The sequence below is a fragment of the Ambystoma mexicanum genome, chromosome 10 (genome assembly GCF_040938575.1).
Source record: "Ambystoma mexicanum isolate Mex_15411 chromosome 10, UKY_AmexF1_1, whole genome shotgun sequence".
Taxonomy (NCBI): Eukaryota; Metazoa; Chordata; class Amphibia; order Caudata; family Ambystomatidae; genus Ambystoma; species Ambystoma mexicanum.
Genome location: NC_090932.1, coordinates 133,506,238 through 133,650,416, shown reverse-complemented (window position 1 = coordinate 133,650,416; position 144,179 = coordinate 133,506,238).

The window sequence follows — 144,179 nt, the reverse complement described above, 5'->3', positions numbered from 1 at the left end:
CCATATTGTCAACTGAACCGGCATGGGATGACTCCCAGGATGACTTCCGTGTCACCAAGTCAAAGCCACGTGTGGCAGTGAAAATTGCTGTCACCAGGAATCGTGGATCTGGGGCAGCAATGTCATCTGCTGCCCCAAGTTTGCAGGGTTAGGAGGCTGCAGGGGCAGCTGTAGCTCAATCCACCCCACCTCCGAATCTTCCAGCTGGGACAGTGTTCGTCCAAGTCCATCACACAGAGGTTGGTCCTGCCAACATCACCCAGCAGCCAATGCCTGCCTTCGGTCATCATGCCTTTGGCTACTTCCAGTGCCCAGTCCACCTGCACTTCTGCCCCTACCAACCAGAGCGGCGTAAGCCACTCAGGGTCCGCACCGTCTTCCAAGAGGAAGAAGTGTGGTCTTGCCAGACATGCTGGGACCCCAGACGCGGCTACCCACTCAAGGAAGCCTAGTTTCAATGATGCAGAACTAGACGCACTTGTGGGCTACGTGTCAACCAATGGCCGTGAAATGGTGGTGACTGCAGGGTGCAAGACTACGCCTGCTCAAAATAGGGCCCACTGGCAGACCATCGCGGACCACATTTGTTCCCTTGGATTTGCGAGGCGCACAGGTAATGATTGCTCTAAGTGGTGGAATGACCTGAAATGCAGAGCAAAGAACAAGCAAAGAACAAGCTGGCTTCCAATCATGCCTCTACTGTGGTGACTGGTGGTGGGTCTCCACCAGAGGAGGAAAAACTCACTGAACATGAGTCTATCGCTGGAGCCTTCATCACCGAGGATCAGATCCAAGGCGTGGGAGACGTACCAGATCTTGAAGCAATGTCCGGTGAGTGCCCATGCATGTGTGTGCAATCCATGTGTATGTTGCTTGGGTGATGTGTTCTGATTGAGTGCCAGGTGTGGCTGTGCAGTCATGACTGCTATGGGTCACCCATGTGGTCCCTCCAAACCATTCCCCGGCCTTGGGTTTTTGTTTCAACGTACCCCTTCTGACCGCAGTTGACAATTTGCACCTGATTACTGCACTTGCCCTTCGACTGTCATCTTGCCACAACATTGTTCATACTGTTTTCCTGTTCATTCTGCCTGATTGATGAGATCCTTAGCATTTTTACCACACATTTTTGTGCCGTACTGCCCCAAATGTAACATACTTCAGTCATAGATTACACCCCACAATGGCTCACATTTCTTACCTTATTATGGGACTGATTTCACCAATTAGGCTGATTGAGTAATGTGCACCTACACATGGCCTGCACACAATCATTTTGGGGCCCTGTTTGAATGTTGATCATGACAATTGTCTTCTGTCATGTCGAAGTGAACAACCATTGATGTATCCATGTCCCTGACATCACTGCATCAATGAACACTGGCTTTGTTGCAGCGAGTGGCACATGCAGGTTTTGTCACACTATTTTGCATGTTTTATTTCATGATGTCCATCTCACATGGATGGGTGGCAGTACTGATTTGCTACCATCAGGGTGTCCTTGTGAAATCTGCCATAGCTATGCTATGTGCCATCTGTGTGCTGGAATGTGTCATGTATGTGTATTGGCCATGCCACTCACAGGCTAATGTGTGATGCCAGTGCTATCCAGCATGCAGCACATGTGTTGGTTTTCCATCTTGGAATCCTCAGTGTCTGCTTTTTGTCTCCCTTTCCAACTCATTGACAGTGCACACATGCCAGAGATCTTGTCATGTGTGACATGTGTCATTTATGTACTGGATGTCTGCCTCGTCATGCCTATGTGTGTGGGCTATGGTGCTCATGCCTGTTTTCATTACTTTTCTTTTATGTTTTTGCAGGTGATGAGGCACTTGATGCTGTTGAGGTGGAGATGGCGCAGAGCCAGGAGGACTCACAGCCACAACTGGGCACCAGTGGAGGACGTGGGGTGGTGGTGGGTGAAAACCCATTACTCCTACAGACCATAATGTCCACGGGTGTCTCTGGGTACACCTCCAGAGACCTCTATGAATCAGGTGCTGAATCGGACATTCAGACATATGTCCCGTCGCAGGTGAGTGTTTCTGGCAGGGAACCCACCTGCACCGGGGGTTGAACCCTCTATGGGGCATTCAGTGTTCGAAAGTCCGCCTGCGGCGGTTACGGATGCAGGGTCACGTGCCACAATATTTGCTCCTGTTCCTGGGCCAGCGGATCAAAGGAGGAATGCAGTCCTGCAGCCTCAGGCAGTGCCAGCACAGCAAGGTGCACATTACCTTGCCCCAAACAGGTGTGGTGCCCCCCAACGGGGTGGCCGTGCGCCACCAGGCAAAACTGTGTGGGAGAACTCCATCTACCCTATAGCAGCACAACAGGGGGCATTGTGTGAAATGATGGCTCAGGCAATGGATAGGGTGGCCACTTCCATTCTCCCCCCTGAAAGGCAGATGGAGCTCCAGCAGCAGGCAACATTTGCCACTCACACAGGGAGGACATGTTGACGTCCGACAGGGAGCGATGGGCTGGACTGGAGACTCTGCGCACAGCCATATCTGTAGAGTCACAGGCCCACAGGGAAGCCCTGAGGTTAGAACACAGCTCCCTCAGATATACTCTGGGTGAACTTGAGGTGTCCCGGAGTACAAACTCAGAACAGCAGCTGGAGCATCTGACACGCACACTCTCAGCTGAGCTCCAGGCAACCTGTCAGGAGATCCGGGCATCACGCGAGGCCATGCAGGCAGAAATGCGTGCTACCGTGAGGTGCTGCATGGGGATCTCTGTACCATCATCCTGCAGAACCAATCCTTTCAGACCTGCATGCTTGCTGCCACAGAGGAGCATGCCAGGGCTTTGCGTGGTCTGCCTCCCATATCACGCCCACCTTCTAATGTACCACCAGAGGGTGATGACAGCAACGGCAGTTCTCCCACTGTAGCGTAGCCGTACAGGCCATGAGCCCATGGAGGTTTTTTTTCTTTTTCTCAACATCCACGCATGTGGGTGTTGGGGTGCACCCTGTACCTCGTCCCCCCTGGTCCACACATGGCAATTTATTTATTTATTTTTTTACAGTGTGTTACTTTGTGTGGCTCCCATAGACCATCCACTGTGTATTCCAGCTGGGCACATGCGGGCTTGTCCTGTCTTTGAGGTAGAAACGTGGGTTCCTGACACACACACCCCTCCTGCTTCCCCTTTCCATGGGCTTGCAAAGGGTGTGACCAAGTGACAGTAACTTACACAGTGAAATTGGGCTCCCATAAATTGTGTGGCCAGTCTGTAGTCAAAACTGTGTATACATCCCTAGTGGGGATTGTTGTTTAATTCTCCACTCTAAGGTGGATTTATATATGGTTCTACATCCATTACTTTTTCCTTATATGCATGTACCTTCTTCATGTCTTAACAAGCCTGTCTACTTTACAAATGCAGTTCATGATGTATGCAGTACACTGACACATTGGCCTACCAGCAACACTCTGCAGTTGGAAGGGGTCAATGGGCCTCATTACGACCCTGGCGTTAACCATGGCGCTATTAGCGCCATGGTTGACACCGGTAAATTACCAACTCCGCCATGGTGAATGGTGGAATTACCGCCCCATTCCAAGGTTGGCGGGGCGGTAATTCCCCATTAACCATTGGCTCTTCCCCATTCCCATTTTTGCCCCCATAGGGCTCAATGGGAATGGGGAAGGCGCTAATTACGGCACCGTAAATTACGGTGCCGTAATTAGCTCATAGGTCCCTTTGTGGGTTGGTTTTTTAATGCCTGCTAAAAGCAGGCGTTAAAGTGCAACACGCAAGGGGACCTCGTAATCAGGCGTTAAGGGTTTAACGGCGCCGACACCTTTTACGGCGCCGTTAACCCCTCAACGCCTGGGTTGTAATGAGGCCCAATGTGCTGCCTTAGTCCGATTGTGACACTTGCACTACTTTAATTTTTTACTGTCGTATATTGCCACTGTTTGATCCTGTACTGATGTGTTGTCTTGCTGGTATTTGTTCATGTGTGTTGTTTTTTATTCATTAGTGAGAGCAAATTGTCTGTGGCCTGTTTCCAATTGGGACATTGCACTTTGTGAGACTTGTGTCATGTGTTGTACATTCATTTGGTTGCTTTCACATTGCATGCCATGGTGTGTTGGGTAGCTGTGATCGGGAGGGGTTGGGTGACATGGCACTATTTTGATGTGGTATTTTGCAAGGGGGTAATCCTTCATGCTGCATGAATGTGTGGCTTTTTCTTACACAGCATTGGGTGTCTAGTTAGAGATGCACAGAATGTAGCACTTCCAGGTGAACAATCTCAGGCTGGTATGGTTGTGACATTTGACTGTCCCTTTTCTCATCATCATTGATTGTCAGCTGGTATGTGGCAGGCCTGTGTGCACTTCGCAGGGGTGGGATTTTAGGGAAATTAATTTGCCACAAGCTGGGTACGGGCTGCCTCACCACGTGCCCCTTCACCTCCCATGCTCAGCGGCCGTGCATGTGGTTAGGGATGTGGGGTCACCACCATGTCCACCGGCACGCCCCGCCGGGTTGCAACGTTGTGCAGGACACATGCTGCCACTATGATCCTGCTCACTACTGGGGGCGCGTTTAGCAGCTGCCCAATCAGAGCGTTCAAGGGAGCGAAAGCATGACTTCAGCACTCCGAATGTGCACTCTACTATGCCCCGGGTTGCTATATCTTCTGTGTTGTATCTTACCTCGGGTGGTGTGGTGGGGTTCTGAATTGGCGTCATCATGTAGGTGCTCAGAGGGTAGGCACTGTCCCCTGGGGAGGTCATAATGGTTGTCATTAGTGGGGTTTTGACATTTCTCTGCTCTGACATGCATGCATGTGCAGAGGCATTTATACTCACCAATTAGCCATGTGTCGCCATGCCGCCCAGCTTCTCCCGGTTTAAGAGTGACATTCTGAATATGAAACTATCATGGCTGGACCCTGGATAGTTGGCATATACTGAGGTGATGAGTCCCTTGGCATCACATACAACCTGCGCGTTGATGGAATGCCAGTGCTTGCGGTTTCAATAGATGCGCTCAGTGGCCCTGGGAGGGCGTAGAGCCAACTGGGTGAAATCAATGGCACCTAGCACTTTGGGGAAGTGTGCCACCCTGTAAAAGTCCTGGACGACAGCCTGCCTTTCTGCAGGTGCTCTGGGCATGTATTTGTGCCTGCGGACTGATGGGCGTGTAATCATGATGGCAAACGCCTGGTGTAGGTATCGTGACTGCGTGGCCTGTGAGACACCCCCCGACTATGGCAGTTGTCCGCTGAAATGACCCAGTAGCCAAGAAGTGCAGTACATTGAGCACCTTTTCCAAGGGGCTCAGTGCTTGAGAGCACAGGGTGGGTGATGTTTGGTCATCCTCCCACTCCCTGACCAGTTCTAGGATTATTAGTGGTGGACACCTGTACCTCCCATACACCTGGTCATCAAGCATCCCAAAAAGGCTGGTCCTGTGTAAAAAAATGCAGGGCCCCGCTATCCTCCTCCTCCTGCGGTATTCCACCACCACTGCTGCGAGGAACGGTATATTCATCGTAGAGTATGAGCTTGTTTGTTGTTTGCACGCACTTTTATGCTGCGTGGGGCCGCTTACGCCTGCTTCCTGCGGGTGTACGTTTTTCTGGATTAGCGCGTCTTTTTTGGCGCACGGCTTTCCCCTGTTCGATTTCATGAATACGTGTTGTTAGCGCGCGTGTGGATGTTGCGAGCATTTACCTCCTGTACTTCCCCCGTAACGCCCACATTTTCACGTGTTGTTCCCCATTCCGCGAGTTACGCCCCGTGTTCCGCCCACTTTTCTTGTGTGCGCTACACGATGTGCACTTTCCCTGTGCGCATCGCGCACGCCGTTTAGTGATGTGTGCGCCCGTGTGCGCCACCCACGGATTTGGCGCACATCCCAGGGTTCACAAGCACAGAGCATTCCATGAATCGATGAATGGCTGCGTGCTTGGCTATTGCATGCATACGCTGTGATTTTCACGCTTGCGCTCCCCTTTTCGGCGCACATTTATTCCATGAATTACCCTGATAATCTCTTAATGCTGCTACCATTATGTTATATAGTATTGCCTGCTACGTGCCGTAGTGGAATCATTGTAATTTTCTGCAATTTTGATATGTATTCATCCCTTATGCCCCATTGTCATTATCCACCTCTGTACTTCACCCCTGTAAATTTGCAACCTAAGATGTCTATTGTTTCTATGTAAATCTGTAACCTAAGATGTACATTTTCGTGTAACTGCTGCGCCCTGATACTTTTGGGTCTGGTGCGCAATACAAATAAACAAACAAACAATAGGGATGGGGAGCAAAAAAAAATCTGACCGTCAGTAATGGTACTTGGATGGTTTCTAGAATCTTTGTAAGGAACCTGACACAATCAAAAGACTGTTCATCACCACTTGCAACCACAAGCTCCCACACTGAATATTGTAAACAGCCAAACATCCCATCACACACAAAGTCAGCATGGTGGGGCTTGACTGTTCACAAAACAGAGAACAACATTGCAGATTATTCCATATGCAAAAAGGAGGTCAGCAGAGACACTTTTGGTGTCCTTCTGGAAGCATTGAGACAGATAGGCCTCAGGATGTATGACTGGAGTTTGGTATGGAGTGAAGCCAGAATGAGGAACAGCAATGCCATTGACAGACTGGTAGTTCAGAAGCAGGCCACTCAAGCAAATCCATCTACAACCCCAGGAATAACACAGAGCAGAAGGAGCACGTAGCAGCTCATGCTTGTTGAGATCTCAATCAAGGCCGGAACGGCAGATGATTACGGTGAAGCTGCTTATATTCTATTTTTTTAAATCTTTATTTCCAAGAACCAATGAGATTTGCAGCACTCATGTGAATATTTCCTAGCTGCCACTATTTCCGCAGTTTGTGGAAGAGTGCTCAGTAGATATGTGCACCCTTCTTCCTTTCCTACACTGGTCAGAACCAATGTTCATGCTTCAAGGACACACACCCTGCCCCCCAATACTACATTCACGTTGAAGTCATAACTTAGTGGAACTGCACACCTGATAAACTGAGCCTCCTCCTTGAGCAAAGTTCTGCTAGAATTGAATACACTCTAGCACATCAACATGCTAAGGATTTAGGAAATATTGCTCTGTTAGTGAGGTCGTGGTAATTTATTTGCTTTGTGTACAAGGTGCTAAGGACATAATAGGAGGCAACAGTAAGGGTGAGGTATATTGGAACAGGCCTCAGTAAACATCTGCCACTGATTTCTCATCAAGACAAGAGTGCGGACGATAGCCTGCACGGGGAGTGTGAACAAAGCAATGCAGGTGATACATTTGAGAGCCAATGTGCAGAAATTGTCTCCTGCTTCTCAGCTGAACCTAGCATGATTGCATTCAAGAACAGTTGTGGTGAATTTTCTGGATTCAAACTTTTAGGACTTCCTGTGTGTAGTTTTCTCAGCTGAGATGCCTCATGTAGATATTGGGCAATGCAAGTAGAGTTTACTGAGGACATTTTGGGACCCTTTAAAAGTAATGTAAAGTGGGGTGAGCTTATTGCAGCAAAGATATGGCAGCACAATGCAGAGTGACAATGTAGATCTAGGTGCAGGTGGTTGCCAGCATGGCCCTCTTTGCTGCTGTGTGTATTGGGTAAAATCTTGATCCTGTTCCCTTATACATGTTTAGGGAATGCCTGCATGAAGCATGCATTATAAGTGTGTCTGCCGAACCACTACTTTATTTGCAAGATAAAACATTAGGCTTGGCTCTGCTAGAATGTGTTATTATCAAAGTGCATATCTCCCCTCCATCCCGTGTCTGATCAGGGCCCATTCTAAGTCCCACTTAAGATATAGTTATCAACACGAGGACCTGTCTGTCCACTGCACGCATGTGTAAGTTTACTATCCTGAAAATGAATTACCACTTGAACTGCCAATGCCTTGTCATTTCATCTAAGCCATTACTGATGAAGCTCACATTTCTGGCATTGTTGATGATGGTTGCAGGGCTCCTACTATTGCCGCATGTGTTAATGGGTGAATCTCTCCAATGTATTTGAATACCCATTTGTGATTTCATATACATTTACTTGCATTGGTGTTGTTTTCATGAATGGTTTGCATCCATACCCGCTTGTAAATGTATTTAAACATGTGGGTGTCACATGGGGGTTAATGCCAGGTATCTTGGCAGGACCATAGGCACAACTAGCATCCATGTTTACTTGGTTTGTGTGCACCCACTCTGCAGCAATATAAGTCTGAGAGAGTGCAAGAACATGGAAACCAAATGGGACAGGAAGCGATAAATTTCCTTTCTGGGGCTCTCATTCTCCAATACCCAGTGCCGCCCCTCACTTTTGCCACCACCACCTCTCTGTCCACTGTCTGTGCCTTCTGCCACAGAGCAAAAACCTTGAATGGAAATGGAAAATAAATACATGTTGTAATGGTTGTGTTGGTGGTAGGTAAAACCGAGAGCGAGAGAGAGAGAGAGACAGAGAGAGAGAGAGAGAGAGAGACACACACATTGTACTCACAGGCCCACCTAGACTGGAAATCTTGGGAAAGATCATTCAAAATAAAAAAGTTATTAAGAAAGTAAAGAAACACTGTTTAAGCCTAGATCCCATTAATCGCGGGTCTGGGGTAATTGCAACCAGTAGATTTAAAAATATTTGAATAAGAAGGAGTTGCCCTTCTCCCAAAACTATATCTCCCATGGTGATTTGCAGCAGAGAGGATGAGAGGCATTTCAGAAATTAAAAAAGCACCAACTTTCCCAAACAATTCTATTGCTAATAACATTTGACTTGCTCGGTTGATTTGGATGACATTTTGACAACAAGAAAAAGTTATCAAGAAAACAAAACACCACAGTTTCACCATTTATAGCCCATTCATGTTCCCGAAGTGTGGTTTTTAAACTGCCGTAATGTGCAATCCGCTTGGCAGATTTGCACCAAATACAAAACAATATGGACAAAAGAATTGACAGAATCTCCTTGACTGGTTTGGGATAAGTCCATCTGGTAATTTTAAAGGTTTTTGACAGAGACATGGGTCCCACCTGTTCCTTAAAACCTTTATGTACATCAGCCTTGGTGTGTTGCAGCATAGCAGCTGAGAGACTTTTCAGAAATTAAAAGAGCCTTTTTTTTTGCTCGATGCAAGTGGGTCCCACGATATTACCGGGAGAATCCACAAATGAAAGAACTCAAAACGCTACTTGGAGGAGGAAAAATGATGCCATCAATATTTGGAATCAAATCCCCCAATACCTTGCAGAGTCTAATAACAATCCTGACTTCAGAAATAGACTCAAAACTCTTCTGTTTATCTAGTCACTGCTGTGGGAACACTGATTGTTTTGAACCAGAGTGCTTTGAATAGCCTGGATGTAGTCTCTATATAAATACTAATAGCAAAAGCAGTAACATCAGGCTAGAGGTTGGGAGTGGGAAAGAGGACACCATGTGATGTTGGGGATTTGTTGGTAGTTTGGTGAGCCAGTTACGGGTAGACATTTTTGGGTTTATCAGTGGAAGATGATGAGTGATAGTGAGTGATAGGTGATAGGGGGTCATGGGAGAGGGTTATGAAGGGAAAAACAATTGAGTGGAGTGAGGCGACCTTGATAAAAGAAGTGGGACTTATTTTGAGTGTCTGTGAGGACGTTGAATACTTTTTATTTCTGAGCAATTTTTTACTTTATTATTGGAATTGGAAAACCGCTACTCCACCGCACAAATTTCTGTTATTGGAAATTATCACTGTGAAATTATTGCGAGAATAAGGAGTTCGAAAAAAAAAGGTTTAGCATTTGCAGTGCCTACATCTACTGGGCAGAGGACAATGGGTCTTTGGTAACAGAATAATGGTTTGACATGGCCATTGGGCATGGATATTAGGCCCAAAAGAAAGATACTGCTGCAACACACACAGAGGCCATGGCCGAAGGACATAGCTAGTGAGACCTCAATAAATTATGCAACATGTTCGGCCATGGCCACTGGTCATGGCTGAAGGCCATGACTAATGGGCCCAAAAGAAAACTCTTGAGAGAACATGTGCAGTGGCAACGACCGCAAGCCATGGCTAGTGGGCTCTGAGGAAACTAAGGTATAGCAAAACCCTTGAAATTCAGTACAAAAAAACTTTTCTTAAGAGAAAGTTAAGGTGATCAGATTTAATGCAACAAAACCCCTGAAATTCAACACTCGCATTTCAATTAAGTCCACCTCAGAGAACAAAAATGCATCACACTAACCAAACAGTGATAGGGGGTAATGGCCAGAAGAGGGTCAAGGAGAAAGAAAGCAGTTGTTGGAATTGAATGGACTAATGAAAGAGCATGGGGGCACTCGCAGAGTGCCTTTGAGTACAGGGTCGAATTTGGGATTTTCTAGCACTATCGAGGGAATCCCGATGAATCGCGCGGGAATGAGGATAGAGTGAAAAAATTGTCATTTTACACCTGCAGTGATCACATCCCCTAGGCAAGAGTTAATGGATCTCTGTGCCCAAGGGTAGGTCTAGAGGGCCCCAAAGAAACCTCAGAGAGGCACGGAGGAATGGGGTAGTGCCATTCATAGCATGTGCAAACTTACTGAAGGCTGGTATGTTTTAGACATAGTCAACTGTGTGTCCATCTCCACTATGCCCACCCAAGCGTGAGTCTAGGACAGGAAACGCAGACATTAACTCGCTGGACAAGTACATCTAGAAAAATTATTCAGGCTGTTGGTCACATCCTCAACATTGTGCTCTTAGAAGGGCAATTAGTCATGTCATGTTTGGCACTTTTGCTTGTGAAGGCTGGTGTGAAATGTATGCTGCCGTAGAAAGTTCTTCTCTACGTCGGAGAGGGTGTAGGCAGGGGAACAGGAAAAAAAACAGGTTATGAAAGAAAACCTGATTGGGAATTTAACACACATATCTGCAAATGGCTATGGCCAGTGGCCCGGCAGTGTTTTAAAATGTACAGTGATCATGGCCAAAGGCCCTGGTTAGTGGGCTCAAAATTCATGTGTATTGGGAACGGCCAAAGGCTGTGGTCACCTAGTGGGTTCAAGAGAATCACATTGGGGGAACATGTACAGTGGGCATGGCGAAGGCCATGGCATGTGGCCATTTAGTGTTTTAAAATACTGTTCTCACTGGCAAGGACCGAAGGCCCTGGCTAGTGGGCTCAAAATTCATTTATATTTGGCACGACCTGAGGCAGTGGCCACCTAGGGGGTCTAAAAGAAATATATTTTGGGGAACTTGTACAATGGACACAGCCAAAAGCATTCTGACAGAGTCTCAAAACCCCCTTTGCTCTGCCTCTGATACTGACACCTTTTCCTACTTTGCCCTTCTTTCCTGCCTGTGGGTACCCTGTATGGAAATGAAAAAGAATGGATGGTATCATAGTTCTGTTGGTAGTACATGTTCTAGTGGTACTGCTCATTACTGTTCTGGTCGTTTTCATGCTGGCTATTGCCACTCTGGTCTTCTCCACAATCGTAAGCATGGTGCACGTCGATTATTGCCACAATGGTCTGTATTACTACCAATTTGGGTAATCACTGCCAAACATGGGGAGTGGGAGTTACGGGGGTGTCCCCCGCCCCCCATGTTTGATAGCTATTGACTTTGGGGGTAGCATGGATGTCCCCTGCTTCCGAAGGTCTGGAGGCGGGGGACCAAAAATCAATAAATGAAAAGCGGACCCTGCAGCGTGAAATCTGACCCTCATAGGAGGGGCAGATCCGACACTGCAGGGTAAAAACATGCACGGACGGCAAAAAGGTAAGCAGTGGGTGGGTGGGGGTCTGTGTGGTAGTAGGTGTTTTTTTTTTTTTTCATTAGGGCCATTTTGGCCGCGGATACGCTGTTCCGGTCTGTGAATCCTCTGGAGTGGTGACGAGAGTCTCAGCTGTCTAAAGAGGAATTTTGGAAGGATATTGTTGTCTTCCACCTACTCCTCATCCTCAACAAGGGTTGCCCCTTTGGGATCTTGGTGTTCAGGGTCTTAAATGTACAGGGTCAAGAGGAAAAAACGCTGTGTGTAGGGGAAAGGTGTTAGGATGTGGGGTGCAGGAGTGGGGAACAATAGGAGTTATGGAGGGACCTCCCATGTGGGCACAGTGGGGAAGGGAAGCAGGGAATGCTGGATAATGCAGGTCGGAATAATGCAGGCTAGTACAACCCTCTAGAACAGTTGAAATAGCAAATAGAAACACCTTAGTAGAGGGGCAGGAGTGGCAAAGAACATGGGATATAGCTAGATATCTGAAAAAACTCCAGTGCCCTTGTGTGCTATTGCTTTCTCCACTCGAAACTGTAACTGGGAGGAGTGCTGTGACATTTTGGGGGTATGTATGCAGCCATTTTAGGGCAGGCACTTTTATTTGGGGGGCTTGTGCACCATAGGATTCTGGTGAACACACATCAGAACCAGAGCCGGCTTTTTGGCAGGGCTGGCCAGGCGACCACCCGGGACGCCATAGTCCCCTAGGGTGCCGTTAGCCCCGGGGAGCTTTTCAAAGGCTCCCCCGAGCTGGCATGGTTGGAGAAGAGTCATTTCGAAATTAAATGCGCTGGCAGAGCGGGCGCATTTAACAACAATTGGTTGCTGGCTCACTATTGAGATAATGCCCACCCTGCTACGGCGCAGGAGTGGTCGATAATCATCTTGATAGGGTGCCGCAGCACTTCACCAGGAGCGCAGCGGGAACGTGCCAAATTGTTCTTTTTCTGCCCGGAGCGCTGCTGCTACTAAGGCCGGCAGTGATCAGAACCCTCTGCCTGCCAATGATTGAAAGCTTTTGGACTGCTATTTTGGCATTTTCACTTGGTTTCAGTGGCGAGCTTACTATTGCGTATGCGTAAAAAGCCTCCAATTCACTCCATTAAGTGGTCGTGGTTTTCCGGGTCCGTGCCCGCTATCTTGCACTAAAATACATCGAAAGAGTTAATTGATAAGCCCATCACCCATCATCGGGTGATGAAATTGACTGAACTGCTTTGTTTCAGGCTGTGGCCACACATCCCAACAATTCAGGATGCGGGGCAGCGGCTGGTATGTATATATATTCATTGTTCCATCGATGACTACATTATTATGTGAGGATCAGGCCGCCTGACATACTTTCTATTTTTCCGCTCTCCATTTTAGGAGCACTGTAATGTGATCACAGGCGACATCACCGAAGTAATGTATTATGCCATGTCTGACGTACCTGTTAATTGAATCTATTAACATTTCTTCTTATCGAATAACAGCAGTGAAACCCATATTGTCTGCCATAATGTCAAGATTATAAAATCAATGCTCAGTCTTTTTCTCCTATTTTAAAAGCGCCCTACCCTTTCTCTGATCACAAATGTAAACTGAGAAGAGCAGGGGGAACCCACAAAATGCATGTTATGGCAGGAAAAAAAAAATCAAAATGCTTTTTCCAACAATAGAGCCAGCACCTCCCACCAAGCCTGGGTTAGAAATGCTCATTCAAGCAGCTGCTATTTTTCTAAAAAGAAAACAAGAAGCATTATCGCTTTTCTACAACAATGTGAATTATGATCATTTTACCCCTTACCCAAAATGACAATTATCACTGGCTGGAAGATTATGCAATCCATGGTTCAAGTTTCCAGCTTTCGTTTAGTAGTTTTATCGCGAGATTAAATATGCTATAAGTAGATGTTATATTATGTGTTAATGCACATTTTGGGGATTTAATTACATAGTAGAGAACTGCGAAGGAGACCACTGAGGATCAAAGAGTTGACAGAGATAAAAAGGGGAGTCAGTTTTGAACTTTTTCGGGTTCCCAGGCTCACCACCTCAATATTAATCAGCTCATTACGTCACAATGAAGGCCGCGGCCTCTCGTCATGCCCTCGTTTACCACAAAGTCACTGGCAGAGGCTGCGAGATCTGGGTTGGCGTGGTTCAAACATGCACAATCAACAACGAAACCTGCATGCACACATGCAAGTACTCAATACAATGATGTTTGTAACTACCCAGCCAAACTATGAAGTTGTGTATTGGAGAACAAATATTAAACCCTGAGCTCTGTGTAGTAGTAATCGTTACTACGCACCTATTACATAGAAACAACCCATGATTCACCTTGAAGAAGTGATGAAAGGAAAACTGCAGGCATTATTTATTGGTGAAATATATAGAAATTATGGTTTTGTTGCTGGGCGCATAGACGAAAATAAATGAAACATGGAAGCAGAAATTTTAAAAGAAATATATTAAAGGGCTTTGTTCCCTCGGGGCACCTTTTGAGATCTGGCTGTAAACATGTTAGAAAATAATGATTTATACGAATCTCTTTTCTGCCAATCCTTCTGGAAAGACACAGAAGACATGATTTCAGTTGGGCTCTTGCGTTGTGGGGCGTGAGGGGTGGGTGAAAGTGAACACGCTCTGCTCTCCAACGGTAGGTCTTCATCCTTTGACTTCAGACTCTGGATGGCAAAAGGGTTATGAGGGCTAACCATGTCCTTCAGCATTATTTTACCAAAGGTCCCATTGTGGCCCCAAACTATGTGGTCTGCAAGAAGTAAAAAAAGAAAACTGACCATTGGGCTTCAAACCTGCACTGTAGGCTTTGCTGCCAAGAACCTACTTTAGGGAGCTACCTAATTGTATATGTGCAGGTAAAATATTGATGTTATAACATAATGACAAGGGAGTCCACCAACATGTCACGTTATATTGAGACCACCCTTAACCTGGGGAGTTCTTTCCCACCCCCAATAAAGGAGCCCTGCAATACTTGCTTAGGTTTTTTGCACTCGCCTTACTGAAGACTCATATAAAGTCACAGAAATCTCCCCCCTGTTCCCACAGTGAGCCAAGAACCAGGCCAGGGCATAAGACATATATTTGTATTTATTTGGAAGATAGCTAACAGTGATCACACTAAAACAACACACGCCGCATTCTTTGTGGCTCACAATTAAACTTCTTGTTTGACAACTACATCACGCAAGTCGGTTGGGAAAAGCACAAATCACAATACTTTATACAGTTTTCACTTCAAGAAATAATCAAACTGGTCAATGAATACAATCAATTTCCATATGTAGTGCTGTGGGGTGCAAATACAGCCCCAGAGTGACAGAAACTGAGAGGCCATGCAAGGCCACTATTGTGAGAGAGAATCTGGCTGATGTTGAGACCCATTGGAATATGCAGGCCACTTTAAAACATTGTTGGACAAACATGGGCCTCTCTCAACTTTACCAAAGTGGACCGGCACTCAGGTGAAGGAAAATGTGCCTGAGAACTTAAAATTGCTGGATGTGTGTGATGCTGGAAATGCATCAGAGGGACAGGGCCTCTGTATCCTTGTCCTTTTCTGCTTTTTATCGTGTGTTCTGTTGTGTTTTCTGCGCAGGATTTCATGTGGGACTCCTGGTGGTGCAGCTCTCTCTTTTGGTTTTGGTGAACAGACCCATGGGATACCCTTATGGCACCCAGGGGTGGGGGTACAACCCTGTGCCCCTAGTGTATGTTTTTGGGCACCTGTGGGTGGCCCACAGAGCAGGGTACGGGCTGGTGGCAGCTCTGTGCTGAAATCACTGGTGCCCTGAGCGTCCTCCATTTTGGGATGCCCAGGACCTGTCATTGGAATAGATTCCTGATAGAGAAAAGATGGCCCCCGTGGCCTCTTGCCATCCATCGCCTGTTACCTTGATATTCCCGAAGTCCCGGGAAGCCCTGACTCTGTCCCTTCCCCCTGACTGGCTGTTGGGTGGAAGTTCCATATATGGTAGTGTGGGGAAGTGCCGACTAGACTGGCTGGAGCCTTCCCAACGACCGTATGTTGTGGGTACACCTGTGGGTGGGACCTGGGTGAATGGAGTGTGTGATGAATATGCACTTCTTGTTGTGGATGTCTGGTATCTGGTGTTTGACACAATGGGAGTCATTACGACCCAGGCGTTAACCATGGCACTATTAGCGCCATGGTTGACGCCGGTATTTTACCGATTGCGCCATGATGGATGGCGGAATTACCGCCCCATTCCAAGGTTGGTGTGGTGGTAATTCCCCATTCACCATTGGCTCTTCCCCATTCCCATTTTGGCCCCATAGGGCTCAATGGGAATGGGGAAGGCAGTAATTATAGTACCGCAAATTGCGGTACCGTAATTACCTCGAAAGTCCTTTGTGGGTTCCTTCCTTAACGGCTGGTAAAACCAGCCGTTAAGGTAGGGACCCGCAAAGGGACCTCGTAAATAGGTGGTAAGGGGTTAACATCGCCACCACCTTTTACGGCGCCGTTAACCCCTTACCGCCTGGGTCATAATGAGGCCTAATGACTGAGATAGCCCTGCCCGAAACTGGTATGAATGCAGTGTGTAGTGTTGAATGGTGTGGTACTTGTCCCAATCCACATTCTGTGTTGTGGTCTGGTTCTGTGAGTGTCTGGATGGAGAAGAATGGCCTGAATGCACTTTGCGCCTGATTGGCTGACAGACTGCTGAATGCCCTTCGTAGTGATTGGATGCTCGAGTGTGACCCAGCAGAATGAATGGGAGATCAACAGTAGATCTGGGGACCTCTCACTGCTAGGAATCGTGTTCAGAAGGGTTCGGAGCTGAAGTCCAAACTACGAAGAGTAACTGGAGTGAAACTGACGCTTGACCTTGAAGCCCTGCTGGAAGAGAAGAATTGCTGTTGCTCTCCTTCATCAATCTAAAAGCTGCTGTGTCTCCAAGGACTGACCCAGAGAGGACCTGGTAAGGCGCCCTCTCCCCGAGCTACGAGGGACCATCGTGCACCAGCTGATCTTTGCCAAAGCGCCCTTGTAGACAGACCTACGACAGGTTGCCGACCCGAGACAGGGAATGCCGCAGAATCCCAAAGAGAAGCGCCCGGACTGTTGTCCGCCACTGTCGACGACCGCCGATGTGCTCCCATTGCTTAAGAACTTTTAATCCAAGGACGCTCTCGTCTGCATCATAGACCGTCTGATCCCGTTGGAGAAGGCCAGGCCTTCGACGCGCCGAGGAGTATCTACCGGTGGGTTACCCGCCACCCGAAGGCCACAGAGACACCAACGACTCAACGCCCTTGCTTGGCCACAGTTCTTCAAACTCTTTGCAGTCCAGAACTACCGACTTGAGGTTCCCGTCACGCCTCTTCCTTGCAGGACGTTTACACTTCCCCGTTGACGAGCACTGCTAGGAACGAAGCTGCCACTTCACCGTCGTAGTTCACCCTGTTCTCCGTCGGACGTTTGACGACCCGTGACTCCTGCCATAAAGGGAGGGCACTCAAGAAGGGCCGTCGATTCCCAGACGAGGAACGCTACAACGCCAGGTACTTTGAGGTTGCAGAAATATTGGAAAGTCTCTGGTGAACAATATATGGACTGGGCTTGTAATACATCTTTATTCTACAGGTTGCCCAGGTGGGGGGATCTCCACACAGAGCTGTGTCTAGGTATCGGGGCCAGTATTCTGCCAATTGTTCTAACCAACTGCTTTCCTTTTATATATATTGTTGGTTTCCTTTACAAACTGATTTGTGTGACATTCAGCCGTACAGTTGATGCACTTTAAAGAGATCTAATAGTAATTGTGGTACCACATAGAACTGTATATTTGCCATTATAGATAACCGAGCACAAAGCGAGTTATCATGATATTGTACATAACCATGAATATTAATTATATAAAGACTGTGTTTTAACTAACACAGTGTGTGGACATTCCTTTGTGGGTGCTTGGGGACTACACTGTACTTAAGAACCAGCCTGCATCACCTCCTGAGAAGCTGGGCCTTGATTGCTCGACCACGTACCAATAATAGAGAACCTTGGCTGGGGTCCTCTGTGCCTCTCCTCTGCCATATAGAGAGCAGAAGTACAGGCACCCCCCTCCGGCATCTTTAAAATGTGCCCAATGCATTGCAAAAGACACATTTGACTGAACATGCTGTTTTTATAAAATATGAAAAGCTACAATTTCACTTAAAGAGACAGATAGCAGCACGCCACATTGACTTCACTGCAGGACAAGATGGTGATCCAGAAATCTAAAGTGAAGCCAAGCACTTTGCATTTGCCTCAAAAACACTTACTTTTCAACATTCAAAATGACATAATTTCAAAGGAGAGGCCTACTTGTTGTAGAAGTGTACACTGGTTTCCAATGTTAACTGTGGCCTATGTGTGAATAATACTGAAAGTGAGACACCTATCTTTTCAACTCTTGTATTAAAGAAAGACTTTGTTCATGGACAGCAGGTCCAGGTGCAATACAAAATGTTACATGTTAAACACATCATGTTGATTCAAAATGCTATCCTTTCAGAATTATGAATACAGCTTTTTTCCCACTGAACTGAAAGGTCAGTGCCTCTAAAACTTTGACCCCAAGACCTTTTGGCTGGTCCAACCAAGAAAACAAGTCTGGTTTTCAGGTTAAAATACAAAGCAATACAAACAGGTAGATCAAAATTGTGGAAGGGCAGATAAGCCAGCAAACAGAACTGACCGCTTGGACTGTTATGGCCCCAATAAAATGGCTTTCAGAGAATGCTAATGGAAATTGAAAGACTGTTACACAAACAGCCAACAAAGAGCTAAGCAGATGTACAAGTCATGTGACTTTGGATAAAATGAAACTGCCTGGGTTTTATGAAATGGAAACTCAAGGATGGCCCATATTATGTCTTGCCATTTGATTAACATTGGACTCCTTTTTCCTAAATAACAGGAGAACCATGCATCGCAATTAACTCATCCATGACTGATATTAAAGATCACAAAACGCCCATCAGTTTTCTGTAAATATGAACCATATGCCATGTTTGTAACTTAATTTAGAGGTGAAAATTGGTTTGTGACACTCATGACAATCCAAACAATCCAAAACTTGGTAAGCTGCTAGAAAGGTCATGCCTCAAATAAAATGAGTTTCCCCTAATTTGTCTTAAATTGCAGAATTCAAAAATATAGATGTTTAAGGAGTTATCTGAAAGGAGAAGATAGTGGCCATGAAGTGACATTAAGAGAAAACCAAAAATGTTAAAAAAAATGTGATTTGAAATGATGCATTTCTCTCCTCCCTTCATCATCCATGATCCAAACCTCCTAAACTCCTTGTCCTATCAGCTGGCAGTGGGCGGATTGGTGGGAGGGGGAGAAAGAGTAGTGTCTATTTCCATAGTGTGGGATTATTCATAATATGTAAGTGTCATCAGCACTATATAATATCAGTTATTAATCTACAGAGGAGCTAAAGGACAAAAAGAAGAGAGCAGACAGATAAGCTCAGACAGACAATCACAGAGAGCTGACAAAAAGGAAAGGTAATACTCAGGAGAGCAGATTGACATTGTGTTGGGAACTACCTTCCTTAATCATTTCAATTTAATTGTGGGTGAGGAGGTGAAACTGTGTAGACCCTTAGCACATTCAATTAGTTAATTCCCATATAGAAAAGATCACAGGATGATTTTTGCTGAAATTTGAAAATTAACACATTTCATGCCCAGTAGGTTACAGCCATTATAGTTAATAAAGTAATTGGATAACTCTATTTTCCTGTAACCCCTGACTTCCTTAAAGAAGAGGGGTGTCCCTAATTCCAAAATAAAAATCCATAACCCTCTGCCTTTCAAGTGAATAATGTGGTAGGTTATTTATAACGCACTTAATACCCAGAGGTTTCTAAGCACAGACCTGGGTATCGAACCTGTGTTGCTCCATGTCATTTTGCTTCCAAGGCGAGCATGTTGCCCCTGAGCTATCTGTTAATGTACACACAAATCAAACATGTGTTTTGACTTAAAATCCAACCTGTGTTTGTTGTGGTAACTGAAATTCTATTAAGAAATGCATGTCAGTCAACTGATGCAAGTAATTTGCATTTGTGATTATTGTGTTGTGTCACGGAGGTGGTGGCTGGTGTTATTGTCATTTGTTTATTATTCATTGTAGAAATTTAAATAAATATGCACTATTATTTCTATACACTTGCCTGATGCCTAGCTAATTGGTGATACAGAGGGTATCTACTGAATTGTGTTATACAGGTTGGAGTCCTAACCAAATTGTAACCTGCTAAGTGTGTTGGTGTGCGACACCTTGATTGGGGGAGGGACTACCTGAGTTGAGAGTGACCGTTCAATAAACTGTCACAGTGCTGTGCAATTTCTATTTTCCTGTGCACTTAAAAGGCTAGCAGTTTGGTTTGTAGGTTGGTACAAATGCAAATGGCAATTATGATTTCAACCACACTTTTGGTTTAAAATAAACACAGGGTGATTTAGTGATTTGTTTTCAGAACCCCCTCACTGAAAGGTCTGTGTTGGGGAAGTTGGACAGCAAAAACTGGGATGATTTAAGAATTTGGAATTTTCAGACACCCTGGGGAAGCTGGGCAGATTTGATTACCCAATTAAATTACAGTCTATAGTTTTCAGGTACACTAGTAATGACCTTTGTTCATTTTGAATTTGAACAGAAATCTCCCTGTGGTATTCTGCAAATGGGAATAAATTAAATTCATCTATTTAGTTAAATAGGCTAAGGATCTATACAGTTTTGCACCCCGCCCACTATGAGTTGAACGGATTTAAGGCAAGCAGATTCCTCCACCTTTGTTTTCAATTGGCCAAATTCTACTCACATTGAAATCTTTGGTTTCAAGTTCATTAAATCCAGCTGCATTTCAGGAACCTCTTGGAGGACAGGGCACTCGTCTGCTTACAACACTTTCCAGGATGGTTCCCAGCTCATCACCAAAGGTCCCTGTCAGATGTTTTGGTTTTTTAGGCCTCCCAAGCAATAGACAGCTCCAACCAGATGCAATCTCAGCAATCTCTTCTGGTGTTTCCTTGTGGCTGTCAGATGGTAACTTTCAGAAGCTCTTGTCCTTTCCTCATAGTGCATCTACTTTATATACCAGTGAGGACACCATCAAGATTTCAATACTGGGCAATGCCCAGCAAGAATTCTTGCAACCAGGATTGGACAGTTACCCTTCTCTCTACCCCAAGTACAGCCTCTCTCCAAGGATTGGTTTAGGAGTCTGGAGCAGACATATGTCAATTCGAATTTGCAAACCCCTTTTGTTACCATGACAACTTTTTGGAAAGCATTGGATATGTGGCATCAACTTTGTGCTTTACTAGTAACCGCCATAATGTATGTATTTTCTGATTCAGCTAATCATGGTGAATTTAATAAAATGACAGGTGGATCCGCACCATGTTGCCCGGGCGTTTGGCAATTTTCTTCCTTTTTTACAAAAAGCATAATAGTTATGCATATGCAACTTGCAACATATGCAACTTGCAACATATGCAACAAGTGTGACTTGTGGTTTCTGTGAAGATGCAACAACTGTGGTCATCCATTTAAACAAAGGGATCATCATATGTGCAAATATGAGCTTCCCTTTCTCCTGGCCATTTGCCACTCTTAGCAATCTTTTGACCACCGTTTTCTTTTTGTAATTAGCCTCCTTGTTGTTTGAATTCAGCGTTCAGCCTTGACTTCAGCTCCTGCTTTCACACCCTACATTTAGGTCATGAACTGGCCAGCACATTTGGACTGCATTGAACTAGCTTTAAAGACTGCAGATCTAGGGAAACTTGGTTTTCAACACCCTTCATGCAAGGCACATTGTATTGCAGTTGTAAACAATTGGGACGCACAAAGCAGGCTTTCAGTCGGGGGAGACCTTTCTGAAGTTTGCCCAGGGGCACACCATTTGACTTTGGCTGAAAGGAACTCACATAGTGCATTTTATAACATCAGCCTTGATTCTTTGACCTACAGGGCCTCATTACGAGTTGGGCGGTAATGCCGGCACTATTAGCCCTACCGCCAAACCCAAGGGCCTATTAGTGCCGGATCACGGGTTTGGCGGAACGGTTAGTGCCCATTCCCCATTGGGCCTATTCAGGAATTCCTCATTCCCCATTGGGCCCAATGGGGAAAAATTGCACTGTTACCGCCTGCGGATTTCCCGCCGGCAGTAATAGCATGAAAATCAGCAAATTTGACACATATTTCCCCCCAGCTCAGAGCTGGGGGAAGATCCGCCAAGGCCATGATCTGGCAGGCCCTTAAATGCAGCGGTAATAGTGCTACTGCCACATTTAAGGGTTACCGCCAGATTTGTGATGAAGCCCACAGTGTTTTACTGATCAGGGTTCAATTTGCTTTTGCTCTGAAAGTACAGGTCTGTTTCTTTCAGACATTAATGAATGACATTTTTAATTAACTGTTCTGCTGAAAAGTTTGTCTGAATTGTCACAGTGTACCAGCTTTTTATTGGTGGCAGTTTCAGTGAAAATGCTGCATACATTTCTCAGCCAGTAATGTGATGTGCTTTTCCAATCTGCACTTGGATTACATTTTTCTTTTAGCTTTCTCTGGATTTAAACTGCAGAAAGACACCCACATAGTCTGCCTAAATAGGTTTCTTTTCAACGTGCAGGTTTCTGAATTCTGGCAAGTAATTTCTCCAGTGGACCCTTCAGTTTTGTTGGTTTGGGGCCTTGCACCCCACGAACAAGACCACTGGTCGAATCCTATATGTAATTCTTGTTATGGGGTGCATGACAGTCTAGAGGAAATGTACAATAAGTGGAGAAGAATTAGCAGGTGCCAAGAATTAAGTTACTATGGGAATTTGAGAGTATTTTGATCCTTCCCGAATCCGAGAAGGACGGGTTCCATGTGAAAAAAAGGCAGAAAAAGTGCCAATGGCTCTTCTGTCACTGGTCGTTCTTGATTTTTAGCACATGGAAAAGTCTATTGTTAGTGGATCTAAGAGTTCTGCAGGGGGGTGTAGGTTTACTTTTGTAGATGAAGAAGTCTGAAATCACGAAGGTGCTCATTTTAGAGTTGCCCAGAGGGTGAATGCAGGGGCTAAAGACAGGCATATAACAATGTTGCCATCTCTTAACATCTCCATTTACTCTCAGGGGGATTCTTATTGTTTTTCAAGCTGGAGATGCAGAGGAACAGGAGTTACATTTCCGCCCCCTGTTTGCCCTCTGCCTTCAAAAACAAATCGGTTTTACATCAGCATGAGATTTTTATGCTTTCGGAAAAACCAATGATTCCCTATGTAAACTGCTTTTCCATAGGAAATCATTGTAAATGCCGCCTTCCATATATAAATGGTTGGCAGTGCTTACTCTATTTGTACTGGGGAGTGCAAATAGTTGCACTCCACAGTTCAAATAACAAAAATGGTCCCGAAGGGACCTGATTTCACATACGTTCAAACGTAAGGTCTCCCCTCTGGCCATTTTACGAAATTAACAAGATTAGCTCCGGATTCTTTTATGGATTATGAATGTTAACTTGAACTGAATTATTTTTGTAGAAGGAAGACTATGAAAGTTCAACAGTACCAGAACAATGCATCCACTCAAGTCTGCGGTGAAGCTAGAGACTGCCAGATGTATTTTGTAACTTCGATAGTCAAAGACGCTGGATGGCTTGAAGGCCTAGACAGCTGCTGTTGCAATAGTCTAGGAGGGAGCATTTTAAGGTATGTATGTAAATGACTTTCTCTGGGTAAGATAGACAGGGAAATACCTGTAGGAGAGGTTTATGGAGAAAATAGCAATATTTGACAACAGAGGTTACTTGGGCAGTGGGGAATGGTTTCAGTCAATGATGAAGCCTATACTTTGATGGAATTGTCTGGTTAGGACAGTTCCCAATGGCTGAGGGACAGAGATGCTCACTCCAGTTATGGGGTCCAACTCCTAGCATCAGAGTTTCAGTATTAGTATTTAAGTATGAGAGGGTGGTGGGGGCAATTGGGGGATTGTGATATGCTGTGAACAGGCTGTCACTGATGAGGATCAACATTTCCACAAGAGGCGTTTGGTTTTCTCTCCTTCCCTACCATTTTGTTTTTATTTTGTTTTTTGAGTTGGGGTCTGTGTTTAACTCTGCTAACTGCGTCATTATGGATGTAGAAACTGAGAAGCTTCAGAGTGGATGGGTGGGACAGCAATATGGTTCTAGCTTCAACTCTCATTCTGGGGGGGTGGCAATTCTAGTCTGTAAGAATGTGACTATTGAAGTGCTTTCACATAAAGAAGACAAAGATGGGAGAATATGTGTAGCCCTAGAATGTGTACAAAGGAGTTTGATGACTATGTGTAACATATATGCTCCTACAGTGGGGGATGGTTCCTTTTTTAATATTGTGGCTCAAACATTCAGAATTTGGGGAGCGATAGTTTGATCTTTGGTTGAGATATTAAGGAGATGATGGATCCACTCAGATAGAAGCAACAATTGCACATTAGAGGTGAAAAAAGCAGGCAGGGGGAGACTTTGATAGAGCTGATCTCGGAACATAAAGTGGTTGAAGTTTGGAGGTTGGAGCATCCCACAGAGAGGGATTATAGCTTTCATTCCGGGGCTTGTGACATTTACTCTAGGCTGGATATGATCTTGACTTATGGGCTGGATTCAGTAAATAGGTGCAATCCACATATCCGATTATGCACTATTTGAGATATTGATTGCCATAAAGTTTGCAATTGGTAGAAACAGTATTTGGAATATGAATTTGTCATTGTTAGACAACAGGTAGGTGGTGGAGAAGATTGTACAAGAGGCGCAGTTCTTTGTGGAGTCAAATCTGAACAGAGAGGTGGAAGTGAAAACTGTTTGGGAGGCCTTCAAATTTAGTGTGTGGGGTTTCCTAATTGGCCTGTCTAGTAAAAGAAGGAGGGCCAAAGATGATTCCATTAAACATTTGGAGCTGAGAGTCTAGGACCTTGAAAGTTCTGTGATGGTTACACCAAATGAAAAAAATAAAAGATTGTTGAAACAGCTTAAATGTGACCCGAATAGACTACTCTCTTAGAAGGCTGAGTATGCACTGTTCCGGACCAGGTGAAATACTATGACAAAGGAGAGGAATGTGACAGGTAATTGGCCCACCTCTTGCAGTTAATGAGGAGAGACAAAGTCATTTTGGCGGTTGAGAAGGAATCTGGAGGCCCGGCTTTTAATCCCAAAAATATCAATGAGGAATTTCAGAAGTTCTATAAGAAGTTGTATTCAGCAGATGGTGTTTAATTGGATGAGATGCATAGTTTTCTAAACTGTTCATGTTTGCCTGAGCTGACAGAATGTGAAAAGGTTTGCCTGGAGACAGATCTGACATGTGATGAGTTGAAGAAAGCTGTGCATGGCCTTAATCCTGGGAAGTGTCCTGGATTGGATGGGATTCCAATGGAATTTTATAGGGTAATGCCACACAATGGGGCTCAATATGAGTGCCAGTATACTGGTGGTACATCCACCAGGCTACCGGCAAATGGTAATACTATTACTGGCACTCAGTCTGGTGGTATTACTGCTGAATTACGAGTGCTGGCCACGGTTGTAAATCTCCACAACATGGAGTCCCGATACTGGTAATAATGGCTATTTTCAGCCGGTAACAAGCCTGATTTGCCTCCAGCTCTTAGCTGAACGTAAATCAGGCTTCTCACTGGGAAACCTGTAGTTGGCTGGTGCAGAACGTGCAGTATACGGTAACACAGGAAGGTTAATTCCGCACCCGCCAACTCATAATGAGGGCCAATGTGTTTTCATTGATGGAAGAGATGTTTAATACGTCAACGGAGATGGGAATTCTTACGCAGTGAACATAACATGCTGTTATTTCAATCCTTATGAAGAAATAAATACCATCAAGATTGCCTGGGCATTATAGACCAGTCAGCCTTATAAATACAAATAACAACATTTTGGCAAAGGCTATGGCAAGGCGGTTGTAAGATATCCTGTCTCATTGGACACTGAATCAAACAGGTTTTATAAAGGGCAGACACACAGCTATGAATATGAGAAGACTGCTTCAAACATTGTATGAAGCCCAATGTTTGAAAGAGAGGGCTGTGGTTTTATTGCTGGATACTGAGAAGGCTTTTATCGGATTGAGTGGAACTACTTGTTTGAGGTCCTGAAGAAGATGGCCTTCAGAAAATATTTCTTAGGTTGGTTTAAAGCATTTGTATTCTGAACCAACTGCAGCTGTTTCAACAAATGGTTTGTTTTGAAAATCTTTTCATTTGTAGAAGGGGGCTTTCCAAGGTTGTCCCTTTTCAATGCTTTTGTTTGTTTTAGCGATGGAGCCACTTGCTTCTATATTACGGGAGGACAACAGTCAACCAGGAGTCCATTTTGGAGGTGCCTGTCAGAAGGTTGTGTTATATGCAGATTCCCTGATTTTGGTTCTTAGGGACCTAGGCAGCTACCTTCCAGCTTTGATGAAACATATTGATTTCTTCAAGAAAGTCTCTAACAATAAGGTCAACTGGACTAAATCTAAGGCCATGTCAGCATTGAAATCTTTAAGGGCGGATCTTCTTCAGTATAAACTCACTGATGTTACCAGCCTTTAAAGTATTTAGACATCTGGCTCTTCAACGATGTGGACAAAATCATGATAGAGAATATGAGTCTGTTGGTTGATAATCCTAGGGCTGACCTGGAAAGGTGGGTCCAGATTCATTTGTCCTTGTGGGGAAGGTTAATGCACTTAAAATTATAATGATACGTAGAATAAATTACACCCTGAGTATGATCCCCTTATTCCCCACGAGAGGAATGTGAACCTAAGGTGAATAGACTCATACAGGGGTTTATGTGGGATTGCATGCCTCCATGTATAAAACTGTGACAGATTCAATTGCAGGAAGACAGAGGGATCTGAAAGTGCCTGATTTTCCATTTTATAACCTGGCATTTGCTGCTAGACATGTAGTCCCATTTCTCGAGGGGACTCCGGATGAATGGTGCCTTGCAGAATCTAGTAAGATTGTCACATTGGAGACCAGGGCAATATTGTCTACTAGGTCAATAAGGAATTTTGCATTCAGTCCCCTGACAGAATATATGCGGGTGGCCTGGATAGAGATTGCATCTGCCATGGATCATGATCCATCCATATCACAAAGTGGGCTTGTCAGGCTGGTTCAATCCCACAATTAAGGACAGGAATAAAGTACTGTTTTGGCCACAGTGGTTTCTGGGAGAGATCAATATGGTTGGTGCTCTGCTTATTAATAAGAACTGGGAGAGCTTTCAAAAGTTTAAGATGGAGAAGGGACTGCTCTGTTGTTCCTTGGGAGATTATCATATATTCAAGAGGGCTGTTGAAACTGAGAAGGGAATTGAGGAGAATGATCTAGGAGTATTTATTAAGAAACCTGCATTGGAGGGACATTTGCCATCCAAGATGTATAACCGTATTGTTGGTGCCAGAGAAGGGAACACTCTATTACTGGTGAGCTGGTCTATGAGGTTGAGCGAATAGATGACCGAGATGTGGTGGATGAAGATTTGTGGTAAGGTGCCTCTCTCTTCTCTTAATCTGAGCGAAAGGTCTAGCAGACTAAAATACTGCATTGAGTGTATTGGACACCTGAAGATCTGTATAAATGTGGCCTCACTGACTATGACTCCTGCTGGGGTTGTACACACATGACTGGCACCCTAGAACACATGCTATCGGAGTGCACTAGAGTGAGGTTCTTTTGGAATGATTTATTTGTGTTTTTTAACAAAGTCCTGCGGATAGACGTTAGATTTTGATTTTGTCACAGCCCTCACTCAAAAACCCCTCTGGCAAACCCATTGGCCAGGTGGAGTCAGTACTCGGGCCTCTAGAGCCTGGCATCCTCTACGAAAGCCCTCATGGGGCCAGTCCTGGTGCCTATGGTGCCAGGCTCATACACCATGAAAAACAATGTGCTTGGGAACTACTATATTGTATTGAATAGATAATCTGCCACTCAAGAATTGCGCCACAATTGTTAATTCAAAAATTTCAAAAAAACTCCTTTATTCCTTATTTGCCCTTTAATTCTTGTTGACACGTGTTTCGGCTACTCAAGAGCCTTTCTCAAAACAAAACAGGGCTTGATAAAGTACACATCAAATTCTATTCACATAATTGTTTTACATAAAGTGTTCATAAATTTGTACCCAAAAAGGTTCAGGCAAAAAAGAGGGTTATGTAATATGAATACACATGTATTTTGAAAAATAAATAATAAATAATAAATAATTTACAATTGCATTACACCGCAATACATATAGTTAAATCAATATATACATCCAAGTCACAATAAATGCAAAACAAAAATTGTAAAAGAACAATGAAAAAGTAGAAATAAAATAATAAAGATAAAATAACAAACAGAGAAACAAAGAAATATTGTTTTAGAATAATTAATCATAAATAAGTCCAAGTTTATATATTTTTGGTTTCAATATTAAATACAAGTTCTCATTTGTAATCCTTGTATATTGGTTCTTTCATATGTTATAATCTATAATATTATTCCCTCTAGTGGATTCTAGTAAATCTCCATTCGACACACAGTAATAAATGCACGTGTGAGTGCAATAAATGGATAAATTAAAATTTCTTACCCGTCTTATTCCATAAGTCCCGGGTAATTGCCTATAATCAAAATAATAATATAGAAAAAATATTTCCAATCTAAATTGTTATTAGCACACAACAATCTAATCTATTAATTGTCACAAAGGTTTGTTAAAACCCAGCCTCTCGTATGATCATAAATCTATCCCTCCACTTTACAGTCCTATACACCTACTTTGTCACTCAGCACACCTTCAATTATAATCAATTTCGGTTTATCATTGATTGGTTAAACATTCTCCCCGTTAGCAAACCGTCCCCGATCTAAATGGACTCCCATATGGTTACTTGGGATGCCCGACTGCGGGCATGCAAAAACGTATCTTTCCCCTCGTTCGGAGACCCACCGCTGTTAGCTTACCTTCTGCTTGGTAACAATCCGTCTCCTCGCGTCGGCCTCGAACAGTAATGAGCCGTCGCGGGGATCCACCATGCAATGTATAGCATCAGCATGGTTACACAAATCCACCTTCTTCTCTTTCTAACATCGTTTCACACAGCGGACATATTGGAAAGGTTTAAAGACACGCACATCATCCATTCACTTTGTCATTATTTGTATCATGATGATGTGTCGTATTCCCCTATCACCCATTAGCATGTTGCATAATTATAATTATATTTCTAATTGGACATCTACCCTCGATTATGGGGCAATATAGAAAGAATTATATGAAATGAAATTTATATATTTATCGCCAGAAATTAAAAAGTTTAATTTTGTGTATTAATCCAATTGGTATTCCAACTGTATTTGTGTCGAATGTTATTGACCACTATCCACCCTTACATAACACTGTTTCTCATCTCTGTCGGGACCTCCCCGATGATCTAATTAACTGTATTTCTACGTATTAATGTCAATCTTGATACAAATAATTGTTATTGAAAAGACTCGGTATTACAAAATACCCTTACATACATTATTATGTATCATTATATACATATTACATATAAGATCAACTTTTCGAAAAATATTTCAAAAAAAATATATAGTCCCTCCATTTCAATACCCATTGTTACCTTCTACCAGATTAAGGGTATCATACCCAAATGATATCCTTTGATTTCATATATGTATGAGCATTCAAAGTCAGAGAAAATGTCCCATCTCATTGTCATGATTGAGACCAAACTCAATCGATCTAAATTTGCATATCAATCTGGCTTCCATCTGTCTTAGTCTCTCCTCTAGGTTTCCACCTCTTTTCCCCATTTTATCTTCTGCAGTCCAATAAACCTCAGAGATTTGTTGTTTTCCATTTGATGTTTGAGCTGCCAATGTTGGGCCAGCGGTAATGTTGCATCTTGGCTTCCAATAGTTGAAAAATGTTCTCTTATACGAAACCTAGTTTCCCTAATCGTACTCCCAATATAGATCATCTTGCATGGACATATTATCGCATATATTGTGTATTTTGAGCGACAATTTATATTTTCTTTTATTTTCATTTTCGTCCCTCTTGAGTCCACAAATTCCATCGTCATATCATGTGCAAAATCACACATGGTACATGTGCCACATTTTCGGAACCCTGTCATCTTTCGATCCAACCATGTCCTACTAGGTTCAGGTTTCACATCTGGTAGAAGAGAAGGGCTCAAGGTCATTTTCAAAGTTTTAGCCTTCCGATATATCATTCTAGGTCTAGAGAGAGACCTAGAATGATTCTAGGTCTAGAGAGAGACCTAGAATGATATATCGGAAGGCTAAAACTTTGAAAATGACCTTGAGCCCTTCTCTTCTACCAGATGTGAAACCTGAACCTAGTAGAACATGGTTGGATCGAAAGATGACAGGGTTCCGAAAATGTGGCACATGTACCATGTGTGATTTTGCACATGATATGACGATGGAATTTGTGGACTCAAGAGGGACGAAAATGAAAATAAAAGAAAATATAAATTGTCGCTCAAAATACACAATATATGCGATAATATGTCCATGCAAGATGATCTATATTGGGAGTACGATTAGGGAAACTAGGTTTCGTATAAGAGAACATTTTTCAACTATTGGAAGCCAAGATGCAACATTACCGCTGGCCCAACTTTGGCAGCTCAAACATCAAATGGAAAACAAAAAATCTCTGAGGTTTATTGGACTGCAGAAGATAAAAATGGGGAAAAGAGGTGGAAACCTAGAGGAGAGACTAAGACAGATGGAAGCCAGATTGATATGCAAATTTAGATCGATTGAGTTTGGTCTCAATCATGACAATGAGATGGGACATTTTCTCTGACTTTGAATGCTCATACATATATGAAATCAAAGGATATCATTTGGGTATGATACCCTTAATCTGGTAGAATTTAACAATGGGTATTGAAATGGAGGGACTATATATTTTTTTTTTTATATTTTTTGAAAAGTTGATCTTATATGTAATATGTATATAATGATACATAATAATGTATGTTAGGGTATTTTGTAATACCGAGTCTTTTCAATAACAATTATTTGTATCAAGATTGACATTAATACGTAGAAATACAATTAATTCGATCATCGGGTATGTCCCGACAGAGATGAGAAACAGTGTTATGTAAGGGTGGATAGTGGTCAATAACATTCGACACAAATACAGTTGGAATACCAATTGGATTAATACACAAAATTAAACTTTTTAATTTCTGGCGATAAATATATAAATTTCATTTCATATAATTCTTTCTATATTGCCCCATAATCGAGGGTAGATGTCCAATTAGAAATATAATTATAATTATGCAACATGCTAATGGGTGATAGGGGAATACGACACATCATCATGATACAAATAATGACAAAGTGAATGGATGATGTGCGTGTCTTTAAACCTTTCCAATATGTCCGCTGTGTGAAACGATGTTAGAAAGAGAAGAAGGTGGATTTGTGTAACCATGCTGATGCTATACATTGCATGGTGGATCCCCGCGACGGCTCATTACTGTTCGAGGCCGACGCGAGGAGACGGATTGTTACCAAGCAGAAGGTAAGCTAACAGCGGTGGGTCTCCGAACGAGGGGAAAGATACGTTTTTGCATGCCCGCAGTCGGGCATCCCAAGTAACCATATGGGAGTCCATTTAGATCGGGGACGGTTTGCTAACGGGGAGAATGTTTAACCAATCAATGATAAACCGAAATTGATTATAATTGAAGGTGTGCTGAGTGACAAAGTAGGTGTATAGGACTGTAAAGTGGAGGGATAGATTTATGATCATACGAGAGGCTGGGTTTTAACAAACCTTTGTGACAATTAATAGATTAGATTGTTGTGTGCTAATAACAATTTAGATTGGAAATATTTTTTCTATATTATTATTTTGATTATAGGCAATTACCCGGGACTTATGGAATAAGACGGGTAAGAAATTTTAATTTATCCATTTATTGCACTCACACGTGCATTTATTACTGTGTGTCGAATGGAGATTTACTAGAATCCACTAGAGGGAATAATATTATAGATTATAACATATGAAAGAACCAATATACAAGGATTACAAATGAGAACTTGTATTTAATATTGAAACCAAAAATATATAAACTTGGACTTATTTATGATTAATTATTCTAAAACAATATTTCTTTGTTTCTCTGTTTGTTATTTTATCTTTATTATTTTATTTCTACTTTTTCATTGTTCTTTTACAATTTTTGTTTTGCATTTATTGTGACTTGGATGTATATATTGATTTAACTATATGTATTGCGGTGTAATGCAATTGTAAATTATTTATTATTTATTATTTATTTTTCAAAGTACATGTGTATTCATATTACATAACCCTCTTTTTTGCCTGAACCTTTTTGGGTACAAATTTATGAACACTTTATGTAAAACAATTATGTGAATAGAATTTGATGTGTACTTTATCAAGCCCTGTTTTGTTTTGAGAAAGGCTCTTGAGTAGCCGAAACACGTGTCAACAAGAATTAAAGGGCAAATAAGGAATAAAGGAGTTTTTTTGAAATTTTTGAATTAACAATTGTGGCGCAATTCTTGAGTGGCAGATTATCTATTCATATTAGTAACCAAGGAGGTAGGGGATTGGTTCCTCCAACAAATGCCACATAGGATGCGACACGGCTGAAAGGCTAAATTCAAACCCATCTAGGTCGCCAACAGGAGAGGTTGTACCGACAAATATCCCGAAACACTAATCTGTACTTTATTGTATTGTCAGCCAACATGGAGGCATCCACATAGCTTGTATCCTAAGAACCAAGCTATGTGGTCTAGTGTTTTGGGTGTGGTAGCCTAGGGACTACTTTACATGGACTATTTTGTTGGGGCTATTTAAAGCACACCCGAGCACATCTGAGCAAGGCAACACGCTTTGCGTTACTTTTCAGCTTGCAACATGACACTCACTGTGTCCAGCTATTCCCTTAAGCCTTGGAGAAGCAGAACCTGCAAGGAGACAAAAGGAACATCATTAGCAGCAGCATCTTACCTGCAGTCTTCAACTTTAAACACTTGCAGTTACTAAGAACAGCTTCCTCGAATCTGCACGCCTCCCGGACAGAACGACCTGAAAGAGGAAGATAGAGGCAACATTAAAGAAAGCAGTAGAGACATTTACAAATTACGAACTGCTCAAAAGGCTTACCTGGCTGGTCACCTCTCGGCTGGCACCACTCCGGACATTCCACTCGCGCTGAAGAACACTGCGACCTACAAGGAAGGAAAACACAGGTTAGCAAAGGCAAGACTTCGCAGCGCTGCGCATAGCGTTTAGTTACCGCATCATAGCGCTCTTAATGCGCCATCATTTACCAGCGGGGCTCAACCAAGCCAGTTCACCGCGCTGAAGCTCTGCATACCTAAGGGAGAAAAAAAAGAGACATTTTAAACAAAGAAAGGCTTGGAGGATAGCAACAAAACTAAAGAACAGCAATAAGACCTACCTGAACAATATCAAATGGGCTGGCATCAGTGAAGTAACTGGACCGCACTCGCCCATGAAAGACAACACGCTCCTGCAAAGAAGGCAGGACGGAGAGCACGCGTAATTCTACCACAAGGCAGAAACTTCCCCGCAGACCACATCAGGGCAAAGCTGAGAAGCATACCAGCGAGTAACCCAACTGGGTGGCGTCCCTGTGGATATCAGGTGAGCATAACAGATTTAGGGTAAGACTCTTTGTTAGGGTAACTTTCAAGTGCTCAAATCAGATGGCTGTTCCAAGTGGCCCTGATGGCTAAGAAGCGAATACCTATGGCTGGATGTCTACAACTCGGCCTGCAGTCAAAGAATCAGTACAGGAGAGGTGCATGTTGATGGAGTGGGCCATCTATTGGAATCAGAAGTTGTTTAAACTGTTCGAGACATCTGGGGTACATTCGTAGCACTGTATTAATGAAGAGTGATTGTCTACTTATGTCGGGGAGAAAACATGGTGGGGGAAGGGAGAGGTTGGATCAGGGTTTCTTTTGTTGGTTTGACTGCTGATGCTGATGTTGTTCATATTTAAATGTTTTTGTTACAATGTAAATAAAAAAAAGAATTGCAGTTTTAGCACCAAGCTTACTATCATGATCTTGCCTTGAATCCTGCAGCACAGGTTCAAATCTGGATTGTAACGCTATTGGTCTTGTATGGGGCCTGCTATATTGTCTACCAGGTCAATAAGGAATTTTGCAGTTCAAAAGGAAGTATGACCACAGAAAGGACGCCAGAGTTTAGGAATGGCAGATTTCACCTGCAGACTCTGAGTTGGTCCTGTGCTCACAAACCCTGTTTTGCTGTGGCTCTATTGGAATCAGAAGTTGTTTAAACTGTTCGAGACATCTGGGGTACATTCGTAGCACTGTATTAATGAAGAGTGATTTTCTACTTATGTCGGGGAGAAAACATGGTGGGGGAAGGGAGAGGTTGGATCAGGGTTTCTTTTGTTGGTTTGACTGCTGATTCTGATGTTGTTCATATTTAAATGTTTTTGTTACAATGTAAATAAAAAAAAGATTTGCAGTTTTAGAACCAAGCTTACTATCATGATCTTGCCTTTAATCCTGCAGCACAGGTTCAAATCTGGATTGTAACGCTATTGGTCTTGTATGGGGCCTGCTATATTGTCTACCAGGTCAATAAGGAAATTTGCAGTTCAAAAGGAAGTATGACCACAGAAAGGACGCCAGAGTTTAGGAATGGCAGATTTCACCTGCAGACTCTGAGTTGGTCCTGTGCTCACAAACCCTGTTTTGCTGTGGCTGCATTGGAATTGATTGGAGGAAACAGGCATCTTTCCAGGTGCGCCTAATTACTGAGAATGCAGAGCTGAAGTCATGCAGCCACCCAAGTGCTGTGTGCAGAGGCAAGTCGAGAGAAACTGGAGAGCAGATGTCTCTCCTTTCATGGGGCCAGATCAGATACATGTGTGCAGCAGAGGGGTGTGGGTCCCAATAGTGCTTGCAACAGTAGTAGTTGAAGAAATCAAGCGAGGAAGCAGAACCAGTCCGCAATTCAAGTGATTGTGGAGTTGGGAAAGTGAAGCTCTGTACTCCAAATCAGCTCAAATACCTTGCTGGTAACAGTAGCCAGCTTTCTTAACACTCACATGCATTTTGGAGTGAGATAAACTTGATTGTAGAAATGGGAAATGTACCACAGATAGAAATATCAAAGCTGAAACACTGGCGTGTTATAAAAACCTTTTTCTTTTCCCATTGTTAAGTGTAACTTGATGCCAAACACACCTCTTGTTAATACTGAGAATTCTGCCGGTAAAGCCAAAGATTCTTAATACACTCTCCCAAAGTGTTACAACCCAGTTTTCAAATATTAAGAAGTCACGCATGAGACATTGTGGCTGAGTGCCTTGGAGGCTAAGAAGCTGATCAAAATGTGGGAACGTGTAACTTTGAAGTGGCAGTTTAAAGTTAAAATGAAATTGCATTTGCAATTAAATTAGACTACAATTGTTTTTATTGGAAAACTGATAACTTGTAACATCACAAACAATAAAGCAGAAATGATAAACGCATTGGAAGCTGAGCAGAAACCGCCAAAGCCAATAGCCCAAGCCCTAGTACTGCATATCCAGTTCATCTAAGAACTAAACAATATTGTTTAAGATTTGTTGAAGCTGCATTACCTCAGTGACTTCCAACACTAGGAGTGGCAAAGGTTTTCCACGGCTGGAAAGAGTGGCACATAGCCTTGGGATAGGCACTGAGGACACAATGCCCTTGAAGCTGGGGAAGGGAGCTCGGTACTTGTTCAACATAACTGATGTTGGTAACTACAAGGCGGAAAGAAAGGCAAAGAGGCTGCCCTTTCTTGTGACACAAGAGAGAAGAGTGCCTTGCCAAGGTGTGGAGGTCGAAGAAGTCCTGTGGAAGTTGCCTAACCTTATAAATTACAAGAGCAGCAGAGCCGCAGAATTGTGGTCACAAATACAATTGTCAGTATTGTAATAGTCGAAGGTACCAGGAGCCAAAGGTCAACTGTGGGTATGGCAGCCTGCTCTCACATTTGCATCAAGGGAGTCGCTGGAGAGAGAGCAAATTCCAAGCAGAAGCATCCTGGCAAATGTGTATAAGGCAATTGCCAACTGAAGTTGCAAGCAAAAGAGTTGCTAAGCAGAAGTGGTACTTTTGTCTTCAACTTTGTGCATCTTTTCCTGGAGAGAGGCTACCAATGGAACTTTTTTTTTCTTTTTGGAACTTGTAATGGTGAATCTTTTCTTCGAGTAAAGAAGAACTGTTACCAGTGTTTTTTTGTTTGTGTGACCTTTTCTTTTTTTGAAACTTTTCAAGATGTTTCTTTTCTTTGGAAGAATTAACTTTGGGACATTTCTGGGGGAGCAAGATCTGCCCATAACAAGTAGAAGTCATCCAAGACACTGGTTGTTAGTAACTTTTCATTTATGTTGTTTTCATATTTATTTAATTGTTTATGTTGTTTAGTGTTAAGGTTAGTATTGCGAATGCTAGGAGTTTTTACCTTGGATCCTAGACTAGGCAGGGAATGCCCTTGTAGAGTAGGGTTTATTGTGCGTTTTTGTTTAAAATATCATATTGAAGCCTGAGAAAACTAAGCAAAGTCTTCAGTCTTGCATTGCTGACCCCTCACAAAGGTCTAGCTGTGATTGACGAGTCATGGATTCCAGTGAGGGAATTTCATAATTATGTTCCATCACTGATGCTTTGCAACCTGCTATTCTCATTTAATAGCTCCATTGTAGGAATGTGATTCCAAAATCCAATGCAAAAAACAGCTCCAACAGAGAGTAAATGCACTCTATTACAAAGTCATCCCTCAAACTCCCATTGGCTAGCGTTGTGCAAGGACCTCTAATCCCCCTACATTCTCAGTCCTCATTAGACACATTGACAAAGCAGAATCCCCTTCCCCATGTGCTTTCTTTCCATAATCAGTCATGGCTTTCAAAACATAACCTCTATATTATTTAATAACAATTCAATGTATGATTTGTCGCATTTGGTAGGACACATTTAACCCAGTATTCGACGTGCAAAGCTTTTACAAGAACACTTCAAACGAGAGGAGGGAGACAAACAAGCAACCATATTTTTGATCACGTAATACACATTTTATCATGTCAGACGCACTGGCATCCCATGTTTACTCCTTCTGTATTCCTTCACGTTACCTTATTTGTGACTACCATCTCATATCATACAGCCTTCAGCACACACCCTGCTTATCTTCCTAAGAGCCCAAAAAAACCATAAAACACTGGCAAACATTGGTCTCCAGCACCCCTTCCATGTGTTCTATGAACTAACCCCAGTTTGACTTACCATTTGGCTGGACTTAACAACAAGACACTGTGCTCCTAGGAAGATTTGTTCCCCATATCTACAAACCCATTTAATCGTAAAGCCACAAACCCAATGGCACTTCATTTAATCTTCGCCTCAAGTATCCATTTGATGCTATCGGCAGCTGCCCAAATGTGGTTTGCTTCATTCCACATTCCATCACCAGGTCATTCAACCCTTCAGGCCATGCAAACTTCCACTCCCCAAACCAAACTCTCTGCAGCCTACACAAAACCCAGCTATGGGGGAAAGGTGAAACAAACCCCAGATTCCCCTAATATCTTAGAACATGTTCCCATCTAAACCATTATCAAATACAATCTGTGCATTGTTCAGGACTACCCCACCTCTCACTGTGACTTTCCCTCACTGACTCCTCTTTCTTGCATGCATAAAGCTCCTTGCTTACCGCTCTAAGCCCTACATGTTGTACATTGCACAATTACATTGTGTCCCCATAACTTATATTATGTTGCTATGTGATGCAAATCTAAAATATATCCAAACTAAACAAAAACTAACACTTCAAGTAGCACTTATACCAATCCATTTATCTACCCTGAACCATGTTAAATGGCAACATAACGTCGACATTGCGTCTAACCGAGTCATACCATTGTTCTTATATGATGTGCGCAACATGAACCTCTTTCCTATGTTGGGACATGAAACTTGCATCCCAAAGCCATTCTCATGCCTTTTATCATAGGCTGGATGTCTGCATGGTCACTGAATAGAATTGCAAGTTCGCATTGGGTCATGCATCTGAAGCCAGAGCATTGGCTACTGAGCTCCTGAATTGGCTTATGTCCCTGTATATAATATAATAATACTTGTATCTTTTCTTCTTTGTTGTTGAGAGTAAATTCATGGCTAATTGCTACCCCTCTGTGATTAAACCACAGGCACTACCTGGCTTACAGAAATTGCCCAGTGCTGCAAATGTCAATGGCACAGAATTAAGAATTTGGACTTTATTATAGTTATGGGGCCATTTAATATGGTAGTGGGAGTAATTATATTTGCCACCTATTTTGTTAATGAGATTCTACATAGAGCACAGTTTGACAGTTTATTTATACCTGTTTATAAATTGGTAACCCTTTGATACTGCCCCCCACCAGGCCCCCTTCTGAAACGTTCATAGAGTCATGCTCTTATCAGTGTACCAACTCAGACAAATATTGATATGCTCCACTGTACTGTATTGTGCATGTCGTGCACACAAATTCTCTTGTCTAACTAGTCCTAGGTGGATGAAAGTAGACACATTGATAAAGTACCTAAAACCTGTACTTCACATCTTTCTTTATTATTTTTCTACATTGCAGCACATACTGAAGTGAATTAGGCAAATATGCTCAGAGACAGGTACTAAGCCTTTTGAAAATCTCTATTTTGCTCTGAAGATTCAAATTAAGACAAAATGAATGCCTGTGGTGTGCAACATCACACTACCACGGCAGTGCACAAACCCATGGGTGATCTGACCAGTCAGACTTAGGCCAAGTTGAGCCAGAATCTGAGCTCTGTCCATGGAACAGGTGGGGAATCTCCAAAGATGGAGGAGATGACTACATTTGAAGTGGTGGCCAAAGGGCTAATTACAAGTGAGCTGGTCATTGGTGTGGGAGTCATGGACATCTAAGCAGTCACATAATGTCAGCAACATGTGTGTATGATGTATTTTATGTTGTATGCACATTCAAGGTGTGTATATTTGATGAGGCATTTTTTCAGGCTCCTTTACTTTCTTTACTTTACATTATTTTATTTGTATCACGCAATAATGGACCCGGAGGCATGAGGGCCCCAACAGAACGAAAAACGAAAAGACAAACACATAACAGTTAGTCAGAGCCAGCTGGAAGTCTCGGAACTATGTAGAAGCTAAGATTAAGCAAACAACCAGGTTTTACATTTTTCTTACAAGGCTTGACTTTCAGTTTGAGCCTGAGGTCCAACGGGCGACCATTCCATGCAACAGGTGCTGCCTCTGAAAAGGCTCCCTTTTTGGCCTTTCTGGGTCTGCTTCGGGGGATGACCAGCATTTTAGAGTTGTTAGATCTAAGAGTTCTGATGGGGGTCTTGATTGTGATCAGTTCTCTCAAGTAGCAAGGCAAAGAGCCCTGTAGACACTTAAAGGTAATCATGAGGAGGCGGAAACAAATTCTCGCTTCCACTGATACCCAATGCAGGGCTCTTCTGGCTGCTGAGACGTGATCACGTCTCGCAAGACCCTTTATCACCTTCACGGCCCATTCAGAATAACTTGACGGCGGTTGGTGTCACCTTTGCTGATGTCAGTCAAGAGGCTGTACCAGTAGTCCATTTTAGTGCCTACAGTGGCTCTGGCTAAAATTTCAGCATTTTCCTGTGAGATGAGAGGACACATATGAGCAAAAAGACGCAGGTAGTAGGCTCCTCCTAGACCACACTCCCCACTTGGGCCTGCATGGAACGGTGCTAGTCTGGAGTAACCCCAAGGCATTTAACTTTCTTTAACGTGTTGATCTTTAGGTCACCAAGTTGGAAACCCCCATATGCTGAACCCAGCTTCAGCTTAGAGATGGTACTGGTAGAACCCACGATCATGAGCTCAGTCTTAGACCTATTGAGAGCCAGGCCATTTACAGCCATCCATATATCTATACAGGAATAGGCCTCATTCAGCCTGGCTTCATCCTGCGCGTGGGAGAATGACAACAGGATGATACACTGAGTATCATCAGCAAAATTAGTAAACCATATCCCTTCCTGCTCCAACATGGCAAAGAAGGGGACGGTGAAGATATTATAAAAATAGGGGGAAAGACTTGCTCCCTGGGGGACCCCATATTCAATTGGCATTTCAGCCGCCTCCGTGGTCTCTGAAAAGACGCTGCTTACCCTGTTGTAAAGAAATGAGGCAACCCAGCGGGGGGCTGCTGGAGAAAATAAGGCCACTTCTTCGAGCCTGGAGAACAACAAAGTGTGGTCTACCAGGTCGAAAGCGGCAGAAAGATCCAGCAGCATAAGCATGGAAGCAAAGCCTTGGTCAGTATGTGCAAGAAGCCTTGATTTTAATTCCAGCAATGCCGTTTCCGTGCTCTGACCAGCTCTAAAACCTGATTGGCGCAATTTAAGATGGAGGAATTATTGAGGTGAAGGGCTACCTGTTTGTATGCAACCCTGTCCAAACTCTTCAGCAGGAAGGCACTGTTTGTGATGGGCCTGTAGTTCAAAGGGTCTCCCAAGGGAGCTCAGGTTTTCTTTTAATAGGGGGGTCACCCAGGACCGTTTCAAATCATCGGGCACAATGCACTCTCTAAATGAGGCATTTACAAATTGGTGTATTGCTTCATGGGGACAGGTTTTAATGATGATGGCGGAATACAGGTCCCCTTTACAGCTGATGGTCTTAAGGTGAACCTCAATCTCAGTCAGCTCCTCCAAAGAAATCTTGGTGAAGGAGAATTCGGGAACTGTAGGGCATCTTTTAAATCCCTCAGAGCTTATAATATTGGCCCCATTAGAGACTGCATCTTTTTTCATGAGAATGTTGCCATTAATACCCTTTAACTTTGTGCCCATAGCGTCCTGGATACCCTGACACTGGACCGTGTCTTTTACCACTGAGCCCTAGTCCGAGACTGGAGTGGACTCTTGCTCCTTTAAGATTTAAACAAGTTCTTTAGTCTCTGACTTGGCAGAGATGATCCTATCATTAAGAAAGTTCTTCTTTGCATCCAGGAGGGCAACTTTGTAGGCTCTAAAGGACCCTTTGTATAGAATGAGAAGGCTGGAGGTAGGATTACCTTTCCAGCTATAATACTGCTTAAGCATGGTTGATTTAAGCTTACGAAAACCATGTCTTATTTTTTAAAGGGGGTTTCCGATTCCTTATTTTCTCAGGGGCTAGATGGTGGGTAATGTTTGCAAGGATAGTGGTGAGGGCTTTAGACATATTCGACACCGAACATGAGGGTGAGATGTTAATGGCTGTATTGAGCAAGGGGTTGATTTTTTCCAGAGTAAGAAGTCTGGAATTTCTGCCCTTAAAAACAGGCAGAGCTTTGCTTCTGTTTTTTAGTGGAAAAGCTGATTGGATGAAGAAGTTAATAAAATGGTGGTCAGCCTACGGGCAGGGGGTAACCAGGAGATCTTTAATTAGCACATTGGTGGCTGGCACCCAATCCAGGGTGCGTCCAAGACAATGAGTAGGGTGACGATTGATTTGGCCCAGGTCCACATTTGCTAGGGCTGTCTCCAGTTCTAAGCCTCTAGAATAATCCTGGTGGCCTAGCCAAAAATTTTAATCGCCCATGACAATGACACTGGAGCAAGGTTTTAAACAGGACACCAAGTGATTAGATAGTGCTGTAATAAAATCTTCATTGAGGGAGGGGAGCCTATAAATCACCAAAAGGTCAAACGTCGCCACACCATTGAGTCCAATTTTGACCTGAATGGACTTGATGCCTTCCATAATTGTCCCAGCTTTTTCCCAGATCGTGAGATTCGATTTAAAAATCAATGCCACTGCCCCACCTCTGCCATTAACCCTGCCTGCTCTCAGCATTGAGTAGCCCCCCGGGATAGCCAGATTGCGCATGGGACCCGCAGCACAATGAGCCCAGGTTTCTGTCAATGCACAAATATCCAAGTCTGTATTCTTGATATGTGCTGCTAACTCAGTAGCATGTTTTACCAAAGATCTGGTGTTAAGCAGCAGGCATGGCAAATTGTGAATGGTTGACACTGTGTGGGAATCTTTAGATGTCTTAGCATCGGCATCCTGAGCGCTAGGGGACAGAGATTGGGATGCATCAAAAGGGGGGCAGTACCAGTAGCACTAGTTTCAGGCTGGAGAGGCCCTCCTCTATGACTAAGAAAAGGTGGGGGTGGGGAAGAATGCGGTGTGGGATTTGCAAGGTTGGCGTCCTCTGAGCACAAAGTAGGAGTTTGAGCCAAGACACTGATGGCAGTGGAGTTAGGACAACTATTGCTGTTGCTGCGTGCAACCACTGAAGGCACATTGGGAGAAACCACCACAGTATTTATTGGGCTCACAGGCAATTGCTGTAAAGTTGCTTGTTCTCGGGAAAAGGACAAGGTTCTAGCCGCCTCGATGGTAGCCAGAACTTCAAACAGGTCCATAGGAGTGCAGCAATAAGCAAAGGGTCCAAGAGCAACAAGGCTAAATGATAGCTAGCCTGAGTCCGACACGGACTGACACAGACTGGCTAAGCCTGTCTGCGCCGGCTTCTGTTCCCTCCCTCATTCCTCAAGCAATGTGAACACACCCTGTTCCATGTAATGGGGTATTCCAAGAATGATAAAGGTATCATCCCAGCCAGAGAGAGTGTAACATAGCAGTACTTGCACTGATGACTATTTTGTTCATTCATGTGAGGATGAGTAACTGGTAATTTGAATTATGAATGCAACACACATGGTACAGCGGAAAATCCCATTGTCACATCTGTGGATGGACATGTGGCCCGACTACAGTTGCATTTTAGGAGACATGTATTCAGTGTTCCATCTGGTGTCCTGTGCTGGCCCAACATCCTGGGATGGCATTGATGGAATGACTGTCATCAGGCCCTGGGCAGATTGTCAGTGGGTAGCATGGACTGGGTCCTTTGAGTTATGCCACAAATGTTGCAGCTACATTGCAACACGTGCAAAGACTCCAAAGTACGAATGCAACATATGAAAGAGATGGTGGTTATGAGGTTGAAAGTCCCATATTTGTTATCATGCCTGGTTTTGTAGTAAGCCACGATGGCTCAACCTCAGGGGTAGTAAGTAGGTAGGACTCATGTGCAGTTATGGCACAACATTGAAGTATGATACTGGCAGAGCCCATTAATGCAACCGGCATACCCATGTATGTAGGTATCTTGATAGCCTCTTCCGCGAAGTAGATTGATTCAAGCACTGTAGTGTTTGTACGTGAGAATGTCAAGTGCACTGTTCAATCTGCAGGTGTTTAGCACATGTTCTCCATTCATTTGGGAGTGTTTCACAAGACGACCAGTGTATGCACCCACAGTCCAATGTCTTACATGCCATTGTAGATGTCCACCCATTGACATTACCTAAAGTTAAACGAGTCATTGATGTTCCTCTATCCACAGTCTGAAATGAGTTTTTCCTGGTATTGTTCACACACACTGGACAGGGGATAGGGCAACAACCGTGTTGAATGGCTCCTGGGTAGCTTTTCATCTGACATGGGTGATATGTGTCCTAGCATATGAGGAAGCATTGGTGGTCTTGCTGAAATGAGATGTCAAATCCAACAATCATAAAATGATAATCCTGATTTTATCTTGCAGAGGCCATTCAGGGAGTGTCCGGTAAAAGGCAGCAGGCTGTGGTTAGTGCCTCTTCCAATATTTGCTTTAGATTGATTGATATGTTTTAGGCCAAAACAAAGATGGTGTGAAGGACATTGACACTGAGGGTGCATTGCATGTAACACGTTTGTTTATTCAGCATGTGTTGCACTCTTTAAGTAGGTCATATAGGATAGCTGTAAGGGTCCAGAAGGCTGATAGAATGCATGTGATGCTAAGTCCTTGTGGGACTTTGTATCATCATTGTAACCTAGGTTGGTAAGTGTTGAGGTGTTTCATAGTTGTTTTTTTGTTATTTTGCTGGCTGGAATCACCAGAAGAAGAAGAGGTTTGATCATTCACCTTTACAGGGCAGCCACTTGTGTCTGGGGGAAAATTCACTTTGCTTGCTGCCCATTGTGGGCAGGCGTAGAGGCAGAGTCTGAGGAGGAGAACCAATGCATCGTGGCCTTGTCTGGGATGAGCATGCCACAACAGCCATCATGTGGAAGTGGAGCCAAAGAGAGTGCAGCACATGGGAGTCTGGAATCAAATGTGACTTTTCTCAGGTGTGGGCACAGCTGCAATGCCTATGTCTGTGTCTGACCATTGGCATCTGCTACTGTGGAGTGTGCAGTGCTAGGTTGGGCCAATGCATCCGGTATGGGAAGGCAGCCGAGGATGCATGCCACTGTGTTTTGCAGGCAAATATCTTCATACATGTATTTGTCCTGCCCAAATGGGAGCCGCTTGCCTGGCAGCCACTCTGAGTGGAAGGAGGACATTCTGTATGAAAGTGGCAGGCAGGGAGAAGTCATGCAGGACATATCACAAAATATTCAGCATAAGGGCAATACTGTGGTTACAGCCATTCGTGATCTTAGGCATGATATGGATGTTATGAGACAGGAAATGCATCAACACATGCTGCCTTTGAGACAAGCCATTTCCCAGGAGATGTTGGCAAAAAAAATGAACATTTGTAAAGAGATGTTGGCCTTGAACTAAACCATTCATGACGAGATGTCATCTTCAAAGGAAACCATTCACAAAGAGCTGTCAGCAATCAGGTAAACTATTAGCCAGTAGATGTTGTCTTCCAGGGACACCATGCACCAAGACAAGGTAGAATCCAAGGAAAGCATGTACTAGGACATGGTTTCCATTGGTAGCATTATGCATTCCTCCCTGTCACGAGAGATGTAGTGGCTACAGGGGACCTGATATTAACCATGCATGGATGAGTGTCCCCCAGGCAGAATGTACAACTGGATGTTGATCCCAGTGACTATAGAAAGGGTGCCGAGGTTCAAGACTGAAACACAGCTGGCATGGTTGTTGGCTTAAACCTTTATCAAAATCAAAGAGAAAATCTGTCTCTCCCTATTCTAAGAGGGGTTTCCCGGCCTCAACAAAAACACTAAGGAATCATTCCGGATGTCCATGAAATAAAGAGTCCACCGCCCTGTGTCAAAAACCCTACTTCTATCCCTTACACTTGTAAGTAATATAAAAAGTTGGAGGATCTTCTTAGTCCAGAAGAATGGCTCCCTTTTTCTGGACATTGGCTCCTAGTTCCACTTGTCAGGTAGAATCTTTGCCCAATAGAATGGCTTCATTCCCAATGTCTCAATTTGTTTTCAAGGTACCAAAGTTCTAGGCCTAAATGCTAAATAACAGCCACGTTCTCAGTCCAACTAAAAATTGTACACTTCCACCTCAAACATCAACACCCCTTATTGCCAAATGTTATTTCTTCACTATTGGTGTTCCTTCAGAATTCATCCCTTCTCTAGGCCTCTTACTCCCACTGTTTTCACAGTGCCAGGGGAATGACTCCCTTCCCCACGCCTCCTCTAAGGTGTTATTTGTAGTTCACCAGAGCAAGGGGGTTTTCTCCCTTCCCCTGGCCTTTTCTCAGGCTTGCTTTGATTGGGCTCTGAGAGACTGTCTCTCTTGCTCTCAGTGGTTTCACAATGCCAGGGGAATGACTCCCTTTCCTTGGCCTCTTTACAATTTCAATACAGTTCACAATACCGGGGGGAATGTCTCCCTTGCCCTGGTCTTTCTCTGACTTTGTTTCATAGTTCACATAGCCAGGGTAATGACTCCTTTCTCCTGGCCTGGGTCAACTCAGTTCACTAACCTGCCAAGCATGGTCAGCTTTCTTTAGCTTTGATCCTCTCTTCAGGTTCTTCCGATAAGACTGTGATGAGGAGCCAAAACTCTCTGCTTCTCTATTCTTCCTGGATTTTCCCACCAGTTCCAGAGTGAGGTTGGTGGCTCTCTGCGGCCCCACTGTACTTACTACAACCCTTTCGGGTCCCCAATGGCTTTCCAGCAACCTGCATATATTTGTGCATGATCAACAAGGGTTCCAGTTCCTCCTGGGCATATGACAACAGCTGTGCTGTCCCTGTGGCTTGCGTGGACCTCTTCTATACTACGGCAGCTCTGTAGCCTCTGACTTCTTCCCGGTTGTGTGGTTCTCTTTCCCGGCACCTCCCATACCTTATGAACACCTGGTGCTTCTGTCAGCTAGACTTCCATGCTGTCCCTCGTTCTCGGACCTCTCGACTCCCTCCCTAGCGGCCCAGTTTGCCTCCTCTTCCTTCGCTGGCCCACATCTGCTCTTGTGGCTCCACCAAGTAAGGCTAGACAAGTTGGTAAATCCCTCTTTGGTTTTTATTGGAGAGGTCCACAAGAAAAATAAACTTCTCCATCATGTTCTTGTTGGTAAATGTCATTGTTTCCATGCCTCCTCCTCATCCTAGTCCTTGTCCATGATGGTCTATGAGCTTAGTCTCTATTTTCCCTCATTTCAGTACTAATAAGAGGGGTAGACTGACAAGCATACATTGGGGCAAATGAAAAGAGAGGATTATTAGGGTTTGGGTGAGGATCAAAATACTGAATTCTTGCCCTGTGTCCTTCCTGTATTCCAAAGGGGGAATCCCTCCCCAAAATATCCTCCCACTGAGTACCACCTCCAGGGGGACTATCGGGTAGCTGACTCACCTCCCTGACCTCATGAGAAGGGTCTTCCCCTTCGGAAGAAGGGACAACACAGCAGGATTTGTCACATTATGCATATGTTGCCTCTTTGTCATGCCCCATGCATCGGTCTCCAAACACAAACATTCCTTCTGGGTTCTACCGCCTCAATTATCACATCACCGGCAATTTGCCAGTTGAAGATATTTTTGGATTGCTTCCACCACTAGTCTGTTCCTACAAAAAGAAGAACATGTCATTAGAAAATTCTGTATATTGTTCTATACCATAAAGTCCAGTAAAAACATTTGATTGCCTAAACTAGTGGAGCAACTGGGAAACCTGAGACACTGTTAGGCATTTATTCAAAGACATGGACAATGGGATTAGTTGTTTAGACAACACTTGTGTCCTACTATCTGTTTATTTGAGAAAAGGTTTTTAATATATGCTTTTATACGGAGTTTGGTTGTAACATTGTATTGCTGAATTACATTGTGTACTCAATGTGCTTGCTAAAATTTGGTTTTTCATAACACAAATAAATTAACAAATGTGTCACGGTTGTATTGGCACCAGACTTCCATGTCGACTTAACTGAGTTTAAAAAAGGTATTTTGAAAAATAAGGAAACTTGGATAAAAAGAAAAAAGATCTAAAGAAAAACGGTGATCCTTATTGTGTGATGCAATTATTTCCCTAATGACTCTCACCTTGTGAATGAAGTTTAGGATCACCTCAGTTTATGTGTGTTAATTGCAGTACAGCCTGTGGCTGGTGAGGTGTTTTAGGTACTTTTTTTTTAATGAACCCTCCTGTGTCCTCACAAAACCCCTGCATAAAGACTCCTACCAGTTGGCCAGGAGAAGGCAGCCACTACCTAATCCTAACCCAGGGATGGTATTAGCTGGCAGGATGACCTGGGTGGAGAAGGGCCCCAAGGGAATAGGATGGCTCTGTTAGGAGGGACTGGGACAAGTCGGTATATCAGGTCAAGTCCTTGACTGGTTTTTTTCATTTCTTAAGGATAGATCACAATCCCTTTTGCTGTCTCCTTATCTTTCTAGATCCTCTAGTCTCACCTGTGGTGTCTCTCAGGGTTCCGCTCTGTCACCCATTCCCTTTAATATATACAACTGAGCCTTAGTGTGCCTCATCTGCTCCCTCAGCATCAGGCGCTATTCTTATGCTGACGACACCCAGATCCTGATGCGGTTAGATCTTGATCGGACTGAGGTTGTGCCTTCATAGGTTCCTGACAGCTGTGGGGGAATGGATAGGCCTTAACTGGCTAAAGTTGAATGGGGACAAAATTGAGGTGTTGGTGGTGGGTCCCCCCCCCTCCCGGACTCTTCTCTTTGGATCTCAACTTTCTGGTCCTCTTCCTTGGGCTCTCTTCCTGTGCAGCACCGAAGGTAAAGAATGTGGGCGTTATTATAACAGCTACTCTCTCCCAGATATCATCAGTTTGCCAGACTGGGTTCTTCCATTTGAAAATCCTTCGACAAATCTTACATTTTATACCACCAGCCTTGCGGCCACCGGTTGTGTCCGCAATGGTTGCCAGTCGATTGGATTACTGTAATTCGTTGTATCTTGCACAGCCGAAGGGGCTGATCCATCTACAGTGCCTTCAGAACTTTGCAGGTCAGATAGCGACTGGATGACCGTATGGTGCCCATATTTCTCCAGTCCTACGCCGCTTACATTGGCTGCCAGTGCCACAACGTATTGAATTTAAGGCACTTTGTATTGTGCATCGGGCACTTCATGGTGTAGGAGTGCAATATCTGCGTGTCAAATTTTCTCGCTATTTCCCTAGGTGCTACTTGAGATCTGAGTCAGCTGGCCTACTGTGTGCACCATCCTTTCGCCGTTCCCAATTGGGTGGACGTGTTTTTTCTGTGGCAGCAGCAGAGCTATGGAACAAGCTTCCAGCTGAAATGAAAAAGATCCATAACCATCTGACGTTTAGGAAGGCCTTAAAAACTTTTCTTTTTTGTTAAAAAGGCTGGTCAATGGCTGGTGGATGTCTGCTGGGATGTGCCTCTCTCTCTAGCCCCATGATGCCTCCGGGTGACCGAGCGCTTTACAAGAAGTCATAACATAACATAACATAACAGGGATGCTGTATTTATCTTCTTTAGAGGGGATATTTCTGCTATGACAGAATATTTAATGGCTTGTTGTCAGAGTGAAGCTCCCCTTCCCAAAGCTACCCACCTTGTTGGTAGTGAAAACTGAAGTGATCAACAGGGGAATTAAATATATGGGAATCAGAGCATTAATGCCCTGGCTTCTGATGAATGCAATTTTCCCTTAATTCTGAACCAACCATTAATCCCTCTAAAATCATTCCCTAGAGATGTATTCAATAAACAGAGTGAATCAAATAAAGTTGAAGGCTGCATTCGGGATACAAAAAGGAACCAGAACATTGGGAACTTCAAGTCCCACAATGCCTTAAGTACTCAGATGAGGAAGAGGTGCTCAGAGGCACAAATCTGCAGCCTGCAGTCTAGTGGTTCTAATGACCCACACCTGAGCGGAACTTTTGAATATTTAAAGCCTCCTCTGGTGCAGGACATTCGAACAAGAAAGTGGAGCAGTAGCGGGAATTGCCAGCCGCAGTTGCAGCAGCAGAGACAGGAAGACGTTGGAGTCACAGCTGTCTTTGAAGAGGAATTTGGTCCTGAGAAGGTCTTCGGAGTTGAAAACCTGAAGTGCAGAGGTCGTGTAGCGGGAAGCAGTATTTTGACAGGCTAACCTGTGGGAGAAAGAAGCTCTCCTTAATTCATGCCTTGTGCCGTTGGCTGGCAAGCACTGGAGTGCAGGAGGAGCAAGACAGGTTCATTTCCTGCACAGGCCACAGGAACACAACCAAAGCTGTCATATGTTCAGGAATCAACAGAAGAAGCAGCAGACGCATCTAGAGAGACCAGTGAGTTGGCATGTATTAGGTAACCCGGGAACACTCTGTACTAGAACGCTGACTGCAAAACAAATATTTTAAATACTGAACTAATGCAAGAAAGTCATATTGGAGTTATACTCACTCTGAAGGAAGTAACAAGAGAATAATATTGCTGAAAGAGGTATTGGCATAGTTGGCCTAATGCCAACTTGACCTACTCCGATTTTTGTATCTTTTTGATCAAATTCAGTAGGTCAAAGAGTATATTTTAATAAAAAAATAGTTGTGGTGTGGGTAAGGGAATAGGTTGAGGTGGGGAAGTCAGTGGAGGTATGCGAGGGGGTCTCCCCCACATAAGCGGGGTAGCCGGGGGTCTACCTCCTGAGTAGGTAAAAAAAAAATAGCAGTAGGTAAAGTATTTTAGGTCAAACAACCCATATCCCTGCAAGATTGTAACCATTATTCCCAGAGTGAGGAAGAGGCAAGAAGCAGCAGTTAACCTATATGAGTTTAATTCATCTATACGTATGAGTGACAGATTCCTTTTATTAGAGTGTTTTCCTTTAGTTATATTTTGATAGGCAGGGAAATCCTGTTTAGGTTAGGGATAGCCAGGCGTTTGTCACACCCTTACGAGTTAATAAAATGGCTACTTGTGAAAACTCTTGACCAAGTTTTCCCGCTTTGCATTTCTGACCCCTCACATGTTCAAGATATTACAAGCACATGTATTTCACTTTGGTTGGTCGACCGCTGTGGTTGTACACCTGAGAGGATGATATGGCTGAGGCAGAAACCCTTAGTTTCATTGAAAACCAAAGACAATCAGTGATTAGTGGCCCTTCTACTGACAATATATATCTGACACAGGTACTTTAAATATAAGCATTACTGGTGAAAGACTGTTGAGGCAGAATACTTGAAGGCCAATATTCTCCCTTTAGGTCATCAAATACAAATGGCCTCAGTCTTAATTTTAGAGGATGAAGACTATAAAATAGAGTTCTGCCAAATAGCTACAAAATGCAGTCGATATTTACTGCTGCACATGATTAACACGGTGGCATATTTGGCTACAGAGATAAACCAGGAGAGAAGGTTTATGAACAGGCATTTTACAGCTAACACTTTCATCACAGATGCACAAAGTAAACTAGACTCCATTAATAAAGAGATGGAAGAGTTCAACACATTTAATTTACAGAAGAAATAAAGAAATCAATATATTTTCAAAGGAAAGACCTTATCATTATCTACTAGCTGACTAACTACAATGTTTTATAGTCAATCACAGAAACAGCAGCAGGATAGTAGAATGGGTAACAATCTCAGACACTAAAATTGCTGCATTAAAACACAGATGGAGACTGGCAACAGATCTTTTTTTAAGGCAGATGGCAATCATGTGGTCGAAGACATCACAACAATGGAACCACCTGAACCAGAGAGGGCAGGACACATTTAGCACCATGCAGGTTAACTACACACATTAGAAATACCCATTTTCAACATATCATCAATTATTTTATCCGAGGCTCAAACACATTTACTATCTAAGGTTCTCAACTTTGTTCTGACACAAAATTGTATTGCAGTACAGACAACATTGGAAGTCAAAAGATTTTTTTAGAAAAATCAGTCTAAAAGTGTTCTTCGATAGGAAGAAATGCATAGGAGAGCAAGCTTATATTCTTCAAACCAACATTTTCCTTTTCTCTCTGTGACAATGACATGCCACCCAAGATGCTTTTGATTGAAAAAATAATTCTTACTATCAATCTTCACTGACCCCTTGAAATTTTAACATCACACTAAATGAACATAAAGAAATGAAAGAGTTGCAACAAAATAAAACCTGCCAACAAGGGAGGATGCATTGTCATCATGAATATGACCCAATATGTACACATGGTTAAAGTACTGTTGAACAATATGAAACATTACTCTAGAAAAACTTTGACCCTTCAGGGAGTTTGATGATCCAATCACAAAAGCTGTGTACCAAGGGAGTAGATTTAGGCATTCTTAACAAAAAGGAGGCAATATTTCTTATGCCTAGAGATATACAGAATCCAGTTATATGCCCTACGTAAGATCCACAAAAATAGACAAACACTCTGGGCCGCTCCATAGTCTCACTGTGTGGTTCATTATTGGAACCAAGTGAGCAATATATTGATTAATTTCTTCAAAATGTGTAACACTCTCAAGAGCTTATTTAAAAGACATCATATCAGCAATTAACATACTAGAAAGATTGGAATATTGGGCCAAGACTGAGTGCCTTGTGGTGTGCGATATTGCAGCAGTCAATACCAACATACCACATTTAGAAGCCCTGGAAACCCTTGCTAAGAAATACAGTGATCATCTAGGCCCACACACAGTTCAGACAAAATTTGTATTGGACTAGCTGCACATTTCAATATGTAACAACTATTGTGAGTGTGGAACTGAGCTATTTCTATAAAAGAAAGGAACAGCAATGGACGCATCCTTTGCGAATATATACATGTCGGAATTTGAAGACAGACATATGTTATCAAACAACCTTATTCAGATTGGATTTGTAGTTGGAAACATGTTTTTTATCTGGAAGGAAAAAAAATACACGTTTGGGACTGTTTGGGGTATTGGCCTGAAGACCTCCCTAATCAATATTGTAGCACATTCGAATCTTCAGTCTTTATCATTTTTCGTGATTTCTATTGGCACAAAAGGTGGCCCTAATCTAACTTGGCCTTCAACCATGCTGAACTATACCCTTGTGAATTACTAGCCCTAAATTGTGCTGGTTGCTAGGCTTATCTAGGGTTAGGGAAATAAAAAGGGAAATAAGACCCTGTGTTTCATAAAAAGACTGCTTTTTGTAAACCAATCGGTCAATCTTTTATCATATCTACCAAACAAAGATAACTAATAAAACATAGACACTTTCTCTTTTGCAAGGCAGATGACACATGCACAGATGGCTATGGCATGTGCCTATTAATTATTTTGAAGAAACATATTGTTCTTTTTGAGTGTGTTGGAAGGTTAGCAATAGGGCAAGTTCCGTCTTGGCTATCCCCTAACCCTAGATAAGTGGAGCAACAAGCACAATTTAGGGCTAGTAATTCACAAGGGTATAGTTCAGCATGGTTGAAGGGCAACTTAGATTAGGGCCACATTTTTGATCTGGAAGGGACATGCTGAGTGACTACAGATATTTATGGAGTGCAACAATCAATGTAACTCAAATTTAGAATCCAGTTGTCAGTTCAACACAGACCTTGTATAATTTATAGATTTGTCAACTGACACAGAAACTGGTCCCTTTTTACAACCTTGTACCGTGAAGAGACAGACCATAATTCTGTTTTGCAATACTCAAGTCAACATCTAAATACCTTGAGAGACAACTTACAATACAATCAGTTCTTGTGACCAAGGCGGAATTGTACTTTTCAAGAAGACTATGAGATGCATGCTAACATAGTTATAGAGAGATTGTCTAGACAAGTTTGATTTATGAGAAAGGATGCAGAGCAAGCCATCCTTTTAAAAATAATATGTTAGTTGTGGCCTGCGCACAGCAGTTGGGAAACACACGCGCAAAGAAAATGTGCAATGTTTTACAGCTATCGGAAACCAAAGCTGGCAAGGCCTGAGGTGAACATGTCAAGTACCAGAAAATAACCTACCACTTTTAGTAAAATGGGGAATTGCCTAATCCGAGGAGAAAGAACAGCAGTTATAGCAAGAACAAATGCATTTACATTTGTCTGCTGTGGGTACTCATTTTCTTCTACAGAAATAAAGAGTCAGGATTAAGGAACCTACCAATGTTAAATATATGGACTGTTGATAGAGTTTTTAAAGGCAATGCAATATGAATGGTGGTGTTCTATGAAACTATGCAAATTAAAAGCTGCAATTGTGACTGAAACCAACTTTAAATTGAGCCAGCATTGAATTCTGTGATAAGGGAATCCTTTCAACTCACAAAGATCCTCCCTCAGCATACCACATGGTAGGAGAGATAAGTACCCATCCCAAGCAAATAAACACTTTAAGGCTGCCCACTGCAGATAAGCACCCTCCTTCAAACAGGCAAAGCACACCAGAATGCATTTTAAAGTTTAATTGTGGTGTTGTATTACTTCCACTGTTTTTCTGTTAGGGGGTACCGTTTAAAAAAATGATTTCATTTCAGATTAATCTGTGGTCGTACTCAATCAAATCTAATAGCACCATCTTGCAGACCTTCCTGAATGAAATAATTTAACACTTGACAGGACTGCATGCCTGGAAACTCATGAAGATGAAACAGAAGTCATACCATAAAACCACACATTGCAAAGGCTCTTTCAACAGCCATGCTCTGAGCCCTAAAGACTATATGAGCCAGGCCTGATCCGACAAGAGGAGATCTCCAGCCTTGACTCAATGGAACATTACTGTGTCCATAGTCTGTGCATCTAGGCAGAAGAATTTTTATTGTAATGCATTATTGTGTGAGAAGGAAAAAGCCCTTTATATGTACATTGAATTTTTTATATTGCCTGTATCTCTGGAACTGAACCTCTTAGAGAACTATTTAGGTGTTGAAATGTTCAGCTGAAAACCTTCTATTAGATGAACCAATATGGTGTTAGTATGCAAATTAATATGCAATAGGCAAATTTACATTTTGTTTCATGATTTGATTGATTTGATTTTTTTGCATTTGTAACGCGCACATGACGAACTTGATTGCATATTAGCGCAGATTACATCAGCAGAGGCAGATGATATAGATCAAAATGATGCCCGCAAAAAATAAGCGGTCATCTATCTAAAGAGAAAGGCTTTCAGTGCTCGGCGAATTTCCACAATCTGGGACCAAAAAACACAGAATCTTCTGTCACCTCGAGATATATGAGCTCATTGAGGAATGATCAGGAGATGACTGTCGCTGGAGCCTAGTTGTTTCATTGGGTAATATGGCTGAATTAGCTCTCTTAAATACAGAGGAACAATGCCATTTATGCACTTAAAAATAATGCAGGCTGTCTTGAATTTAATGCGGTCAGAAATTGAAAGCCAGTGTAGCTCCTGACGGTATGGGGACACATGAGTAGATTTGTTTAATTTAAATATCAGTCTGACAGCCGCATTCTGTGCTCTCTGAAGCCGCAGGAGCTGTTTGGAAGGGATGCCCAACAATTGACTATTGTAGTAGTCAAAATGGGCACTGGTTAACGCCCCTACCACAGAAGCATGATCCTCTTTAGGAATGTAGGGAAGTGCTTGACGTAGCATTCTCAGGACAAAATGGACTGCTTTAGTCTTTGCTCCCACCTGTGCTTCACTGCCAAGATCTTCTTGCCACATACATCCCAGACTTTTAATTTTTGATACAAATTTTACACTTTTACCCAGAAATGTTGGGACAGGCAATTTCTTGGCAGCCATCAGCAGATGCTTTGGTCCGAATATTGTGAGTTTGGTTTTAGCAGCATTGAGCTGTAAATAGTTCTTCGATATCCAGCTGCTCACTTCTGCCAAACATTGCCCAAGTTTGCTAAATTCTTCCTGAAAATTGATGAGTATTGTCAGCATATGATTGGAAATCCAACCCATAGCATCTTAAGATTTACAGAAGAGGTCAGATATATAGATTAAACAACAATGGAGACAGGGAGGATCCCTGTGGGACTCCACAGCTCAGACAGATGAGGTCCGACAGGAACGCTCCCAATCTCACACGCTGCTGACGATTAGTCAGAAAAGACCTGAACCAGTTCAATGCTGAATCAGAGACTCTTCCTACCTCCTGTAGTTATTCCAAGAGGATTTCATGATTTACTGTATATGTGTTAGCTCCCCTTGGTCCGCGACCTTCAACAGTTCATCCTGTACTACTAGGAGGATGGTCTCAGTTCCATATTTTGGTTGGAATCCTGATTGGAATTTGTCTAATAATAATTTGTGTTCAACAAACTCCTGGAGCTGATTAGTGACCACCTTCTCAAGAATGTTTGCTGGCCATGTCAGTCCTGCAATGGGACGGTAGTTTTGCAGAACCTCTATGTCCTGTGATGGCTTTTTCAATAAGGGTGAGACAATGGAAAGCTTTAGGCTCTCTGGAACAATCCCAGTCAATAAAGACTTATTAACAAAAGTGGTAATAAATGGGGTTAGCTCATGTGCCAATTCTTTGGCTACATAGGCTGGTAGGGGAGAGAGAGAATCAATTGTTAGTTTAAGAGTGCTAATGAGTTGATAAATATCTTCTTCGGCAACTGGGTGAAAGTCAAAGCAGATGATAGAGTCTGATTTTGGGGACTGTCAGGCTTATATATCGCAGGATATATCGCAGGATTTGTTATACATATCAGTGGGTTTTTTAGAGACTGTCTCTTCAATGTCTGCCCTTATTTGTTCGATCTTATCTATAAAGAAAGAGTTGAACAGATTAGCTTGTGCTTCGGTGAAATCAGGCACTGCATTTTTGCAGTCTCGGTTACAAAACCTAGATATGATAGAAAACAATTGTCTCGGTTGGTTGCTAGAGGACTGAAATTTTTTCCCCAGGAAATCTTTCTTAGTTGAAATTTATTTTCTAAAGTGGGTTTTTTAAACCATGTCTGGCTGGTCCTACCAACCAGCCTGCGTAATTCTGGTAAATTAGCTGAGAAACAAGCTTGAGAAACCTTTTTGGCTTTTGGTTTTGGCTGAGCTAATTTGTTGCAAATAATGCTCAAAACGGAGGATCCCATAGCGAAAAACTCCTCACATGGAGCTATAGGGTCAATGGAAGCAAGGGACCCAGAAATGTCAATGCCAGCAATTTTGTCTAGGTCTCTGGCTTTCCGAGAATAGGAAGCCTGTCTAGTCTTGGTGTTGGATTTGGCCTGGTTGGATGTACTCAATACAAGGATTTTTACAACGTGATCCGACCAGTGAACTGGCATAAAATCGTTCATAGTCATGCATCCACCACGTGTAATGACCACATCTAAACAGTGGCCCTTTATATGCGAGGGGTTAACGCCCAAAGGATGAAGGTCATGAGCGTTAAGTAAATCTTAGAGTCCTTTAGAATCTGGTTTTGTTTGATCATCCAGCCATATATTCCAATCACCCACCAAGAGCAGCTCTTTGTACTTACTCCCTTCACCACTGAGAAAGGCATCTAAATATTCTAGAAATTGTTTGCATTGTCCACGGGGTGTGTACGCTAATACTAAATGAGTAGTGGATTTAGGTGACATCTTAAAAGCCATTAGTCCCACCTGAGATTCATCACCCCAATCAAGAGTGTTTAGGTGGGAGATAGCAAGTGTTGCCTTATGAATAATTGCAAAGCCTCCTCCTCTTCTGAGTGTCCTATTGATATATTTAATTAAGAAACCATCCGGAAGCTCATGAAATACACTGGGGGAGGGCTCAGAAAACCATGTTTCTGTGATTAGTATTATATCTAAATCATAAAAATGAATAAGTTCTGCAATTTCTGTAGTATGTGCCACAGCAAATCCGGCATTCACTAATGCTGCTTTAAAATTATTCATTATCGTATTTATAATTGGGGGAAGTTGCAGTAAAGGTTTAAAAATGCGTGTACGTCTGTTTTAATGTAATGCCCTTAGAGTAATACTGCCCAAAGAGTTGTCAAGAACTTTCAGTTCAGTGGTACTATAAACAAGGTGAATCATCGTGTGAATCAATCCTTGATTAAACTTAAGTTACAAATACTTTAGAAAGAAGATACCTGATATGTGCTATGACCGGCAGCGGTTCCTGCCGACAGCATAAAAAGGCTAAAACAGGCTTCGTGTCAGACCAGTTATAGCCTGTGTGGTGGCCTGATGATACTGCGGGTATGCAACACAGAGGGCTTGTTGGGGATTGTAGTCCTTAGACCGCTCGTCCGTGTAAGGTAAGTAAATACAATCATGGCGAGTTTCTCGGGCTAAAACCAAGCTGGGCAGCAAGCGTTTTGGTATTGTGAGACGCTGTATTGCAACAAAAACACTTCAATGCAACACCTCACATTTAGATTTAGATTTCAATAAAAACTATTATATCAGCATAAATCAATTTTAGTCAATCTCAATCAATATTGATTCACATAAAATCACTTAAAATCAATTTAAAACTCTCTAAAGCATTCTAACAGAGTATGGGTCTTAGTAACTGCTCAAGTGCAACGGGCCTGCACTGAAGCATAGCAATTTGTTTCTAAAACTGTCCGCGTCACGCTGACGTGGCCAGTTTTCTGACATTTTAAAGTAAAGGTGCACGCTAGTGTGTCATATATTCTAGCATCCACCTGGATGAGCCTGTTATTTTGAGATGGGAAAATAATTTGAATATAAATGTAGAAATGAGTTAAAGGGATAAATCTATATCACAGAAATTATTCATGATATCATCAAACTTGCACCAATTGATTTGTGCTAGAGAGAAATATGATGAGCCTATTATTAAAGTGGTGATATGTGTGGAAATCACAAATTTAGAATGTTGCAATATTTTATGCAAGAAATACCAGAGATGGGAGGGAAACTGGGTGTAGAATTTACTCCATTGACTGCCCCATTCTTTAGTAAGCCCAATGACTCGAACAAGGGGAATGTTTACTATGATGTCACTTTTGGAACACTGCCCAATCACATATATTGATCAATTAGATTGGGGAAGGTATACACACCTCAAAACATTGTTTTTTTTTCTGTTCAATCAATGAAAGGTCAAGCCTTCACAGATTGATGGAGCCAAAGAAGAATAGATAACAATGGCAAAGAGAAGAAATAGATGGCCTTCCTTTTGGACTCATTGATGGATTGTCAGCAGCGAGTGTAAGTGAGGCCTACCAGGAATTAAAGCAGCAGGCCTTCTTCAGTGAAAGAGAAAGCAGATAGGTGGTGGAGATAAGCTGATCCTACTTTACTGGATGATGCCCACCTGTTCCCAGAGTGGGAGAGTTTAACCAGTCCTTAAGAGGCTGCCACTTGTCCTTACGTGGGTCCCACCTGTCTCTGATTCAGCCAAAAGAAATCCTGATGAATTCCTGGTGTGAGTATAATCTAAAAGGGAAGTAATCGTGTGGGCAAGGATGCTAAAAAGGGAATTCGAAAAATCCTTGCTCTGTTCTTTGTTAGTACTGAGGGGTGTACATATATAGATTGATTGTGTATCCTGAGACGTTAGGGAACATTTCAGAAATGTATCTGCTTCTGAAAAAAAGATATATTTTATAGATTAGGTCCCATGGTGTGTATACAATGAGATCGACCTGAGCCTTTTCTCTGGCAATGAAGTCTAGCAAAGAAGAACTATTAACAGGTGTCAAAAAGGTCATCTTACTTGCATTCTGTAACGGTGCAGAAGTACAAGTCTGACCCAGTGGTGGCATGTTTATTGACAAATACTTTTATTTATATATAAAAGTAAAGAAAAGGAAAACTGATGTGGCCCTTTTTCTAAGAGAGGTTGCCCTACCTCAACAAAAAGACTAAGGGCTCTGTCAGGATGTCCAATAAAGTACAATATCCACCGTCCTGTGTCCAAACCTATTTCCGTCCCTTACACTGTGGATTAACTAAGGAAAAACCAAGAAGTGCACTGAAAAGTGCTGTTGGCTGGGATAGATTTCTTTCCTAACTTCATTTACGTGCCAGCAGATTTGTGTCTCTTGGAAGGATTTGAAGCAGTTTTTCTTGCTTGTTATCGCCCACACACCGAGCCCGCCAAAAGTGTTTAAAAATCTCAGGCCATGCTCACCAGCAGACGCTCACCAAGGTGTGCACCAATGAGTGCTGTTGGCTGTGACATGTTTCTTTATTAACGTGTATTACGTTTCAGCAGATTTGTGCCTTTTGGGAGGATTTGAAGCAGTTTTTCTTGCTTATTATTGGCCACATCCCCAGACCGGCAAAAGTGCTTCAAAATCTCGGGCCATGCACCAAGAAGTGCACTGACGAGTGCTGTTGGCAGTTTGCTGGCTTGTAGCTGGGGGTGAGGGCAGTTCTTGTTCCTACGTTTGTCCATAATTGATGAAGTAAGGCACTGTTGTGATGATAGAAGTAAAACCAAAGTATTTGTATTGCCTGAAAGACTCTATATTTATACTGCTCGAAAAGTCTGTTGTGGGCAGTTGCTTCTCACATTACATTACATAGATGTAAACTTTTGCATAACATACCTCTAAAAAATCCTCTATGATGAGGAAAAAAGAGAAGGTAGCTTTGCCTAAGAAAGACATCATTACTGTACAAGTCATATTTTCGAGTAGAAGGAATAGTATGTCGCACACTTTAGTGCTACCTCTACCCCCTTCTCTAGTTGAAACTTACAATATGGCTGGGATGGGAGTTCTGTAAAGGCCTACTTATGTGAAGAGAATGATATGAACATCGATCAGCCTAATATGAATACTAGTTTGCCTTCGTTGCCAGTAGAATTAGAGAATTTACCTCGAGAGATTCAGAAACACATTTTGGGAATGGAAGTTCTACAGTCTCCGGATGGCTCTTTCCACTCCCCCCATTTTTGGGACTGCAAAATATCTCTCCTTGCGCTTTCTGAGCATTGTCACGAGGAAGCTGGGGAAGACCCAACCATCGATGCAGGTCAGTTGGAGGTCAGCTCTCTCTGAGCTAAGCGTGAGGAATTTGATCCTCTTTGCTCCGCATTCCATACATTGCAAGAGGTGTTATGCACAGAGTTTAGAAATCACAGTGTTTTTTTTATAAAAGAGAATTCTTCATCCTTGTCTCTATTAACCAGGGAACATTCAACTCTGTCTTCTTCACTCACTATTGGGAATGAGCAGGTTCTTTTTGAATCTATGTTATGTGCATCTGATAATGTAATTTCTAATGACCTTAATATCCCACTGCATCTGCAGGCTACAAGGGAGATGGTTAGGACCCCGGTATCTAGTGTGGAAGAGTTTGGCCCTTTGGGGATAGGAGAGGATCAGAACCCTAACAAAATGAAAAAAGGGAGGAAAATCAAAAAACATTACATCATATAAACGTCTAGAACAAAACATCTCGTAAATATCTGCACTCAGTAATACAACAGGACTTCTCTGAATGCCAATTACAAGGTAAACATGATTTAACTCTTCAGGGTGAAGAGGTTGACTTTTGTGATATATCTGACCTTAATAGGAGTACTTTCAGCTTATCTATGATGGATGTGGGCTTGCATATGGAATGTGTGAAAGAGACTGATGACCTGATTCAAGTAGAGTATCAAGAAGATCGAATGAAAGGTTGGTGGATGTCATGAAACAAAAAGGGCCCAAAGTGGTAGGGAACAAGACAAAAGGCAAGACTCTGCTGCAGCCTGAGTCTGTGTTGTTTGGCATTTTTAAGCGACTTCAGATTTTGCAAAAAAAAATAATAAACAGAATAAAAAGAAAAGTATTCAGAGTGGAGACATAGTTTTATCACATCATCAGCCACCAAATTTAAATCCTGTAAACAACGGGTTAATTTAACAATTGGATACTCAAAAGAACTCAAATGCTCAGAATGTAATTAATCATTCTCTGTTAGGGGGATCTAAACCCTGTGTCTTAACAGAAGAGTCTATTAGAGAGATGCTGAAAAACATATTTGATCCAAGCCATTCAGGATGATGCATTCTGGGGCAGGGTACCCAAGTTGGAACCGTCAGAGAGGATAACATTGCGAATAAATCTCAGAGAGCCTCCCATGATGTTAATATAATAAAGCAAGAACATCTGTTGGAGGATAAGGTACTTTTGGGCGGAGGTAACAGCAATGTTTTGCCAAATACTAGACTTATTGGTTTAAATTCTTTGTCCTCTCTGACTATATTGAGAGAACTTGATAGTCTTGCTATTGCAAAGAAGGTCAGTGATCATATGACTGCAATATTTAATAACACATCTGAGGGCAAACAGGCAGAGTAATTTAAAACAACTCGACCGCATGTATGTACATAATCTCCCTGTGACATCGGTTTCCCGAATGAGGGATCCAGTTTTGCCAGAGGAACCCAGTTTAATGCTATACTATATGTTTGAGGAAGGTGGACCTGATTCATTAAATATAACTCAGGTATTGGCACTATTTACTGAGATTTATGCTCTCAGATTAATTACATCAAAAGATATTACATTGTTTGACTTTATACACCCGCTGAGGTACAATCATGTGAGGCTTGTGATCCCATCGCAAATGGTGTGTGAAGTACTTTAAAATGAAACGTATAACCTGCAGAAACTGGGTTAGGACCTATTTCCCTTTGAAGCTAGATAAACAAGCAGGAGTGGGACTCAGGGGTCTATAGGGATGGAGAATATCGAAAGTATGAGCACTAGTACAGAAAGGGTGCCCCCTGTTGAGAGAGCACAGTTAACAAAGATGAAACCAATTGGCCATGGTTGGCTTTGTCTCTGAGAGAGGCTATTCTGCAAATAAAAGACCTTAACTTTCTCTCGTGGAATGCTAGAGGATTCAACCATTTATGTACTGATATGTCCCTCTGTGATTTACTATGATTTTTCCCCATGGTTTTTCTTCAAGAGACATGGCTGGTCGCACGTCTGATATTTTATGGATATGAAATAATGAATGAACCTGCAACACAGGGATCTAGGGGTCATCCTTCTGGCGGCCTGGCTATTGCCATTCACACTGGTTGGGGCATAAGGGTAGTCAAATATTGGATTGTCACTAAGGGCATTTTAGCTGTGATAATTGAATTTGCATATACAGGCGAGTTCTATTGGTAAACGTGTACTGGAACCCCAGGGGTAACTTTGATGAAACCTTGAAAGATCTTAACGTGACCCTGGAAAATGTGTAGCTTTCTACCCCAGGGGGATAGTTGGCTGTTGCTGGAGACTGTAATGCAGAATGCAACACAGCAAGTTTTACAGGCAGTGACCATCTTATAGTTCACAACACCTTGGATTTTGTCAGTGTTTCTTTCAGAGATTTGTGTGCATGATCGGAGTGACCAGGCCCTAAATAACAGGTGTAAAATACTACAAGTAAAGAAATGGTGCCAGACACTACAGGGTTGGTGGTTGTTCAGGTTGAATGTTACTGATGAGGGTAAGGGAGCAAATACACTTACATGGTGTGGTCATTACGTATCTTCTACCATTGATTCTATATTTCTCTCAAAAGGTTTGCATGATTCTGTTATACATTTCAAAATTGTCCCTAATAATTATAGTGACAATGGTATGTTGACTTTGGAATTACATTGTGAAAAGGTGGAACAAGTACCTCAACTTTATTCTGTGGCAGTGATCGATTGATCTGGAACAATGGCCACATAGTGAAATTCAACACTGTCATGCTGAAGGACTTTGTGAGATTTCGTTTGGAAACAAAACTGTGTATGTGTTCTTTAAAAACCTTAAATCCTTATTTGAAAACTGTTTTATCAATTTGCTTAATGCGAGCAGTAAAAAATATTATTATATAGGCCTGGGGTGCACTTTTGTAATGACCAAGCTGCTTTTAGATTGCATCACTGGTCCTTGTCAATATCAGCGGTAGATATTGCAAGATTAATTGTTAAGGCCAGCTCTTCTCATGCTGGTGGACCAAATCAATTCACAAATGCTATTTTTAAACTGAATTCTGATTTATGGTCTAAAGTACTTTATGTGCTGTTTATGGACATTGTGGGTTCTAAATCAACTCCTTCCTCTTGGAATACTGCCTATGCCATTCCTGTATACCAAAAAGGGTGCCATTAAATTATCACCCAATTGCCATAATGGATGTTGATTTGAAAATATTTGCCTCTTTATTGCTTCAGCATATAGATGAATGGTGCAATACTAATAACATACTTGACCAGTTTCAGATCGGCTTTAGGAAGTCAATTGGCAGAGACGGTGTGGCTCTTCTGTTATTTACCCTTCAGTGCTTAGCATAGACAGAGAAATCTATGGATCCACAAGTGTGTAATAATAGCAAATTACGATAAGTACCCTTGTTTCTCTGTCCTAAGAACGTTGCGTTATTCAGGACATACACAGCAAGGGTTGAACCGAGCCACCTGAAGGTTTTCCATTATGGGTTAACTATGCCTTGTTTTATGGAATCATATCAGGGCAAAAAAGGTGGTGGCAATCAGTTTGTTAGCTTTTTCTTCAATTGTTAGGTTCACCACAGGTGGATACTTTGACCATAACAATAACACCCTGAAGAAGGCTGGGCCAGAGAATCACAGGGCCCGAAAATGCAGAAACTTAAGATGGCAGGCAAAGGAAATGATTAATTTTGACCAACACCTTTCATGACTAGGGTGGATTTGCTTCATATACCCTATTAGTGTCAATCATTTGCGCCACATGTTAACTCGGGTCTGGTTTACATTTGGGGTTGTAAACCAATATTCATTTTGCACAGGGCTATTGCTTTATTTAGCAAAATTAAGTAAAATTAATCTTTTATAGCTTTTGTTGGACTAACAAAATATTGTGCTATGTCCATACGTTTTCAAAGTCCCAGAGACCTTTTAACCATATGGTAGTTACAAGATACATCATGGTATGTTGTCTTTCTGTATGTGGTGGGGATTGTGGATAACACATGTGTCCTACTATGTCCTATTATGTGTCCCATTTGGCTTACTTCACCTAATCACTGTCTTACATTACAGGTCTAAAATACAGGTATTACTTGATTAAAAACAATCACTCAAACTTCTAGAGGCATCAAGCAGGGATGCATACTTGCTCCATGCCTGTTTAATTTGTATTTAAGTGACATAAGGAACTATTTAAACTCGGCAGCATTGGCTACGCCCAGGTTTCACAATCTAAAACCTATCTGGCTTGCCTATCCTGATAATTTTTTTAATCTTCAACCTTACCCTGATTTGTCTACAGTGCCTCCTGGCTGCATTTGCTAACTTCACCTCGGGTCACAAACTCAAGATCAATCCAAACAAAACAAAAATACTACATTGTACAAATAAGAAAAAAAGTAAATCGCTTATTTGGATAATTCATCAGAGCCCTTTGGAAAAAGTCAATAGTTTTATGTATTTGGGTTTCCTCATCTTTGTTAAACAGCCCAAACGACTTGTTGGTGGTTGGCTGTTGGCCCATGTGGCAGCACTTTGCAATCAACTTTCATGGGTTGACTCGAGGTTGGGCACTCACAATTGATACTTTCCATTCTTACGACTTGCTGAAACATCTGCGATTTGACTTTAAAACAGCTGGAGTCATTGTTCTTTATCGCTCTATCCGCATCTGTCTATCAGACGCCTGTTTATTCGGTTTTGATGGAATTTAATCCACACCAGGGAAACACTCTGTTGACTCTTTGTCAAATTAATGTGGCCTTTCCCGCTTCTGACATTTTTCAACATCAACCAAAACTTTGGAGCATCTATTAATTCATTGTTCCTATCTCAGAAGCAATTGAGAACTGCACTTCAGGAGATTTCTAACAACTTTGGCCCTGATGTCAAATGACTCATTTTGACACTTTTGCTTAGCTGTACGAACCACCTCATTGTTCTTGGTGGTTACAGGCTTTTTAACATAATAAAAATTGGAGTGAGATTCTGTTGCCATTGTCTACTCACTCATTACTTAATAAACTATTTTTATTTTTTGTATGATATTTTTGAATTTTATCCAGAAAGGTATGTAATCTGTTTGAAGGGATCTTATCAATATGATATTAAATCTGTGAAACAATAATGCATTTTGCATCCTTCAACGATTTTGTACATTGTCAGATGACATGTTAATATGAAATCAAAATGCATTCTAACTTTTGTCAAATGTTTATAACCATAACACAGTAAAAGGAAATAAAAAAATGTAAATTGTGAATACTTTCTTCACAACAGATCCCAGCTGTGTTAAGCTACTCATTAGATCTCCCATAGGCATACTTTTACATACCCATCAGGAAAAGTCACAGGCCTAACACAATGTTGGTGATTTACAAGAAATAACTACATTTCAAGGTTCCATGTGTCCTCAAGGCATTGCATCAGGACTTTTCCTAATTCATGGATATGGTTGCATCAGGACATTGACAGGACAGCAAAATCTGCCAAATTGTTAGATGACACTGTTCAGTAGTATTAAAAATATTCAGCTTGTTCATCCAACGCATTGATGGATCATACAAGATTCAGATTCAGAAAGCAGTGTATTCCAAACTGTTTTGTGGAATGGGAAAATAAAACAGTTCAAAGACATTTCACTCTATAGATAACAGTGCATAACTCAGTATATTATCACTTGGATGCCTTTGCTCCTATCCGAAATCACAATTAATCTACATAAAATGCAATTCCTCGTTTTTTTAACAGAGACGTTTCTGGCTAAAACCTGTGTTTTGCTTTTGTGGTGTACCACAGAAGGTACACCCTGCCTGAACTTGCTTAATCAAAATCAATTAATTGAATCCCAGATGACAGAGATTGGGCCCTTATCCTGGTTGCATTTTGGCTTCGAAATGTTTAAAACCATGAAACTGCTCGATGAAATACCAATGTTTCCAACAAAAGTCTAGTATTTATTGTTTGATATACTAATGTCATGTTTGATTAAAACATAGAACATACTCTAAGAATGCAGATGGTTAACTTATAAATAAGGTGGCCATAGCATGTTAGGAAGACAGCAAACCATTTTGTATCCTAGTTAGTTCATTAAAATCTCTACAGTATGGGCTTAAATGCTGTTTCCTCCATGTTATCATCCAGTGCGATAATTCAAGTATTATTACTCCATATGATTAACTTGTATCTTCAGCTCAGCTCCAATACAAACAGCTGTTTTATTTAGAAGTAATTTAACATCATCTTAAAAAAGCAGATTTCAGATGAATCAAATGCCTTCTTATTGATGTGGGTCCAAACCTCTGGCTTGCTGATTTCTGAGGCAACTGATTCTGAATGTTATATTCATCTCTACCCAGCCACCAAATGTATCTTTGAAAAATGAAGAATAGCCTTTGTACTCACCTGTCAGATGTTAGACATTAGCTTAACAGGGACATGTGGTGGAACAGGATAAATGACAAGAAATCAGATTTGAAAATAGTACAGCGCTCTCCAGCATATTTGTCTGTATTGTGGAATTATGTTTTGATGTATTCCTACCAGAATGTTAATTATAATTTTAAAATCATGGCAAGATAAAACAGTCAAAGACTTTTTGTAGGTACTTTCAAGTACAGGCCATAAGTATATAAGTCCCATAGATGGCTACCTTTAAACAAAAGTTGTTCAAATAACAACGATGTTCAACAAAGTGAGTTGCAGGACTCACCTTTCTCTTACTCCAGCTTTTACCTCAGATCTTTGGACTGCTTATAAATTTGACCCCCTGGACAAATCCTCATGAAAGTATATGGCTCAGTCAGATTGGTTTTGCGAAGTTTGGTGAGGTTTTGTGCAGGGGGCAAAGTTATAGGGGGTCCCAGAATGTGTGGTTTTTCCCATAGATGCAATTGAAAACATGTTTTGCTCATGACTATAGCCCAAACCCCTGGATGGATTTTCACCAAATTTGCGGCAGGAGGGCAAGGGAAGCTGAAACCTGTGTTTTTCTTTTGTGGTGTACCACAGAAGATACACCCTGCCTGAACTTGCATAATCAAAATCAATTAATTGAATTCCAGATGACAGAGATTGGGCCCTTATCCTGGTTGCATTTTGGCTTTGAAATGTTTAATACCATGAAACTGCTCGATGAAATACCAATGCTTCCAAACAAAGTCTAGTATTTATTGTTTGATATACTAATGTCATGTTTGATTAAAACATAGAACATACTCTAAGAATGCAGATGGTTAATTTATAAAAACAAAGCTGACCATAACATGTTAGGAAGACAGCAAACCATTTTGTATCCTAGTTAGTTCATTAAAATCTCTACAGTATGGGCTTAAATGCTGTTTCCTCCATGTTATCATCCAGTGCAATAATTCTAGTATTATTACTCCACATGATTAACTTGTATCTCCATCTCACCTCCTATACAAACAGCTGTTTTATTTAGAATTCATTTAACATCATCTTAAAAAAGCAGATTTCAGATGAATCGAATGCCTTCTTATTGATGTGGGTCCAAACCTCTGGCTTGCTGATTTCTGAGGCAACTGATTCTGAATGTTATATTCATCTCTACCAGCCACCAAATGTATCTTTGAAAAATGAAGAATAGCCTTTGTACTCACCTGTGGGATGTTAGATATTAGCTTAACAGGGACACGGGGTGGAACAAGATAAATTACAAGAAATCAGATTTGAAAATAGTACAGCGCTCCAGCATATTTGTCTGTATTGTGGAATTATGTTTTGATGTATTCCTACCAGAATGTTAATTATAATTTTAAAATCATGGCAAGATAAAACAGTCAAAGACTTTTTGTAGGTACTTTCAAGTACAGGCCATAAGTATATTAAGTCCCATAGATGGCTACCTTTAAACAAAAGTTGTTCAAATAACAACGATGTTCAACAAAGTGAGTTGCAGGACTCACCTTTCTCTTACTCCAGCTTTTACCTCAGATCTATGGACTGCTTATAAATTTGACCCCCTGGACAAATCCTCATGAAAGTATATGGCTCAGTCAGATTGTATATTAACTTCAGAAAAGAGTAATAGAGTAACACAGGGTGTTCCTGACCCCTCTGCTTGTCCCATAGATGGCTACCTTTAAACAAAATTGGTTCAAATAACAACGATGTTCAACAAAGTGACTCGCAGGACTCACCTTTGTCTTACTCCAGCTTTTACCTCAGATTTTCTAGTAAATCCCACCTTTCCCCATTACAATACCTCACCCGGGCTCTGTGCTCTACAGGGAACCATTGTTCTGAGTAATTATATATTACACGTCCTGCGGTAGCAGCCCGCTAGTTATGGTTAAGGTGCTCAACCCATAGGAAGAGCACTTTTTGGGCTGCTTATAACTTTGTCCCCCTGGACAAATCCTCATGAAAGTATATAGCCCAGTCAGATTGGTTTTGCAAAGTTTGGTGAGGTTTTGTGCAGGGGGGCAAAGTTATAGGGGGGTCCCAGAATGTGTGGTTTTTCCCATAGATATAATTGAAAAAATGTTTGCACATGCTTATAGCACAAACCTCTGGCTGGATTTTACCAAATTTGCGGCAGGAGCAGCAGCATGGTCCTGAAATAAGGCTTTTGTAAATTTGGTGTAGTAGTTTTTCTTCAATACGGCCAAAAACAAGGTAAAATAAAATTTGTGATATCTGGGTTCAGTCCGGGAAACTCATTTCCCTGTTCGGTTTGCGGGTGGGTGCTGGAGCAATAACCCATACTTCCTCCATAATATGCACAGCACCGGGGGCCACAAGGGCGTGTGGTGTTTCACACCAGCAGGAAGTGAGGTTCTGAGCACAGGAGCTGGAATATTCAAACTGCAAGGATTGCTCCCCACTGGCAGTAAGGTGAGAGTTGGGCTGTGGTCCGTTGTGGTGGGCATTTGATTAGCCCCTGAATCTCACCCTGCTGTTCCTTCAGAATTTCCTGAAACCATCCCTGTTGGAGGCGTTGGAATACTCGCCCATTTCCCCCTTTCCTCCCTCCTCTTCTGTAAACAGTCTTTTCTCCAGTTCATGGGCCAAGACCAATCAGAATCCAAGCTGAATCGTAAGATCCTAGTGGTGAGAATAAATTGGGGGGATGTATACAGCGACATGATGGGGGCAGCACCATCCCTATTAAGTCTGTTTTGGGGGGAATCCCTGTGGGAAAAACAGCTGCACCTTCAACCTCTCGAGGGAGGCCAATCCCCTAATAAATCCATCATTGGGGTCTACCCAAGATTTCCTTGGTGAAGTAGCAGCTGCGTCTGGGGTCCACCTTGAGGCTGAGGCACCCACGCTTTGTCCACCTTAAGATACAAATTACACCCCCCCCGCTAGAACACAGGAGGGGCCAGTTAACAAAGAGAGCTTAGCCATCACCTGCGGGGGTCCTTTGAGCATGGTCGCTGACACTGCCGAAGCATCTATTGGTGGGATTGACTTTTTGATTTAATCTTCCCTGGCTTGTGACCCCAACCTTTTGACACCTTCTGTGCCCACTACCTCTTGCATACGCAATTTGATTGATCTGACCATCTCTGAGATGCAGAAACTGTTAACACCAGTGACAGATGTTGAAACATCAACACCCATCATGGGTCGTCTTTGCCAAGGGGGCTGTTAATTAAGCCTACTCCTGTGATCACTTGCCTTGCATTCAATCCCTTGCTCATGCCTGATTCCACCATGACCTACCCCCTGCACTACGTCCCCTGGACCTAAAGGACATAGTGATTGCTAGCATTATGGAAGACAACTCCTTACTTAATCTCTCTTGTATTACCTGGAGTGATAATAGTCTGTCCAACGTCTTGGGGGCTAGTGTCTTCCTCCATTCAAGGCCCTGAAGCCAACAGCTCAAGTTACGCAATCCCCCTTTGATCCATCACCCACAGAGGACTGTATTGCTCAGGGATGTAATTGTGAACGGGTGCTCACGGAACTGGCAGTCATAAAAAAACTTCTGGTAGCTCCGATAGGCTCTCTGGGGAGGGGAGGAGCAGGACCATATGGCAAGGACCCAAGAACTCCAATTCATGCCATTGCACACTATAATCCACCATTGAAATGTCACAGTGAATTAGATATCTCTGGTCCATCGATTATCGAATAGAATGATGACTGCTCCACTCCTGACGTTGTGAGGCCTCTTACAGTTATTGTTCCTTGTGCCCTCAATGAGGCCAATATCTACTTACATACGAGACAGTCTCAGGCTGAGCACCCACCTCATCAGAACGTGCCCAGGGACACTGGCAAGGCTCCTGTCCTTTATGTGAGGTCCGTCTGTCAGAGGGTTCTGGTCCCACTACAATATTTCACCGTAAAGGAAACTAGAGGCAGCTGGCACTGTTTGAAGGGGAACCTGTCCAAGCACATTGACTATGGTGGGGAAAAAAGTTAAACAGTTTTCTTCACAGTGTACACAAACTGTCGGCTGGAAAGTGAAAGCCAGGCATGCTCTAATAAATAAATGCCTCCATTGGCTCAGTACTGTTGGGGGCTGTTCCTTTGTGTCCAGGGTGGACATGGAAGGCTGTTACAGAATGCCAAGCAAGGGCGAAAATCCCTATGGCTCTGTTAATTTGGGAACAAGTGGTGGCCAAATGTTTCCTTGGCAGATACAGTCACTATGGCCGGATAATTCACAGTGCAATTACTATTAGCCTGTATCCCTACTCAGGTCACGCAGTTTCATCTGGCATCACCTCAGTTAAGTACCCTTATCTGGCATGAATGCTCCTGGGGCCGGGGTTAGCTAGGAATGGTTGTGTCATTGGGCATATGGAGTTGAACATTCTGCCATGTCCATAATTTATGGGATTTATTCATCTGTCCATCGATTATGCCCTATTTGTGGGTATTTAGTCATTAGCTTTTTTCTTATGTTTTGTTTTCTTTTATATGATGTGCTTTGGAAATGTAAGTATATGTTTTTTGCTAGGATGTACTTTGATGCCCCAGTGGCCAAATAAAGTTATTTGAACTTAAAAGCGTGAGATGCGTCATATATTTTGGAACCGCCCACCATGTGGGATTCGCGGACTGCCGCCGTTGTCTGCGGACATTAGAGTAAAAACATATAAAAACACAGCATTGTACTTGTCAAACTAATAAAACAAACTATGTAGAGGTGAGGGGTGATGAGGTTGGGATGCGATATGGCCTTAAAAAGATGACATTTTTCTTTCATGTCCTGGGTGTTGGTCTTAGCAGTGCATGGTGGTGGTGTGTGTTATGGTTGCTTAGCTTACCATAACTGGTGAATTGCTGGGATTTTTCGGTTTTACTTGTAAGCATAACGTCCCTTTAAAAAAGTTTTCTCAGTGAATATACATATAGTCATCAATAAATATCAAAAAGTGCAGGTCATTTTTTATCATCATGTACCTATTGCTTCAGAAGTATTGACCTATCCGTGGTAGAAACTGAACTGATCCAGGTCTGAACTGGTGACATTCTATTCCTCTCCTTCAGCCAGAGCTGGATAGACTTTACAGGATTTCACATAGCTGTTGAATACATTATCCAGCATAGAGAAAGAACAATATAGTGCTGGACTGTTATGCAACCCCCCTTTATTTATAAATCAGGATTAAGATTCATGTTTTCCATGCCTCCGTAATAGAACCTGCATGGAAAAAAGCATTGAACATTATTTTTAGAACCAGAACTGGGTCTCTCCTTCACTGCAGCCACCTCTATGGCCCCATCGTCGAGCTGATTGGCCAGATGTAGTGACATCTGATCCAGCCTCCAAGCCTGCAGGCTGGGCCAGAATCCCCGACCTAAGGCCCCTTTTTAAGGCTCTAAGCCTGTCTGGTGCCGTATATTCCACCGACACCATGAGTGAGGCAGCTGCCCCCTCCTGCAGCTCTCTGTGCAACAGGAGGAGGCCAGCGAACAAAAAGCATTATCCTCCTCTGCCCGACCTAAGGCCCCTACTTAAGGCTCTAAGCCTGTATGGTGTCTTTCATTCCACCGACACCAGAAGTGAGGCATCGGCCCCGTCCTGCAGCTCTCTGTGCAACAGGAGGAGGCCGATGCAGAGGAGGATAACGTTTTTTCTTCGCCAGAGCACTTGCTCCTTCAAATATGACCGCCACTGTGAGGCCACACCAACGAGGCAGGAGCCTAGGTCTCTCCTTCTCTGCAGCCACCTCTATAGCCCCATCGTCCATCTGATTTTCCGGATGCACAACATCTGTTCCAGCCTCCCAGCCGGCAGGCTGTGCCATGTCCCTGACCTAAGGCCCCTACTTAAGGCTCTAAGCCTATCTTGTGCCTGTCCGGGGCATGGAGCGCTTTCCGCATCAACCAGTCAGCAGTCCACACCACCTCCGGCATCCACTTGATGCGCCACCATGCTACTACATCGCACCACATGTAGGGTAAGAAGGGCCCATAATCCTTCCAGCAACCAGCAAGTATCTTACACATGACTCCCTGGAACTGTTGGCCTATGCCATCTGAACGCTACCCTGACCTAAGCTCCTATGCTTACTGGCCTGCTTGTCTGATGCAACCCCTTCCGCATGAGGCACGGCTTTCCCAGCCTGTAGCCAGCTCTATTGGACCGTCTTATTGCCTGTCTGGCCCCGCTTTTGCTTAACACCAAATGTGTCCTCGCTCTCCTTTGTAACTTTCTATAGCTACACCCTCCTTTCTCCCTTCCTCCCTGTCACCCCTACCCTCTTCCTCTAGCAATACCGCACTCAAAAAATGCAGCTTTTTACCAACCTGGAACTGTATATTTGAAGTGGCCCCCATACCACGAGTCGAGGCTTTCCAAACTGCTCCCATACAAATGCTTATTCTTACACACCTGTAACTGCATACCTGATGTAGCCTGCCACACCACTTGAGTCAAAGTTCTACCATTCAGTACACACTCACCATACCTTTGACTTTAACCCTGCGCGTATTCTTGCACCATATTAATGTACTAGGCACTTCTGTAACTAGTGCCAGGATTATTATTGGTACATAGTAAAATAAATCAACGGGTATGGTGTCATCCCCGGGTCATCAGCACAGCAGAATGGCCCTCATTACGACCCTGGCGGAAATCGAAAAACGATGGCGGAAATGCAATACCGCCATCGAATAGCGCTCGGTGCGACTATGACCCGTCACCGCAAAGTACGAAGCCATTAGCGACACCGTAGTGAACGCCAACGCTAACTGCACCAAGCACGCGCGCGCCATGCCAAACCGCAAACACCACCATGGCGCAAGGGTACGCCAATTCCGACCCTAGCGGACATGTACCTAACGCCATCAGGCATGGCGTAATGTACCATTCCGCCATGGCGAGAAGTACGGCATCGCGAATCAACCGCAAACGGCCCCACTGAGTGCCTGTACACCGCTCCCTGCCCACAAAGTACAACTCCCCGTAGGTGCAATGAAGCCACAATGCAACCATTGAAATGTACAAGTCACCCATGCAAGGCAACGAACAAAAGAAACACAAGAGGGGCCTATGGGAGCTGCAGGGCACAGATGGCACGAATACAGAAGCCATCCCAATGGACATGACCACAGTCCCCCACCAAGAAACGCACGCAAACACAGGCACCTGTGACCAGCAATATTCCGAAAATCACATCATTCCACCAGTCCACCTGGCTGACCGGCATCTGTTACACAAAACCCAATCCCCCGCCCCTGAGCATGACAACATTCAAACAGTCATATTGGCAGCCCCCATCCCTGACCTCACTGGGCTTCGTAGGCAAACGCGCCCAGCACAGTACCACGCAACTAAATCCCGAAGCTGGAACCCAATGCAGATCTCCTCACAATACATCGCCCCCCAAATAGGCATATGCCACATCACTTGCAAAGAAAAACGCTACACGGGCCAAATCTGAATAGAAATTTAATGCACATCAAAGTCACCAAGCCCATACAGCCATCAGGCCATGAACTCCAAAACACTAATCACCATTGTGGGCTGCTTCCGCAAGAAATGACCAGCCACTACCTGTGTGTCGCCCTGTTCCCCCATGGTACACAGAGCCACATTCACGTACGAAAAGGCAACATGGAAGCGCACAGAACCGCAGGGCCGTCCCAATGGGGAGGCACTAGTCCAGCTGAAAGGCCGAAATGTTGCTCCGAGCCACCAGTACTGCGTAAGGGCATGTGGGCCATTGGCGATCGTCCCATAAGATCGTAATGCTGCTCCACTGATTAACACGAAGCAGCAGGTGTCGGGAGTAAAATCCATCTGCAGGAGTGGCATACAGATGGCAGTGGCAAAAGGGGAGGAGATACCTGTCAACCAAAAGAAAAGAAAAAGAACAGAATGGCCATCAGAACTACATTCCAACAACTCACTTCAATGATCACACGAAATCCACAGCCATATGCATGCTAGCCCACTCAAAAGGATCATCACCACCCCAAAACCACTTGCGACTCATAACTATCTATATCGAGGTGCAAACACCATCACAAACGAGTGTACCTGTGCATGCGTCTGTCAAAACAGAATCCATCAGATGGGAATGTTAACGTGCATGGACACAAGTGTCTGAGGGCGCCTCGAGACAGGGAGGGCTCAACAAGGCCAGATAGACGATGGTCCCACTATGGCAGCCCTGCATCACATAGCGTAGGGGAGGCGGATAGATCCCAAGAAGCCCTGTACATGGCAAACTCTGTATCAAATCACCTGCCCATGCATCCATCCATCATTCCCTCATCCCGGGATCAAAACGCCTGAATAATTACTCACATAACATTAGAAACATCCATTGAGTCTGTGCGTTATGCAGCCTGCTAAATCCACAGTGCCCCAGCCCGTAATTCCAGTGTTGTGAAGTAACATGTATTTGGGAACGGACGGCCTCATCGCCCACGTAGCTATTGCGCATCCCAAACTATTCATATCAATCATTGCTCCCTCGCCATGGGCCCTGTCTCAAGGACATAGAACAATAGAACGTTATATTTGCAGTCAGACCTGTGGGCATCTCCTCGCCGCTAGCTGGAAACCGAAAGCGCCGCCCTTCGAATTCCTCATTTGCAACATCACGTCGAAAAGGCATCTGTGGCCGTTTGAAATCACTAATTATTCCATCGAGTGCGGCTGTGTGTGAAAATGGCAACTGCCTTCACCCACGAATGGGACGCCCCGCCCGTCGTTGCAACTCGGTACAGTGATGCATGAGGGCCCACCGTTACTCGAGTACTACGTTCCACTGACCCTTCACAAGTCTGTTCGCGACTGCACAGATAGTATGGGAAACAATGGGACCACAGCAGAATGAACATATCAACCAATCTTACACGGCCATCGGGTACAAATACATGATTGCAATAGCAAGATACAATTCCACGAATTGCAGCGTTGTGCGCGGGACGTGCTCGGCCAAAGGGGAGAGCAGTTTGCACAGGTGGAATCAATCACCACAGGTGGAGGCCATACAGCCTGAAAACACATAAATTGCACAGCCAGTCTCCTCCCACAACCACACCGAAATGCTACCGGCAGGACTCGCGATGTTGGCCCTGGGGGACCTGATAGCACTGCAAGTGCTCCGACTCCAAGAAGAAGACGAACACCAACTACAACCAGCCGCACGGAGGAGACGCAGGAGGAGGAGGAGGCCAAGGCAGGGCCAGCAAGGCCCACCAGCACAGCCACTACCACCACGCAGGCAGCCCGCAATACCACGCCTCCGAGCACATCCGTTCAACCTCACTGATGAGCAGATCCACACCCTCTACCGTCTGGACCGGGACACCATAGCCGCCATTGTGGACATGACACAGGCTGACCTTGTCAGCATGATAGATAGCCCAACCGCCATCCCACCCCTATTGAAGGTGGTGTCTGTACTACACTTCCTGGCCACAGGCACCTACCAGCACACAGTCGGACAGTTGCATGGCATTTCTCAGCCACTGTTCTCACGGACACTATTGCAAGTGCTCGATGCCCTCCTGCAGCACGCAGACGACTACATCTCTCTACCACGCTCGGAGCAGGAAATAACCAACACAAAAGTGGGATTCCATGCACTTGCCGGCATACCGGGTTGCATTGGTGCCATCGACTGCACCCATGTTGAATTGGTCGTCCCACATGCCATGGAGGCCCAGTACCGCAACCGAAAACAATTTCATTCCCTGAATGTACAAATGGTGTGTGACTCCAACAGGATCATTACACATTGTTGTGCCCGATTCCCTGGATCAACCCATGATTCTATGGTCTTGAGGAACTCTACAATACCACGCTACATGGAGCGACACGCAGGGAACAGATCCTGGCTACTCGGTGAGTCTCATTACATGCATGATGATGTGGGGTATGTGAATTGGCAATGACCTGCCAGGAAGGGGGGGGGTGTGCGTACGAATCAATGGCATTCCACATCATACGTTTCTCGTCCACATACAGGTGATGCTGGATATCCACTGAAGAGATGGCTCCTCACACCAGTCCGGAACCCACGGGACCAGCATGAGGAGGACTACAACCATGCCCACTCACGTACCCGTGTAGTCATAGAACAGGCATTCGGCCTACTGAAGGGCCGTTTCCGCTGCCTCAGCAGGTCTGGCGGGGCACTCCTGTACCGCCATGAGAAGGTTGCAAAGATGGTCATGGCATGTGTCATGCTCCACAACATGTGCGTACGTAGAAATGTGCCCATGCCCCCTGACGCAGAACTGCAAGCACCTGATGATGGTCATGATGAGGGTGGGGATGTGGCAGCACCTCATGGAGTCTGCGAGGCACCGGAGGCCCGTGACATTCGTCAGCATCTCATTGATGTATGCTTCTAGCACTCACGCCTGGTGGCTGATACATGGACACGGGACTCGTGGCACTGCGTGTGTCTGGGACATGCACAATATGGACTGTACGCCTATGATGGCCTAGTACACAAATATCAATGTCCACACTTCTCATTGGTTGATCGTGCACTTTTTATGGCATATGTGATATCATGTTGAACACCCTATCGACCCGCCACCCAAGTGAGCCCAACACACCCCCTCCACCCTCCTACCTCCCCCCCGAACACCAGTGTCCAAAGATGCTCTTTGTCAGTGGGCTGTCGCTATTGCATGCCCCCTCTGCGGGTATCAGGGCCACCCCTGCCTGTGGAGCGCAGGTTCCTTCCAGATCTACGTTGGGGGCTGCCCTGGACGGAACTTGCAACGGATGATGTGTCTGCCTGCTCACGTCCATGCATGTCCCTAAGGGTTTGCGAGAGCTCAGTGAGCACACGGCGCACTGCGGCAAGTTCGGCACATACGTCTTTGGACGTCGCATGCAGTTCCCCCCTCAGGCTCTCGGTGCTTCTCTCAATTTGTGCCCTTAGCGTCTCTGTACCTCTCTCCATTTCTGCCCTAAGTGTCTCAGTTGATGTTTCTATGTCTGCCTTAGTGCCCCCACATTCATCGGCATGGTCCTTGAGGAGTGTGGCCAGTTGCTGCTGTTGTTCGATCAACTGGTCGAGGGACTGTTGCCTCTGCTGGGCCATGGCCATTTGCGGGGGTGTCACAGAGGGGCTGTTGTCCTCATGTTGCCTTGCCACAGGGCTTGTGGGGGATGGCCAGTCGTCGTCTTGTGGGTGCCCCTGCGTGGTATCCTCATGTTGTACGGGATGGGACAGACAGGGGGATTGGGACAGGTCATGGATGGATCTGACTTCGGCATCCCCGTTTTCTGTGTCCGAGCATGCTGCCATCAATGGGGTGTCACCTATGGTGCTGCTGCCACCAGAGGCAGTGCCTTCTGTGGCATCCATTGGGGGGACCTGTGGTGGTGGTTTTGTGGGCATGCTGGCTGCTGGGGTGCCTGTTGATGTTCCCTCCTCTGTGCTGCCACCTGATTTGTGCTGCTGCCGTGTCTTGATGCGTGCAGCTGAGGTGGAGGGTCTCTGGCCGTTGGTCTTGGCCCTCTTTGCAGGTGTGCTGGTAGGGGTGTCCTGTAGCTCGTCGTTTGGATCGGACCCTGTGGTGGAGTAAAGGAGGGCGAGGGTTATTGATGGGTCTGTGGGAATTGGAATGGCATTGTATCACATGCTTTGGGGTGGTACCTGAGGGTGATTTGGGTCGGGGCCTTGGAGGTGCTTTGATTTGTGTGTGGAGTGAGGGTGCAGTTGTTTGGCAGCCTGCAGTTAGGGTGTGCCTGCTGCACGTGTAGTGCGTGTATTAGGGGTTTTTAATTATTTATGTATTTATTGTGGGTTTTAACGTGCGCTATCAGGCCGATGTGTGTGGACGTTCTCCTGGACATGTGTTTCTGTTGCACTATGTGGACGCATGGTACTTCACATGGATGGACTGTGTGGATTTGGCATTGTTTTATCTGGCCCACCTACCTGATTCTTCGGATGTCTGCACTCCTTTCTCCATCCCTCCGACTCCCTCTATGCTCTCCATTCCGATGGTGGAGGCACAGATTTCTTCCCAGGGGGTCAACTTGATGGGTGATTCAGGACCTCCCCCGGTGGCTGTGGCAATGTTGCGGTTGGCAGAGAGTATGCTGCGGACGCGTATCCGCAGGTCGTCCCATCGCTTGCGGCATTGCTGTGGGGTGCGGGGTGCGGTCCCCACCGCACTTACCCGCTGTGCCACCAGAGCCCATATGGCCTTCTTGTTTGCAAGTGCCGTCCTGGTCATTTGCGTGCAGAAGACGACGGCAGCATTCTCCTGGAGGGTCTCTGTTAGCACGGTGAGTTCCTCACGGGAGAAGTGGACCTGCCGCTTGCGGTCGCACGCTTTCTTCGCTACTTTTCCCATTTTTATTGGTTTCGCTAGGGTGGTTGACGGGTTGGGGTGTGTTTCAGGGTAGTGATTTTAGTGGTTGTGTGGTTTTAGTGTTTTTATAGGTGTACGCCGGGATGTTTCCCGTTCCGGGCCCATGTTTTAACTTCCGTTTCCGTATATTTCCGGTCACCGTACTTTCCGGTAGGCGCACACTGCGGTGACCGCTAAGAGGGGTGGCGGTATTGCACCTAGGGCGCCGTACGGCGGCGGTGTGGGCCGTTTTGGGGTCATTTCCGCCATCGCGGACTTTGCACTTCCGCCGTGGCGTGGTGCTCGTGCCCGATGGGTCGGAATGGGCCGCACTTTGCTCCTTCGTGCAATGGCGGAAACGCTATTTACGCTGTGGCGCTCCGGTCAGTCGCTTTCCGCCAGGGTCGTAATGAGGGCCAATGAGTTAATCCATCAAAATACTGGAACAAAGAACTATAAAATGGAAAATCACGAAAAGGATCATTTGCCTTCCAAGCCGCAATTATTTGGAAGAGTATATCCATTTACATAGGATATTCCCATGCACCCATTCACCTCAGAGAGAGCTGAGGACCATGCTCTTAAAACATTTTGCATTTCAACCGTTGTGAAGCTTCGGGCCTAGTGAGGTAACATTGGAGACTGTATCAGTTAAACCTTAGATCACATTTTTGTAGTGCCAAAACGGTATACCAGCCAGGAAGCATCAGCTGCTACATTGGAATCGCTAAAACACCTCGACACTACTGGCTGCAAAACAACACATTTTAAGACTCTGTCATTAAAATACCAAAATGACCCCATTTCACAATTATGTGTTTTCAAACCTCTCACTCCAATATACTTTTTAAAATAATATCATTTGTTCTGAAACTACCAGGGCCCACCTTAAGCCTACCTGCACCTAACTGAATGGTTATTGGTATTTAGTAATTTATTTTAATTCTTATAGCACACCACCTGCCCATGAGCCTCAGGGTGCTCACGAAACAAACAAGGCGAAGACAAACATAAAGGTCATCAGCCAGGAGGAGAACCAGTAGAGCCCCGGGCCCAGCATGGCTTGGGGTTGAAAAGGTGGTGTTTGACTCGTTTTTTGAAGTGGCCAAGTGTACCTGCCAACCGTATTGGCCCGGGTAGGGCATTCCAAAGCAGGGGCTTCTGGATATCAAAGGCTGTCCCCCCGAACTGAGCCAGTTTGTATCTGGGTTGATTAAATTTTGGCTTGCAGAGGAACGGAGCTGTCTCCCTGAAGCATAAACCTTCAGGCGATCCTTCAGATATTTGAGGTAAGCATTAGAGAGGCATTTAAATGACAGTTTGACGATCTTGTGAGTAATCCAGTGCTTTACCGGTAACCAATGCAGTTTCCTGCGTGCAGCAGATACATGGGTTCATTTAGACATGCCATTCATGGCGCAAACTGCGCTGTTTTGTGCAACTGTAGTGAGTGCATGTTGGAACGTGATGTGCCAGCCGACAAGCTGTTGCAATAGTGCATTTTGGAGTTGATTAAAGCTGTAGCTAGCAGAGAGCAGTACTTGACTGAGATGAATGGACGGATGTGATTAAGTAGCTTTGAAATGAGGTCACATGAGAATCAAATGTGGGAGAGATGTGGCTTCATAGTCAGTTCTGCATCGAGCATTACCCTCAATGTTTTACCCTTCTTGGAGACATTGATGATGTTGCCAGCAATACAAAAGTTGTCAAAGGCGGGATCCAACTTCTTAAGACTAAGACTGCATGCTACAATCAGAAGCTCAGTCTTTTCGCTGTTCAGTACAAGTGAGTCGTCAGCCATTCATGCCTGAACTGCGTTGTAGATTTTATTTATGGCTGCTGAATCATGCGTGTAGTTCCCACTTAGCTCAACGATGACCTGGGTGTCATCGGCATAATTAGTAAACTGTACACCCAACTCATCCAATACGTCGAGCAGGGGTCTGATGTAGGTATTAAACAGAGTTGGTGAAATACATGAGCACTGGGGAACGCTGCATGTTTGGAGAACCTGAGATGAGCGCGCCTCGCCAACTTCCACATGGGCGGTCCGGGGTCCAAGAAAGGAAGAGATTCATTGTGTTGCTAACTCAGAGCAATGTGGCAGGTCCTTAAGCCTTAGAACTAGGAGGGAGAGAGCCACCAGGTCGAACGCCGTGGAGAGATCTGAGCATCACCAGGGCAGAATGCCCCATGTCCATTATGCTGGCTAAGGTGGTTTAAATATGTGAAAATAATCCTTTTTTTCTCCTTTTTTCTGTTAAATGCAACTCTCATAATGTGTACTGTTTTCAACCCCATGTGTCTACTACTTCCAGCAGTGTTTATCACTTTTTAGATAAGAAAACAATTTCAGGCCTACATTCCATTCATTCCGTTCCTCCAGGCAATGCAATTATCCTATTTTCATTTTGAGTATGATCTGAGCTGTGGCTTTCTTTTGCAGATCATTTCTCTCTGCAACATCTGATGAAGATGTCTGTGTGGCTCCGCAAGCTAATGTTTTGTTCCATCTCTCCATAGATTGTTCAGTTGGTCTAATAAAAGGTATCAAAATTTTAAAACCTGACTAACATGGCATCTAACCTTTGTTTGCAGTATAACAGAGTGAGATTATTATAATTTACATTTCATGCTATGCTTTAGGTGTCCAGCCTTACAAACCTTTCATTCAACCTCAATTTCCTTTGGAGCCTTGTCTTGCCCTATGTGCATCCCAACCAGCACCACAATCTTCAGCGTGATGAAGGGAACGAGAAAGAAAGAGATGCATAGATCAGAAAGAGGCATTTGACTCAATGAATAAGCATAGTTGTGGGTATTATGGAGGAGGGCAGTCTTGAATGAAGGGTACCGGTAAATATTGTGGTGCTTTGTAAAGGTACTGTGGCAAGAGTCATATGCATCTTGATTGGGAAGAAGTGACAGGAAACGTGTGTTGGTATGCGTGTCAGTAAGGGTGTGTGATTGCTCTTACTCTATCCATCTTTTCTGAAAATATTTTGGGGCGTTTCTGGTTTCCTAACATCTGGATGTATAATAAAGAAAACAACAAAAAGCAAGAAACTGCAGCCTTATAGAAGGCTTCTATGTCCTCATTGCAGGAAAAGGACCTGCAAAACTACAATACCCAAGCACCCCTGGGCCAGGAACTACTTAACCAGGGCGAGGCACGTGCGCGCGTGCACACAAGAGCCAAAGCACGGGGCTTGTGCTTGAACATGTGTCCCGAGACGATGTGTCAGCCGAAGCTCCCACTACAGGGACCAGCACAAGGAGCCACGCCCCACAGCACTTCTCCACAGCCCCTCGCCTGCAGAAGATAAGTTGCGCTGCACAGGGGGAGGCAAAAAGCACGGGGGAAAATGCTGACCTAAGGAGCAGACAGCAGAAAGCCCACAGAGAGAATTGGAGGGGCACGCGCACAGGGGGCACAGCCCCGAACCTCAGGTCCCCTTGCCTCACTGAAGCTAAATTCATGCCTAATCATTATTTAGCGCCATAGACACTAATGGGTTGAATCCGATTGCATATGTGTACGGAACAACAGCCCGAGCAGTGTATATGCTCTGCATGTGATTTCAATGCTTAATTAGCCACGCGGCTTGGCAAGTCGCAACCCGGCACGTGCGACAGACAGCACGGTTGCACGAATCTTGACTAAATCCTACACCCCACGGCATAGGTGCAGCACGGAGCCACGTGCAGCGTTAAAACCACATGCCTATGGCAAAACTCTCACGTTGCATGTAACTAACACGGAGGCAGGAAGCAGACTCTGAAGGGGGCATTAACCTCGCACATGTTCAAAAGTGTTGCTTATGAGTGTGTGTGTGTGAGGAAACACGCATAGTAATTCCTACTCTCTGTGCAGCACTGACACTGCTCCATAAACCGGACCTGAGAGTGCGCAGGCAGGAGGCCAGCACTCACCCCAGAGATAAGTGCCTTTCTAGCCTAAACTGTGTAGTGTGTGCAGTGCATGTATGTTAGTGTATGTAATGTAATTACATTTCATTGTGTTTTCCCATGTTCCCTGTCCTGCCCACTTCCCCTCTCCTAACCCTCTTACCGGTTATCCTCGCATCCTGAACCCATCCAACCAAACTTCCTAACCCTCTTTCCCCACTGGGGTCCCAGAGTCCTGTGTGGGCTTTCTCTTGCAGGTGCCCAGACTTCATGGGGGATGGTTGGTTCCTGCCACTCCTGAAACTGGAAACCGGATGCGCGGCATCTGTACCCGTGGCTATATATGTTGTTTAAGTCTGGAAACATGCACTATATGCTGCAGTGACTGTAGCTGGAAATAACGTCCTTTGGGGCCTCTTTTCATTATCGAAAGGAACTTAGACTGGACCCCTCTGTCTAGAGACCAGGGTGTGCCCTATTTCAGACTGTTTCTCCATCCTAACAACTGCATATTGGATGGATTTATGGGGTAACCTAAACCACATTGAAAGACATTTTAGGTGTGAATGCTTGTATGAAGATGTCACAGCTGGCCTGGGTGAAGTAAAACAAAATATGTTTTGGACTTTAATGCTCTAGGAGTCACCAACTATGATTACCAGGGATATCCGTAGGGAAGCAAAATAGAGAGATGTTGGCATATGAAAAGGAGGTGGGTGTTGGGACTTGGAAAAATGCCACATCCAGTTCAGATGTCTGAAACATAAGGATATCAGGGAGAATGGAGGCTGCTGCCCTCTGGGCTAATTGCTAAGTGGCTAAAGGCGCATGGGCTGGACACTAGGAATGTGAGTATAAGACTGCTGAGCACCTCTACCTCTTATGCACACATAATTGCAGACTGAGACAGATGGGGCTCCTATCCTTCTTAGGACAAACAATATTTTAATGTGTAAATAGGGTGACACATACTGTGCATTGCATCTAGATGAGAGGAAGATGGAAATAGTAGCCCACTATCTAAATGCAACATGGAACACAAATATGAGGACCCTTGCTAGCTAGACATGGGGTCCTTGCTAAGACATAGGTATGGATAGCTGAGAAAAGGAGGTGTGGGTTGCTGTATTGAATTTGCAATTCATATTGTTCGGGTTTTAGCATGGTCATGTCTGATTTTATGAATGCTGGTCCACCCATTGAATTTGCAGTGTATATTTCTATGATCTATCTATCTATCTATCTATCTATCTATCTATCTATCTATCTATCTATCTATCTATCTATCTATCTATCTTGCACGAGAAGGGAAAGTTTACTCAGTGCCATCATCAAATAACCAGGTCTTGAGCTGCTTTTTGAAGGAGTTAATGGATCCACAGTTCTTCATAGACAAAGGTATTGAATTCCAAATCTTGAGATCCCAGAAGCTAAAGTTAATGCCACCAACTCTTTTAAGGAGTTGGCGAGGTTGGACCAGCTCTTGATTATTATTGGATCGTAGATTTCTTCTGATAGGTGATTTCGGTATTTTTTCAGAGAGATATTTGGGTGCCATACCAGAAAGACACTTGAAGATCATTACGGCACTTTTTAATTTAATTCTTTGCCCACCTGGGAGCCAGTGAAGCTTCCTTCTCTCAGCCGATATCTCTACGTACTTACTAAGGCCATTGACTGCTCTAACTGCTCCATTCTGAACAGTTTGGAGTTTTCTTATGTTTGATTATTGCAAGCTGTTGCAATAATCAAGTTTAGAATTAACTATAGCGCCAGCTATAATAGCTAGATTGGAGTTAGAAAGATATGGGTGAATTTGCCAGAGAAGATTGGAGAAAAAGGCACGGGTAGACTTAAAGTATGAGACGTGTCTTTTAAAAGAGAGATGAGAATCCATAAAAACGTCTAGCATTTTTACATGATCAGAAACCAAGATGTTACTGTTGTTGATTTTAAAGCTTCAATAGTTGTCATCTACATTTTTTAATCTCTGGGGTTTACCGATTATCATAAACTCGGTTTTGGCCTCATTAAGAGCTAAAGAATTAGAAGCCATTCAGATTTGTATCGCTGAAAAGACTTGTTCATAGTCTCCAGGTAAAGTAAAAACCAATGTGTGCCATCAGCATACTTCGTAAACCTAATCCATCAATAACTCAGATTTTGGATTGCACCAGTAATTTAGTGCAGTTGGTTGTTTGTTAAGTGCTGCTTGATGTAAAAGTCGCCCTATTAGATAATACGTGTTTCGGCTATTGTAGCCTGTTTCAAATCAGGGCCTGTATCTGATCTCCTTAAATTATAGATATATACAAAGTGATTGTTAGTATTGCATATTGAATAGTGTACATATACCATTTATGTATTGGATCCACGTTCATCAAATAATACATTGTTTGCAAGAATACAATATTTCATATATGAACACAGAGAGATAGGGTTGGTGACGGGAAGGATTGTGCAGGTTTTGAGAAAATCACAAGTTCAATTGACATTTACATGATAATAATAAATTAATACGAAAAAATCAAAATAGAAGTAGAGAGAAAAAAAAAGAAGTAAAAGAAAAAATGGGGAGAGAAAAATGAATATTCACGAGTACATTGCCAGAATATTTTAAACTCTATTACATTTTCCTTTAATAAGGTTATGCTAAGCAGTGTTTACCTTATTGTTTCGGTATAATTTATAATTGGCCTTGGGTCTTTAACTGATTCAATGTGTTAGATCCCTGTAAATAAATTGAATGCAATTATTTAAAATATATACTAGCAACACATTTCTTATTTCAAAAGTCTTTCTTTTAATTATTTCAATTATTTGGTTTGCTCAGATTGCACGAATATAAATTGCTTATTTAAAGCTGCGAGTTGTAATAGTCATGAGAGTCATTCCCATAGAGTGTTGAGTATATAACTTGGACATTGCAGTTACTTCGTGTGTCGCTGTCAAGAAATCATCATATGTATATAAGCGTCTGAGCCCCCTTAACAGCTGTTTTCCAGTCAAATACGCACTTGTATACGTTTACTAGTTCTTGTAATTATCTTATACCATCCCCACAGTCTTTCACATCTCAGAATCTAACGGGCCTTACAGAAACTAAGCCTGTAATTGTCAGACGTTCTCTTACCTTCAGCTTTCCTAGCTTCGATCAATTGCACGCGTTGGCTATAGTCAAAGACCCCGGAATGGTGTCCCCGCATTGTTTTAGCTTCTTGTTGCGTTGTGATGACAACGCTTCTTTGTAAATCCTTTCACTGTTTCTGTGAAAACTTGTCTAAAACAGGGGCGCCATATTTTGGGCTGATTCCCATAGATTTGCACTGATATGTATGTTACGTATGTAAGGAAAACGATTTATGTCAGTTCCTACGCGAAAGCAATCATAAATTACCTTATTACTCTGGATAAACTAATTAGGCATTGATCATTTCAATAAAAATACATGACATACATTCGTAACTGTTACTAGTAACTCGTTATAGAAGTGACATGAAAAGATATATTAGCAACAATAATAAGTGAGAGTGGGGAACCCATCCTAATTATTGATGTACTGTATTATCATATGAATGCATGAATGTTAGTACACATCTCTACATGATATTAGCAGACTTGTTCTGATTGGCGATTTACATGCACGTTCTTGTCATCCCTTGTGTGCTGATTCCATTCTAATTACCGTCAACCTTTGTTAATACTGATGGCCTTATTTGCGCTAAATTAATATAATTAAGGTACTTTTACCTTAATATCATACCATTTTTTGTTTGGGAAGTTCTTTATATTATAAAAAGGCCACCACTTCACTATCTGAGTTCAAACCGGTAAATGTAGTGTTAAGTTGACAAATTAATCTCGCTTCTGCCTGGCGGAGAGTTTTCTCTCGGTTTCCTCCCCTTTTTCCCATTTTAATGTGACAGAGACCAATGAACCTAATACCTGTTTTACTCGCCATTTGATGTTTGTCCTGCCACTGCAGTGCCAACGGGAGAAGCGGATCTTGGCTGCCCTGATGGTCTACCTATTTGTTAGTTTTCTCATGTGCAAACTTGCACATAGTACAAGTGCCGCATTTTCTGAATCCAGCATTGGCCGTTTGTAGCCATGAAGTATCGGTTGGTTTCTCAATTTCTGGTAAAAGTGACGGGCTCAGTTTTTTCTTGAGTGTTTCTGCTTTTTTGAAAATTATTCTTGGTTTTGGATCAATGTAATTCCTAATGTTTTCATCTAGCTTCATAAGGTACCAGTGTTTTGTAAGTATTCTATTAATACTTTTGTGATCACAACTATATTTAGTGTCAAACCCAACTTTGGCTTGTACTTCTGATAGCTTTTTTCTTTTATTGCTTGGTTCAAGTGTTTGTTCTTGTGATAATTCTTTTGTCTTGTTATATGCACATTTCATGCATGCATCTGTGTAGCCTCTTGCAAGGAATCTAGATCTCAAAAGTGCACATTGTTGTTTGAAAGAGTTCTCAGTTAGGCAATTTCTTCTTGCTCGTACATATTCACCAGTCGGAATGTTGTAAATAGTTGATCTTTGATGGCAACTGGTTGCATGCAATGTTGAATTAACTTTGGCTTCCTTCCTAAATGTCTGTGTACTGAGACTGTTGTTCTCCACATATATTGTGATATCTAGAAAGTTAATTGTCTTTTGATTACATGAGCCAGTGAATTGGTTCCCAAGATGGTTATTATTAATTCTATCTGTAAATTCGTGAAAACATTTGCTATTGCCATTTAAGACTATTAGAACATCATCTATATATCTCATCCAATGTATCAGTTCTTTTCCATAAACTATCTCCTTGTAAATGACAATGTCCTCAAAAAGTCCCATAAAGAGATTAGCTAATGCTGGGTCATATTTTGTGCCCATAGCTACCCCTTTTATTTGTTTATAGTAGTGGTTGTTGAAGTTGAAAATGTTGGATTCAAGTGTTAGCTTAAGCATTTCTTTGATCATTTGGATTTGTTGGTATAGTGATGGCGATTCTTCTTTGAATGTATGGTCAATAGTCTTGATAGCCCACTGATGTTGTATGCATGTGTACAATGCCGTTACATAAAGGCTCGCCAGTTGGTAGTTCTCATTCCATTCAATCTTATTTAATTTAAGAATCACGTCTGTGGTGTCTCGTAAGAACGATTTCAGTTTACTTGCTCTTGGTCCTAGTATGTTATCCAAATACTCTGATATATTTTCAGTTGCCCATCCTATCCCCCTTAGCATAGGACAGCCTTAAGTTATGAAATCAAATTGCTTATGCACTTTAGGAAGGAAATACATAGTTGGCGGTTCCGGTTCTTTAATCAGTAAATAACTTTTCTCCTTTTCCATTAGTAGGCCCTTCCTATGCAAATTCTGAACATCTTCCTCTATCTGTTGGATAAATACCTCTCTGGGATTGCCTGAAAGTAATGTGTAACAACCAGGTGATTCCAAATAATTACTCGCCATTTTCAAGTAATCAGATCTTTCTATTAGGACAATATTGCCACCCTTGTCAGCCTCTTTGATCACCAAGGATGTATCTGATCTCAGATTATTTAAGGCTTCAAATTCCTTAAAATTCAAATTGTATTTTTGCGGTTTTGTACATTGCTTCTTGGTAAGTTTGTAAAAGTCCTCTGTGACTGTGTTATAAAAGGTATCAACAATATTGTCTTGCGGTAGTTGGGGCACAAATTTGGAAGATGGCTTCAGTTCTTTAATTTATAACATATCCGCTTGTATTCCCAAATCTTGTAAAATGTTAGTCATATCAAATGATTCTGCTTCGCTTATTGATCTGATTGGATGGATATCCTCTATCTCTTGAATAGTCATGTCACTTCGATCTATCTGTTTAGGTCTTACATAATCCTCTGGTGCTTTAGTTGCAAAAAATTTCTTTAGTTTAAGTTTGAGAATGAATTTAAATAATTCAATATAAATGTCTATATTGTTGAGCTGTGTTGTAGGGGCAAACAATAGGCCTTTGTTGAGTAGCTACCGTTCATCTTCACTAAGTTTTCTCTTAGAAAGGTTGAGCACAAGGTCTGTCTCTATTTGTTCCTGTTGATTTCCCTTGTGCTCGCTCTGGTAAATCTTCTGTAGGTGTTTTCTTGGGTTTCTTGATTTCATGGGTCTTGTGCCCCCCTCCTTCCGCTCCTCCTTGTGGAATTTGTGTTGGGATTGGATTTGTTGGTAATTGAAAACGGACCTGCTTCATTGAGGTGTTCCTGTTACCTTTTTTGTACCGTTTTATTTGGTTCACGTAACCTAAGCCATTTTCTACTGATGTTTGGCCATTGCTGTTTGTTTTGTCTGGTTCCAGTGTTTCACCTTCTGACTCAGCTTCTAAGCTTGCAGATGATGTGTTTGGTGTTTTACTTTTGGAGCTGGTCTTTTGGTATTGGTTGTATTTAGCTTGAAATGTATAGACCCTGTCCTCTTTATAGTCTCTTTCATCTCTGTAAGATTTCCTTAGTTTTCTTATTTTAATTTCATCCTGATAATTTTTTAAAATCCTGTACATCTTTGTGTAATTCCCTTCTTTTGAAGTTTCTAAAGATTTCATCTCTGTAATTTCTTAATCTTGTCTATTTGTTCCACTGTTCTCTTTTGTTCTCTTGTAGCATGTTCTATCAGACGTTCTATAATTTTCTTGGAACCATTGGTGAGATTCTTTTCCCATAACTCTGCTAGATCTTTATCCCTATCATCAATGAAGTTTGGAAAATGAGGATACATAGGCCTCTTGGAATGAGTTCATTTTTTAAATAGTTCTCCAATGAGACAATTTCCCAGTACTTGTCTATTTCTTTCTTCGAGGTCCTTTCCAATTTAAGAAATAATGATCTCAAGTCATCTTTTTTAGTGTTCAAATTAGTAAATGCATGGGTCATATCCCCTCTTGATGTAAATAAATTTGCAGTTTCTTATTGTCGATTACGTACGTATTCTGCCATTTTCACGTAACTTTCCTAGTAATACGCCTTGTGTCAGCCATTGTGTCAGTCCCAAAATAAAGTATATTCCACACAAAGTTGGCTTTTGAAGGGCTGCTTAATGTGGCGACACTAAATCCATATTTTTTAAATAGTTTCTCGTACTTGAATTAGTGAGTTAATTTCCTTGATTAACCGTCACATCCAGCAGAGTAAGGTGGTAGTAAGCCAACTGAACCACCTATAAAACCTAATCCATCAATAACTCAGACTTTGGATTGCGCCAGTAATTTAGTGCAGTTGGTTGTTTATTAAGTGTTGCTTGATGTAAAAGTCGCCCTATTAGATAACACGTGTTTCGGCTATTGTAGCCTTTTTCAAATCAGCGCCTGTATCTGATTTCCTTCAATTATACATATACATATATACAAAGTGATTGTTAGGATTGTATATTGAATAGTGTACACATACCATTTATTTATTGGAACCGCGTTCATCAAATATTACTTTGTTTGTAAGCATACAATATTTCGTATATGAACAAAAAGAGAAGGGGTTGGTGACGGGAAGGATTGTATAGGTTTTGAGAAAATCACAACAAGTTCAATTCACATTTACATGATAATAAATTAATACGAAAAAATCAAAGTAGAAGTAGAGAGAGAAAAAATAAAAGAAAAAATGGGGAGAGAAAAATTAATATTCACATGAGTACATTGCCAGAATATTTTAAACGCTATTACATTTTCCTTTAATAAGGTTATGCTAAGCATTGTTTACCTTATTGTTTCGCTATAATTTATAATTGGTCTTGGGTCTTTAACTGATTCAATGGGTTAAATCCCTGTAAATAAATCGAATGCAATTCTTTAAAATATATACTAGTTACATATAAATTTCTAGTTTCAAAGTCTTTCTTTTAAATATTTCAATTATTTGGTTTGTTTGGACTGCACCGATATAAATTGCTTATTTAAGTCTGCGAGTTGTAATAGTCATGAGAGTCATTCCCATAGAGTGTTCAGTATATAACCTGAACATTGCAGTTACTTTGTGTGCCAATGTCAATAAATCATCATACGTATATAAGCATCTGAGCCCCCTTAACAGCCGTTTTCCAGTCAAATACGCACTTGTATATGTTTACTAGTTCTTGTAATTATCTTATACCATCCCAACAGTCTTTCACATCTCAGAATCTACGTCTAACAGGCTTTACAGAGACTAAGCCTGTAATTGTCAGACGTTCTCTTACCTTCAGCTTTCCCAGCTTTGATCAATCGCACGCGTTGGCTATAGTCAAAGACGCCGGAATGGTGTCCCCGCATGGTTTTAGCTTCTTGTTGCATTGTGATGACAACACTTCTTTGTAAGTCCTTTCACTGTTTCTGTGAAAACTTGTCTAAAACATGGGCGCCATATTTTGGGCTGATTCCTATAGATTTGCACTGATATGTATGTTACGTGTGTAAGGAAAATGACTTATGTCAGATCCTCCGCGAAAGCAATCATAAATTACCTGATTACTCTGGATAAACTAATCAGGCATTGATCATTTCAATAAAAATACATGACGTACATTCGTAACTGTTACTAGTAACTTGTTATAGAAGTGACAAGAAAAGATATATTAGCAACAATAATAAGTGAGAGTGGGGAACCCATCCTAATTATTGATGTACTGTATTATCATATGAATGCATGAATGTTAGTACACATCTCTACATGATATTAGCAGACTTGATCTGATTGGCGTATGCAGCCAAATAGGAAATACAGTGTGGGTTAGATTTACATACACGTTCTTGTCATCCCTTGCCTGCTGATTCCATTCTAATTACCGTCAACCTTTGTTAATACTGATAGCCTTATTTGCGCTAAATTAAGATAATCAAGGTACTTTTACCTTAATATCATAATATTTTTTGTTTGGGACGGTCTTTATATTATAGAAAAGCCACCATTTCACTATCTGATTTAAAACCGGTAAATGTAGTGTTAAGTTGACAAATTAATCTCGCTTCTGCCTGGCGGAGAGTTTTCTCTCAGTTTCCTCCCCTTTTTCCCATTTTAATGTGACAGAGACCAATGAACCTAATACCTGTTTTACTCGCCATTTGATGTTTGTCTTGCCACTGCATTGCCAACGGGAGAAGCAGATCTTGGCTACCTATTTTTGCCAAGTGCTCCCTGATCTGAATCCTTAACTCCCTAATAGTACTGCCTACATAGATCTTGTCACATATGCACACAATGCCATAAACCACAAACTTCGTCTTACAATTAATTCCTTGTGTAATTTCTATTTCGTTGCCCTGATGGTCTACCTATTTGTTAGTTTTCTCATGTGCAAACTTGCACATAGTACAAGTGATGCATTTTCTGAATCCAGCATTGGCCGTTTGTAGCCATGAAGTATCGGTTGGTTTCTCAATTTCTGGTAAAAGTGAAGGGCTCAGTTTGTTCTTGAGTGTTTCTGCTTTTCTGAAAATTTTTCTTGATTTTGGATCAATGTAATTCCTAATGTTTTCATCTAGCTTCATAAGGTACCAGTGTTTTGTAAGTATTCTATTAATACCTTTGTGATCACAACTATATTTAGTGTCAAACCCAACTTTGGCTTGTACTTCTGATAGCATTTTTCTTTTATTGCTTAGTTCAAGTGTTTGTTCTTGTGATAATTCTTTTGTCTTGTTATATGCACGTTTAATGCATGCATCTGTGTAGCCTCTTGCAAGGAATCTAGATCTCAAAAGTGCACATTGTTGTTTGAAAGAGTTCTCAGTTAGGCAATTTCTTCTTGCTCGTACATATTCACCAGTCGGAATGTTGTAAATAGTTGATCTTTGATGGCAACTGGTTGCATGCAATGTTGAATTTACTTTGGTTTCCTTCCTCAATGTCTGTGTACTGAGACTGTTGTTCTCCACATATATTTTGATATCTAGAAAGTTAATTGTCTTTTGATTACATGAGCCAGTGAATTGGATCCCAAGATGGTTATTATTAATTCTATCTGTAAATTCTTGAAAACATTTGCTATTGCCATTTCAGACTATTAGAACATCATCTATATATCTCATCCAATGTATCAGTTCTTTTCCATAAACTATCTCCTTGTAAATGACAATGTCCTCAAAAAGTCCCATAAAGAGATTAGCTAATGCTGGGTCATATTTTGTGCCCATAGCTACCCCTTTTATTTGTTTATAGTAGTGGTTGTTGAAGTTGAAAATGTTGGATTCAAGTGTTAGCTTAAGCATTTCTTTGATCATTTGGATTTGTTGGTATAGTGATGCCGATTCTTCTTTGAATGTATGGTCAATAGTTTTGATAGCCCACTGATGTTGTATGGATGTGTACAATGCCTTTACATAAAGGCTCGCCAGTTGGATGTTCTCATTCCATTCAATCTTTTTAAATTTAAGAATCACGTCTGTGGTGTCTCGTAAGTACGATTTCAGTTTACTTGCTCTTGGTCCTAGTATGTTATCCAAATACTCTGATATATTTTCAGTTGCCCATCCTATCACGTTTAGCATAGGACGGCCTTCAGTTACGAAATCAAATTGCTTATGCACTTTAGGAAGGAAATACATAGTTGGCGTTACCGGTTCTTTAATCAGTAAATAACGTTTCTCCTTTTCCATTAGTAGGCCCTTCCTATGCCAATTATGAACATCTTCCTCTATCTGTTGGTTAAATACCTCTCTGGGATTGCCTGAAAGTAATGTGTAAGAACCAGGTGTTTCCAAGTGATTACTCGCCATTTTCAAGTAATCGGATCTTTCCATTAGGACAATATTGCCACCCTTGTCAGCCTCTTTGATCACCAAGGATGTATCTGATCTCAGATTATTTAAGGCTTCAACTTCCTTAAAATTCAAATTGTATGTTTGCGGTTTTGTACATTGCTTCTTGGTAAGTTTGTAAAAGTCCTCTGTGACTGTGTTATAAAAGGTATCAATAATATTGTCTTGCGGTAGTTGGGGCACAAATTTGGAAGATGGCTTCAGTTCTTTAATTTATAACATATCCGCTTGTATTCCCAAATCTTGTAAAATGTTAGTCATATCAAATGATTCTGCTTCGCTTATTGATCTGATTAAATGGATATCCTCTATCTCTTGAATAGTCATGTCACTTCTATCTATCTGTTTAGGTCTTCCATAATCCTCTGGTGCTTTAGTTGCAAAAAATGTCTTTAGTTTAAGTTTCAGAATGAATTTAAATAATTTAATATGAATGTCTATATTGTTGAGCTGTGTTGTAGGGGCAAACAATAGGCCTTTGTTGAGTAGCTACCGTTCATCTTCAATAGGTTTTCTCTTAGAAAGGTCGAGCACAAGGTCTGTCTCTATTTGATCCTGTTGATTTCCCTTGTGCTCTCTCTGGTAAATCTTTTGTTGGTGTTTTCTTGGGTTTCTTGATTTCATGGGTGTTGTGCCCCCCTCCTTCCGCTCCTCCTTGTGGAATTTGTGTTGGTATTGGATTCGTTGGTAATTGAAAATGGACCTGCTTCATTGAGATGTTCCTATTACCTTTTTTGTACCGTTTTATTTGGTTCACGTAACCTAAGCCATTTTCTACTGATGTTTGGCCATTGCTGTTTGTTTTGTATGGTTCCAGTCTTCACCTTCTGAGCTTGCCGATGATGTGTTTGGTGTGTTACTTTTGGAGCTGGTCTTTTGGTATTGGTTGTATTTAGCTTGAAATGTATAGACCCTGTCCTCTTTATAGTCTCTTTCATCTCTGTAACATTTCCTTAGTTTTCTCATGTTAATTTCATCCTGATAATTTTTTTAAATCTTGTACATCTTTGTGTAATTCCCTTCTTTTGCAGTTTCTAAAGATGTTATCTCCGTAATTTCTTGCTTAATCTTGTCTATTTGTTCCACTGTTCTCTTTTGTTCTCTTGTAGCATGTTCTATCAGACGTTCTATCATTTTCTTGGAACCATTGGTGAGATTCTTGTCCCATAACTCTGCTAAATCTGTATCCCTATCATCAATGAAGTTTGGAAAAATGAGGATACATAGGCCTCTTGGAATGAGTTCATTTTTTAAATAGTTCTCCAATGAGACAATTTCCCAGTACTTGTCTATTTCTTTCTTCGAGGTCCTTTCCAATTTAAGAAATAATGATCTCAAGTCATCTTTTTTTAGTGTTCAAATTAGTAAATGCATGGGTCATATCCCCTCTTGATGTAAATAAATTTGCAGTTTCTTCTTGTCGATTACGTAAGTATTCTGCCATTTTCACGTAACTTTCCTAGTAATACGCCGTGTGTCAGCCGTTGTGTCAGTCCCAAAATAAAGTATATTGCACACAAAGTTGGCTGCTTAATGTGGCGACAGTAAATCCATATTTTAAAATAGTTTCTCGTGCTTGAATTAGTGAATTCATTTCCTTGTTTAACCTTCGCATCCAGCAGAGTAAGGTGGTAGTAAGCCAACTGAACCACCTATAAAACCTAATCCATCAATAACTCAGACCCTTAACCTGACACCCATTGTTCGTAACATGTCACACAGTAATTTGGAGAAGATGTTAAATAAAAGTGGCGACAAACAAGATCCCTGAGCAACTCTGCATAAGAGTGGAATTATTAGGGAGGAGAAATTCCCCATTATGACAGCTGCAGATCTAGGACCTAAGAAAGATTTGAACCAGTCAGCCGCAGACTGGGAGCATCTACCAACTGTGGTGAGTCTTTCGGCGAGAAGTTCAGGTCAAATGCTGAAGAAAGGTCCAACCAGAGAAGCAATGCAGGATTACCTTTCTCTATAATGGAAGTGATATTATTCTGAAGGTAGAGGAGGCCTGTCTCAGTGCCATGATTGGCACGAAAGCCAGATTGTTCCCCGGCAAGGATGTTGTTACTTTCAACAAATTTTTGATATTGTATATACGCAATCTTGTCAATGATCTTCAACAAAAACTGAACATTATTAATCGGTCTAAAGTGGCCAGGTATTGAGGGATCAAGATTGTCTTTCTTTAAGAGAGGGGTAATCCAGGCCTCTTTGATGTTATTAGGTAGGTGGGATTCCTAAAAGGATTGATTAACGTGTGACGCAAGGGGGAAGGGTATCAGCGAAGTCCTTAAAAAGTTTAGCTGGAAAGGCATCCCCTTTGCAAGAGGAAGGTTTTAGATTGTGAATAATGTCAAGAACCTCTGATTCTGATACTCTTTCAAAAGAGAAAGCTTCAAGGGAGGTTTTAGCGCCTTGGTCAGGTCTCACTAGTGTCAGGAGATGGTTTGTGAGAGTGAGCAGTTGCTCTTTGATGGCCTGTTGTTGTTTCTCGGTTTTGCTGTAAACCGCCGTGGATGGCTTGGCACCAAGCATCGCTTTCTTGCGACACATTAATGGGCAGCGGATTTTTCAGTTCTTGCAAGATGGAAAAGATTTCTTTAGTATGGGATTTGGCATGATGAATTCTATCATTTAGGTGATTGGCTTTGGCGTTTTGGATTATTTCTTTATATCCTTTGACAGCCTGTTTATAACACACCATATGTTCAGTGGATGGAGCTTTTCTCCAAGTTCTTTCGGCTGCCTGTTTGACACATCTGGCTTTGAGAATATCCTCTGAAATCCACTTGTTCTGATTGGTGGATTTATTAAAGTTTGCTGGTTTAAGAGGGGCGAGCATATCAAATACACTGTTGTTAGCTGACCTGAATAACATAGAGGGAGTAGTGTTTCTGTAATGAAGGAAGATGTGGAATCACTAAGGGGGTCATTACGAGGTAGGCGGTAACCATGCTGCTATTAGCGGCATGGCTACCCCCTTACCGGGTACCGGGTCTGGGTTCCTTGAATGAGGAATTACCAGGCCATTCGACCTTGGAGTACCTGGTAATTCCTCATTCAATGAACCCGGACCCAGTACATCCCCATTCCCATTCGAGCCCCCATAGCGCTCAATGGGAATGGGGAGCATGCTAACAACAGGCCCGTTAATAACGGACCCATTCTTAGCATGCTGGGCTGCTCGCGGGACCCGCTAAGGCCACCTGGTAAAACCAGGCATCCTTAGCGGGTCCCGCAAGCAGAAACCGTAAGGAGGCGGTAAGGGGTTGACGGGTCCGGCACCTTTACCGGCACCGTTAACCCCTTACCACCAGAGTCGGAATGGCCCCCTAACGCCTTGAAAGTAGCTTGTGTCACATTTTTCTGGTTGCGCCAAGTTTTCAGAAGGTTATTCTTATTAGGCATATGGGTTGCTGGTGTTTGAGTCAGGCATTCAGAATTGATAAAGTGGTGATCGGACCAAATGCATTCCACAATTGTATGATGGCATTGTATTGTGTTATATTATGTATGGGAGTGAGGGGCCAGCATGCCCCTCCATACCTCCGTTCCTTTAGTACAAACTTGTACCAAGTGCCTCCAATGGTGGTGAGAGCCCCCCATCGCCCTTATGTAATACCAGCATCGGGTGACATTTGCGTAGATGGGGCTGTTGCATAGGACACGTGGCATCCATGCTGCGCCCCCTTGATTCCATCTTGGTAACTAGGAATAGCTGCGATAATACGAAAAGGCTTCACTCCCCTTTGCAGCACCACGCACACCACACACATGGCCCCCACCTTTTCTCACACTGTGTCTGGAAAACTTTGCGGCTCCGTTCTCACGCTCGAGCCGGAGGCAATCGCAATATATAACAGATGTAACATCTCATTCTTCCTCTGAGATCACTGTCCCGTGTGTGAACCGGCTTGAGCCAGGCCCTCTAACTCATCCATCTCCACAAATCTGTTCATGCCCCCTCACCCTCGCTATTGGAAAATGACTTCCAGTGTAACCCTGTGTCCCTGCAAGGTATTCTCTTGATGTACCATACATGTGACCTCTCCATGGTGCCCACCAAACATGCCCCCAGCTAACATCAGACCTTTGCCACAGTATATTGTCTCTCACTACTAACAAATGTCAAACTGCCTCAGATTCTTTACGCGTCCAGACCCTTGCTTCAATCAATGTTATTATATTGGTCAAGACCCTTAACCTGATGCCCCGCTTAAGCCTCAATAAGTAATGATGAAAATACATGAATGAAATTCATTAGTTTATAATGATTTGTTCAAAAAGAGTTGCAATGATTATTATTAAGAGCATGCTTCACTAAAATGTATTATGTAAGCTTAGTTAGTGGTAACCCCACTTTGCAGTGACCTGACCTTCACCCCTCCTGGATGCTGATGGCCGGACCATGTGATGTTCACCCTCCTGACAAAGGAGCAACCAATCCGGACGAGACAGTGCCTCGATGGACATATAGCCCTATAATGCCTATCCAATCCTGCACTGACTTAATACCCTATGTTAATTGCGTCATCTATGATGATTTTTCTCTTTATAATGGCGTGTAAATGAGATGTTTGCCAGAGCGCTCTAAGGTAGCAGAGTTTTTTGGATGCCAATTCTATATAAAATATTTTAAACTCTCGCAACCTGTCCTTTTAGCCTCATTCCCCGTCTGGGGTGTGTCTTATTTATTCCTAATGCATGTGGTAAGACGGGGAGGGCTCTTCCATTTGGTGACCCCCGCAACGTGATTTGGGACAGGTGCCTCGAGGCCCGTGCCGTGCGACGAGATCCGGGACACCCCCCAGCAAAACCATCGCCTCTGCGGTCGACCAGTCTGTGCGCACAAACGAAAAGGGTCCAAGGGTTCCCGGTTAATGAATACCCAACTGAAAAAGGTGCTCGCCAAGGCGGGCCACAGCTTGGTTGTGGTGCGGACCAGATTGTGGATATACCATGAATGGCGGCCCTCGGACCACCTGACTGAACAGTGAGTGCCGGTTGCGAAAGTTCCCAAGAGGTAAGGGAGTGGTAAAGGAAAAAGGGAATGGGCAACAGAGTGGGCAAGGAGACAGTTGGGGTCTGCGTGAATGAGACTGAGGCTTTTTCTAATATATCCTTTATATGGCCATTAGGTTTTGTGGAGATAAAGAGGTAAGGGAGGAGTAAGGAATCCTAGCACGAACAGGGTAGAAGGCAGCGCCGCATAGCATTGTCTCGTCCTGTGCAGGTAAATAAGTGAAGATAAAGATAATAGGAGTCTCATATATGTAGTAGACTCTGAGTAGTAATTTAGAATATTCTTTTTCCGTGTGAGCAGAATTCTTGGTAAGGTAGCGAAAGGGGAGTAAGAGGTGGGGAGTGCATGAGAAAGCTAGAGCAGTGGGTAATAAACCAAGGTAATTGAAAGAGGGAGTAAAGCGCGCAAGTAGTATATGTTACATGTTATATGTTTTTACATCTTATATTTTCATGTGTGTCAAGGTGTTGATTTGTTATTAACCATTTACATGCCTGCAAGCTGAAAAACAAACTAAGGCTGATTAAGAAAATTGAAAATGCAATGTATATGTAAATGAAAATGTTTTGAGTAATGGTAAATGCCAGATATTTGTAGTTGAAATAAATTATGGTCTCAGTAAGTGGTGAAAAGGGAAAGGTTGTTGAGAAAGTGTTGGTACCAAAAGGAAAAAAGAAGGTTCCATAAAACAGGGAAACGAGAAGAGTGTCAACTAAAGGTCTGTGAAGCTATAAACAGGAAACAATACTATCATGGGGGGGCCAACGTCATTAGCACATATTTGCCAAAATCTTCCATTCTATAGCAAAAAGATACAGAAGTACCACGATCAGTGGGTAACGGAGATAAAGGGAGACAGCACAACACCCATTTGGCCAGAAGGACGATCTTTTGATAAGAGAGAATTGGATCTAGTGTCCACACACCTGCTGGCAAGATACAAGGGGAAGCAGTTACAGAACATAAGGGAAGTGTTAGATTTGTGGCGGAAGTTTGAGGAAATAACACCCGTATGCGAGGTAAATATGGATAAGACATCCGAGAAAGAGAAAGCGCTGGAAAAAATAGGTGGGACAGCAGGGGGAGAATGCACGACAACTACAGCAGAAAGTGACACAACTAAAATATACCCACTGATGACGAGGCCTGCAGTAGTATATAGTGAGCCCCAGTATGTGTCCACATGCCCCACCCCGACTACTTCGGCAGTGACAGCAGCCACTGCACTGCCCCCGTATGACAGAGGGGGGCTTTACGGCCCAACTTGTGCCCCACCAGTGAATTTAGCATGACTTACTGGAGACCTAGACAGACAGCTTGCACATGCACAGATGGAAATAACACGATTAAAATCGCTATGTGATAGAGGCCAGATGTTGCCAGGGGGAGGGGAAGTGCCACCATTAGCATCGGCAGACCTCACGTCCCCACCAAGTGTTGCAGGAGAATCGGTGCCGGCAACGCCAGCCCCGTACAAGCCGGCGTCAACACCAAGAGGGCAAGAGCAGGAGTGGCAATCGGGAGAGTTTTTGTTCCATTTAAATGGTAAGCCTGTGAGAATAATACGACCAACAACCCCAGATAGCCAGCGTGGGGAATAACAAGAAGAAAGGGAGCAAGAAGAAGAAGTAGAGGAGGTTTGGAGCGATATAGACAAATATGAAGAAGGGGTAGTAGCGGTGGGATCTCCGCTGCCATTCCATTTTGACGAACTAGACGAAAGGGCGCCACCAAGGTCCCAAGGGAGGTTAAGACAACGAGTAGGAAACATGCTGGTGTGTAAAACAAGAAGGGAACGGTAAGTAAGACAAGAAGACAACACAGGAAGGACGTACTACATTCCGTGGGCCCAAATGGATAAGTACAATTTGTTGAAACTTCTCCCCCCACTTTCGGGCGGGGCGGTGAAATGGATACACGCATTTGAAAAGAACACAGCAGGAGTCCCATTAGCAACAGCGGATGTAAAAAATGTTGTTGGTGTCCGTTGTTGGTGATCAAACAGACACAGTGTGGGTGAAGGAGGGGTTCCCGGGAGTGACAATGAGTTGTGACCGCCATGATGGATCGCCATTCAATAAGGTTAGAGCACAGGTATGGGATACATTGTGGAGAACATTTCCAGACATTCCAGATTTACACTTAGTGATGCAGTGCACGATGCAAGAGGAGGAGGAGCCTAAGCAATTCATCTTCCGGGTGCAAGACCTGTGGAGAAGTGAAACAGGATCAATCCACCGCCTTGTTCTATTTCATAATTATAAAAGGGCTCCCAAAGGAGGTATAGAAGGCCTTGGATAAAATAGCTGGGATAGAAGCCAAGGGTTGGCCTGAGATTCAAAGCATAATTGTACACCACTGTAGGAGGATCAAAGAAAGAGAAAAGGAGATAGCACAGAAAAGGTTGGCAGACAAAGCAAAGTTAGTACAGAATAAGTTACTGAAGGTTGCAGCGTTGAACGCAGCAACATCAACTAATAGGAGCAGTGAAGGGGATGACGGAGCAGGAAACGCACCAGCCAGAAGGGCCGCAACATGGGCTGCAGAAGGACAAGAACAGTGGGACAGAGAAGAACAATACAGAGGGCCTCAATGGCAAGGAAGACCAACAAGAGGACGAGGTGGGTACATGAGGCCACGAGGGGGATTCGGAGGAATGGGAAACAGAGGATTTGGTGGGCCTGGGATGAGAGGAGGACCGCAAGGATCATGTTGGAACTGTGGGAGGTGGGGACACTATTCATGAGACTGTAGAATGCGTCCTGTGGGTTACTTCCAAGGGCAGCCCCCTGTGGGAAATGAACAGCAGAATGGACATCCACACCCGGGTAGTCCCTATGGGTTACCTATGGAAGGGGGCAGACAAAATGAGCAATATTACAATGAACCCCAAATGCCACAAAGACAGCCACAACGAGCAGCAGCAGCAACACCAGCAACAACAGAGGGGGGTGCAACAACATTTTTGCGACATCTGCTAATGGTGAACCTGCACCCTTTCGCAGCGCAGCGGTGGTAGGAGATAATGGGCCTCATTACGACTCAGGCGGTAAGGGTTTTACGGCGGCGTAAACAGCGCCGACCCTTACCGTCTGAGTACGAGGTCCCTTAGCGCCATGGCGGATTTAACACCTGCTTTTAGCAGGTGTTAAAATCCATGGCGCTAAGGGACCATGGAGTTAATTACGCCACCGTAATTTACGGTGGCGTAATTAACGCCTTCCCCACTCCCATTATGCCCTATGGGGCAAAAATGGGAATGGGGAAGGGTAAATGGGGATTGGGGACTTACCGCCCCGCCAAGGTCGGAATGGGGCGGTAAGTCCGCCAACCACCATGGCGTAAACGTAGTTTACGCCATGGTGGTAAAGTCACGGCCCAGGCGGTAACTTACCGCCTGGGTCGTAATGAGGCCCAATGTTTTCTCAGTGCCAGGGACTAAGAGGTATGCCAATTAGGACAGCCCACAGAGAGCACTCGCATGTCCAGTCCTATTCACTACCCTACTACCATACGTGCAGAAGAGGAACCACTAGTGGGAGAAGAGATAGGAAACAAGCAGTTTATCTTCATAGTAGACTCAGGAGCGGAAAAATCATGTTTTATGGAAGGGCAGTTTCTGCTCTCGGGAAGACATTTGGAAATGCAGGGGTTCTCTGGGGCTATTTTAAAAGTTCCTTACACTAAAGACCTTGACATAACAGTGGGGGGAAAAACAGTGCACGCACCCTTACTGTATCACAAAGACGCACCAATCAATTTGCTAGGAAGAGATTTGTTGAGTAAGTTAAATATGACAATCTCGTTTACTGAATGGGGAATAGTGTGTTCAACCCCAGGAGTCTACCCCGTACGGTCAATGTTGATGATCAGCACTATGACAAACGTTGTCACGAAGTTGCGGTAAGAGGGGTGCCCATTGACATGGACATGTTCATTTACGGCTTCAGAGTGTTAGCTCGAGTGGTGCCAGACATAACAAGAAAGGAATGGAAGGTACCCTCAGACTTTATCTTTTGTCCAATTGTAAATACAGACCTTGTGCCAGGAGCCATTTTGTCTATTGATCTAGAGGGAGTTCAGGTCTCAAGCAAACTTATCCCAGTGATAGGACTGGACACACATGGATGTGAGTGGAGAACAGTACTGTGCATAGACCCAAACATAATTTTGCGCGATTTAACTGATGAAGAGTTGTTCACTGACAATGAGAGTGATAGGAAGATAATAATCAAATAAGTATACCATGCAGCATCATGATCCAGTACAGGGAAATACACAATCCTCTCATGGCTAGTGTCAATGCACCGCCCACTATATTTGAGGAAGACATGGAAAGGGTACTGCCAGAAATTTGGACCACAGATCCCGATGACATAGGGTTATTGCATGAAGTAACACCAGTTAAGATAAAATTGAAGCCAGGTGCCATACCCCCAAGGGCTAAGCAGTACCCACTAGCAACGGAAGCTGAAGAAGGGATTAGAGAAACAATAAGTGCTCTACTAAAACAAGGAATAATAGTACCATCCAACTCCCCATGAAATACAGCAATTTTTCCCATCAAAAAAGCAAAAGTATGGGGTGGAGAATGATACAAGATTTACGCCCACTCAATGACATCATTCAAAAAGAAATCCCATTAGTGCCAAATCCGGCATCAATATTGTGCAGCATACCCAAATACGCCACATGCTTTACAGTAGTGGATCTGAAGAATGCTTCCTTTTCGATCCCACTTGACACCAGTTCTCAGTACCTCACAGCGTTCACGCTAGGGGGGAACAGATACGAACACTGCAGGTTACCGCAGGGATATTGTGAGAGCCCCAGCATTTTCAATAGGATCTTACACGAAGATCTTGGAAACATTGATGTAGAGAGCACAATAATACAGTACGTAGATGATTTTCTCATCTGCAGCAAAAGCGAAGAGCAGTGCAGAGCAGATTCTGTAACGTTGTTGAATTGTTAGCCACAAAAGGATATAAAGTAGACAAAGGAAAATTGCAATACTGCCTAGCAGAAGTACTGTACCTAGGGCAAATAATCTCCAAAGATGGCAAAAGAATACTTCCTGACAGAGCAGCTGCTATACGCCACATGATAATACCAAAAACAGTAAAAGACAAGCAAAAGTTTCTCGGCATCTGTAATAACTGCGATGATGATGCAGTATTTCAAGTTATGAGACATGATTGCAAACGCACTAGTTCTTGCGAACCCAGATTATGACAGGGAATTTTACCTAATTTCACATTGCAGTGGCACACTGATGACCGCCGTATTGACACAGAAAACATCATTAGGCCACAAGCCACTGGCCTATTACAGCGGAACGCTTGACGCGGTAATGCAAGGCCACTTCATGTGCAAACAAGCTCTCACTGCAGCGGCCTTCGCCATTGGAAAAAGTGCCACAATCGTGATGGGATGCTCAGTAACATTGTACGCAGAGCACTCACTATTTGCAATTCTAGAACGGTCCAAATCCACCTTGACAACACAAAGGGCAACGGCCTACGAAATAATAATATCCAGCCCAAATGTCCATGTGGTCAGATGTAAAACAGTCAACCCAGCCACATTCATTACTGTACCTTGCACCATGGAAGACATGCAGGAACATGATTGTGCTACATATGAGGGGTCCATAGACAGTGAAACAGGGGAGAAACACATGGGGATGGCAGTGGTGAGAATGGAAGAAGAGAACTATGAAATAATTGTCCAAAAATGCCTCCCTTCTCACTACTCTGCACAAGCGGTGGAATTGGTGGCGTTAATTGAAGCATTGCATACAGCGAAAGGATGCACGATAACTATATACTCAGATTCAGCATATGCCATAACAACGGTACATTCAGGATTGTCACAATGGCGACGAAGAGGGTTCCAAAGGGCAGACGGGTCGCCGGTACAACATGCTGCATTACTAAATGAACTAATAGAAGCATTAGAAGAACCATCAGTAGTGGCAGTGGTGAAATGCCAGGCCCATACTAACAACACAGACGCAATCTCATTGGGGAACGCGGCAGCAGACACAGCGGCGAAAGACGCTGCATATTTCAATGTGCCCCCATCAATCGAATGCATTGTCAAAACGCCCAATGCACAACCATCAGAAGAAGGGTATAGCAATACACCAATAACAGAAATAATAGAGTTACAGAGAAGAGCACCAATAGAAGAGCAATAGTTGTGGGCCAAATGAGGGTGTAAACAATCAGGAACAGATCTGATCTGGAGACAGGAAGTAACTGGAAAGGCAGTGATGCCAGTGGAGCTATTAAAAAATAGCGTCCCAGCAGCTGCATTTCCCGGCCCATGTAGCCAAACAGCATATTGCAGGAGACATACAAGAGCATTGGTGTGCTCCCAACCTGCAGGAACATTTGTCAAAATTCACCACAGAATGCATCACATGTCAAACATACAGTTCAGGGATGACCCTAAGAACATTGCAAGGAACTCTGCTGCATCCGGTGGGGCCCTTTAGAGAGCTCCACATTGATTATGCGGACATGGGGGAGAGATGTAATGGGGCAAGGTACTTGATTGTGGTGGTATGCCCCTTCTCAAGGTGGGTGGAAGCAGGGCCGTGCCCCCACCCGGACGCGACATGTGCTGCTAAGTTTATGGTACGGCAGGTATTCTCGAGGTGGGGAATTTGCGATGTAATAAGATCAGACAATGGCACACATGTTGTGAATGACCTCTTCAAAGAAGTGACATCACACTTAGGGGTTAAGCACAAACTGTGTTCTATTTATCACCCAATGACTAACGGGGTGCTAGAAAAGATAAAAGGCCTGCTTAAATGTAAATTGTCAAAGTTGTGCAACACACTCAAAAAGAACTGGGTTTATTGCCTGCCCCTAGCTCTGTTCCAACTCAGGACACAGCCAAGCAAAGACCACCATTTAAGCCCCCACGAAATAGTGACGGGCAGGCGTATTCACACACCACTCTCCCCAATAAGAAAAGTATCAGATGCGCACCGGGCTGCCACAGTGCTGGGGGAAGAATTTAAGGAATACCTTACCCAGTTGACGCGCGCAGTACGCATCATAGCATGACAAATTGCACCATCCTTTACTGAGAATGCTGCGACAGACACGTCAATGCTGGCCCCAGACAGTCCAGAAGGCCCATTAATGCCAGGCGAAAATGTATATATGAGGCGTTTTGTTCGGCGGTGGAACTCGCTGAGGTTTCTTGGACCTTATGAGGTCATTTACTGTACACCCACAGCTGTGAAAATTGGGTGCATCTCTCAGATGTGAGGAGAGCACATAATAGCACACTCCCTCAGTGTGAGCAAACCAACAGCACTGAAATTACTGAGGGAATGAAACAGTAATTGCAAAAACAGCAATGAATATGCATGTGTTTATATGGTGCCCTCTACATCTATCTGTCTCTATCTATCTCTCTCACTCTCATTTTCCCTCAATACCTTTCTCTACAGTATCTCCTTCTGCCCTCCCCATCAACTTTAAAAAAAATAATTATAATAATAATGTTTTTGTGTGTACGGAAATTATGGTAGTTGCTAAGTAAAATGAGAAGTGAGAAGAAAATAGCTATATTAAGATATGCATAACAATAAATAAGAAACTAATAAGAATAATATGACAAAAAAGTAATGAATTACATGATGAAATGAATTAATGAATGCTTGTCACTTAATCATTTTATATCGCCCCTTCAGGTAACACAATGGCCGGAAGGAGCACGCTCACAGATAATGGTGTAATGTTTGTTAGCGATAGGGTTGCCAATAGGGCCAATACGTACAATAATGTCGAGTGTGCCTTGAAATATTGTGCTATATTGTTTTCTGTAATGTTATTCTTTATGGCCTGGTATTATACGTTGCTATGTCTTGTTCAGGATATGAAAAGGTGGGGAGCGGGGCGCAGCTAATACGAGAAGGGTCAGTACATATCTAAAAACAATGTGGAAAGATAATTATTCTGCTAATGATTATTCTACTGATACAAACCACACTATGATGCACTTTAATGACACAACAACAGCCCTCCCACTTCCAATTGTTGCTATAAAACCATATAATGATAATGAAAGAAATGAGTATGATGGTGACTACTTTTAGCACAATGAACTTAACCAAAGGAATGTTAATGCACAGACAACCAGAGACCCTACCTGACTTTATGCTGCTACTACTCACGAATTGCCAGACCTGCCAGCTAAACATGCTGCGAATGATGTTAATGACACAACATGGGCAGGGGTATTCCCAATACACTACCGAAAGGTTAGGAGTTATTGAGAAGGGGGAAAAAGGAGAGGGAAAAGGGGGGCGGGTGGGAAAAGATATGACATCTACCACAGCCTGGGGTTAGACGAAATAGAAGACCCCTGCCACCCTGACCAGTCAAATAAATGGTACACGGCAAAACAAGCTACAAATGAAAGCTGCTATGTCTGCTCGCTCATACCGCACGCATCAGAGACACCCAAAATACTAGTGCCACAAAAGGGTACCCTTGTCAGACGCCCAGTGTTTAATTCATCCCGTATTGTGTAGAAATCGGATCACCTTCCAGGCACACACAGTTACGACAGAGCTGCTGCAGAACGAGAGAACATGCACAAGCAGGCGCCAAGGAGTGATTTGAATTAAGGAACCATTCTTCATCATAAAAGGAATAAGATTTGCGGAGAATAAATGGCACAATGAAATGATTGAGTTCAAAGCTGAGGCACTCAGAGGACTCACAGAAGAGAACTTTAAATGGGTAAAAGAAACGTGTGCCCCCGTCTGGTCCCAGCACATCGCCAAACTCACGTGGGTCACTGCGCTAAAAAAACCAATTAAAACGCAAAAAGAAATACCACATGAATTATGCTTTCACAGAGAAGGAAAAGTGCCCATGGGCGCCAACAAGCAGTGCAACAAAACAATAATAATTCCAGACATGAAGAAAGGGACAGCAGCACTTATGGCTATGTATTGGGTCTGCGGCAAACAAGCATACCTGCACCTCCGGCGTCACGGAAGGGCACTTGCGCCCTAGCCACCCTACATTTGGCTCTGATGGTAATCCTGGAAAGCCGTGTCCAACGAGGAAAAGGAGGATCGGCTGGCATATCGGCAGCAGGGCAACTGGCTGACACATCGGCAGCACCCCAAGCAGTAGTAACAGAGCCCCCAGCATATGAACTGTTGTCAGAAAATGACTTAAAAGACAGAGTTTCTCGCAAAAGGAGATCGTCCAATTACATCTCCTCTGAATCATCTGCTCTCCTTGCTGAGAACCGAAGTACAAGCTCTTTAACTCCGCAGAGACATTCTTTGCTTCCCTCTTAATGCCAGGGCTCCAGACCCGAACTAACATCAAGTGGTTACAGATCGTCCGCTGGGAGCAGATCCAACTCACCAACGACACTGAAGATGGGTTCAACGTGATCACGGTGGAACTTCGTGCCCTGCGCTTAATGCTTAATGACAATGCAGAACCAGTACGTCATAGATCTCCTTACAGCAATGGACGGCGTTGTTTGCCGAAAAATCGGGAGCACATGTTTCACATTTGTGCCCTCTGAAGATGCAGATAATGGGATCCTTTCCCACGTGATTTCAGCAGTGCACAGCCTGGGAGAAAGGATGTCGAAAGAAGGAGGAATAGAACAAAGCACTTGATTTGACAAGATGTTCAGCCAGATACCGTCCTGGTTCAACACCATGATGAAAATGTGCGTTCTTGTCATTGTCTTCATAATGCTATTTTTCTGTGTGTGCCAATGAGGTATCCGATGTTGTGCAAAATCTATGCCTAATTCAGCTATGATGATGGTAACGGTGGGCCAACAGGCACTGGTAACAACAATGATAGATGCACAAATGCAAACTGGGGAGCCCAACTCACCAAAACATTGCATGACAGCCGTGTACCGCCAAATTGGGGACAGGGTAGATAACCTATATCACACCACCATAAAGAAACCCAGGGAGCTACAATGGTACACTGAAGTATGGGTGGACCCAGATGGGGAGACAGGAATATACATAACATGCACCCCTGATAAATATTGAAGGAAAGGGCACAGTCTGAAATGCGTATGTAGGGCATGAATGCCCATAAAAGGTACACCAGCCTGGGACGAAGCAGTAGCAGAATCTGAGTATTATTGAAGAGAGAACAAAAGAACTAATAGTTTGTTACTTTAGATGTAACGAAAGGGGAGTATGTGTGGGAGTGAGGGGCCAGCAGGCCCCCCATCCCTCCGTTCCTATAATGCCTATCCAATCCTGCACTGACTTAGTACCCTATGTTAATTGCGTCATCTATGATGAGTTTTCTCTTTATAATGTTGTGTAAATGAGATGTTTGCCAGAGCCCTCTCAGGCAGCAGAGTTCTTTGGATGCCAATTCTATATAAAATATTTTGAACTCTCGCAACCTGTCCTCTTAGCCTCATTCCCCGTCTGAGGTGTGTCTCATTTATTCCTATCGCACGTGGTAAGATTGGAGGGCTCTTACAATTATAATAGCATTATTTGCAAGATACAGTGAAGTTTATGAAGAGGAAGAGAGGGGGTGGAGGAGGAGGATTTTTAGAAAAAGTAAGCCAGAAAAAAGTTAGAGAGAAAGAGTCAGGGAGACAGAGAGACAGTCAGGCAGATTAGCATAATGAGGGGAAATGATGACAAAACACATGAAGTCATACAAAGAAGGGGATAGGGGTGTCTGTGACTGACAGAGGAACATTGCTTTATACTGACACACTATGGTCATGTAAAATTGCTATTACAAAGGAAAGGTACTGTGACAAAGGAGAAGGACTATGGTGAAGGAAAAGGACCCAGATGATGGAATGTTGTGAAGGATTGTGAAAATGTGACAATGGAGAATAGATGTGGTGAAGAAGATGGCTCAATAAAAGGCTGTCAGAAGGGTGGAAGGCTGTAACAAAGTATTATTATGAAGGCAAAGGACTGTTATGAAAAGGACTCTAACAATGTGACAACGGAGAAGAAAGGTGATGAAGAGTATGGCCTGATAAAGGACTGTGCTAAAGGAAAAAACAGGGCTGAAGGACTGAGATTAAAGAGAAGTACTGCAAGGAAAGACTGTGACAAGGGATTCTGGCTGTAGTCAAGGGCTGCGAAAAAGGATAGGGACTGTGATTTATTTATTTATTTTTACATTTGTATAGCACACCTAATCCTTGGGCATCTGAGGGCTTTTGCTTAATAATACGGTTACCACCAGTTACATTTCAGGCATAGTCCATATCATGTCTTGTGCTTAAGGAAACAGTTATATACAGTTACTTTTCAGGCTTAGTCCAATTCATATCATGTAACTTAAGTGTTGATACATGCAAATACAGTTGTACTATAGTTACGTTTCAAGCTTAGTCCATATCATTGCAATTGTACATGTTACATAATACCTTTCCTAGTTCCCCTGGATGTACCTTGTCTACAGGGGCTAGGAGGGTGTTTAGTACTTGGGGTGGACTAGGAGTTTTTTTGACATCTTGGTTGAGAGCCATGTTTTGAGTTTTCTATGAAATGACCAGAGTGAAGGGTCTGTCCTTAGCTCTGAGCATACTTGCCAACCCTACAGATTTAGGCAATAGGCTACTGCTTTTGAAGCAGCACTACCGCCTACAGATTTCAGTGACAGATCCTACTGCTTTTTACAGTGGCAAGTAATTTGTGATTCTAAGACAAACTGCTTGAGACCAGCCCAGGACAAAGCATACAACGCATTAATTAGTCTGTCTGTACAGTGGACTGGTAGGTGATTACTTTGATTGGGCTCAGATCAATCCACTGATCTGTCAGCTACCTGACTTTCTACTGCACTCTTGCCGGGACAACCCTTAGGTGAACAAGCAGTCAAGCAAGTGGCAGAGTGTAACACCATCACACAGCATCTGCCGACAATTTGGTGTTAGCATTCAGAATTATACATTTTTAACATTTCAACATCTTTCCATGTTCTGCTGTTTGTCTGTTTTGTATTTTCCTGTGATGTCATTGTTATGGGAATTATTATTTTTCTAACTTGAAAAATCCTACATCTTTTTGGTCACAGAATGTTGGCAAGTATGTCTGGGTGCATGGCATTCCAGTAGTTGGCTGCGATAACATTGAAGCTGGAGCCTACTGCTTTTTGCAGTTTGTATCTCTGTGTGGTCAGCTCTGGTAGGTCTGGATGGTTGAGCTTTGGAGATTTGGTTAGAGAGGCAGCGTGGGGCAGTATTGGACAGGCATATGTGTATGAGTGAAAGTATTTTGAATTTAATGCGGTCTCTGACTAGGAGCCTATGGATATTTCTACTGGTTGTGGTTATGCAGTCTGATTTGGGGATACTGAGTGCAACACTGATTGCATTGCTTTGGACAATCTGAAGTATTTTGATGTTTTTTGCCAAGGATCCTGATAAAATGGCGTGACAGTAGTCGATCCTGGAGAGGATCAAAGCTCTGGCCAATGTGATGCGGTTCTCCACAGTTAAGAGAGGTCTGTGAGCGGTAATAAGTTTTGCTGTACATGCAGAGGCTTAGGTGATGGCATTGACTTGTCAGGTGAGAGTTAGAGCTGATTCTAGGTATACCCCTAGTGTTTTGACTGTGATGTTGTTCCCATTGATGTCAAAGGATTTGTAAGTGGGTGGGAGGTTCTTCAACCTGGATTGGCTGCCTACGATCAGAATCTCTGTTTTATCGTCATTAAAACAGAGTTTGTGTTGAGCCATCAAGGCTTGGGTAGCAAAGTAGATGGAGTTCAGGGATTTGGATTCGGCGTTGTAGTTGCCTGTGATTAGTAGGAGTATTTGAGTATCATCAGCATGATAAATCAGACACAAGATCCTTGTGGGACTACACATGTGACTGGGGTGGGAGGTGCTGCCACTGTGGGGGATAAGTCTCTCATTGATTTATTTATATGATATGATAGGTTATTTATAACGTGCTTAATACCCAGAGGTTTATAAGCACAGATTTGAAAGGTATGTCCCAATCCAGCTTATGGAGTCATTCGAGAAGTGGGCACCGCTAGCTAGATGGTGGCATAACATGTTGTGGTTCACTAAATCAAAGGCCACCGATAGGTCAAGAAAGAGGAGGATGGCTAGGTCACCTCTGTCTCTGATTTGATCCATTTGGATTTTAAGATCTAGCAGGGCTGTTTAGGTGCCGTGGCCAGGTCTGAATCCTGATTCGTGGAGGCCAATAAGATTATGGTTTCGAGATAGTTCTGGATTTGTACATAGGCCACTCTGTCTAATATTTTTAGTAAAAAGGAAACTGTAGTAATGGGCCTATAGTTGGTTGGCACATTAGGGTCCGGTGTGGGTTTCTTCAGTCGAGGAAGTACCCACGCTTCCTTCAGAGATTCTGGCCCTTTGTTGGAGGCAAAGGAGTTATTAATTAATGATGTGATAAACACGGCTAGATTGTTTGTGCGTTCTTTGATCAGCGTGGCAGGGCAGATGTCTCCTTGACATTTTGAAGGTTTTAGACCTAAGGTGTGTTTTCAGAGGGTTGAATTGCTTCAGTTTTTTTAGGTGAATCTTGTGTTGTAAGGATGCGATTTTGTCTGTGAGTGCTTTGTGTATGCTTTCACACCAAGCTTGGTCTTTAATACAATGGTCGGGAGTCTGAGACGGTGATTCTAGTTCCCGAAGGACAGAAAAGAGCTCTTTGGTGCTGGTGTTGGCATTCTCGATATGCGTGTTGTACGCGTTGCACTTAGCTTGGAGGGTGGTTTCTTTATATTCAGTGGCTAGGGTGGTGAATTGAAGTTTGTTGCTGTTGCTCTGGGTTTTTTTTCCAGTTACTTTCTGCATTTATTTTTCTATTGCATAAGTCTTTAAGCTCTGTGGTGAACCAGTGATTGATGTGAGCTTTGGGTTTAGCGTTGCAAGTGCCAAGCGGCGGCACTTCATCAATAGCTTCTTCCATGGTCTGGTTGTAGGTGGCTACCATTGATGTAGGGTTAGTGACCTTTTCATGGTGTGCTGTGAGCGTTGAGAGCAAGGGAAGCATGTTAGCCGGTGTGATGTTGCGGTGATTGTGAGCTTCGGTTTCAGGTGCAATGATGGTGGGTAAGCTTGATTGTGTGGACGTGTTGATGGAGAAAAGTATTGTGATGTGGTCTGACCAAGGGCAGGGGTCATTCTTAGAAATATTAGTGATGCAGTTGTGATCGACCAGCCAGTCTAGAGTGCAGCCTTTGGCATGGGTGAGACCTGCAGTGCGAAAGGTGAATCCTTGTGCTTCTATGTTGTTGGCCGGAGCTGTGGCTTGGGTGTTGGTGCTGTCGTTGAGACCTAGGTTAAAGTCCCCTAGGATGACAACCGTGGATGAGGGCTTTAGGTCTGTGGTTAGTAGTGTGGCTATGTCCTCTTCAAAGGGAAAAGTGGGGCCTGGAGGCATGTAGAGGAGGTGGATTAAGAGGGATGCTGTGGCAGATAGCGTTATTTGGGCTATAAGTGATTCTCCTGATGGGAAGGCTAGGTTTGGTATTTCTCTTATGCTTATATTCATTTTGGAGATGAAGGCATCTCTGCCTCCCTTTGAGATGGTTCTGGCTTTTCTGATGATGGAGTATCTTTCTGGTAAGGCAAGGGCAAGAGACTGGTTTTTGTTATGGCGATGAAATCTAGATCATCGGTGGTAATTAGGTCTGAGATGTCCAGGGCATGCGCAGGGAGAGATTTGGGATTAATGAGGGCTCCTTTGATAAAGGGGAGACTATCTTTCTATTTAGGCCTGTGATGAAGGACTGTGCTGAAGAGGAATGGTTGTGATAAATGAGAAGGAATGTGATGATGAAGGAGGACAGATATGAACAAAATGGACTTTGATGAAGGAGAATGACAGTGTAAAAGGAGGTCTCTAAAAAAGTAAAAGAGCTGTGATGAAGTAGAAGCACTAGGAAGGAGGGGAATTGTGACAAAGGAAAAATACTGTGATGAAGGACTATTAAAGAAGGAACATAATTAACTAACTAAGGAGAAGGACTGTAGTGAAGGCAATGGACTCTTGAAGGAAAAGTCTGTAACAAACAAGAAGGACTGTGATGAATGACTATGACAAGTAAGAAGGACTGTGCACAAGGAGAAGGACTGTGGCAATGGACTAAGGCAATGGAGAAGGACGGTTACAAAGGAGAAGGACTGGGAGGGGAAACTGTGATGAAGTAGAAAGACTGACAAAGGAGAAGGACTGTGAAAAAAGAGAAGGACTGCAATAAAGGAACATTACTATGATGAAGGACTATAATAAAGGAGAAGGTGTGTTATGGAAGAAGTGTAATATGATGAAGGAGAAGGACTGATGTAGTAGGACTGTCAACATTTTTAGAAAGTCTGTTGTGAAGGGAAATGTCCGTGATGAAGGAAAAGAACTATGAGGAAGGAGAATGTTTATGACAAACGAGAAAGACTATGATGCAGGAGAACTGTGAGGAATGATAAGTACGGTGATGAAGAACTGTGAACAATTAGCAGAATGTAATGAAGGGTAAGGACTGTGATGTAGGAGTTGGACACTGACAAAGGAAGGGGACTATGTGGAAAGAGGACAATGACAAAGGAAAAACATTATAACAAAGGAGAAGTCCTAAAATATAGGAGAAGAACTGTGATGAGGGACTGTGACACAGGAGAAGGATTATGATGAAAGATTGTAAAGGGGTATAATGAAGAGGTATGGCATTGATGACACGGAAGGACTGACAAAGGAGATGGACTGACAAAGGAGAAGGACCAGCACTGTGACTAAATATAAGGACTGTGAGAAAATTAATGGATTTGATAAAGGCAAAGGGCTGTAATAAAGGATCGATGATGAAGAAGGACTATGATGAAAGAGCATGAAAGACAAAGCAGTAGTACTGATAAAAGAAAAAGAAAAACAATGTGACAAAGGAGAAGGACTGTGAGAAAATACTTTGTTCATAGAAATAGACTTTAACAATGCAAAATGCCTATGATGAAGGAGGACTCTGACAGGAAGGGCTGTCACAGAGAAAAATGGCTGCAGGTAAGCATGTAGTTGGAGAAGGACTGAGATGAAGGACTGATGAAGGAGAAGGATTGTGATGAAGACAGTCCTTAACAAAGCAGGTTGACTGAAAAAGAAAAAAAGGTTTATGACAAATGAGCAGGAATGTTATGACAGACTAGGACTTTGATGAAGGACTGAGAAGAAAGAAATAAAACCTGCAACCAAGAAAAAATGCATTGAACGAGAATGCTTTTAAACAGGAAGATGGACTGTAATGAAGGGCTGTGGCAAAGGAAACAGGCTGTTACAAAGGAGAAGGATTGATGCAATAATTTGATGAAGGTGAAGGACTGTAATGAAGGAACATAAATATATGGTGGAATAACTATTACAAAGGAAATGGACTATGATTAAAAAGAAGGACTGATGAAAAGAAGGACTGCGACAAAGGATAAGGACTGTGGTGAAGAACAGTGATGAAGATGAAGGCTGTGGTAAAGAAGAAGGACTGTGGTGAATGACACGAACGATAAGAATTATGATGAAGGAGAAATACTATGACAAAGGAGAAGGTCTGAAAAGAAAAGGAGTCTGATTAAATAGAGGGATTAATGCAAAAAATGAATCCAAAGAATGAAAAGGGCTGTCATGAAGGACCATGACTGTTACACAGAAGTGATGAAGGAGACAGAATGTAATAAAGTAAATGATCTGTGCTGAGTGAGAAGGACTGTGATGAAGGAGAATGACCATGATGAAGGAAAATAACTTTGACAAATGAGAAAAATGATAACAAAGGAAGACTATTATCAATGAAGAGTGTGGTGATCGACTGTGACAAAGCAGAAGGATTGTTGCAAAATATTGTGATGAAGGAAAATGACCATGACAAAAGAAAAGGTTTATGATGAAGGACTGTGTTGTCAGAGAAGGATTGATCAAGGAGAAGGACAAGGACTGTGACAAGGCAGAAAGACGGTGATGAAAGAGATATATTTAATGAAGAGGGATAATTTGATGAAGGATGATACTTATAAAGGGGATGGACTGTGATGAAGGAACGTTACTGTGAATAACTGAAGAAGGAGTTGGACTGTGATGAAGTAAAAGGATTATGATTAATTAGAAGGACCATGATAAAGGAGAAGGTATATGACAGAGGAAAAAGACTATGCCATAAGAGAATGACTATGATTAAGGAGAAAGGCTGTGATAAAGTACCATGAATAAGCAGAAGGATTGGAATGTAGGAGAATGACTGTGATAAAAGGGAAGGACTGTGACAAATCAGAATGCCTGTGACAAATGATGGAGATGAAAGAGAAGGTCTATGGTAAAGGAGATGGACTGATTAAGGACTGCAGTGAAAGTAAGGACTGTAATGAAGCAGAAAAACTATGAAAAAGGAATATCATGACAAATAAGAAATATGGCAAGGACAAAAACTATGTCAAAGGAACATCACTGAAAAAAGAAAAGGACAGCGATGAAGAAGAAGGACTATAATGAAGAAGCACTGTGATGAAAGAAGACAGATATGGTGGAGTGTGATGAGTGGCTGTGGTGAAAGAAAAGGACAAGGGACGCACTACGTTGAAGGAGGACTATCATAAATCAAAAAGACACGAATGATGGAGAAGGACGGCAGTAGACTGTGAAAGGAGATTGACTGTGATGAAGGATTGCTATGGGAAAGTACTCTGGTGAAGTAGATTGATGATGGAGAATTGACTGTGATGAAGCAGAATGACCATGACAAAGAGGATTGACCACGATAAAGGATTGTGACCATGATAAAGGATTGTGACCATGATAAAGGATTGTGACCATGATAAAGGAGTGTGATGAAGCAGAATAACAGTGACAAATGAGATTGACTGTGACAAAAAACAGCCATAGCGAAGGTGAAGGTCTATGATGAAGAAGCAGAACTGTGATGAAACTAAATAAAATGAAAGAAAAGGACCCCAGCCATCAGGTCACAGAGGAAAACAACAGGGACGCAGGTGTGGGGTACAGCCTACAACTCCCTGTCTTAAGACATACTGCTCTGTTTATTATTTGGTATTTGCCAATAAAGAGTATGTTAAAATGATTTCAATCAGTCATTTGTATTTGTAGAGTGCAAAAAATTAGCTGAGGCATTTAAGCACTGTTCAACACTGGCAATGTATTTATTTTGAAAACGTTTGCCTGCACTATCTGTTTCCGAATTAGCAACGTTGTTCTCTTGTGCATGGTAGACAAGATTATACTGTATGTATTATAGTGTATGATAGAACCACACTTGGAATTTGACCAAAAGAGGACATGTGCTGACTGCTCAATAACTCTTAGAGAACATGTTGAAATATTGCTCGACTGGCCTACGATGAGACCAAATGAGTGGTGTGCTAAATTGGAGATATTCGTGTAACAGCTCTGTATTAGAAAAAAAGTTGGAAAGTGCTTTCAGCTCCCTGGCCCTATTACGTTCTCTAATGGATGATAGGTTTGCATGGTATGCTTCTTTATAAATACCAGCTGCCTGGAACGCAGATTACTGTTCCAGACATATACGCATGCATTGTTTCAATGAAAAAGGAAAGGGCAGAACGACCACACATACAGACATTGAAATCAAAGGGCATTAAGGGAGGCAATGATCCTGCAGCCTAACCCCCTTCCTTGCTCCACTGTGCTTTCCCAGCCTACTTATAATATCTGCTCATTTACTCGAGTTAGCATTTCCCTTTGGGCCAAGATCTAAACAACATTCAAGAAAGAAAGCTCTGTTCATCTGCTTGTCCCAAGTCTGCATGTGGTTCTTATGTAGATGACTTTCTGTTTTGGAATGGCATAAACTTCTCCGGGGATGCTGCCTGGTTGTGTGTGTTGGCAACTGATTAGGGAACTAGTCTCCCTTAGTAGGTAACTAGAATTCAGACAGGAACTTTTTAGCGACTGGGGCTCATTTAACTACTGTCCAATTCTGTTTTAGTGCAGTGGGTGCGACACTGCAAGGGCCAGGCCTTGATGCCGCAACCTGCCCGCTAGCCAGAGTTCAGGGCAAGAGCATAGACATGTGCTTTAAAGAGGGCCACCCAGAACCAGTACTGGCAGGAATGTCCTGCCTGCAGCCATTACCACCATTACCATCCTTGTGCAATTGTGATATCATTTTAGTGAATGAGTTTGTGGAATCAGCACAAACCTGTTCTCTCTTTAAAAAAGGAAAGACCAAGATGGCTGACATTGCAATAGGAAAAGGACCTTCTTCAAATGGGAATCAGCCACTTTCTGAAGGACATTCTTAGCACAGCAGTACATGTTTAAATACAGCACCTATCCGACTGGTTCTTTTCCTTTAATGCATAAATAGTTTTAAAAAATGAATGAGAAGATTTTGATAAGTGAATTTTCCTAATTTCCAACGTATTGATGATCAATTTCATCAATATTTTCTATGTCACAGGAACATATTGGTAGTCAAGGATTTCCAATAAACACCACTCAGCATGTTTGTGTTCCTCCAAAACCAACATGTGAAACTGGAAGGATCATATGAGAACTAAAGTAAAATGGTTGTCTGCATTAAATATTTAGGGAACCTCCTTTAGGGAATACACATATAAATATAGAATTAGGAATGCCCAGTTTCAGGGTGCACGCCTGTGCAGTGATGTACTCTGAGGAGTCTTTCTAGTTCATGCCTCTTTGCCAAAGTTAATGATGTTAAAGTAAAGTCAGAGCTGGCAACTAAATGGCATGCATCTTATGGAGCAAGGTAGACATTGTTTACAGATGCAGAGGCAGGATTCTTGCCTGCATCAGTAACGTTTGCCAATGCTCTCCCATGTCATATAATAGAAACGTGTTTATGCCAGTCTATTCTCAGACAGCAGGAGGTGGTAACGTCACTATGAGGGGGTAAAGAATGGGAGCAGGCAGCAGTAGCCATGAGGAGACCATGATAACAGGAGGAAGTTATAACAACAGATAGTGATGATGGCGAAACAGCAAGAGTAGGAAGGAACCGGAAGGACAGCTTGTCTTAAGAGAGGAGCAGGAAGAGGTATGATACCCAGAAAAGGAGCACAAAGTTCATTAAGAGGGTTGACATGGGGTGCAATCCTGAAGGAGTAGAATGGGCAGGGGAGTCAAGAGTCATAGCACAAACTCCTGCGAAGTGCACGGCCTAGCAGTCCCCTTACCTTCTTAGGCTGGATTTGTACATACAGGCGAGACATCCCTTACACCACATTTTAACCGTGGCATTATCACAGGATTGAAGGTGAGTGGTGGGAAATGACACAAAACGTGTGGAGGGGGAAAAGGCAGAAACAAAAAAAAATTGAAGAAGAGCAGCGTCACAGGAATCTGGGAGACCAGAAAAGCAACAATGAGGGAAAAAGAGGAACTAATAATAATGTGTCTGATATAGAATAGCCCTTCCAAGAAACTACATGGAACAGGCAACCCCTTGAGAACCAGGAGCCACGGATGATGTACATTTCATATTCAGGAAACTGATCAATGATTACCCGTTTCGCTGGCAGACAAGGATGCTAAAAGCACGATGTTGGTAATACTGGCTTCGCCTGACATGGCCATGGGATGATCCCACACACAAGCAGGAACTTGCATTAAGTGAGCAGTTTCAGGACTTTCTAAATCACAAAAGGATCCACAAAGGACAGGGACGTCTTTGATGACTGTCTCCAGATAGGGAAATATTTGGTGCAGGATCACATGTGGGAGTAGTTGTTCTTCATGTATTGGCTGTCCATTGCGTTTGCACTTGTTTGTCTTTTAAACTTTGGGAAACCAATTGCCTAGTTTGTTGGAGTGCCTGTAAAAAAAAGTGCAGCTACAGGGTCAACACTCTGAGAGATGGTCAGTGTGAATGGTCGAGGATGTGAGCTATAAATAAATAACACATTAGAGGTCCCCATATGTGAAGGCATGGTCGTGTTATTTGGAAACTCAGCCATTGATAGTTAAGAGCCCTAATCCGAATGTGAATTGTTTGTGAAACAACAAAGATACTGGACTTGGTGTCATTCAGGTGATACATTTGACCATTTGTTTGGGGGTGATTGTCAGCTGGCCAGGCCAACAAGGTCAGAAAATCATGGACACTTACAAAAATGATTTGAGAGAATGGAACAATCTGTAGTGCATAAAACAACCAAAGTACATAGAATGGTTGGAGTGCATAGAATGGTGGGAGTGCACAGAACGGTGGGAGTGCATAGACTGATTGGAGTGCATGGAACGGCCGAAGTGCATGGATCTACTGGAGTGTGCTCGATCTCAAGATAAACCACCTTATCACATCTCCACTCTTACTCTCTTCTCTACACCACCACTCAACTAAAACACAGCGATACTATGACACCATTCGGTATAGCTGTTCTCATACCATCACCTGCCTCATACTCCCCATCATCCTAACTAAACACAGCTGGTTACACACCCTCCAGCCTAGGTGTTCTCCCCAGGCCAAACGCAGCCAGAATCGGTCTGGATAACAACCTGCCAGAACAAACACATCTTGATCTCCCAACCACCACACCTACCGCTAAGAAGCAGCTATCACAGGAATGCAACACTGCTGCACACATATCCGGAGCTCACACGCACCTTATGACTCTCTCTCTCTCTACTGACTTGAACTTCAGTTCCTGAGGGCGTTTAACCTACCAGCGCCTTGAGATCATACCAATGGTACATAAGGCGCTATATAAATGCAAAATAACATAACATAACATTATGAAGTCCCCAGAACAGGGTAAGGCGTTCCTCCCACGCTCACATTGTAGGATTATCACTACACCATGTATTTAAGCCAAAAGGTGGATGGAATGTCTCCAGATTCTCTCCCTGTCTGCAAGGAAGAAATAAAAGCAACAATGTGAATTCAAGTATGGCAAAGTTGTCCTCCCTACCTTCTGATCAACCTGCCCTCAGAGATTACTATGGGGGTGTGATTACATCACAGGTAAACAAGATATGATATGATATGGCATTTATAACGCGCTTATACACAAGTGTTTCAAGGTGCGAAAGGTGTCCAGAAGGTGTCAAGAAGGTGCCAAAGATTTCCAAGTGCAGAGTACCAGGTACATTAGAGAAAACCTTGCTCAAATTTCAATACGGGGAAAACATGCCAAAGTTCAGAATTTCGGGAACTATTTATTTATATATTGGACATTTGTATGGTGCCTATACACAGGTGTTTCCAGGAGCCACAAGACAAAAGGGAGGGCGGAGCAGGGGAAATCATAAGAATACAACAAAGAAACAGTCATATTGGTCTTGTGACAATCCTACCATGCAAGTGCATGAACGAAGTGATAAGTGCAAGGGGGAGGGAGGTAGAGGGAGAAGTGCAGAAATGGGGTGCCCCGATGGGTGGGGGTGGGCAAGTGCTGGTTGTGCCTATGCAGCATGTCCCAGGAGAATGAGGGGTGGGAGGGGAGGCGTGCAGTGGACAGGAGGACTATGTTGGGATAGTCCGGGAAGGGAGATAAAGGGCAAGTGCTGGCAGAGGACAGAAGGTGGAGGTGGGGGGGGGGGCATGGGAAACGAAGTCACAAATAAACCGTGGCAACATCTTGTTCAAAGTCCCAAACAGTTGACAGTCCAAATCCGAAAGCCTAGTCCCAGGTTTCAAAATGCTGCAACAAAACCATGTCTAAAATCCATCCAGAAGCCTAACGGACATCCCGGATGCAGAAACACAAATTGGTGCAACAACAGTAAGGGAAAGCACAGAAGTGTTCCAAGGAAACAGGCAAGGTCAGCATGTATCAGTGTTAAAGGGGAAAACTAGGAAACCAAATTGTCAGCACAGCGGAGCGTTCTCAATGTGGATCACCAGTTAAGAAGAGGTGTTCCATGTCACATGCAATGTACTTAGACTTCCTGCCTCTGGGCCAGGCAATTGGTTGTACTTGTCTTTCGCAATGAAATCATCCGTTCCCTATTGCACTATGAAATGTAGCTCCCACAGCTCCTGATGTCACACATCTGCCAAATATCTCCCCACCCCATCATGGAGTGCCTCACATGGTTGTTCATTGAGGCCTGCACCCCCAGAATTATGACAGCTATACCCCAAAACAGGGCACGCTCAATGTTGGCAGTGTCCAAGCACTGCCGTCCGTGAGCCCCCCACCCCCTGTGATACAGAGACACGGAGACGGAGATGTTTCTCGTGTGGGCTCCCCGGTGGTTGTGACGCCACCAGCCACGCCCCGTTTATTTAACAGGGCACGCAACGGAGTGAACGTCACCCCGTCGCATGTGCGCCCTTAAAGGGCCAGCGCCACACTCCGCCTTTTCCATAACAACAAATTGGATAAAAGAGGATCTAACTATCAAACTTCTACACATCACACCAAATACACACACAGGGAACCCCCATTTATTAGCAGCCACCCTGGAACCCCCGAGGGTACCTGCCACGGCCTGACCATGTCCCCAGGTCAGCCTCCCCAGTTCAATCTGTCACATAGTCCGTGAGACGGGCAGGTCTCCCACGCCCTGTTCTCAGGGGGTACCTCCTGCCAACTTCTCTGGCCGGTGTATTTTGCCCTGGCCCGCCCCGAACAGGAGAGTCCACAGCGGGGCCTTCACCTCCGCCTTCATCCAGCGCCTCCTAACCTCCTTGGTTGTCCGGGCTATCCACTCTCGGCTCGCCGATTTTCTTGAAGAAGCAGGCATTTCTCGTCACAGATGACGTTCCTTCAGAAGCAGTCACCATAGAGCCCTTCACCACCACGACGTCCAGAGGGGCCGGTTTGTAGGTGACGGACAGCTTGCCTTGTGGGTGGCGATTCTTCACCAGCACCTCATCCCCCAGAGCAATGTGTGGGGGTCTTAGCCCTCTCCTGATGTTTTCCATTTGCGTCCGCGATCGTCTGTCCTCCTCGACCTGTTCATTTTCAATCACGGCGGGCTCCCTGTCGCTCAACTCCGGTATCACGTCCCTCAGGCATCGTTGGAAGAGAGCCTCTGCCGGTGCCACCCCCGTTGACGAGTGGGGTGTGGTTCGATATCCCCGCAGGAACACATATAATGCCCTCTGTAAGCACTCGCCCTTCCCTTGGGCGATCCTGAAGACTTTGTTAAGTGTGCGCATCATGCGCTTTGCTTCACCATTGGCCCGGGGCCAGAGTGGGGTAACTCTTCGGTGTTGGATGCCATAGTCCTTCATGAGCTCAGCGAAACTCTTACCCTGGTATGGTGCCCCATTGTCAGAGCACAGCACGGAGGGCAGGCCATGGGTGGCGAAGATCTTCTCCAGCGTCACCACCACGTTCTCAAATGCAATGGACTCTATGAACTCGACCTCCGGATACCGAGACCACTCATCCACCACAACCAGGAAGTGAGTGCCTCTCGACGTGGACCCAGAGTCCGCATGCACGACTTCCCATGGCCTAGTCCCTCGTGGCATCGTTTCAATGGACGGTTCTCGCAGGCTCGGATCGAAAAACGCCATGGTGTCGTCCGCCGCCAAGGCACTCTTGATATCGTCGAATGCCGCCTGCTCAAGGGGGCCCCACTGCCAGACGGTGTCTTTTTTTGTCAGAGATCTCAGCAGCTCTGAGCGGGACGCCAGGTTCCGGATGAAGCGGCCACGATAAGTGACCATGCCCAAAAAGCTCCTCACCTCCGCTATATTTTCTGGTGGACGTGCCTCTTTGATGTCTCTCACTTTGCGGGGGTCAGGCGACACTCCATCCGCCTTAAATACGAACCCAAAGAATTCGATGGTGGTCTTCAGGAACTCACACTTGTCTTCGTGTAGGGTAAGTCCTAGCGAGCGGAGGCGCTCAAAGGTCTTGGCCAGCCGTGCCAGGTGCTCTGTTTCTGACTTGGCATACACCAGGATGTCATCGCTGATGTTAAGAATTCCATCCAGATCAGCCAGTGCTCCTCTTATGATGTTCTGGAACACCTCCGCCACGGAAGATACCCCAAAACTCAAACTTTTGTATCGGTACAGACCTCGATGAGTGGTGAACGTTGTGATGTAGCGGGACTCGGGATGCAGGACCACCTGATGATAGCCTGCTCTGAGATCCAGTTTGGAAAAGAATCTCGCCCCTTGCAGCTCCGCTATAATGTCATCGATGGTAGGGGTCAAGTGTCGTTCTCTCTTTATAGCCTTGTTGGGGAGTCGCATGTCCACGCAGATCCTCACTGCGTCGGGCTGTTTGGGCTTGCGTGCGATGACAATGGGAGACACCCAAGGGGTGGGGCCTTCAACCTTTTCAATGATGTACAACCCCACTAGATTGTCCAGCTCTTGATCCACCAGATCCCTGAGATGAAAAGGTACAGGAGGGTGCTTCAGCGCCACAGGTTGGATGGACTCATCAATGTGTAGCCGAACCGGCTCGCCCACCAACTGTCCAATCCCTTCGAACAGGGAGCTGTGTTTGGCCAGGAGCACGTGGATGTCATCCAGATATACCGAGTACGCGAATGTCACAATCCCCAGAGCTTCAGCCGCAGCACAGCAGTGTGTTATTACCAGCATAACATAGAATGTGGCCCGTATGTATGAGACGCCGTACTGAACATCAGCCACAAACACGCCGTCCAGAGGAATGGGCTGGTCGCCTCCAAACGCGAAGATGCATGCCCTTGGCGTTGCCAGCGAGGACGCGATCTGCATTGTGTCATAGTGTTGTCTAGCCATCACATTCACGGATGCACCGGTGTCCACTAGCATTGGAATAGAGTCCCCATTGACCAGCATGTCGCATCTGGGTTGTCTCTTGGAGCGAGTTCTCAGCATGCTCACACTGGACACAAAGAAAATGTTCTCATCATCCACCTCCTCTTCTTCCGCCTCCTGAGGGGCCCCTTCGTCACCCTGGTCAACCTGGGCAACGTTTGACGCCCTCTGGGGGCGGAATGCACCGGCTCGAACAGGCCCCCTGGGCACTATCTTCGGAGCTGCAGTCCTGCACATCCTGGCAAAGTGATCTGCGCCACCACACCTGCCACACTTCACCCCCGTAGCAGGGCATTCAGCTGGGTGCGGGAGGTCGTACCCACATCTCGGGCATGATAGGGACGTTCCTGGCTGGCTCAGGCACTGGGTGTTCATGGGGCGCCTCGCTCCGCGGCCTCTGCCGACCGCGCAGACTTCCTCCACCTTGCCTGGGCGAACACTCGCTTCCATTCTTGTCGCCCGCAACTCAGACACCTCGTGGCATCTTCCCAGTTCGAGGATGCGAGGAAGGGTGATGCCCGGCTCGCGCAGTATCTGGCGCCGCAGTTTCCCAGAAGCGCACCCCTGAATGAGCTGATTGCGGATCATGACTTCCGGGTCGTTCCATGCATATGGCGCGGCCAGTCTGCGCAGCCGCCCGTAGAAGACATCAAGAGTCTCGTCATCCTTCTGTCGAGCAGTCCCCATGAGAAAAAGTTCATAATCAGCATTGGACATCGGCAGAAAGTGATTATGGAGTGCATCTTTTGCCGCTGCAAACGACCCATCCGCTGGTTGTAGGGACAGAAAAATCTCATGCACAGCCGGGCCAGCCGAATACAAGAGAGTAGCCAGCTTACTGTCATCACTCGTCTCCATCGTGGCCCTGAAGTACATCTCAAGCCTGTCTATCCACATCTTCCACCTCTGACCCAGGCTTGATGGTGTGCCCGAGATATCAAACTCAGGCATTGGCTGTAGGGACCCAGAAGGCTTAAGCAGAGGTCTTGGCAAGAGGGCGGGCGGAGGCTGAACCGCAGGAGCAGCAGCGGCAGCCGCAGCAGCACCTTGGCTCATGGTGGACAGCGCACAGGCACCCCAGAGTATTTGAGTACTGGGGCCGCAACTCACCACCAGATGCCACCAGCACCTTCTCCAGCAGGGAGTCTCCTGACGCGGTCTCAAATGCCACCAATCTTCAGATGTGCCCCTCGTAGATGCACCGCTCTGGCCAGCAGGCAGGAAAACGAAGAGTCCGAAAATTGAGCAGGGCAGGCCTCCACCCGGATTTAGCAGGCTTCCTATGGGGTCTAACCCATTCACTCGGTGACAAACAGTGAAAATGTCAATGGATCCTTTGAAAATTGACACATGTTTCCAGTGGCTATCTGCCACAGGATGTTCCAAAAATTGTGACCAGATGGCTCACAGAGGCTTCGTTACAAAGCAGTGAGCATCCGAGGCCTATTCATCAAAATGGCCGCCGGCCGCGTGTGCCTCTCCCCTCTCTGTGGTCAGATTTCGCTGCAGCGCTCACTTGACATCATCTGCGCTGCACGCGATAACCTCCGTCTGTCCCAGGGAGTGGTCCGGTCCTCGTCGCCACTGTTGGCAGTGTCCAAGCACTGCTGTCCGTGAGCCCCCCATCCCTCGTGATACAGAGACACGGAGACGGAGATGTTTCTCGTGTGGGCTCCCCGGTGGTTGTGACACCACCGGACACGCCCCGTTTATTTAACAGGGCACGCGACGGAGTGAATGTCACCCCGTCGCGTGCGTGCCCTTAAAGGGCCAGCGCCACACTCAATACCTGCAGTATTACAAAAAGCAGCGCAAGCATTAGTCGGAATCTGGGGATCGCTATCATGCCAATTCTGGAAATAAAGGCATGCCCCTGATATTTGTAAAGTGGGCTGTTTTAGTGTCCGAGTCGACTGTGCCCATAATGGTATTGTATCCCCTAGAAAGCGCGAGATCTGTTATGCAATAGGTGCATAGCATCAGCCAAGGGGCTTTTCATACTTCCAAGGGTGTTTTCATTTGGGCACACACAGAACATTTTACCTACATAGATGTTCATATCATTTGTGAGAGAGAGACATAAGAAATAGCAGGACAGAAGTTCTGTAGAAACCTTGATGTCTGTCCATAAGACCTGCGCGGGTTACATTAAGTGCAATGTGCTGCAGAAAAGAATTAAGCAGTATACAGGAGGTTTTGCCCAAAATACAATCCCTCTAATTTTTTAATGGTCAGATTAGAATCAAGCAGGGCGATTTTGCGCGTACACTACTTCTGGATTTTCATCAAAAAACGAGTTTGAAGCAAAGAAATGCTAGAAGGTAAGATGGACTGACGAACCTCAGACACTTTGGCCAGGAGAGGTGAATACTGACGTGAAAGAGTGTCAACGGGCATCATTCCGGGTTTGGAGCTAACCATGGAGTAATTAGCTCCATGGTTGCCACCGAAACTGTCCCAAATCCGGCATGGTGAATGGCGTAATTACCGGTCCATTCCAGGGTTGGAGGGACTGGTAATTCCCCATTCACCTTTTGCCCTTCCCAATTCCCATTTCTGCCCCATAGGGCTCAATGGGAATGGGGAAGGAGGTAATTACCGCACCGTAAATTATGGTACCGTAATTAACTCTGAAGTACCTTTGCGGGTCCCGTACTTAACTCCTGCTAAAAGCAGGAGGTAAGGAAGGACCCGCAAAGGGACCTCGGAATACGGAGGTAAGGGATTACCCGCATCGGCACCCTTACTGGTGCCGGTAATTCCTTACCTCCAACCTCGGAATGACCCCCAACGTCTCTATTCCGCGTACTGTGCTTATATGACAATACATTTGTACTGGGCAAAAATGGCTACTGTTCTGGCATTCCGCATTTCTAAGGCCCTGTACGTGTTGATGGTTTGTTGTGATTGCTGTTTCTAAAGGTGACCCAAGGAGAAGTCGTCTTCACTCTCTACAGTCCTCCTTCATTGCAAACGTTCATGTTATATCACTGAATAATTGCCCTCAAAGGAGGAGAGTTGATGGACATAGTAATAGATGGGTTATTCCAAAACAGCCTCCTGCTTCTGAAGTGACACTGCCCCCAGGGCTTAGTCTGAGGTATTGGTTTCAAACCTATATGGCTTTTCCAAGCCCGTGTGAGCTTCTCCTGGGACATGAGATCATGCCTTTTTAAGAGCCAAGAAAGCCATTTGAGCAGCGAAATTCTACACTAAAGATACCCCCCTCCTCCTTTTGAGGATTCGTGTCAATGGGGCAATACATTCTGGCACTTTGGGAATTAAGCTCCGGTAAAAACCTTTGGCATTTGAAACCCCAACGAAACCCCATAACCTCTTGAGAGATGTTGGGGTTCCATAAACCAGGACAGTTTAAACCTTTTTGGGGTCCATGCCAAGGCCCCATGTTAATAACACAACATCCAGATATTCAAGGTGCTCTTGCTCAAAAGAACATTTCTCTGATTGTACTAATATGGAGTGTTCCCACATTGTCTAAGAACCGTGCTGTCCTAAAATGACCTCAAAATACACAATAAAACAGAGGATAAGAATATCAGAAAACATAGAGTATATAAAGCGCTGTAATATTGCAGGTCCATTATTAAGTCCAAGAAGCATCACACTGCATTCACAGAGCCCAAAAGGAGTATGGAAGGCAGTCAGTCTTCCACTCTTGGAGAGGGTGATACTTTCAAGTATATCAGAGATTAAGACTAGAGGATAGCAAGCCCAGATGGTCAGATGTTTAAGCCATCTGTAATCAGTGCAGAGCCTGAGGCCCCTGTCTTTTACATGTAGTGAAAACAGACAAGCACCGGCAGGAGACCAAGAGGGACCAATCAAGCCATTCTATAGATTTTCATCAAGGAACACTTTGAGGACTTTCTTATTTACTTCAGTCAGGGTGTATATGTGCCCCAAATGATCCATGGATTCAGGTGCAGGATCTATACGATGCCCCAGGCCCTATGTATTCTTAGGGCACGTTCTTTGGGCTTAGAAAAATACATCCAAAATGTTGGGATAATGGGTAGAGCCGCCATTCAAATCCAGCTGTATAACCAAAATCACTGTTGGCTTTTTCATGAGAGAGAACACTGTTAACACCATCTAGAAGAGAAATCAGAAGTACAAAACAGAGAGGGAAAACAAAAGTGCACAAGCAGTCCAACTAATGAAGTAATTGTGTTGTTCCAACCATGGTAACCCTAGGATAATATAGATTTTAGGGGCTGAAATGAGAGTCAAAAACACGTTTCCTGATATGATATGATAGGTTATTATATATATAAAATGTGCTTAATACCCAGAAGATTCTAAGCCCGGACCCGGGGATCGAACCTGTGGTGCTCTGTGTCATTTTGCTTCCAAGGTAGGCATGTTGCCCCTGATCTATCCTCCCGAGACCTATTTTTTTGTCTTTATTATTTATTGTGTCTTAGCCAATATTCTTGACTTATTACACATTTTTCATACAGATTCAAAAACAGAAGAAACACGTCAAAAACACTTAACAAATGAAAAATTTAAAATACAGAAGAGAATATAGTAGATAGAGAAAAAGAAAAGGAATAAAAGCAAAAAGTAATGCATTTACAATTATCCTCAAATTTAATTTCTTAATGATCATCCAAATTCAAGTCTCTCAGAACTCTTACTACTTCTGCGGTCAGAAATGTTTCATTACCAGATGATGATCTGAACCAAAGTTCCTCCGTGTCCAACAATCTAATATGAGCACATCTTCTCATTCTAGTAACTCTAACCTCCCTTGTCCCCAAAAACTCAGATAGAAGATGTTTTAACGTTTGGCTTTCATTAGCATCACATTTAACACAGCAATCATCAGCTAAAGCTGTGTCTCTGACTGATTGAATTTCCAGGGTAGGGAGTAAATTGAGTCTGAATCTTAAGAAGAGGTCCCTTGACCTCAGATCTGGATATTTGATCAGATATGGGGGCAGGATCGCCCTTTTTTTACCCATGATGGAAAATGACAGTGACAACTTTGCCCTCCTCATCCTTTCTCCTGTTTCTTTTCAATCCCAGTTTTTCATCCGCTCTTTTACTTTTGTTGGATTTTGTATCAGGAGTTCGGATGTACATTCTGAATTATTCAACATTTCTAAACAGCTCACCTTTAATTTTACAAGAAATCTGTTCGTATTACACTTCAGTAAGATGGACAAATCCTCATATAATGTTCCCTTTGGGGGAACCAGTAAGGACCGATAGAAGGATTTCCATTTCCACTCCAACCACGATCTTAGCGAGGAGAGTCCGTGTTCATACCTGAGTGATACGATAGACACACAATTCGGTAGTGCTAAAGTCTTTTGCCACAGTTTTGACTCTATTGAATCCCAATTTACATCCATCGCGAGCAAGTTTGTATCCATGCCGAATAGAATGACTGGAACCACCTTTCCTAGATAGAATTTCACCAGAGGAAGTATAGAGAATTTACAAAATGTGGTTCTTATCCTTTTCATCTGAGTCCCCAACTTAATAGTTTTTAGGCAAATAGATGAATTTTCGTTGGGTGGGATTTGATTATTGATCCCAAATAGGTGAGCTCAGAGACATCCTCTACAGTACGGCGATCAAGTTCCCATGAATAGTTCTTAACACTCTTGCTCGGATGTTTGAGAATTAGGATCCTAGATTTTTCTGGATTTATCCTGAGGTCATTATTTCGAGCATAACATTCCAAGACAGAAAGCAGCCTCTGTAGGCCGACCTGGGAGTGATCCAGTACCACCATGTCATCTGCGTAAGCAGCCAGCTGATTTGTGTTGAGCCGATGCGCAGTGATACTAAACCACTCTCCTTTAGGCTTTGATCAAGGTCAGCCATAAAGAGAATGAACAAAAGAGGCGCTATCAGGCAGCCCTGATGAATCCCTCTATCCCCCCATATAGATTCTGATAATTGACCCGTACTGGAAAGTCTAACTCTCATCCTGGTATCTTGATGCAGTTCAATCAGGATTGAGAGTAGATTGGAAGGGACCCCCATGCATGCAGTTTCTTCCACAAGAGACCCCTATTAACTGTATCAAAGGCTTGGGTTAGGTCAATCCATGCCCCAAATAGAGGTGAACCACCTTTGCTTCCCGAATCCCCATTTAAACAGCTGAGCACTAAACCATTAAGGGAGGTGGATAGTCCCTTTCTAAAGCCAATTTGTTGTTTAGGTATTATTCCATTGGAGTTGGCCCATTCCTCCAACTCCCTTAGGCTTAAACCGACAATGATTTTGCTGTCAGCATCAAGTAGTGAGATTGGACGATAATTCACCGCTAGGAGTCTATCTCCGTTTTTGAAGATCAGGATTGAATTTTTCCATGATTCTGGAAGTTCTTTTGACATGATTATTTTGTCAAATAGTAATTTAAGCACATGAGCCCACAACGGTGGGTTCATTTTCAGGGTCCAATTACTAAGCCCATTTGGGCCGGCCGCTCTAGAGGTGGAGGAGTTCTTTATTAGTAGTTCTATATCACCACTGGTATATGTTAGGGACCATTTGGTTGTTTCTAAACTCTCATGTGCTGATGTACCTATAGACCCATATACCAGAGAGAAGTGATCAACCCAGGACTCTTCTTTTAATATGGCATCTTAACATCGATAAGTCTTGCTTTGCCCCCACAATAGCCCAGAAATTTCTAGAGTTTCTCTGATTTAAAGACCTGAGCATAAGTTCTCCATCATGTTGCAGGATGGATGACTTCAGTGACCGTTTCCAGTTTCTATAACAATGTTTAATGAGGCTAAGAGCTGTCTCATAAGATTTTCTGTCGAGTTTTACTTTTTTCAGCGCTGCTTTTTGTTGTATTATGATTTTCTTTTGTTCTAGAATCTGGATGTTAAAGGCATGTTTATGCACCAATTTATGTTTTTGAATAATAGGCTTCTGAGGATCCAGATCCAATAATAACAAATGAAAACTCGAAGGTTTGCAAGATTCGGACATTTGTTCCTCAGACACATTAACCACCATGTTTTGGAGTGTGCTAGTCAGATTTCTTCCCCCCCTAACGATTTTTCAAATACAGTTACCAACCATATTCACAGACAATTTACATGTATATGTGGAAACAGTTGCGGAAAAGTTAACATCTATTGATAATTTAAGCATTGCATGATCATCAGTATTCCCTTCTTCTACAATTAGCGTCATACAGTTTTCAAAAATGTTCCTAGACACAAAGAAGTAATCAATTGTAGAGAATGCTGTTCCCCTATGCCAAGTTGGGATACTCGGGATGTCACCCCTAACATTTCCATTAAGCATCCATAGGTCCCACCCTTCATGAAATTTACCAACGTTGAGCCATTAGATGTTTGATAGCGTGATTTTCCTGTGAATTTAAATCTCCTGCTATTATGACTTCGTCCATAGGGAACAGAGATAATATCTCAACCAACAGGTCTGATAACTTTAACAGAAAATCATATAGACACTGCCCCCGAGAGTTCCAATACAAATTTACCAAAATCCAGTTTGATCCAATATTCAGGCCCTTATACTCAACCCTAACTATCATAATACCTTCTATTTCATTTGATAGTAACCTGGATTCATAAAGGACATTGTTTTTGCAGGCAGTCATCAGACCCCCAGAAGGTCTGCCTCCTTCCGACCCAGAAGCCAATTGTTGAAACGTGGTATATTCATCTACTCTAATTGAACAAGTGAGCCAAGTTTCCTGAAATAAAATCATATCAAAAGACCCAAAAATATAGGATTTCCTCGGCTCCTGGGTAAAGGAGTTATAGCCTCTAGTATTCCATGACAGTATCTTAAAGTGTTTTTTTACTAGAGGCTCTGCTGTTGAAAGCACATTCTAAGGAGGACTTGGGAAACAATTTCTGGAACCATTTCCCAAACTGCCGTTGACGATGAGCCAATACCATTCTTGTTTCAACTGGGGGTGTGTGTTGACTGATGTTGGGCATCATTTTGAAACCTTAAACCCTCTTTTTTTCCCAAGTCTCTGATTCCCCTAGGAAAGATTTGAGGCCCAGATTTGACCTCAATACCAGTTCAGCTATGTATGTATCTGCAGATGCAGAAAATGGGAATTTAAGCACTTCAATATCATCTATGGAGAAGTATTTTAGACCCAGGATTAATTTAATTTCTGAAAGAATCCCGGAGCGATTCAGAAGTTCTCCAATTTAAGAGTTTGATGACAGTCTGGATACATACACTCTCAGCTCTTTAGATAAGTTGTCTATTCGCTATGGCCAGCGCTTGTGGTCGTAGAACTGCCTCTATTGGAGGTGAGCCGATTTTTGTAGCTGGATTAGGGGCAACTCCCCCTTGTCCTACCTCTGAGGCTTGTTTAGTTTTTAGAAGAATCGGGGCTATCTTTATTGCAGAGTTCAAAACCTTTGCTTTTTTCTTTGCTAGCAGAAAAATTGAAGCGATTCGCTTGGGTGGCTCAACTATGTCTGTTTGGCTGGCCACGGTGTTTTTTTTTTTTACTTCCACTTCTAGAATCTCCTTTGTCTTCTTTTCCTTTTCGTTGACACTCTTTTTCGTTTTTAGTCCTTTTCCCTTTTTAGGCCATTTTCTTTTTCTTCTATTTCCTCCTCTCCTACCTTGGTCTTTAGATTCTTTCTAAACGGTTGGTATCCATCGTCAAATGCTTCCTCTTGCCTTTAGACTTGCCAGACACTGGAACTTGTGAGTTTTTTGTATCAACCTTAGCCATCTTGTTCTTTCTCTTTTTCGATTTACCTGACAGTTTCTTTTTTTTTCCCCTCAATCACTTCCTCAGCGTTTGTTGGAACATTCCCTGGAAGGTCAGGAGCAATGTCTTTTGATGTTGCGTCCAAGTCTGTGACCTGTGCCATTCACAGAAATTCCTCCATCACTGAGGCTGATAAGGGGGAATCATCAGGCAATAACTAAGTGGCATTTGCGGGACGCTCGCAATCGTATCCTTCCTCATTGCCCTTTGGGTGGAACTTTAAACTCTCCACCAATGCCCCAAAGTCCCTTTTCAGCGTACCATACTGATCTGTAAAACGGTCCATTTTTAATACTTGTTCGTTAGAGATTGCCCAGAGATCCCTTTGGATTCCTCCCATACCATCATTGACGGCTGATTTAATAACCGTCATCATGATGTCATTCAATTCCAATTCTTTCGTTACTTCTAGCAATATGCCTGTATGTTGCTGAACCTCCAACTTGAGGGATTCAACCTTCACTAATGAACTTAAAACGAATTTCAGAGCGGTGATTGTTGGGGGGATTAGGGTTGAGTTTGATTCAGCCTGCACTTGTGGCTGATTACTTGGGATTGGTTCAGCCATCTTGGCAGACTCACATAATAAGGCCTCGCTCCCCAGCTCTTTATCCTAGCGGGCCCATCCTTTGTTTTTAGGCATGTTTCATTTGGATTCCCTGTGCTCTGCAAGTTGTGCATTTGAGGAGTAACTTTCAAAGCTTAGCAGACAGAAAGCAGAAAGAAAACACCACACTTGCTTCAAAGGCTAAGAAGCCTGCAGTCCCCAATGCGTGGTTTATAGCAAGGACAAGGATTCTTTGCATGTTCTAGCCCCCGTGTCAAAGGCTCAAATGCCTGCAGTCCCTGAGGGCTATAATTTATGGATTTTCCGAAAGCTTAAAGAGTTCTCAAGCGGGAGACAGAGGAATGCCGGTTTTATCCGACCAGGGAACAGAGATCACGGAGATGGAAAGAGAGAAAGTTCGGGCAGCGTCAAAAAAGGGGGGCTTTATAAAGTCAAATTGTCAAGAAGTAATAAAGTTACCTCTTGGCCCCATGGGCACGAAGCACAGCGCACAGCGGACGTGCACAAACTGCACAGACTGCTTTCACTTGTGTCCTCACTCGCGGCCCGCTCCACGGTGTGAATGTTGTTTCATGCAGGGAATGAACTCCTCGTCCAAGAGAAAAAAAAAAGAAAAAAAAAAAAAAGAAAAGGAACAGAAAGAGCAGAAAGACTCCGGGGACAGCTGCACAGACTGCTTTCACTCGTGTTCTCACTCCACGGCCCGCTCCGCGGTTTGAATGTTGTTTTATGCAGGGAATGAACTCCTCCTCCAAGAGAAAAAAAAATAGAAAAAAAACCCAGAAACAGTAGAAAGACTCCAGGGACAGATGCACAGACTGTTTCCACTCGTGTCCTTACTCCGCGGTCCTATAGATGTTCACCTATTGTCATGGCTAGGGATACTTTGGTTGGCTAGATCCAGCCTAGATCCATTCATGCACCTGAAGGGCCTTATTCAACCATTTGAGGGGCACACCCCTTCTTGTCGTAGACCCAATGTAAGGAGACTGCAAAACAAAACATTATATTTGCTAACAAAGTGGAGCCAGCTGTGGAAAAAAATAGAATGCGGGAGTATTAAAGAGAACTGAGCGAACCATACAGGAAGCAACTCTATTCCTGTTCTGACTGGGGTCCCTTATTGCTACAATACAGGCATGAAGACTAGACCCTCCTCCAATGTCTGTGCTCTTCTGAGAATGATTCACGGTTAACCCACAAATGCACGGGTTGTATTTGTGATGGAATCAACCCTCCCCATTATGACTCCGACAATCGAAGTATAAAGGAATAAAGCAATTGCCCATTTCTATCTTTATTTTTTTTAAGCTTTCATTTTTAACAAACAAAAGTCTAGTTGAAGCACTAGGGCTATCATGGTCGACATGGGAGTAAGGCATGTACATCATTTCATGTCATCGTTCATTTCATCACAGGGACCATGTCAAAAAGCTTTCGTTGAGTATGTTCTGGCCTCCCCATCACAAGGACGTGATGGACAAATTAGGAAATTTAGGCCAACATGTCCAAAGCAGCTGGTGTATCTCTACCAACTGATCTTTGCTGATGACGATTGGATCTTTCAAACATTTTTTTAAAGGATCCCAAAGACGCATCACAGTTGTCAAGAATGGGATATACCACAGTTACAAGAGAAGATCCTCATTCCAAGCCATTACCGGTCATATGACTGATTAACTACCCCACCTAAGAGAGAGGCGTAATGAACAGGTGCAGCCGAAACATGAATTAAACCAAGCAGGTATCTCAGAACAACTTAGCCTTTCTTGTGTCCCAATCCAACTTTTGTCCATGCATTCCACAGAAAGGGGTTTCCAATCTTTTGCATCTCGAGGGGACTTTTCCTGAATTTAGGTCACATAATTAGCTTTAAAGACTGGACCATTTGGCGTGGGTCGTGGACATAGTACCCACTTCCGGATCTGTGAGCCCCAAGCCATAACCAACAAGGTGAGACGCCCCGGGCTGCCAGAGCTCCGGTGTGATACAAAACAGCAACCGACCACCGACACAAGTATACAGACCATGACCTGCAGTGGCGGGACGTTACAACTCCTGGCTCCAATGCCAACTCCTAGACAAGCTTAAATTGCACCTACACCTTGTTGGAGGTGACAGAGAACTAAATCCTCAAGAGATTCCAAGAAGCCAACGTGGATTTTGACTAACTGGAAAATCGTATTGCTAGATCACAGTGGGTACCATACCATGTACAGCCTACATCTAGCTAGTCACTGATTAGTGACAACCACCGTGGGGGACACTTCGTTTTGATGTGCATTCAAATTTTCTATTCACTAATTAGACTTCTGTATAGTTCTTTTTTTGTACTCTAAAAATAAAGACTGTAAACCACATTCCTGAGTCCAGTCATGTTGGCATGCCCTTTGTGATACTAACAACAAGACAAGGGATATTGCTCAGTGCAGTTGAATGGAAGGCAAGCATTGGTAAAGCCAAAGATGACGGCTCTAGGTCAGGTGTGAAAACATAATGTGGTGTATGTGCTTTTGCAAATAATATTCTAAGGTTGGTGATGTTTATGAGATCTGACTCAAATGTGGTTATTTTGCACAGGTTGAATATAAGATAAAAATAATGTCTCTAGATTTCTACAGGTGGATTATATTAATTTGAGTCACGTTACATTTTCTACCACAGCCCCCAACTATTGGGCTAGCAAAATTAACCAAAACAAAGGCTGAAGAAGAAATGAATATATGAAAATGGTTACTGGCACAGAGCAATAATTACATGGACAGATACAGTGTAAAACGGAAGACGACTTGGACGTAGAGTCAACAGCGGGAGTAGACAAGGAAAGGGGCTCCAAGCCTCGTTTTTCTGAGTGCAGGTACTCAAGTAAAGGAGACCTGCATACTTAAACATGTGGTAGCTAGATGTGGCAATTATTTTGTGCCTCACGCCCTGTGGCAACATTTTTTTAAGCATCTGAGCCGATGTATTTCCATCAATATTCGTCTTTTTGTGAGATTGCTTTATGTGTTTATTAGTTCTTTATTTCACAATAAATATGTACAATTTTAAATACGTGTCAAATGATTGCAGGTTTGCATCGCATCAGGATTGGTTCTAGCATACTGTGTAATTGGGTGCAATTTGTACTGTTAGATATACATCACTGTTTGGAACCAGGTGATCTTGCAAATAAATAACGAATCACTTGTTTGCTGTTTTTTGGAATAATCATTAAGAAAGTGCCAATCAACTCCATGATCAAATTAACCTAATGCATGAGTACCAATCTGAGTTCAGAACACAATGTAGCACTAAAACAGCCATCAGCCAGTTAATCGATGACACTCTTCAAATCATGCATAATGGCAACGCATGCCTCTAGGTCACCCATGACCTCCTTGGCACTCTCACCAGTTTACCCTGGAACAGAGTTGGCTTCTCAAGTACAGTTCTCAATTAGTTTGCATCTCACCCCCAGGCAGGCACCAAGCTATCCCAATGGAAATCTTCCTGTCAGACCACCACTGGGTGACCTGAAGACCCCTACAAGGCACAGTGCTCTGCCAGATGATCTTTAGTTTATACATGTCGCGGGAGGATAGCTCAGGGGCAACGTGCATGCCTTGGAAGCAAAACGATGCAGAGCAAGGTTTGATCCCCGGGTCCATGCTTAGAAACCTCTGGGTATTAAGTGTGTTATAAATAACCAATCATATCATGGAGCAGCTGGGATCAATTGTCGCAGTTAGGATAAACTGTCAATACACCAACATCTCACTCCACAAATACATAGAAGATACCCAATTATACTTAAGACTCAGTCATATACAGTTCATCTCACACCTCATGAATTGCCGGCAATCCATACAAGCCTAGATGACAAGCACATAGATAATGCTCAATTCCAGAAAGACGGAATTCATCTCACTCATTTGCCAATCTAAGCAGGATGACATTCAAAGGGGGGCTAAACAACATGCATTTTCACCTCTCCTGCCACGACTGACAATTCATGTGGGTTCACTAAATATAGCACTCTCTCCTACCAACAACATATCAACAAAAAGTCCCAATCCGCCTCCTACTAGCCTTCCCTTATCTGTAAAATGAAAACATCCCTTCCACTGAAGCAGTACTTTAAGTGGGCTGGGGCAAGCCGCGGCCAGGCCCCAGCAGTGTCCTAAAAATGGGGTTGAGCTGGTCCCACCACAACGTTGGTGGGGCGCATTATCCCACTGCAGCCACAACGGGAGATGCGCCTGCCACTAAGTCAGGCAAGCTGACAGAAGTGCCAGTGGGCCACAGTGGCGCTGCGACTGGCTGGAACTTCTGTCAGTCAACGTAACTTCCTCTGGTGACCCCTTGCGCGAGGGGTCACCAGAGGAAGTTACTGTCCCTTTGTTTCCCCTCCCCAGGTCACTGAGGGGTCTTTAACCCTCGGCGAACCTGGGCACTTCTTGACAAATTTCAAGGTTTATAAAAGATGGCTTGAAAAGTACACAATTGAAGACATCTTTTATAAAGCTTTGCTGACTGACAAAGACGCTGCTTTGTCCGTCAGCAAAGCTTTATAAAAGATGGCTTGAATTGTGTACTTTTCAAGCCATTTTTTATAAACATAGAAATGTTTTCAAAAGATGGCTTGAAAAGTACGCAAATCATAAGATTTGCACACAAATATATAAATGTTATATATTTGTGTGCCCACCTTACTATGGTTTGTGTACTTTTCAAGTCATCTTGAAGTACACAAACCATAGTAAGGCACGCTGACAAATATGCAAATGTAAACATTCATATAGTTATGTGCGTACCTTACTATGGTTTGTGTACTTTTAAAGCCATCTTTTATAAACATAGAAATATTTATATGTTAATAAACGATGGCTTGCATATTACACAACCCATAGTAAGGTACGCATACAAATATATAAATGGATGCTTACACGCATTTATATATTTGTTTGCATACCTTACTGTGGTTTATGTACTTGTTTAAGGCCACACCCATCCCACAAGACACATCACCAAATGAGGGACCCTCCTCGATTTCTTACCCCACTTAAAGCCCTGCACCTGAGAACTACAGAACCACAGTCCAGGCCCTCATATCCTCCTACATCGATTGATGAAATGCCCTCCTCAATGACTTCTTGGTGACACATATGGCCCAATTTAGGGCTTCCCAGCACAAGCCTCATTATGGGAAATAGGAAATGTGACCACATTTATCCAATTCTGGAGGGCTGCACTGGCCTCCCATTTCACCCACAATACACTTTAATGTTGCCTGTTTTACCTATAATGTAACCACTGCTTGCAAACCTGATGACCTAGCTGTAAATCATTGTAGCTCAGGAGGGTTGTGCTTATCGAGTAGCCAGACCATTCATAGGCTCGAGACAAAACTGGGGTGCAAGAAAATAATCAGGAAAGAGGCCTCTTGCTGCTCCCCTGTCTACTGAAACACCATGACAGTGGCCATCCAAATTGTGCCAATGCTCTTGCAGTTAAGGAAGGAGCTCCAGAGCTTACTCTTCAGTCAGCACCTAGGTGCCAACTATTCTCCTTGCATTCGGTGAGAAACCTGAAGGTGTCTCCCTAGCTAGTGGGATCTGTCATCTAGGTGGCCTGGACAGGGCCATCACTATTGGATCCAGTTCCTGGGGTGGACCAGTGAGGAAGGATCTCCTGGTTGGGGGGTCCTCGGGGAGTGGGACACCGATGGGTGAGATGCGGTATTCACCTTCTTTCAACAACTTTTCCCCATCCTACCATGTAGGACATTCAAAAAACACTCCCCCCCTTTTCTGATACAACACGAAAGAGAATGTACTATGACCAAAGCCGTTAACTTGACAAGTCCCAATACAATGATCAGGCAAAGAAGAGTAAGACTGTGGACATTAGCTATGACATTGTGTGTAGTGGCAGATGGCAGATGGCAACGGTACATGGAGCCTGCCTATGCAGATAAGCAGGACAGAGAAAGACACCTGCTACCGTGGTACTGTCCTTGACTCCGGATGCTAAATAAACCAAGCATTTCATCACAGTGGGCAGGCCTCAAGTCGAGGGTACACGCAGGGGGACGCAGTGCCCCCACTTTATTCAGTGGGTGGTCCAGTCCCCCCAAGCTATAGGAGAAACATTGGATGTCCTTGTTGAATTTATGAATTAAAGCCAAACCTCAGTCATCAGGTTTGTAGGCAAGATGCTTCACCCCTGCACTTTATAACCTGCTGAAAAATAATAAACAACTTAAGGTGAAACATCCCATTTTGGTACTGCAAGTTTCAGGGAAAACATTTGTATTGGTTCTTGGAGTTTAAAAAATGCACACCTGTTCAAGTTTTCAAAAACACTATTAGAAGAAAATATCCTGTCTTGGTTTTGTGTGTGTTGACTTTATCCATTCGTCCTATTCAATTTGGGTGATTATCCAAAGCCAATTTAATGAAATGTGCATGTTTCACCTTGATATTCTAATTTCCTGTGATGTCACATCCCATTGCATTTGTTCATGAGTCCCCCCACTTTTATGTTTAGGACTTGACCCCTGACAGTCTGTGAGTCGTGGGGAGAGCTGATAAGAAACCAAACTGTGATGAATGAAAGTTGCAAAGTGGCTAAAGAAAGGAAGCTCAAGGAACATTTTAATGTTAAGGGAAAACCAGCTGCTCACTCGAGAGACTCTGGTGAATCTCACACTTTTGGAACTATTGATACCAGAAAACCTTGGGGAGGCTGTAAAGGAAGTGCTAAGGTGGTCATACAGGGGTCTTGCAAAATCCTCTGTACTTTCGAAAGTCTTTGACAGACAAATGATTACGAAAGGCATGATTGATGAAGGTGGCAAGAGTGAACCCGGTAGAGGGATGCTGACAAAAAGGGGTGCAGCCTGAAGTCCCTGAGAACAGTGTGTTGACAGAAGTAAACCTGATTGACGGAGGTCCACAGTAACCTGTTTAACAAACGTGGAAAGGGTGAACCCGAAGGATGGATGCCGATGAAGAGGGGCAAACTCTAAAGTCTCAAGAAACAGTGTGTTGACAAAGGTGAACCTGTGTTACTCACCACTCCATTGAGGTCAAGGAAGTAGATAGATGACCTTGGAGATGATGGGTGTGCAAGAATCGATATTCAGCCTTCATTCCAGCCCCCTGAGTACAAGACTCAGGCTTCCTCAAAGAGGGGCTCTTTTCTACAATGTACCTCTCTGCTGTTAGATTCGGACAGACAGAGGTGTCAATTAACTAAAACAGCGGGGAGAATACGCACCGCCAATACCAATGCTGTAAAGGAATACAAAAACTATTAGTTTTGAGATAACCCAATCCATCAAACAGCGGTATAAGACAATAAAATACCTAGGTAAGTATAGTTGTGGAGCTTCCCCGGAATTAATCTATGAAAATAAGGAACTGAGCTTAGTGAGTGGAACAGTGGAAGAGATACCCAAAAACAGTATGAACCAAGAACAACAGACCGGAGTAGTGGGTTTAACAGGATTGAAACAAGTCCCGATTTGGAGGCAACGGCAGGAAAAAATAACAAACAGGAAGATTAGTATAGGGAAGTAACCCGGGCGGCACGAGGGTCACACTAGAGTCGGGTTGGTGCAGTATCAGGAAAGCGTTCGGCTGCACTTTGATGGTATGTTCCCAAAGTCTAATAATCCAACAATGTCCCAGTATTAGTAAAAGGAAAAATAAATCCTCACCATACAGTAGCAAAGGAAGGAATTCAAAACAGAGAGGGTGTTGGCAAAGCTCACCCGAAATACCGCTACTGAATCCCCTGAGAATCCACACATTCAGGCGAGGAGCGGAGTAGCTGTGGTGCTTCGGGTGGGTGTTCATTGGCAGTCTGCAAAAGGCAGCTGAAGCAGGAAGAGTCCGTTCCGCGACTGCCAGCCGAAATGGTGCCACGAGAGGCTGTAGGAAGCATGGAGAACAATCCAGTAGCGTTCCGCATCAAGAACCAGGAGGGTACGACAGAGACCAGGGGAGCGAGAGAGCAGGTCAGGAGCAGTCCAGGTCAAAAGCCGCAACAATCGATAAACAGTACCAGAGAAGGAGAAAGAGTCTCAATCCAGAAGTCAGGCGAGGGTCGGAACCAGGTAAGTAGGATTAAAATCTCGGGAGGAGATTTCACGAAGGATAGGATGGAGGCAACCGCAGTAGCTAGTAACGCTGATTAGCAGCAACGAGCCCCCTTGAAAGACGGCGATTTAAAGCCGTATGGGGGCGTGTCTTGCCGTATGTCTTTCACGTACAAGCCATGTCAGCTGACACGGATTCCGCCGTTGTTTATGCAGGCGCCATGGCAACCTGTACCGGCTCCACAAAGGAGCATGCAAATGAGCCAGACGCTGCAAAGGACACTGCAAGGGATTACGAAGTGTAACAGCATTCTCCCCCAAAGACACCGGCAACCCCCGGGCAGAATGAAATTCTCTCAAGAGTTGTGGGCATGCAGGTTAGCTAAAGGTTCCCAAGTACGGTCCTCAGGTCCATAACCCTTCCAATCTACAAGGTAAAAAAACCACACCCGTAGACGTCCTGCAGTCCAGAATGCACGAAACCTCGTACTTCTATTCACCATCCACCATGATTGGCGAAGGACGCACAGGCAGGCGAGTACCCTGGAGGAAAGGTTTGATCAGGGAGACATGCAAAACTGGGTGAATGCACCACGAACGTGGCAGTGACAACCTGACCGCCACAGGGTTGATAACCTCAGCAATGGCATAGGGGCCCACATATTTAGGCAGAAGAGAACATTTGCCCGCAATCCGTAAGTTACAGGACGACAACCATACCTTCATACCACTTCGATAACAAGGTGCCGGGGAGTGATGCATATTCGCATATTTTTTGGCACGGTCTTGAGCTCGGAACAAATGACACCGTACGTCTCGATGTATCTTGTCCAGATCTCTAATGCAGTCACTTGCAGCCGTATTAATAGCCGGAAATACGGGATCATGTGGGAGAGCCCTAGGGTGACCACCGTAGAGAGCAAAGAAGGGAGAAACCCTCGTAGACGTATGCATGGAATTATTGTACGCCAACTCAGAGTAGGGCAGAGAAGTGAACCAGGACTGTTGAAATTGGAGACATAAACATCGCAGGAACTGCCCGATGGTAGCGTTGGTCCTTTTGGTCTGACCATCCATCCACTGCGTTCACTGTCTCCGGTACGGCCTTGCGAATCAGTGGGATTCTAGACTTGGAGGCAAACCATTGGTCAACATAATTGCCCGTCGCTCCTGAGTCAATCACTGCCATTGCCTGGAACGAATCACCATGACTCAAGGAAAACGTAACAGAGATGCGACTAGTTGTACCGAGTTTTGTACTGGGCAGTCCATGAGTGGCCTTCCCGATGTAGGGACTCCGTCTACTGTCGGGGTTTGGCATTTCCCGCCTTTCTTTTGGGTTTCTTGGGACACTCAGGCAGTAAATGATCAGAAGCCCCACAATACATGCAGAGATTGTGCGATCTACGGTATTCCCGTTGAGCAGGGGTAAGCGGACCCCTAACCACACCAATCTGCATAGGTTCTGACGCAGAAAGTGCCGGGGCTGATGTGTCCGCAGGAGGCGAGGTAAACAAAGGTGTTTTCTTCTCTCCCCGTCTTTCAGCCTTACGGGCATCAATCTGAAGGACTAAGTCAAGCAGTTCCCCAAAGGCTGTGGGGACCACCGGAACAGTGGAGAGGATGTCTTTTAGCTCAGCCGAGAGGCCTTGATAGAAGACTGCAGTCTTCTTTTCTTCGGGCCATCTGTTTCCGCTACCAGCTGATTGAGCGGGCCAAATAAACCAAGAGGGTGTTGTTCCCTTGCCGATGGTTTAAGAGTTCCAAATCAGTGGCTTGAGTAGTGTAACGTGTGTCAAACACTTTACTCATCATAGCCAGAAGGGCATCACAATTGTAGAGAGCATGATGTTGGATTCTAACAAAGGATTAGCCCAGGCAGCCGCAGTGCCTCCCAAATGGGACAAAACAAAAGCTGCCTTAGTCGTGGAAGTAGGGAACGCGGCGGGATGGCACAAAAAATGCAGTTTGCATTGGTTAATGAAGGTTCTGTATTGTTTGGGATCACCCAGGAATCTTTCTGGAGGAGCCAGAGGGAACTGGGCTGTCAGCATAATAGGGTTTGATTCCTGCTGGGGAGGTGGAAACCCAGATCCCGAAGCCGTAGCACTGGCACCTGCCATCTGTGAGGCTGGAGTTGTAAGCAAGCCCTGAATGGCTTCCATACATTGGCGCAAAGCCTCTTGTGCATTGGTCAAATCGGTTCGTAGATGCGTGAACATTTGCACGATTTGATTCAAAGCATCGCTGGCCTCCGTGGACATTATATAGGCTGCTAAATCTGTTACTCACCACTCCGTTGAGGTCAAGGAAGTAGATAGATGTCCTTGGAGTTGATGGGTGTGCAGGAATCGATATTCAGCCTTCACTTCCAGCCCCCTGAGTACAAGACTCAGGCTTCCTCAAAGAGGGGCTCTTTTCTACAATGTACCTCTCTGCTGTTTAGATTGGGACGGACAGAGGTGTCAATTAAATAAAACAGCGGGGAGAACACGCACCGCCAATACCAATGATGTAAAGGAATACAAAAAC